The following is a 144,179-nucleotide window of genomic DNA, read 5'->3' on the forward strand; positions in this document are numbered from 1 at the left end:
AGTTTATTAGTTCTTGCCAATATTTATATTCTCTTTTGTAATTATGTCATTGTATTTTGGTGCAATAAAGTATATTTTAATTGAGTAAATTGTTCAATAATGTTACATAGTTTGGGAAACTTTGCTACGACTTTATGACTAGTGTAGCCCCACTGTGCTACAAGTCCAGTCATCAGTAAAACCACTCAAAGGTAAATATAATTTATAAATTCCACCTTCAAATAAATTGATACGTCACAGCTTATCTGAGATAATTGATTTATTAACGATGAAACATTTTATTCGAGAGTTTGAACAGGATTATTATGAAATTTTGGTTAATGCCTTTCATATTTTCAATTTACGATTAAAATTTGTACACATACCTACTAGCTATATCTAAAAAAATACAAAACCTACCTCTATAAAAACAAATTGGAATCCGTTGTTTTTAAGTCTGACAAGTACGTGTGCAAGCAAGTCTGGTCGACGCTTCGCTACAGCGACCAATTTTATAAAAAAAAAAACACCAATCGGTTTTACTGACAAAAAATTTTCACTGACATTGGTGGTTGGCTTAAGGGATGGTACATAGGCGAGCTTAGTAAGTAAGCAATGTACGACCATATTGTAGTGCGGTGCAGTAAGATTGCCTCCGTGACTTCAACATGCGAGGCACGTTCCTTCGGTCGTGCGCAGACTGCTGCAATAATCACACTCGTGCCACCTGCCCCGACAGACTCGCCCAGACTCGGCGAGACTAGTCCGTACTCGCCACGAGTCGTATTAGCTACTTCCCGCTGTGATTGCACTTTGTTCGAACGAGTTTGTTATATGGAGATTCAAAGTGCTGTAGGTTGCACCCAGCTATTATGAAAGCTAATTTCCTTTGCAAGCACTGACATTTTTGTTTTTCTGTAGGTGCTAGTAATAAAATAATAATAAAAACGTTTATTTCGGACAAACTGCGACACACATATTTTACTTACATATCTGTATTTTTACAGTTATCTTGCTGTTAATGTCACAGCATGTTAGAGTGACTGTTTGCATTCTGCACGTCTCGACTGTAATATTCTTACATAAACACAAGCAAGCCTAATGGGGTGGGATGTGCCACAAGTAATCTGAGACAACTTGCAGCCACTGATGATACGAAGTCCTAAGTACGATAATAATATCATGACCCTTATGGTGATAAGGGATCAGCTTGCTAGAAAGGACACCATCCCTCCGTCTCATTTCACGACATGAAGGGAAGAGTGGCAGCTGAACGTGTTCTATGTTTTTTGTTCGTTTACACTCCAGCACAGCTGTAAAATTCTTCTTATTCCCCATTATACGGCTGCTATAAAAAAAGCACTAAACCAAACGGTTTCATTAATTTGAACGCAGAAGTTTCGTCCATTCGCAAAATTTTTGAGTGACTACTTAAGTCTTAGCGGTTAATTAGGGCCAGGGCTGCAGCTGATATTTCGGCAGCGAGTGCACAGCGAGTGCTCAATGCAACGTTGCGCGGCGTGCGGCCCCGGAATGGGAAAACTTTGCCAGCGCTGCTCGGCGCTCATACAATCAACAGGGCTGCTTATACATGCATGAACGAAACTTTTCTATTTAAAAAAAATACTATTTCGTCAAACTACGTTAAACTATTTGCCCACTTGGACCATTAAAAGTAGTTTGTATCCTAACGACTGATTTTCTCTCAGAGCAGTAGTGCTTTCCGGTTTGTAGACAGTTATCAACAGAAATATCAAAGACTCTTGTATTTATAATCATATAAAAATGATACAGATGTTATTTTCTTATATATTATTAATTAATAATTAAAGTAATAGGTAGTTCTATAGTGATAAATGGCTTTTCTAATTTATCGATTAACGCTTTTATCGACAATTGATACAACCACAAAATGACTTGTCACAAATACCCAAAAAGAGTGAAAAGTTTTGTTTCGGTCCCGCTTCCGGTCCGCCGGAAGCCCGTGGGAGTACATAGTTATCATTTATCAGATCTAAAGTCCTAGGAAACAATAAGTGAACCCGCCATGTATATCTACACGACATAGACAGCGACACGTGACGATCTGCTCTATCTACACTCGGTCGTTAATATCTCACGACACGACACTCAATAGCTATCCAATTAGCATCCCCGTCGTGTGCCTAGTGGGTGTACTTATAGCAAATATGAGATACATTCTATCTACAAATATGGCAAACGTGTAATAACTTCTATATAAATAAGTAGATAGTAGCTTCGGTGGTCTAGTGGTTAAGCGTTGGGATCACAATCCGGTGATCTCAGGTTAGAATCCTGGTGGATACATATCACAAAAATTACTTTGTTACCCTTAATTTGATTTGGACATTACGAGTACAACCTGATTACTCAAAAGTTCGAAAGTAAAATGATCCATACTTCAAAGGGCATGTTAAACAGTCGGTCTACTATTTACTTAAGTAAGTTAGTAGTAGATACATGAGCCTTTGGCGGCTTAATAGTAACTCTGACAACAGAGTTGATGAAGTCGGTTATTCATCATACAACCCACACGAGAGAAGAAGGTCTATTTACGATGAACGTAGGTTGTTGTTTTTTTATTTCCGGCCAAGTAGTTAATGCCATCTGCGGCAAATCTACAATAAGTCACGTCAAAAAAAAAGGGTTTTTGATTACACCATAAACAAAATAGAAATAGAGTACTTAATCTTAAAAAAGGAAGACATAAAATGAGGAATTCTATAAAAACAAAATTTAATTAAACAAACTGTTTACAATAGATAACAGTTAAGCTAAAGTTAAACCTTACTTATAAAGCTTGCGTCGAATCCTACCTGATGCTAATTTATTTATTTATTTCTATATACCCACACACGAACTATATCTATGACCAAGAACCATATATCTATATAAACAACCCACGTCAATCATCTTACACAATATGATGTGAATTATTGGTTGAAAATTACGTTTCCTGTAGTTTGGAAATATAATATTGGTTCGTGATTGAATATTTTGTATTATTAATTTGATTCGGCGGTTGGAGTAAATCAGTGTTATCCACACCGGGTGGACGGGTAGACGGAAGTGGTCGGCAGCATCCAAACAACGTGACGGAGTTGATCAGATCGACGGCCGATTATCTACTGAGTCGGTCGTGGCTATATATATCGACGACTAATAGTTAAAATCACGTGAGAACCTTTGAACAATCACATTCGAACGTGATTATCTTCAATCTGGGAAAAAAATTAGACCACATTTTTTACGTGGATTGATTAGGTTAACGGCCTCCATGGTCCAATGGTCGAGCTTTGGGCTCACGATACGAAGGTCCCGGATTCAAATACCGGTGAAGACATATCACAAAAATCGCTTTGTGAGCCCTGGTTTGGTAAGTAAATTGCAGCAGATCACCCGACTGTCCGAAAGTAAAATGATCCGTAGTACCTATGTGTGTAGTCGTGATATGAGTCATATCAGTGGCCTTTGGCGGCGCATTGGTAACCCAGTATTGATGAAGTTGTTAATCCACCTCACAACCCACACGATAGAAGAAGACTTGGATTGAAACTAGTTTGTCTATGCAAGGTTTTGTTAACGAAAATCGCATTAGAATGTGATGTTTCAAAAAGGCGCTTATGTTGTTCACTACAAGGCGACGATATACAGGGTGGCCCAATAACGTCTTTTTTATCTACAATTTGACTGTTTTTATTTTTTCACCTAGCGGTAGACATCCTTAGGAATAGTTATGAAGTAATATAAAATAATTATTAAGAAAGAGATAGCGACAAAATGATGATAAGTTTCGATATTTATCTCCCTCTCTCTTCTATCATGTGGGTTGTGAGGTGGAGTACCGAACGTGGTGTCAGGGTCACTATTGAGCCGCCGAAGTTCCCTGACATGGCTTCGATATTTATGTAATATTTGTTTTGTAATTGATTCAAGAAAGTCCATATTGACATTCTTAGCATGTACTTATATAACCTATATGAAGCGAGAGAGATATAAGTTGTTAGAATATTCAACCGCTTTTGAAGCATTGATTGACCTGCCGGTCGTAAATATTCCGGCAATTATTGCCTCTACCTCGTGCTATAATTTACAAAGGCGAGTTGTGACGTCACATGTGACTGCGATCACAGCGATAGCCTCCATAGTCGTTAAATGTGAGCTATACTGATGATTTTTATCCTTTTCAACATGAGTTTAATTTCCATATTTAGAACTTTATACCAGCTGACAATTGCAAGCTATGTTCAAACCGACTTATAAAAAAACTTAAGAAGATTTTGTAAATTACAAACAGATTATATAACATAATATATTATTCTCATAATAAATTAAGCTCTTGAAGTATTTATAATAAAGTTGTGACCCTTATAATACCCTATGGATACACTTGAGGGTTCTACTTGGGTGCGACTTAATAAGCAATTTGTCGCTAAACGTTTATTCTTTGATCTCCTTAACCCTGCTAATGTTCGGTTGCTTGCTAAAGCAGACATAAACTTTCAGAAATAATATGTTAAAATATATAAGTAGCGTGCTTAATTTAAGCTAACATTTATGCTTATATATTATCTCGTGTGGGTTGTGATCGTTAATGAACGTCATCAACTCTATTGCGCCGCCAAAGGCCCCTGATATGTATAGCTCATATGATGACTACATCATACTTAGTTACTACGGTAAGTACTCAGTAACCGTGGCCAACGGCTTAGCATGCCTTCCGAAACACGGTATCAACTTATTATTCGGGCAATCAGGTGATTTTAGCCAGTAATATTTGACCAAACAGTAGCAAAGTGTTTTTGAAACGTGTCTTATTGGGAACCGATTTCAAGACCTCCAGATTGTGATTCCTAAGCTTTACTACTGGACTGAGAAAGCCGTTAATGCTAATTCTGATAGACATTTACAAATTTATTCTTTTTATCTTGTTTATCCCCACGGAGAAAAAAAACAAGTGCAAAAATGTGTAAACTTTTGGTCTATTTTATTCTTGCAATTATTGTATGAGAAAACCGGCACTACTTTTAGAACAGTCAAAATACAATTAATTATCCCCGCCAGTGTTGTAATCAGCGTGACAGCCCTAATCCGGTTGTGTCGTTATATGTGTGACCTGTCGTATTAGCCCGTTCTAAGTGCACTGCATGCTAACCGCTCTCTGTGTACGGAGACAACTTAGTCCACTGACAGACAAATACGCTCTGTCATTAGTACGTGATGTGCTACGCCGTAGCACGTAGCACAGTCGTAGCCAGTTGCAATGGTTTATTGACATTATACTTTGGTTAATTATCATACGAAATATTACCTACTAAATTACACATAAAATCAATAGGCACTTATTTTGAAAATGGTTCGTGCTAAAATGAAACCTGCTCGAAAATAAATTAGATTTCAGCGTAACGCAATTTGATAGCTAGTATTTTTGTTGTTATAAGCGCTTTAATGCTGATCGTAAAGTATCGCGGTGTCCTGAAAGTGCTTTTTTATTTCCTTTTATGTTTACTACTTGTGCCAGAATATTCATATAGCACAAAATGAGGTTGAAATACTCGTGATAGAATAAATTGCGGCTATTTGACATTCTTTTATCGGCAATAAATCCATATTAAACGGGCATCCTCGCAACAATTACTATCACTCTGTATTACACTCCTGTTGTTTATGTCAACCAGGTCAATTATGATCGTAAACAATAGTTATGTAGGTACTCAGGACTTATCTGAACAAGACACCTAGTAGGTGGGTTGATAGTATTATCAATAGTCGAGTAGCGAATTTACATAATATTATATTATTTGTAACACAGTGCTTTGGTTATTTGTCTCGATAGTTATTTCATTGCCACATTTGCAGGAGTCAGTTTCATCTGATAAGTACATACTTCAATAGACTCACAGTTTTCTCAAAGGCTTCTTCTTGGGTCAATGTTGTTTTATTTACCTTCGTAAGTTGAAAAAAAAAAACTGTTCAGTGTAAATAGAATGCCGAAGTAATTCCTTTTAAACTGAGACAGTTTTTCCTCACAGCACTCAGAAGCGTTTTATCTGAGTTGAAGTGTTTTAATTCTTTGTGTACAGTCGGCGAGTGTCTGAGGAAAGTCTGAGAGTTTGTTGTTTGGGAAGGTTTGTTTAGAAGCCACGGACGCCACAAGTCGCAGTTAACTTCCTGTTGTGAAAAGGACCATGTCAGGGCCCACTTTATACGCTTGTTTTGTACACTCGATCACTTTGTTATCACAGCACCTGGGGGTCACCTGCCAAAACTATACGTCATTTTAACACGTAACATAAGTCCACGACTATATTCGCAATTTAGCTCCATCCTTAACTTAGTACCCAGCTTTTATCAGGTTTCCGTTATAGATGGTGAACCGCATCGCCGTCTAACTGTTTTAGTGAAAATTGCACTTAAGATTGCACACACACGTAATTTCCATGGCGCATTTTTTGCATGTATTTCGACAAAAAGGTATCCAACCGTTCTCTTTACCGTTCAAACAATAACTGTGACACCAAAATTGTGTGGATATACTGAAATAAAATGTAATTGCGGGCACTTTAAATTGAAACTCCGATAACGAACCCGCCGGCGTGGTCGACTATTGCCCTCATTTAGCGCTTATCACTATTGACCCACTAGAGTCGATTAATTATTTCAAATATAATCCTCTCAGAAAACGCCCTGAGCCGGGGTAAGCGCCCAACTGGGCACCCTCAGGCCTGATGTCTTAAATTTTGTACCAGATGAGAGCTCTCAGCGCTCTCTATTTTTCCGGCCAAGTAGATACAAAAAGAAGAAGTAGGAAGTAGTAATTCCGTTTGCGGCAAATCTGCAATAAGTTATGTCAAAAAAAGGGCCACTAAGTAACCTTTTTATACGTCTCAAGATAATAATGTTTTTGTTTGTTTTCGGTTACAGGATTATTTGATTTTACTTTATATGACGTAGACCGTATCAGTTAGCCTTGAATATATTAGTAATAAAAAAATGATTTTATAGCACTCACCCGTACTTAGGGAAACTCATAAAGAGAAAATTCTTAAATCGAAAATATCTGACTCGGATGGGACAAAAACAAAAATGAAAAAGTAAATCTAATAATTGGAGACGTTATCATTGTCCTACATTGCACTCCGTAGAGACTTGTGTTAAAACTTAGTAAGAGTTAACTTGATTTCAATTTCTTACCCGAGGCAGGGCCGCGGTGTCCTAGATCGTGGTAAATAAACAGACGCCGGGGAAGCTAATTAAATCGACATAACAGACTTGTTAGTACTGAGGCTAAGTGCCAGAGTGGGGCAGCTCTGATTTGGTTTAATAGTTTTCTGAAAGAAAGATACAAAAAATAAGGGCGATACTATGGCAATTAGCCAGAGCATTAATGTCAACGTTCACCTACTTTTTATGTAGATTTGCCGCAAGTGGCATTAACTACTTGGCCGGACAAATGGGGAGCGCTAAAGGCACTCACCCGGTACAACGTTTAAGACAACAGGCCTGAGGGCGCCCGGTTGGGCGCGAACCTCGGCTCAGGGCGTCGTCTGAGAGGAAAAATATTTGAAAGAATTAATCGACCCTAGGGGGTCGATAGCGATAAGCGCTGATTGAGGGAATTCGGCAACCACGCCGGCGTGGTCAGTATCGGGGTCCTGAAGTGTTTGGTGTCGCGAGCTGATTGGCTGCCTCTATGGCTAGAGTAATCGGGTCGTTAGGGATCGTATATTACATCCTTCGGACTCCGATAGTTTTTAGTACCGTCCCTAAGCGAGATGTATTCGGAAGCCGCAACTACCAGTGGATTTGAGTGGTGCGGAGCAGAATCGAAAACGTTCACCACACCTTGGGATATATATGCGTGATAATATGTTGTGATGATCAGGAAAATAATAACGTGCGGTATAAGATTTTTCCTGTTCCTCATTACTTCCAACCGGTACTAGACTTCAGTATTGTCTGTAATTCTAAGTAATGAAATTAAGATTTCTAAGACATTCAAAAATGTATAAAGGGAGAATTCTCCATTGTTGAATTCTCCACAGTGGGTAAGCGCATAATATGAAAAATATAAATATTACGATGTTGAACTTCGTCGGCAGTTCCACGAAAATACGCATTCCGATTATTACTTAATTATATTTACCAATACCGCTGAAGGGAACTGAAAGGAACAAATATAGTTACTTTCTTTTCTAATCTTATTTGAAAACACATAATTGGTGTACGCCCCATGAATGGACAATACGAAATACTCGTAAGTAATTGGGAAATATTCAGTTACTGATGCTACAAAAGGAATTAATCCGGTTTATTGAGATGAGTCGCCTGACCGATAATATTTGATATTTATTGAGATTTCGTCGCGACGCGCCGTTTTTAAAGTACTTTGGCGAGAATTCATCAAAATAATTGGTTTAGGGGAAGACTGTCTTGGTCGAGGCGGTCGGCGCCCGGTACAACTTTATAACCAATTTTATGATTATTGATTGGTTAAAGGCTGTGACTTGATTCACCAATTAGAACATAATATAAGGCAGAGGACTATAGTACACCCACCCTCGCCAGCTATGTTTATGTCCCATGTACAGGAGGCAAACCTATTTTCATTCACCGCACAAATCCTGGAAACCTCGTATTATCAGTTATCTGTGTTCCAAACTATATATATATATATATATATATATATTTATGTATTTCAGATTCAGACGGATGGGTGGGAGAAGCACGCCGAAATGAGACCTGAATGGCGCCATGATATTAACGTCGAGACTTCAAGACATGACGATGACTGGCTGGAAAACCTGAAGCAAAAAAGTCTTCGTCGTGCTTTACCACCTCCTGAGGAGTCGCGTTTTGTGTGCGAACGATGTGGCAAGAAATGCCGCGCTGCTATAGGGCTCTATAGCCATCGGCGGCGCTGCGGGAACCCGTAGACTCACAAGTGCTGCAACAATCATCTACGATAGATGCTGTGGCCAATGATATATTTATGTATAATATATATATATATATATATATATATATATATATATATATATATGTAGTTAAATGTACTTATTTTATGTAGGTTGTTCTTTTAATTATTTATTTTGTTAGAATGCACTAACCCGCTATTATTATACTTGTACAAAATTTACCTGTACCCAAAGGTTGCCTGGAAGAAATTGCTGCATGAACAATAAGGCCGCCTGTTGTGTTTTTCTGTATATGTTGTCCTTATCTCTGTATTTTGTGTCCATTGTGCTCAATAGAGTATTTTATCTATCTATCAAACTCATAGAATCGAATTAAGTGATTTAGAGCCCGAGCTGGGAATCGAACCCGTGACAATGCGATGTAAGTCACGCGTTCCCCGAATGACGTTTACACAGATTTTTAAACCAATAATTTCTTTAACTTACTCGACTAAGAACTTCGACTCTTCGTTTCGAGAAGAAAAACAATAACAATGTAAAGATAATACAATTAAGTAAGTAGAGTCGCGTGACGTTTCCGGGATGATAATGAGCACGTTCTTGAAGAAACTTCGCGAATATGAAACCGAGAGTTTTGGCATGAAATAACATAACTTGAGATACACATCGAGTGATGACGTGTGGCTTAGATCAACCCGGTAGAGATAACGTAAATTATGCTTACTTACTTAATGTTCTTTTTATAACTTAAGTACACATTATTGATACTCACTCATCATTCGCCATCTTTCCGTATTCAGATATCAGGGGCAGGCAGGTATTAGCGAAGCTTTGTGTCAATCAGGCGTGTCACTTAGGCCGAGTGGAACCGCTACCTACATCGTGTAAGCTGTCTTCGTTAGCGACGCCCGTGCGACACTCACTTGGATTACATGTCCATGGCTTGGTGTCCATTTCTAAGTCAGTACATACATCTTCCGGCCGTGATTTCGAAGAGTCAGAGCAGACCAAGAGAAGCGAAGAAGCGACCCTTTCCTGATATCACTGAATAATTTACTTTATTAAAATTCCCATAAAGTGCAATGTTGTTCGACAACCACAAATTGCACGCGCCGCGTCCAGGTCATAATATATTTGGTAGTGAATGGGAACACTTTATAATAATGTCAATTATTGAATGTTTTCAGAAAGTGGTCGTCTCTTCGCTAGCTCTAATACAGACAGAGACCAGCACTACCCACGTAATTAGAATGAGTCTTTCAGAAGTTTCAGACATGTTTCATACGAATTTCCATGATTAACTAGAAAGGCGATAAACCTATCGCTCATAAAAATATAACTATATCATGCTGAAAGGAATTTGAAAAAGGACCAAATCTTCGAGTTAATAAGCGGACCCTGTGAAAAACGGAATAACGGGAGATGATATCGAGATTGATAAATAAGGCTTTATTATGAGGAAGTTCGCAAATTCAACTGTCGAAACAAAAGAAAAATAAATGGTCAAATAATTTATTTTTAGAATTTTGTAATAAAATCTCATATATAAGATCCTCATGTATTTTGTATGGTAACATAACTATTGAGTGAACTTGTATAATTGATACGCGCAGAGGTACGTACACGCGCGCCAGCGCGCCGCGTTCAAAGGGGCTCGTCGTAAGAAGCTCGATAACAAACTTATAGCTTTTTTTGTAAACTCGCCTCCAAGTTAGCCGATCAAAGAAAATCCTCGGCCCGAGCAGCCTTTGTCTAATCAAATAAATTCCAACCCGTACGCCGTCACCGCCATAATAAACTTTCTATCCATTAAAAAAATACGAATATTTTTCATCGAAAATAAATTCATTCTCATCGACGATTTTCAGCCATTTATCAATCAATTATTTTCGCTGTAGTTCTAGTGAATAATAAATAAAGTTTCGTTCAGATTGAGCCATTTTAGACTTCAATGTTTGAGTCGATTCTATTTTTATTTATTATTTGAACTCTCGTTATCATAGGTACATATCAGACAAAGCTCAAACTGAACCCATAGGTTTTATGTAGTCGCAGTTGTCACCGATAGAAGCTTTATGCTCTGTATCGGTGTATGAAGTACCTTATTTTTATGCGATAAATTTTACGATCTTCATAAAAAGGGTTCAAATTTTACGCGAAATGTTCACTTTTTCACGACCCTTTGTTTTAATATTACATTTTTATGATCTTTTTTATTACTTAATTCTTATTATTGGCTAGCAGTGAATCCACACTCCGCGATTTTATTGAATAACAAGTAGGCAGAGGCGAGTTTGTACTTCTGTTTTACTTTATTGTTTGAAAGTTTGAAACAGCCGTGAAGATGGATCGTTGAAGTTTTGAATTGATGGTTCTTGTCGAGATTGAAGGAATAATTCCATGAAAGTTGCTTATGGAAATGTTAAACGTCGGCTGCTGATGTCGGGGTCACGACCTCGCGCAGTGACCGTGAAGAAGAAAAATATCGTGTTAGTGTGTTGATTAGAGTATCCATTTGGCGTGACTATGAGCGGTGTGACAATGACGGCAATCTGCGGTCAGTTTACGGCGGCCATCGGCCGCGTCGTAAACATGGCCGGGCCTGACCTGGATCGCTGCTCTGCATTTGGGCAAAAACTAATGATCGCCCGCGGCGCTGCCCGCAATAACACGTGACTGTTATTTGTTCTATCGGGTATTTATTGGCGAGCCACTGAACACGACCCACGGATCTAGTACTGCGAGGTAGCTACATAGAGCTGCAGGATATAATCCTAGTTTTTTAGTGTTTCCTTGTTGATGAAACATATTCACGTATCTATTGTGTTAAAATTTCGTAAAAATATCGATATTAAAAAAAATACATCAAGTTAGGTATGTTAGATGTCGGTCTCACACACGAAGACTTTCGTTCCGAAATAGGCAAAACTTCGCTTTTTTGTATGAGAGTCCCCTCAAATATTTATTGTATTTCAAATTTATTATTAAAGTAAAAATAAAACTAAGATTTTTGTGAATATTTCACCTGTTGTCTGTTTGTTGTATGGGAATCCTAACACATTTATTTTATTTTCTTTTTAGTACTTTTTATTATATCGGCGACATAAATACATAGCTTTTGAAAATTTCAACTGTCTAGCTATCGCGGATGGACGGACAGTGGAGTCTCAGTAATAGGGTCCCGTTTTTTACCCTTTAGGTATGGAACCCTAAAAACACATTAGTAACTACTTACATGAATTGTTTTAGAGCTAGACTACGAAAACGCAATAAAAATATTAAACACAAAAGTTCATTCCTAGTAAAATTATTTATTATCACAGCAATCTATGAGGTTAACGCATAGAATTGTAATTGCTTGGATGTATTTATTGCAGAAATAAAGAGATTTATCGCGTCGAGTATTCCAATAATTCCAATTTATCGGATAAACTACTTAGATAAGTAGAGTATTATTTGAAGTGCACACTTTATTCTTGTTGACATTTTATTAGTGTTTTTTATAAAGGTTGGTAATGTCGACTTTAATTAACATTTGTTTATGTCGACATGGCTGGCGAGGAGTCGGTGTATATACTGTACTCACTGCCTATACCTATTTTAATGTCACTAGATCGATTAATGATTTGATTTGATTATTATATGATTAATGATTTCATGGGACTTAAACACAGCTGGCGAGGAGAAAGCGTACTTATAGCTACACTATATATGTACCTCGCCTACCCCTTCGGAGATGCAGGCGTGATACTATATATGTTTTAATTATAATATCGTTGATAAAACTTTACTTATATGAAATATTGAGAATAGGTTTAAGTATATTAAAGTTTAGTAATGGTATTCTTTTTTTATTAAATCTCAAATTAAACATAGAAACAGAACAATGTTGCAAATTATATAATCATAAACATTGAAAACATACTGATGCATTGCAGAATAAAATAATCAGCATATCACTTGATTCAACTCACAACTACAGGCGGTGTAAAAGACTCGTCATCGATATCAGTACAAAACACATTAATTTACCATGCAATTTTCCGCGGTCCAGTACACTAGTGGCGGTAGTGAGGTGGATATTTTCGCGGTGCATGCGCAAGTGATGAGCCGTGACGTCAGCGACGCGCGCGCCGCACAAAGCACGGGATGTCGTAAACCATGATCTGCCTTCCGCGGCCCGAGTTACCGCCACAATCACCGGCGATTTGGTCACAATTTATAATGCTACATGACAATAGTACGTACTATGTACCTTCACAATTACTGATTAATAAAACGATTTTATATGATACATTAGACGTAACAATATTAGCGTTTACTAGGTAAGCGTACACACTATTTTTCATATTTATCTACTACCATAGATTTTATCTAATACCTAGACTAGACAGGCAGAACCTTGTCTACTCATTCTTCTTCAAAACTAGACTGAATAGAGGTGTGCTAGGTAAGTGTGTACCACTTTAAACCCCATCTTCACTTATCATCAGGTAAGATTGTAGTGAAACGCAAACCGTTGTTTAATAAAAAAAAATCATATTCATAATTTCCTTTTTAACGAAAACTGTCTAGCGATAGAAAGTAGCACATACTTTTCGCGTTTTATTTACCCGACATGATTTAAATAACAAGCTAAGGTTTATGTACAATAATCAAATGTTTGCCATACAATATTCATGCAGGTCAACTTTGATAAGTAAATAATTCGAGTATTGTAGGGACAATTGTATTACTCCCTTGACGTATCTTAACATTTCAGCGAATGGCGATAGTTTTCCATTTGCATAAAATATATAGTGCCTAGGTTTTCACTTGTATGAAAAATATTTCGAGTTCGAATATTTCGCTGCTGTATCTTTTGGCTTGCCTTGGCATAAATAAAGTGACTCGTAAATATAATATTCACTTCTTGGCTGTGTTTTATTATTTATTTATTTATAAGTACACAAACTAAGTATATATATTATAACACTAAATATTATTTAACCGTGGGTTCTTAGGAAACGCTGAGAGTTTTTGCAACTCTCTTTTTCAATTTTTTTAAAATTTTCCTCGCCAACGCGGTGAAAGGATTTGCCTATCTGAGTGAGACGATTCATTTTTCAAATTGCCCAGTCGGAGTGGGTGTAACGAGGGTATAACTAGACTGTTTCGCTCTCACAAGTATCAGTGAGATTCGTGATAGTAAAAGTAATCTGAAGCCTTATTTTTGAATTGACAACATTTCATTTTTACTAAGGTGCCTTAAATCGAAAACCATTTCGAGATATTTCTATGATTTAAACAAAACACATTTTTTCAGATTTTTTAATTCAGTAATAATAGAAATATATTGAAGAATCCACGAGGTCAGAAGAGGAAGGCATAATAAGTTCAGACCTTTACATAAAAATTATAAAAAAAGTAAATGTCATACATAACATGACACTTTGTTTGCGACTTGTTTTAAATACGCATGCAAAGGTACATTACATTATACTGCCTTCATTCTATCAATGGCAGAATCCAATTTTCAAACAATATTTTTTGTAACTTCTAGTGGAAAAATCTTGAAAAAAAAAATACGTGTCTTCTATTTAAACAAGTACTTTCGAAATAGCACAAAAAAACCACGGCTTAAAAATTTGAAATGTTGTCAATTGCTCGCTTTCAACGTCTTCAACTCACGTGCGAAAATTATATATCTATCTCACCTTGCGAATGACAAGTTCTGATTTGCAACGTGAAATGGGTTTATATTTTCGAATGTGAGTTGAATGAGAGCGATTCAAAAATAACGCCCCTTTACGATAGTATCTAGGCAGGACGATGTCGCACCTGTCTGCGGCGCGAGCGCGTGCGTGTGCTTGCGTAATCGTCGGAATCGATGTTGGACTGAGGGCCTGACGACGATTGCGTCGTCCGTGCTCGTCTCGCCTGCCACCCTGCGCGGGAACGTTCATACACAACCAGTAACACTACATTTAAATAGGTAGTTATTACAAATTAAAGTAGAATGTTACTTTCCCTTAAAAATACCTGTAAGTAGTTTTTAATTCATCGTTATGATGACGGTATGTTTGGTATGTTCTTGCGATGGATCTTTTCTTGACTACCCCAATGTTACTAAACTTATTCTGTAGTTTTGTGACGTTAGGGTATAGGTGATACATACGTTTAAATAGGTCATAGAAGCTAATGCTAGCTAATAGTTTAATTTAAACAAAATATTTGACGTTAAATATTGTGTTTACCGTATTCAATAGCCATTTTTCCTTAGGGGATACGACTTGCGCAACCTTACCATAAAGTCATTAATGATAGCGCGACAGCGAAATATTGAAAATCTAAATATTAAGTTAACTGTAAACAACACGTGCGGCTAGCAAACAAACAACACCTGCACTTGTTTACGACACACGTGCAAGGTACGGTGGTGGGGACAGACCTTATAAGACGGCGAGCCGCACTAGTTGTACCATTCTTGTGTCGAACTCCGTACAGAGAACATCCAATAAAAGTAACCCGTGACAGTGAGCCATTGTTTAACTGGCGCTATGCGTCCTCCACAAAGGTCACTGTTACCTTGGGATCAGAGTATAATATTCGTACTCTAACATTAATAATGTGTAGACAGTTATTTAAATTATAATAGACTGGTACGTACATGCTCGTCAATGAATTAAGTCCAAGTAACATTGCATTTTTAGCAGGATGAAATTATTTTGCAAATACGAATTCCTCATGATATTTCATGAGTTTGAAGCTACAGTACTGTGTCAGAGCAGTGGTATATAGATGTGTGCGTCCCACTTCCATTATCCTATGTAATCTGTTGAAGCCTCACACATGATCGATGTCCGAGCAGACGACACTCCTCGCCACGTACTACGCGATATACATACATGATATAGCACTGCTGCCCCCTATTTATAACAGTTTTGGGTAATACTGAATTTGTCTCAAGTTGCTTCCATGTTTACAAATATATACTTTATCTTTTTATCTATACTGTCTTCTTCTTCTTCTAGTGCCTGTCCATTACTGGACGTTGGCCGTCAGCTTTGAGAACTCTTCTCTGTCAGAAGCAAGACGAAACAGCTGTTCTACGGTTGTAACGCCGGTCCATTCGCGGATGTTCCGCAGCCATGACTTCTTCCTCCTCCCTCGACGTCTTTTCCCTTCAATTTTGCCCATCATAATTAATTGAAGCAGCTGGTATCTTTCATTCCTAAGAATATGCCCCAAATACGCTAATTTCCGTATTTCCGGATCTATACTGTACCGCACCAAAATAAAAGAAAATAGTTACAAAAGAAACTTAACTAGGTACATGGCAAATGGCGGCCTATCGCTTAAAGCGATTTCTTCCAGATAACCATAAGACCAGGAAATATGTAAAAATTCAAAGATTGAGTATGCAAACTAAGTACAACTTACCAATAAATACATGCACAATAATAAATCCATAAATAATACACCTACATAATTAATACACACAAAAAAGGGGTTGAATTGTATATTTGTACAGTATACATACATACATACATACATACATAAACTCACGCCCGTAATCCCAAATGGGGTGGGCAGAGCCACAAGTAATCAAAGACAACTTGCAGCCACTGTTGATACGAAGCCACTGTTGTACAGTATAATTGTATATTTTATGTATAGTATAGAATTGTATAGTATACTTATACATAATAGTTATAATTTTACACTCATAGTTCCTATACGAGCTACTTAATGTATATTTCTTACCTTCATGTACTTAATTGGTTTGAAAACATCTTGCACTATTTAACAAGCTGCTTTGATTACAACCTTCACGGGACTTGTACTCGCAATATCAATTTTAGTTGATTGATTGAACATAATATAAAGTAACAATGGGTAAGGTTACCATTGTACTATCAATTGCGAACAACAGGTAAATGGCGATTAATTTTTTCATGTACAACCCTTTGTACATGAAAACAATGCTTTGCGTTTTTTATTAACCGACTTCAAAAAAAGGGGGAGGTTCTCAATTCATATGAATCTTTTTTTATGTATGTTTCCCGATTACTCGATGATACCTAGACCGATTTGGAAAATTCTTTTTTATTTAAGAAGGGTATGGTTCCCAGGTGGTCCCATTGTCAGCATGTCACGATCTGATGATGGAAGAAATCGAGGGCAACCCTCAAATTTTATAGGCACATGTAATCATAATCATTTACATCGTGAATAAAAATCTATTTATCTATTTCTAAAAAAATCTATGCATCTATTTTACATTTATTTAAGTAGAAACCACTAAAACATATTGTAAATATATTAAGTACGTGTTTTTTTTTTTTAATTTGAATGTTTAGATTATGACAGTCCGATAAGAAGTCTGATTTCAAAACTTTGGGTGGAAAATCATATATTTTATAATAATTTTAATTTCTGCGTGTTTATCTAATGTGCTTTTTTGTGTTTGTTTTGTTTTTTATTTAAAAAGCGTTATTACGTGTTATACAATGTGTATTACGATGTGGGTGATGTGTCCTTACATCGTAAGCCGCGGTTTATGCGCACTAGCAGTTCATGCCGCGTTTACGCGTGTTTTATGCGCGCTGTTTATGCGTAACCCCCGCCCGCGGTAATCGCCTCTTTGTGCGCTTTGTTGCCGGTACATTGCTCACCGAACAGTAAAATAAGCGAAATTCCCTTGTATCCTTATCAGTTGGATGCAGCTTTATACTCAAAAGGATAAAAATAGATTTTTATTTGAATTTACAAAAGACGCGGAAGGAATATGCTATGACCGCGGCACTTGGAGCTTCCGGCTGCTCGTAGCAAGGAAGCAAATACGAAATGTTGAAATGATTTTGAGTAACAAAAAAGCTCACTTTATAGACGCTAGTCTGGGTATAAACCGGGTATATTATATAAATGTGGATAGAAACCGATCTGCTCGTAGTTGCCGTACATATAGCGCTACCGTGAGCACAACACGTAACTCGCCTCACGTCCAATATGTGACGTGAATGCATGTCGCGGAGCATCACATCATTGTCTGCCGCGCGGCCGCGCGCCATGTCGCTCATTCAGCGCCAGGTTTAGATCGCTCGTCACCACGAAAACACAATAGTGCTGCTACTATACAACACCTACACTCGCCCCGTAACTATCGGATGTTGTCGAGGAATAGTGATGTGCAGTATAAATGACAATAAACATCTGACATGAAATAAATCTCTAATAAATTCTCATCTCGCGTTAGCGACAAGTTTACATTAGACACTTTTAAATACACTCCTAAATAAGTTTTGATGTTCTCTTCATGTTACCATACGAGGCATTATTTAACTTCTTCGCAGCGGACTCCCAATTATTCAGAATTTATAAATATTCATCGGTTCACAATTTCGCGGTATTTAGCGGTCGATAATTTGTATGACAATAATCGAATAAATTATGTATTCAATGAGCGGTTATCCACGAAAGTGGAAATATAACATGGCGTGCTGTGGGTGCGTGCGTCGCAATATGTACCGGAACAGCTCTTTGTTGTTTGAACGTTTAAAAACCACATAATTTCGTGGTCACGATTTAAAGAGGATAAATTAGTCAATTTAAATAATAATTTTAAGTACCTAATATTAAATACACTTCTCATCAAAAAAATCGAAACACTTCCGTTTTCATTGTTTCTGTCCGAATTTAACACAAAAAAGAATTCATACGATGAAAAAAAATACATAAATGTATAGCTGGCAGTTAGGCCATTACAGTAATAAGCGAAAATTCTAAATTCAAAATTAGAATTTCATTTGTTTATCTTATAAACGAAATGAATCACTGTTTTGAGACAAATGTGTGTTTAGGGTTGGAGTACATTTAGCGTTTAAAAACTAAAAATTGGCGCCTATCCTTAAACTTTTTGTTTTTTATTTCAATACTGTGACTTTGGGACGTCTGAAAAAAGGTTTTTTTTCTAAAACGTATGGATACTTCGCCCACAGAAGCCGCCCAAGTTGTGGCATTGCTGGATTCTGGCCTTAGTCAGCGTGTTGTGGCTGCAAGACTGCATCTAAGCCTGTCATCTGTTCATAGAGTCTATAAACGTTATCGGGAGACTGGTTTGTTCACGCGCCGTTCAGGATCTGGCAGGAATCGGGTCACTTCTGAGCGAGATGATCGATTTATTGTAACAACTTCTTTAAGAAATCGACGCCTTAACGCTTTTCAACTGCAGCAGCGGCTTCGTGTTGTACGAAGGGTGGCTGTAAGTGACTCTACAATTAGAAGAAGGTTGAAGGATCGTGGACTGGTACCGCATAAGCCAGCAAATGGGCCGAAATTAACTGCAGACCATCGAAGAGCGCGCCTTAACTTTGCACGTGAGCACCTAAATTGGTCATACCTACAGTGGAGCAAAGTTCTCTTTTCTGATGAGTGTAAAATTATGCTGTATGGTAACGACGGAAGGAACAAGGTCTACAGAAGAGACGGAGAACGCTATGCACAATGCTGCATTGAAGAAAAGGTCAGCTATGGTGGCGGTTCGTGGACGGTTTGGGGAGGAATCAGCGCCGACGGTAAGACAGAGCTTGCTTTCGTGTCTGGGCCACGTCTGCCTGCACTAAACTGTCATCGGTACGTCGAAGAGTGTCTCGAGCCTCATGTGATGCCCTATGCACATTTTATTGGCAACGGCTTCATATTCATGCACGACAATGCTAGGGCTCACACCGCGGGCGTCGTACGAGATTATCTTAACGAAGTCGATATCTCTATTATGGAATGGCCAGCAAGAAGCCCGGACATGAATCCCATTGAACATCTGTGGGATGAATTAAAGAGACGAATTCGAGCAAGAGATCCTGCCCCAGAAACACTTAGCCAGCTGCAAGATGCAATCCAAGAGGAATGGGACAATATACCACAGCATGTGATCGTGACTCTCATCCGATCGATGAAGAACCGTATGGAAGCAGTAATTAGAGCTCGGGGAGGGAATACAAGTTATTAAATAAACGTTTTTTAGCTTTTTTTTTCATTTACGTGTGTTGTTTTATCCATTTCCTTTATACTCCATACGGAATAAAAATGACTCATTTAACAAAATACGAAACCTATGAAAAATTCATTTAAATTTAGAACATTAACATTAAGATTTGATAAGCTCATATTACTCACTATTAAACGACATTTAACATTTATTCCTAAATGTACACATTTTTCTGATAATCCTGACAAAACGTAAACTTGCAAGGTGTTTCGATTTTTTTGATGAGAAGTGTATGACATCATTATTGCGTCAATAAATATAAATATCATAAACATTGGAGAGTTCAATACCTACTTATCCGATGTGGTCGAAAGATACTTAAACTTGTAGAAAGTTAATTTAACAATAATAAAAATAAAAGCGTTTAAAATAAAAATTAAATTAAGTATATGTCATTTCCCATAGTGCGTTCCGTAGAAAATTCTCCAGGGTTCCGTGAAAAATAAGGTGTTTCACCTTTGTAATAAAGTTTTTTTCCGTTCCATAAAATGAAGAGTGTGTTTGGTGAGTGTTCTGTTACCTTAAAAGTTTGAGAAGCCCTGTGCCGTATTTATCAAAACTTACAAGTCTACACGTCCACAAGTTACTCACAAGTACGTAAATTACGTTTATCAAAAAGTACAGGGATTGTAAAATATAATTGTTAAATAAATAATGATACTTGTGAAATGTAATTTACATAGATATGTAGTTTTGATAAAGACATTCTTTAATAACGAAAATTTTTACATGAATATTCCTTGTGTAATATTTCTTGAATATTAAGTATATAAATATTTGCACACCTGGTTGCAGGTTGAATACATGCACTGTTTTACCTAAGTAAAACAGAATTTAAAAAAAACCTTATTCTAAAATAAGATCTTTAACTTTGTGTTCTTGCAAATGATTGATTGATTGATTGATTGATTGTGATAAAGGGCTTGTAAGTTTCGATAAACAGAGCTCTGTCGCACACTTAACGTAAACTAGCATCTCGATAACTTCAATTGGTGGTAGACGCGCAGCTCCAGCCTGGCCTGGTGCACCATGTCAGTGGGTGGACCGATTACATTTACATTAATTACGCCGCGCGGCGTCTTATTAACCGATCTAGTTGCCGCTAAGTGGCGCGTTCTGCCGACTACGCCGCCCGTCGGTGCCGACACGCCCCTTTATTAATTCCATATTTACACAGACGTTTCAACTTCTGATGCGAATTATGTTATTATACGTATAATTACAGGGAGCATGGTCTCTTGTTACCCAATTGTGGTAAAGTCAAAGTGTGGGTGGTATTTTCTCTCTCATTTTATGTGATGTATATCAAATTCCACGAATATATAATATGCCCATCGAAAAAAACATAGATCCGTTGATCAGATATCATTGGAAACTGTTTGATTTGGTCGAGGTGGGAGCTAAGGCATGAACATAATTTTGGCAAGAAAAAAAAACAAAATGCAAATAAAACCCACGTTGATTGTTTTGACTAGTAATTACGGTTTAATGGCTTCTATATGATTGCAGTGTTAGCTTAAGTTAGTTGATAAATGTTTTTTTTAGTAACCTGTTAGGTTTTTCTTAAATAAGGTCTAAAAAAACTACGCCCAACTATCTCTGACGTTAAAAGTCTAAGTAGGCTTTAAGTTAGGCTTTATCAAATTATAAAATTTTCAAAGAAAATGAATGTACTTATAAATATAATTAAATCCATTTTGCATTAATAAGTAATTACTTTAATAAAATGGTCTGTGAATCGACGTTTGATCTTTAATGAAAATCTTAATAAAATATAGCACAGCATGAACACAGCCTACGTACGTCCTACACACGCTGCTGGGCACATAAGAGGCTTCCACACAATCAACCTGAGGTGTTACTTGATCACACTCTGCTCAGCTGCGGGTTGTTGGACGTGTTTGGCTAGTAGTGGGGCCCAATGGCTTACAGTGCCTTCCGAAGTACGATATCATCCTACTTTTTTCAATAATTAGGTGATTCCGCCTGCAATGCCCTAACCAAAGTACAGTCTCAGAAAGTGATTTGAACTATGGTCTCCATGGAGAATAGAACCCGGGCCTCCAGATCGTGGACCCAACGCTCTTACCACTACAACTCGGAGGCAGAATATAACAGACTTTAATAATTTGTTATGAAAGTGAACATAACGCATGTTAATGATATTCAGTGAATCGGGGACAAACACACGTAAATATATTTCAATCGCAAAATTAACATTTAGTAACTGGCAGTCAAATTCTGTTTGATCGAATCTCGTTAAATATGACATACAATTTACTTTACATAGGCAAGTACATAATTTGAATTGCTTATTGCATATTTTAAAAAAGGTGCCTACAAAAGACAAGATTACTTAGTCCAGTTTATAAAAATGTTTTATTTTAAAACATTTTTATAAACCTCTTTGCATGCTTATTTTATAAGCAAATAATTATAAAGTTTGTTGCTACGTTGTTTATAAAACATTTTCCTTTTAAATAAATGTATTTATTATTTACACTTTAACACCATTTGAAGTGGACTGAAGAAATATTCTAAATTAAGAATTTATCTTAGAGAATATTTTAGGTGGTAACTTGACGTATTTTAGACGAGAAAATGAGAATACATTGCAGGCGGTAGATTACCATAATGTAAAAGTAATTGCTATTGTATTAGTACTCGTGTATCTGCACACCGAATTTCCCAGATCTGCTGGTCTTTGGATTTCCGGTCAGATTACATTATGATACAAGTGAGATATCATTTTTCTTCTTTCTTTCTAGATATGTTGGTCAGTATAGTCGATGCTAGGTTTAAGCCCGAGCCGAGACTGCAATGACCGATGCTCGCACTTGTGAGGAAACTATCAAAACAATTTCCAAAATGCAATGTAAATATTTGACACATTTATATAACGACGACAGCAGCAGTGCACTCGTAGGTAGAACAACAAGCAATGGCGCCGCCCGAACCAGTCTACTATTAAAAAAATACCAAAGTGAATACGATTAATTTATCATATTTTAGACATAAGTTTATTAATTTACAGAAATGTACTATTTTCGTTTTAAAACTCTATGGTGGGGTTAAAAAAACTGTACCCAATAGAAAATCACTAGCGCGGTAATGTTACGAGTACATTACAGAACAGGTATCTTAATAGAGTATGTATCTAAAAGAGGTGTGTGAAAAATAACTGTTTATGTTTGGTCGGGATTATCGTATTTATTATTACCAATTACGTCACTGGATGCGGTGTAATTTTATTTATAGACGTTTGCTACTTTCATGACCCCCATCCAAGGTATCAACAGAGGTCCGGTATCGTTAACCCTACTCCATATCTATTACTGTCGTCGTCATGGTTTTTTCCCCATGTTTTGCTCCCACGGGCACAGGCGACAGTTAGTTCAGTTATTTTGTCTATTACTAGTAGCTACAGTACTAGCTAGTTTAGAGGTCTCCGAATGCGACAATTTCGAATTATATTAACCCTAGTACATTGTGATACCACATTCCGCTATGTATTTTCATTTCTGTGGTGTGACGTTTTGTTCTTCCATCTTTTTCTTTACTTCTTTTTTAAGAATTTTAAAAGTATTCTTTGGAAGAAGCACTTCAAATTAACTAAGTATTATAGAAATTGAATTAAATGTATCTTTCAACTCTCACATTTTTCACTTTCAAAAGCACCACGGAGGAAATACGGCGAGACTTACTTATCTGTCAAATAACCAATGAACTTCTACTTACAAGAACAGGAGGGGAGAGGAGGTCTTTGTAGAGGACATAAAACTTTTATTGCCGTTTATTTGAATAAGTGAATTCTCCGTATTGTTTCCCGGTAGATGTTTTATTCAGCCGTTTGATGACGCGGCGCGGCTCTTCCAGATACTATAGACAAGCGGCGGGCGACATGGATGCGCTCTTGCTTTTATTACCATTTCAATTATTATCTACAAGGAACAGTTTTGTCATCGTTTAGTCCTTTTCGTAGTGTTCAATATATTTTGTGAGAGGACTATTTTTGCGGTCACCAACATTAGATTGGGATAGATATATATGTTTTAAGTAATCATAAAAATATTTCTTTAAGTATTTGTAATTATTCAACAATAAAAAATGTTTTTAGGCTCAGTGAGGCGTGGGTGCTTGGTTCATTATGTGATGAAGGTACCTCTGACTACCCTGATTCGAAGTATGGTCGTGAGCTTAAATGTTATAGCATGTAAATGTTGCCTTTTTATTAAAAATTCGCGCAAATGTGTAAAGTTTGCTCGCGTTTGAGCCGAAAGATGAGGAAAACAGAAGCAACAAAGCAGCCGGAGATTATAACATCCATCAAAATGAAAAAACGTTTTTAGGTTTTTCGTGTTTGCTAACTTGATTAAACTAAGCTTTCCTGCAACAAAACTTGCTCTGTGTATATATATCAGCCATATCGTACATTAAATTAACAATTCGCAACGTAAAGCTGCATTTTGGTACTTTTTGTGTAATACTACCCAGTCAGTTTGAAACAACAGAATATTGAAACAGGAAACCGTTTGTGTAGAAATAATTGCTCTTGTATGGATTGGTGTCCAACTAGATGACTATCACTTCATGTGGTATGTATATGAGAGGGCTGGAGGTCGTTTATGCTGGCTCCATCGTCCGGCAGCTGCGGCTCGTAAACCTGGAGACAAATGTGTCACCACTCCGCATTACGCGCGCCGCCACTGCGCGCTCCACTTATTGCGCCACAAGTTCCTCACTCCCACGCACTCAACTTTTATAACAAAGTACCTATTAAATTTCATTTACATTGAATACGCCATTATTACCCGCAGTGGAGCAGCGTGGTGGAGTATGCTCCATACCCCCTCCGGTTGATTGAGGGGAGGCCTGTGCCCAGCAGTGGGACGTATATAAGCAGTTTATGTTATGTTTTTTTGTACGCCATTATAGTAATAGAGCTATGCAATAACAATATAATGGTAATCGATATGTCTAGGTTATCATAATTTGGCGGTTTTTTTCAGTCGTTATTTATTGAGAGGAGAAATCGGGAAGCGTGAAGGGCTCTTTTTTGTTTGATCAGGTGTTGTTCTTTAAGTCATTTCATGTTAACAATAATCCAGGGATGGAGAAGAGAGTGCACTGCGTGTACCGCTCACTCCCTTCACGCTGCATCGTCATCCGCTCCGAGACACGTCATATAAGAGTACTCGTGTGTTTCTACAATGAAGAACGTAAAGCTTCATCGACAGCCTTTACTAAGACACCCACATCCAAACACGAGGCTTTGTGTATTCACAATTTAATTAAAAAATAATTAACCAAGCGAAAATGGTATATTACGAAAATGATCGCCGTAAATAAGTCTATTTTATTAGCCAACACGGAGCAATAAAAATGTTATACAATAAACTCTTCTAGGGCCCCGAGGAAAACACAATTGCTTCTAAAATTATAACCTAAAAAGGTTAAAAATATATTTTTCTGAAAATTTCGTTGAATTTTCGTTACAATTTTGGTAGCAGAAATGTTTGAGCTTTACTTACCTGAAAATAAAATTGAAGGTAAAATTCTAGACAATTATCCTGTCGTCGCTAAGAGACGAATGGCGCACGTTGTTTCAACTCTCGTAGTACTCACGAGTGACCTTTGCGAGGGGAAGTCTACACGTCATGACGTCACGAGGGGGCGTGCAGGGGAAAGCAGGAAAATGTTACAATTTCATTTTTATTATGAAAAAAGTTGACGAAAGGAAGAATGTTTGCGTGTTTTCGCCGTAATTTTTATGCTCTTATTCAAATAATCTTGTGTTGACGGATAATGGATACAAGCTTTTATGATCCGCGGCAAATAATTTCCTTAAAAAATCGTATCATCAAGGAAGTCGAATAAGAAAAAAACTTCTCGAGTGTCGGGGACGATTTACCACTGTGTTACCGTTAAATTGGTATCTCCAACATTCCAAGGACGTAAATTGTATTATTGAAAATTAAGTGAATTACTGACTAAAGTATTTAATTACTATTATTTGTCACATATATAAAAATGATTAAAACTCACTTACTAAAAGTAAAGTAAAAGTAACTCTTTTACTAAAAAGTTCAAACCTTGCAAAGTAAATATAAAAACATAGGACGTGGGTAATTTATTTTTTACACAATGGCAACGCAGGGTAGGATGACGTCAGCTGGGCTAACCTTGAAATGTTAGCTGTCAGTTTTGAGCATACCTGGTTTTCTTATATCACGGCGAGACAGTGAAAATGGCATGGTACCAAGCTGTGTACTTTGAAATATTAAGACTCGTGACCGTACGGTATTACTGTTAGCATCTGAGCAAATATCACACACGCAGTTTGGTCAGCGAATCTTCTGCTACGATGAATATATCAAGTAAATCGCTACGATGAAGGTGAAGTTTCAAATATTCTTTATACTAGAGGTGATTACACCACAAGCTATAGCTCTACATGTCATACATACTTATTTGCGAATTATAGTTAGCAACCTTTTTAACTATTCCATTTTAACAAAGAAAACTGCGACCAAGAACTTTGCTGCTCCTCTGTGGATACAAGGAGCATAAGATAATAACATATTATACAGATATCACAACGTATTACGTCTGTAACTCTCTATCTTCAAATAACCTCCATCGTGCTTACTGAAGTACGACCAAGGATATAGTTTGGAGATAGATAGGTAGTTGAGAATATAAACAGCGATTCGATCTGAAACGTGTTTCGTAAACAGGTACCAATTCCGGGAAAATAATCAGTGTTGGTGGTTGCGTCGGATCCAATCTACAATCCCCGGGTGATGCGGACGTGGAGGTCGCGGTACCCACGTGGGCCGGGTGTTGTGGAGATACACCCGGGTGTAGCCGGATAGCCGGGTGAATCCAAGATGGATTGCGGAGCAAGCCGTAGCCATGCATATGTATGATCGCTGTCGAGTGGTGCGCCGGCCGGGTAACCGATGGAACTGTGTTATTATAGATAGGTACTTATTGCGAAATCTGTTCGAAGTTGTCAAAAAAATGTTAGAGAATAGGCTAGTTTCCAACTAGTCAAATCATTTACTTTTTACAAAGGTTAAAACACGAAATTACTGTGAGTATGAAAAAGCACACTGTGACGTCATATAGGAAAAAGCACCATAATATGAGTGATTACATTCATAGATAAGTACTCTTTAATGTTTTATAAGTATAAATTTATTTTACAAAACATAACAAGTTTAGAAATAATAAAATAAACATCTACTAAACCATTGTAAACATCTTACGTTTAAAGTTATGAAACTTCGCATTCAAACCAAACAAAAGGAATGGTAAACAGGGTTTTGAGAATTTAGTTTGTGAGAAGAGGCACAATTTTGTTCGAAAGAGATAAAATAACGTGTGAAACTTTTGTAATTTGAAAAGAATATTACCTCTCATTTTTAAAGTCTATGAAAATAGTGTCGTACGCTGCTGTGGAGTCCTCGCATAACTCCTACTTTCGCAATATGCCAAGTTTTTATGGGCGCTAAAAATTTACACCTCGAGCACCAGGAAGTCTATTCCTTTTTCCGGCTGTAAAAGACGGTTCTACTCGTAGAACAGCGACGATGAACTATCCAGATGAATATTTAAAATTATCTCGGGAAATATGTACAGTAAAAGAGTGTCATATTTAAAATTGAATTTTTAAATAATAGAATAGTAGGAAAGGTTATAAGTTGAGCTGAGATAAAGGACGTGAAAAATAGAACACTGAGAGGTCGGCACCGTACGCTTGACTTACTACAGGGAAATTGTATTTTCCCTGTCGACGACGGCGTATCAATGTGTCAAGTTAACCTTACAAGTCTTACAACAAATAGGTATACAAAAAGAGTAAAAAAAGGTTGTGTAAATGTTTTATGGTAAAGTAAAAAAAAATGATTAGCCTCGATGAGTGGTTTTAGTACCTAACATTATATTTCCAGTCATGTAGGCAACAAAATACCATCCATAATAGAACCAAACATATATTGTAATCCATTTGCCGTAGGTATATTAACTACACACGTGCTACACACTCTATCGAACTTTACTATTCATTTGTACGAAATATTATATCAAATCTAACGACATTACATTCAGTTTCTAAAAATAACATTATTCTCTATTTTTCAGTGCAACAAATTCAAAATAACACCTTAAGTATCGTTTGGTCCGCGTCACTGACTACAGTATGGCTGCAGTTGTCCCGACTATATGAACTCGGTGGGACTTTAAGCCTTCTATTGAGTGAACTATATTAAGCTCATAAAATGTTTTGTAGTGTTTCTCTGCGCAGTTTAGGGACCTTGGGCCTTTTATTTGAAAAGTAGGCCATGAACAACATTTAATCATCATCAACTGCCTACTGCCTGGCCTGGTACCGAGGTGACAAACCACGAATTCAGGTAAGTACTTTAATCTTTTTTAAGGAGTAAAAAATCATTCTTCTCGTTCAATAAACCAGATCACGGCTTTGTAACGCAATCCACTCTTTAAAATCTTTTCACGATCGTACAAATCTAGAAAACTACTAGTACCATTTAAGCCGATTTAAATATTAACTTCCCACTAGTGTTCTTCGTTGAATAGTTAATGCTTGTATACCTTAACAGGAAGTAGAATCAGAATCAGAATCATTTATTCAACGTAATTATCATGGATAAACTTGTTGAAGGTCAATGTAACATTTTTGAATTTACGTCATTTCGCAAGGTGTTATGGCTGAGGAGAAGAAATGACAAGAAACTGCAACAGCAACACATCTTTTAAATCAATAGAGGGTACATTACAAGTTATTTAATAACTAGAGGAACACATTCAATACCAGACATTTTTATCATTTAGGTAATCATTAATCTTATAATAGGCTTTTTTACATAAAGTAAGCTTCACGTGAGCTATATTTTGCACATGTATGTTTTGTCTTCTCTCGTACGGGTTGAGATCAATAACCGGCCTCATCGATTCTGGTGTCAGGTGACTTATACTTCAAATCGTCAATTTTTACACAACGACCATTTCATCCACCTAAAACAATTGCAATATCTCACAACCTTACTTAAGTAATTACAGTCGTGATTGACTATTTAACATGCCCACCCTAGATTCTGATCGTCTTTCTTTCGGACAACCGGGTGATCAGCTTGCTATATCCTAACCGATCTAGGGATCACATTGTATCTAGTTTATTATTTGAATGTAAATAAAATAAATCCGTTTAACTAACAATCATGATGATACGAGTAAAATATGTTCAAAGATTTCGTCATATTTCTCTATTGTACACTTAATGTGTTTTGAATCAGTCAAGATGTAACAATAATAGTGAAGGAAATGGATCATTCCATTGCTCAATTCAAGGGCAAGTGTCGTAACGTTCGTGGAATTGTGTATAGTGGCGCACCTGTGTGGCTGGAAATAGCGCGAATTGGCTCAACCCGCGGCACTCGCGAGATGCGCGAGATACCTTGCTAATACTCTCCGAAGGACGGCGCGGCATTGGCAGAGTTGGCGCATGTGCACTATACACACAGAACATGTCATAGGTGACTTTAGAAATCTCTGTTGTGAAGTCAAGTGTATCACGAAGAACGAAGCTGCAACTTTTCACTTCTAATGTAGTCTGGCCTATTATTTGGTTGTGAGACCTGGTTTGTCCGTAAAAACTTGACTTGGATTAGAAGTGTGTGTTTTTATGACTTCAAAGTATTTTTGAATAAAAACTAATAATTATTTTATAGACCTTACTTATCCATTGTATACACATATTTTTTTAATAAGTATTTAAGATCTCACAATAATTTCTTAATATTTCATTGTTATTGATCATAAACAAGTTATTGTTATGTAACTTCTACATAATGTTATTTCATTGCCTACAAAGAAAAAAAATGTGGAACATAATTTGCAACTATAACTGCTACTATTATTTATAACTGTATCTAAATTTATACACAATAAAAATCTTTTGCATCTTTTTATTATTTAAAGAATAGTAGTACTTGTGTTAAAGATTGGTACCTAGTACTTGTGTTTAAATAGAAAAACGCACACAGTGACTATCCCACTATATTTCATTCAAAGAATGCGAGTTGAGTTGGTGTTTTGTAGCTCGTACGCCAGTGCCGGGTACAGTACAGCGATCCCCGGGCGAGTGATCCGCTCGTCACCCGTCCGTCGATCACTGCCGCTATATTTACACCGTGCGTGCGCCCGCGCTTACATTCCGTGCTCTATTAACGCGATTATATATCTCCGCGCAGATGCCATCAATATTTACCGTCGGTTAATGGGTGTAAATGGATTGCGATTTATATATACAAGTTAAACACAAATCATGTTACTGTAGTATTCATAATTTCGTATAGGTGGATCTTAAAGGTCGATGATTGATCACATCAAGCATTCGCAAAAGCACCTTAAATACTTCTTTAAGTACCTAGTACCCGGGGCTAACGGTTTAACGTGCCTCCAGTAACACGGAATCATCTTACTTTCGAAAGAACAGGTGATCAGCCTGGAATGGATACTAGGGTTCACAATATATTTTTTAGTGAAATATCCCTATCGAGAATCGAACCCGGGACCGTAAGATCGAGAATTCGTCGCTTTAGCCTAGATCACGGAGGCCGTAACATGATACTCATTTAGCACAACTACAACAAAACGTTGAACTCTATGGCATTACTTGAAATGGATTCGGGTTCCTTATAAATCACTCTGACGACGGAGATGAATCTGTAGATTACGGTGGAGGAATAACGAGAGGGACGACCGGCTCCCAGCCAGCCTGGGCTGAGGGCGTCTGCCCGCTGCTGGCCAGCCCCGTGACCCCCTATTTAGTCCAGTGCTCCTTGTCACTCGACAATCGTCGCATTTTGTTTTAAAACAAATCAACAATAAAGTACTTACCTACTTAGTTCTAGACTCAAATTCGGATACACGATAACTCTAACAATTTATGAACATGGCAATCAGCATTCGTTTGTATTAGAAAAATTGTAAACGATGTTTAGTAAAATTAAAGATTATCAAAAAATATATATTTTTTAATAATTTTATGCACAGTTAACTACAAGTTTCAGTTCGATTCCCGGTGAGGACTAACAAATTTGATTTTATTAGACTTTTTAAGTTTAGTTAACATGTTCTGCGCTGCCCATCTGATTTTCTGAAAGTAATATGGTTCTGTACTTCGGAAGACACGTCAAACCATTTTGGTCCGGGCTACTATTTACTGAAGTCAACCTCATCAACCCTGGTCTCAGAGTTATTATTGAGCCGCCAAAGGCCCCTGACGTGACTCAAGTAACGAGTACGTACTTACATCAGTAAGTAGTAACCGGGACCAACGGCTTAACGGGGTTGATGAGGTTGGTCATCCACCTCACAACCCACACGATAGAAGAAGACTTACTGAAGTAAGTTTGTTGTTGTGTAATCGTTACCTACATGAGTCTGGAGACACTGGCGGCTCAATAATAAATAACCCTGTGGCTGAGCTGGTGTGATCGGTCATCGACCTTACGAAGGAACTGGGTATCATGTAAATGATTCAATGGGCAGCCTTGACCGCCACCCATAAACTACGCGCATACATTATGCATGAGTGTCGCCGGAGGCTGGTTTGCATGTACGTGTAATGTATTGTCGCGTAAATTATGGCCGACACATTCATTTTTGTCGTCCTCGGATTTGTGGAAACTGAGGGATGTGTTCTCGTGATAACGTGTGTTAACTGGGTTTATGCCTTTTGTTGAACGCATTAGTATACGTAGTTAGGGTTACCGTTCGTTCTGATGTTTGTTTGGACATAATACGGTATGCTTGATTCTCCTTTCGAATTTGTTCGGCTTATTTTTTTGATTTTTTTGAATTTCTTAAGATTTTTTTATCTGATAAAAATATTATCATTATTAAAATTAAATTTATAGACTAAATTTTAAATTGGGGTAAAAGTATAGTCGCATTATGGTGGTGAGCCGTATCGCCGCCTATCAACTGTGTCAGTGAAAGTTTCACGTAAGATACAATTAATACCTCAATGAAGCGGGGACCGCACCGGTGCTCCCCATTACAGACGCAAACCGAATTCATTATTAGGTATTTTCAAAGTGGTAGCCAAATTTAACCACGAGTTGGCGTTTTACCGTATACTCAACCAGTCTTTCAACTCGAGAGATGAAAAGGAATTTGTATATTATAATACATATAAGTGGTTTCGAAGTGTGCCTCGTGTCTTCAATTTAACCGGAGCGCTTAAGAGACCTCGGATAAGCGTCTTCACGGCTACAACATTAAGTTTTTACAATCCTAACCTCTAGTCATCTCAGAAGCTCTTTATTTCTTACAAGTGTACTGCCATATTAAAGTACAATATAAAATTATACCAGCTCTATGTTCGCGACGCGACTTCATTACTTTAATGTACCCATTTTTTCAGGTACGTATATTTCTAAAATCCTAACCCACATCACGTCAACCTCGTGTGTCAATCTAAGCAAAGATTTAACTGGACTTGGGTTTTTATGGATTTGTTACATATATTTGATAAGTTTAGTATCTAGGTATATAAGTATAATATTGTAAATATTGAAATAATAATTTAAGTTTATATTAACTTATGTGTCTAAGTTACCGCCTTGGGCATATGCCTGTATGGTAACTTATAGTTGTAATTATTAGATAAATAAATAAAAAAAAACCAAATAAATAAATATTAATATACTTTGTATAAACTCATAAACAATACATAACCCTAGTTGAAAATTGGTGCAGGTGGGGTTTCACAGATGAGACGGACCTTCAGTGTGGATGTGGAGCAGCCCCGCAGACCATGTCGCACCTAATCGCATGTCCACTGACACAGGATTTGATGCTGACTTAATGCTGCCGCCGTGGCAGCATTTTACAAAATACTATGACCGACTTGCCATCGACACAAAAGAAGAAGAAGATCCTTGTTACCATAGACCCAGATATTTACAGGAGACAGAGACACTATTGGTAATTGAACAAGGTATATAACCAGTTAGCAGCAGATGAGCCCTGGTAACCTAGTTAGGAGAACACTTGACTATGAGAAATGCATTTCAAATCCGACCTCGGTTTCCTTGCGCGGGTTAGAAGATCATCTCTAAAAACCGGCCCTGTCAAATGTTCAGTTTAGGTAAGCTTACCCTGTTAAAACGGCATAACGCTAGATGAGAGGCAGATGACTAACCCGTTATCTATTAGATATTTATTACTTTGTCGACAACGATAGATGGCATATCTGCGATGATGAATGCTCTTTGGCTTCTTCAAAATTTAAGGTAACTTTTCCTCGCTAACTTTAAATGAAATGTTTCATTATTCACCTTCGTATAAATAATTACAGGAGCCTGGATTGATTGCAGCAACAACGTAATGGACGGAGGGGTTTGGTTCCCTCATTATGCCCCGATTTATTGTGAGCGGCTGACTGCGGGCGGTCAACAAACCTTGCTTTGCTTAAATACTAGGTTGCGTCAGCGTAACCTAGAGTATTTTGTACAATGAGCAAAAAAGTGATTTAGTAGCAAGTACGTACGTAATACGTTCGTATAGTGCATATCAAGATGTGGCGAAATCAATAGGGTTGCCTCTCCCAGTCTGGTGGCGCTGTAAATTAGGTCGATTCACGTATTATACGACCCGCCCTTAGTCTATAATGTACATACGTACACAAGCCGGCTGTACACAGGTAGGTGCGTGTGTCCCGGCACTCGTGTGGAAGTTATTGAAAAGAGAAACACTCACGGCGTGATCCGCCCACTACCTCCGTATCACAGTCAGTAAATTTACTTACATCAAACACACACACACACATTTTTCACTCAATAAGAAAGAAACAAACATGATAACATTTTATAACGATATGTACAACATTCGCGTAAGGAAAGCTGAACATAAGTACACATTTTGTATTGCAATAGGACAAGGCCAAATGAAAATTCTCTTTTCTCCATGAAAATTTGCTAATGCTGTTCTAAAATTCAATAAACCTGAATGCAAGTACTCTCCATGCAGGGAGTAAACGGAACGATGCGAAAAAGAGAACATATGAAATGAGAACTGCGAGCTGTATTAAATGTATGAATCATTTTGAATGCAAATTCGAATTTTGAATCAAACATTTCAATATTTCCCATTAGAGTCGGCTCAAACGGCCTATCGACAAGCAGTTGACACGCTTTATTATACTCACATCTTATTGACACTCGTCACGCACGCGTGGGCCCTGGTGGCCACACAGAAATCAGAATCATTTATTTAACGTAATATTTTAAATCAATGTAGGTATACGTTACAAGTTGTTTATTAACTTTATGTAAAAAATATTGTATAAATATGAAAGTTATTTATTCACATTTAATACCAGGCATTTTTATCATTTAGGTAATCATTAATCTTATACATTACATAAAGACAGCTTTACATGATTCTGCGACTTCTCCCAAGCTTCGAAAACGTGTCGAATAAATGTGAGATTCGGGTCTGTTGTAGACAAAAAACCACAGACAGAAAACCAAACTGCTGGCTGTAAAGTAAGTTGTCTAAATTAAACTGACATAATAGTTGGTTGAAATTAATTTTCTCAAAAATTTCACTAAGTACTTACTGGTAGTATAGAAACCGGGCTTTAATTCGTAGGGTCTGATTTATTTATGTAGGGTATAACTTTACCGATTTTCGCGCATGAAATTTGGAAAAACTCCATTTTCCTCAAATTTAATCTTGATAATTATGATGCTAAGATATCAATTACAGATTTTGTCACTGATTTTGACAGACAATCCCCATAAATCTTTGAAGGTTTTAATTTTCAATTGTTTGAATACTTCGATAATACTACTGGAATCAACGTTTTAAAATAAAAAACTTCAGTGCAAGCTGTAACGTTAGATTTTAACAATATATCACCTGAAAGATTCTGTTGTTTTTACAGGGATGTTCGTAAAACTTCACATTTTTCTTGTTTTACTAATCCACTATCCGATTCTATTTTATATTCTAATTCACGCGGTTTCGAAGCTTTTGATTCACTATTTATTACTTGCCAAACTACCTTTATTTTGCTATCCGCGGTCTTTGTTTTATTTCTTTTATGCAAATATTTTAGAATAATTTTTGAAGCTAGCTTCAAAGTGTGTATTCGTTTTTTCCTCATATAGAGAATAAAGAGTAAGTATTTCCATTTTTGCGATTGCCCGCGGTAGCCCAGTCACTGAAACTGAATGATTGACTGTTGGTAACTACCTTTTGAGGAAAATTATTTTCAATTCATTTTGGATAAGTAATGGAGAAAATAATCCTGTAAAAATCATTAGGACTGTCTGTATCAAAGTTCGAACAAGACAAGTTGCTAATAAAATTACTTAGAAAAGTAGATTTCTCTATCCGAGTGTCAGTGATGGGTCGAGTACAAAATTTAATTTTCTGCACATTTGTATGTATTGGAAAACTCAGTTGACCACTGTGATATGACCTAAACAGTTTAAGATACTTTTCTCTTGGAAATCACAATTGAAAAAAATATTATCTAAAAATGTGGCAGTTATCTCTGTGATTCTACTTGGCTCCATAATTATATTAACAAGATTATAAGACGTAAACAAACTTAGACAGCCGTGTCCGCCACACGCCACTTGTGGACGCTGCGGGCCACACCACACGCCGACCTCCGCCACTGTCGCGCTGCTAAACGGGGTTATACTTTACGCGACCTACCATTATACTTCAGAAGAATAAGAATAAAAGGAATTTATTGTCAGTAGTTTACTGGCTTTCCTTTATTTTCTTATAATTATTTTTACTTATTAGCATCTCCTCACGTACTTATCGTAAGGTCCCGCAACACAGGGCAGGTACATAAAATGTGGCGGTAGTGCGCGACAGCCACCGGTGGCCGTGGTGGGTGGCCCCTTTGCGCCGAGCTTTGGTGTAAGATACTCCTTGATGTGTAAAATGTTATACAAAACTGCGGACACGACTGACCTCAACCTGTGAGGAGTGCGGCGGCTTTGAGCTGTTAATCCCAAGGTAATGAACCACTCTATCTGTCATTTGCTATTTGCACTCACTTTATCTGAAGTGCCATTATTACACGAGGTTAAAGCATTTAATCGCCATAGTGCAAAGACCTCATTTCTATTGTCGTTAAAACGGAAAAATTCGAATGTAACCCACCGAATCCTAGCATGTCATCTTTGAAAACATTAATTCATAAATACTCCACGTTTTACGCCCACTCACCAGAGGAGATCCTCGTATTGTTGAAAATTATGAATGAAAGTTGTTTGTTGTTTTTCGGAAAATTAGATACATAGATATTTTACAAAAAGGTCAAACAGCTACCACAAAGACTTTAGTAAATTTTAAATAGATAAATGTCAGAAAGTTAAACGTGTACTCCGTATTGTAGAAGTAGTAAAATGAATATAAGTACATAATATAAATGACAGAAGGAAAGATATCGTAGGTGGGACTACGGTGCTACGCGCTACGCAACTATATAAAATTGTGAGTGCTACGTGCGCGCTACGCCAGTCGCCCATTCATCGTGCGGCGCTCAGTCCGCTCGTCGCGCCTGACTCGACCGTACGTGTCGCGCACGCTTCGAACAAAACTTTACTCGACTCGCTTTGTGGACGCGAACATTATTTATTTAAAATATTCACTATAAAATTATAGGTGTTACTAGTAATTATTATAAGTTGTGCAAAGTTTGACTTTTTCATAAAGTTTTGAAGGTGTTATGGTCGGAGTGCAGTAGTTACAGAAGTTTTCAATGTAAGTTTTCTATCTTTCATTAAACTTTTTAAGTTGATGCTTTAACTTTGTATTAAGTTCGTTTAGCTAGTAAGTTTCTTTTTAAGAACTTCTCCTTTATTTATTTGTTATTTTAATAATAATAAACATGAATTGAGTGTCGAGACTTAAACATATTAATAAAAAAAATTTTTTAGTTTTTATTGAAGGTGTGATGATATTAAACAGACCTATCTGCCTACTTAGTACCTAAACTTATTTTTACTTAATCTTAATGAACATTTGTGTGTCCGCGTGCTTGCGTCGACGTGTGGCCGACGCAGCTTGTGTATTTGTCTCGTGGTATGATATTTACGAGGCAGTAAATACCTGGACCCTATTGCGGCCACCTGGCCGCCTGTTGACAGCTATTATCACTTTATCAATGATAATTTATCACTCATCACCGTAGACATTTCCCTCGTCCTCAGATAACCACTCCCGTTGATTATATCGCACTTATCAGAGTAAACATTTAGGGGGGTAACTCTATATTTAGCGCTGATTGCAATGTTTCTGGCTATATTTCAAGCAAATTAAAAAAGAGTAAGGACAATTATAAAAGGGATGTACGTTTTGCGTTATAGGTTTATTAAAATAGACATAAATTTATGGCCAAATGAGAAAACAGAATCGAAATTCATTGAAAATTGAAATAGTTACAGCCATTCGCAATCAGGGATCACGAGAAAAATGGCAATAGGAACGCGTCACATTTGTAGTGTCATACGAGCTACAGTATGTAGCTTGCTACATACAAATTCTGTTTTGCTAGAACGGGACGAAACAGTCCGCCAGCACTGACTGTAACTAGGTATTAATATCTCCGACGGGAGATGATATTGGAGACGGATTTCAGAGATATCTTCAGTATGTTCACTTGAATAAAATAGTTGGAGATTCTTATTAAATAGATAGACAAAAACTTTCGTAAAACCTAGTAATCAATCCAATATACGTATGGTCACCTTGTAATGACAACCACGTAACAGACTCGCTACTTTCAATCCAGGTAAAAACTAAGATTACTACCTGGATTGCACTAGCGTGTCTGTCGCGGGGTTTGTTAACAAAAATGACATCAGAATGTGATTTTTCAAAAAGACGCATACAAATGGTACGTATTATAAGAATTCGGCTGAGTTATCTGACACCTTGATCTAATGAATTTAATTTAATTTGTACAGAACTATATTCAGCAATAATAGTGTAATTGCTGTAATAGCCACCTCTTACCACGAGGAGAGTATTGGTATAAAGTGTAGCAAGCTGGCGCCCCGCGCCGCGGTGAGCCGCGCGCCGCATCATCCATCATATCGCGACGTCCTATGATTACACGAGACCCTTATAATCCCTTCTGTTTTCACTTACAATGCAATATATTTCGTCAGTGGAAAATCTAATATTGCTAAAATTTTGGTGCTTTGGTAAACTTAATATTCCTAATTTCTCTTTTAAAGATTGGCAGTTTCAGCTAACAAAAATTATGACTTTCTATTTAAACTCATAACTTAAAGGGATAAACGTATAACTTTTTCATTCTGATAAATCTAATCTGGTCTGATTTTTCATTTAAGACAAAACTTCACGTGTTCGTCGTTAATAGATTAGCCCGACACTGTCGCTCTTGTTACCGAAAGCCCACAAATTGTCAGCCAGCGCCCGCGCCGCCGCCGCCGCCGCCGCTGCGGGCTAATTGGCGCCTCACGTTACACAAGCGTCGCGGCCTGCGACAAGCCTCTAACACAAAACTGGTTTACGACTGAAGAGTAAACGTCAGTGCACCCACTAAAAACCTTGTGTACATTAAATTTATTTGCTATATCGGTACAGTCAGTTATATAATTTAGTTGCCAACATTATTCATGTCTCACGTTTTTGACGGTAGGTCTATAAATGTGGAAGTTGCGACATAATCTAAATGCTAACGACACCACGCACAGATAGAAAACTTTTTTGATATATTGCCCTGCGCCGCACTACGACACGCCGCGCCGTCCACGCCACGCCACGCCACGCCACGCCACGCTGCGCCGCCGCCCCGTCGGATAATTCGCTTACTCCATGTAATGGATTATCTCAAAGTTTTCCCTTTAATATTTTCATGAAGCCAAATTGGATTCCAATTTCAAGTCGTACGTCTAATCGAATTCGAAAATTGTAGATTTTCGCAGAAAAATGAAGTAAACATAGGTACACGCCTGAATATTACATTTTATTTTCGTTCCAGCCCCTCCACTGCCTCTGCTCTTGTAATCTAGTTTTAAATTATTTTTCTGATTGCAGACTTATGAATGCTCATAAAATTAAAATACTTACATCATATCAAACTTTCAATTGATCATTCATATCTTAAATTACTTATCGTTTATTTTTACTAAACTTACTTATTAAAACAGTCTGGATTTTGCTAATTTTATGTATATTTTATATTATAGATTCTGTGAAATTATTTGCGACATTTCTACTTTATTAATCCTTTTTCGATAATTACTAGGTACTTATAGCTAAACAAAGTGGAAGACATAATTTTCTCTTTAGTCAGTAGACAAAGAAAAAGCTACTCAAAGAAGCCATTCGTCCCGTAATGATAGGAAAAACCAAATCAGCCACGATAACCTATACAGACTCGCGGAACATATCTAAATATTATTTTAGTTCTTACTTTATATTTTTATTAGCGAAAAGGAAACCTCGTAAAAGTGCACCAAGCTGCATTTGCATCTAGGTTAGTTTATGGTGGTTTAGTAGTAGATACTACATTGTTTGTAATACTTACAACAATATGTTAATAACCAGGGTCGTGTGCTTTATAGCGGTCACAATAAGTGTAACATGTTTTTAGTCAAAGTATACAAAGTGTACTGTAGTGTTATTAGTAGTGGAGAAGAGGAGTTAAAATATAGAGGTTTTATTTAGATATAGGAGGCAGCGGACAGCGCAAGATTACAGGCCACACGGGATGAGAGTCAATATGTACCACAACATAGTAGACGCGCGGGTTTTGTTGCGGCGAAACGGGAGGATCGGCGCGGCGGTGTTCATGAGTTGGGCTCCAGCGGATTACATACAAGTCAATGCGACCTTATAATCACTTCATCACCAACCGTGTCCGGGCGCGGTGTCGTGTGAGAATCGCCATACTAAGCCTTGTTCCGTGTAAATAAAACTACGATGACCGGTTCCTATTGTAACGATAATATTCTGATTAGTTCGGCAGCTTAAATATGCTCTCATCGAATTTGCACTTGCAATACAGGTACACGCCTGACAGACGTTGACTTACTTTGCCTGCAATTAGTAAGTGTTTACATTTTGAAGAAAATGTCCTTTGATCTGAAAGAATATAAAAATCGGAATGTGTATAGTTGCTGTCACCCCGAAATCGTAAAGTCAGCTAAAGGATTATGTTTGTAAAAATCTAGAGATGCTAAAAATTTATCGGGGTTTAGCAATATCACTGAAATCACAGCATCGCTTTGAAATTATGTAAGTATGCTTCGTATCATTTGATAATGAAGGGAAAAGAGGGACCGATGTAGATTGTTATTTCTTCTAATGTAAGAAGTGTCTTTTTTCAAATAATCTAACATCTTTGCCACATCCACATCTCTGCGGTTATTTTACGATTTTTTTTTTGCAAGCTCTTAATTAACTTTATTCACATTGTAATAAAAAAATAACTTTCTTGTATAAACAAAGTAAAGAGGAAATTAAGTAAAGCGAGCCGAATTTTAAACAACGTGAAAAGCAAGGTCTTACCCCGATTAACAAACGAAACTTCGAGATCGGTGTACATCGGAACATGGTTTTGAATTTTCGGCACACTAACACTGTGAGTGGACAACGCAGAAATCAATCGATCAAAATACTATTTCAATAGTACAGATAGGTGCGTAATATATCCCGCGCGCCACTTGTATTGTAAAAGTCGTGTTTCACTAGGACGCCATCACAGTTGCGCCACCATCAAAATGTATGCAGTTGTATAAATTTAAGGGCATCTACCCTGGTTGTGTAACCATTTTGATCCCGGCAGCCGAATCCCGAATACCCTGGGTGTCGTAGTGTCACGTGGAAGAGTACCAGGCGGATTGAGGCCCCGCGCCACTTCAACACCATTATTTAACGGATTCTCATTTTTTTTCTTTCAATGTCTCTCAGAACTCTTTCAGTTGGAATTGGTTTCCCTGGAGATGGAACACAATGACCAACAAATTTATTTAATCAGATAAGAAACAAGTTCACTTGCCAAACGAACGCGGCTCCAATTTTCTATTCGTCTATTTGAGTTGAAATCAAGATCTCTTTCATTCCTGTTTATTACCAAGATTTCATACTTATTTACGTTTTGGAAACGGCAGCTGTAGTATAAGTGAAACACAGTAAGTTAAGTTCGCAAAATCAATAAATGAGTCAACTCCTTCCAATCCTTCCAACAGTTGTCTTATCTTTGCATGGAATACTTCCGACGCACAATTGAGACCATACGGCAACCTTAAGTACTGGTAACGGCCAAATGGCGTACCAAACGTGCATAAGTCCGCACTTACATCATCTAGTTTTATAGCCCAAAAGCCTGAATTTGCATCTAAGACTGAAAAGTATTTTGCACCGTGCAGGTTTGTAGCAAATTCACTAATTGTTGGCAACTGAAAGTGAGCACGCTGTATAGCAGTATTCAACGGTCGCGGGTCCAAACATATCCGTAACGCGCCATTCTTTTTTGCTGCAATCACTAGCGAATTAACCCATGGTGTAGGATGACTCACTTTTCTAATCACACCTAAATCTATCATCCTATTTAACTCATCCTGTAACTTGTCCCTCAAACCAAGCGGGACCTTGCGCGAAGCACAAACAACCGGTTGTATAGAATTGTCCACCACGATATGGTACTCGCCCGGAACACAACCTAGCCCATCAAATAAATCACTGTATTCTGTAATATTTATACCGTGAACTCGTTGTATCAACCCTAACGCCGAACAAGTTTCTCGACCCAAAACGCTTTGACAGCGAATGTTAGCAATAGCAAATCTTAAATTATGCATTTTGTCTTTATACCACCAATTCAAATTACACAAACCCTTTATTGGGATTATATCCCCACTGTATGATTGTAATTTAATATTGTCTTTATTGTAAATAATATTTGGCTTGTAGCCTAATGCCAAAAATCGTTCGAAGGATAGTACATTTATATCCGCACCAGTATCTAATTTAAAGTTTTCATTTCCAAATTCACCACTTAATAGTTGAAACCACTCCTTCGTAGAATCGTTCTTTTCGGAAACGTTAAATAACATAGATATATAAAATGACTCACAGTCGTCGTTTTCCTCCAAAGTGTTCTCTGGCATGTGTATATCATACACTTTTTTGACACCCTTTTTTAACTTACACATTCTAGCAAAATGACCATGATTTTCACACACATAGCACTGCACTGAAATAGCTGGACACGAACTCGGATCGGGACATTGACCACCGCACCGGTGGCACAGACCGAGCGCGGGCGGCGCGCGTGCCCCCGACGCCGCCGGTGCGCCGCGGCGGCCGCGCCCGCGCCGGCCTCCGCGCCAGCCGCGCGCTGCTACCGCGTCTACCTGCACGCCGCTACGCGCGCTGCGTGCCTCAAGTAAACGGTTGCTGTCCGCCGACACCTCGTCCGCCTGACATATTTTTATAGCCTTATCGAGCGTTAAATCGTCTGAGCGTAGTAACCGGTCCCTGACGACGGTACTGCTTATGCCGCAAACTATGCGGTCACGAATCAATTCCTCTTCCAGTGACTTAAAGGCACAACTTTTACTCAATAACTTTAAAGCTGTTACGTATTGATTAATCGTTTCCCCAGTCTCTTGACTTCGTGTAAAAAAGTTATATCGTGCGAGCGTTATATTTGGTTTCACTCCAAAATACTCATCAAACCTCTTTATCAACGTCACCACGTCATCACGTTCGTCTTCCGTCTCGAACGTGAATGTCTCATAGACGTCGAAACCCTCCGGTCCTATCAAGTTGATAAGTAAACTCGCTTGCACTCCTGCTTCTTCCTTATGCACCCCTGATGCCTTCAAAAACAAATTAAACTGCGTTTTCCATCGCTTCCACGCGTCAGCCCTGCTGACGGAGCTGCCCTCCAAACTCAACTCCTGTGGCGGTCTTGCGTGCTCCATTCTCACTTGTATCGTAATTGTACACAATACACTAGTTTACGCACTACAAAGATCACTTTTAATCCACTTTTTACCGCTGCCACCATGTAGTATAAGTGAAACACAGTAAGTTAAGTTCGCAACTGGTTTATTTACCAAACTCGGGTACCCACATATTATTTTACTAATAACTACCCACAACAGCAGCCATGTTTGTTTCTGAACAGAAATCGGAATAATGAACGAGATACGTCTCGGTGGCGGACAAAAGGTTTCTATTCTGCTGTTTGTAAATGGCTCAATTTAGACGGGATTCTTTCAAATGGCCCTTAACAAATCAGGGGCCAAGTGTTTTTTTCATTATTTGTTAAATGGGAATTTATGTTCTTATCAACGTTTTTTATTATTCAATTATATTTCGAAAAGATTCCATTTGCTTAGTAATGCAGTTCTGTGGCGAAGTTTTTGGGGCCCCCTGGATACGTGCGTGACGTACCTAAACAAACTATTGTACTAACTTGTTAAGTAAATATTAACACATACGTAAACCTTTGATGTAGACATAACAATGCTTAGTTGCCGAAACATGGTAATTGTACCCTTTGACGTGATAACGAACACGTCGCTGCCAGCTTCGTAATTATAATGGTCAATTTGTAGTTGGCAAACAGATCGGCAGACGTGATCATACCCGTGTACGAACGTGACGTGTGACACCGGCAGATCACTGTTACTAGGGATGAGCCCCGACAGTCAACTGGTATTGTCCTGAGGTCCATAGCAACGAGACGGCTTCCCGACACATGGACCCGATACACTCACGAAATCATAAAAATTGCAGAATCGGGATTCTTTTATCGTCATCGTCGTTAATTTAAGGTCGGTGCTGCATTGTCGGTATAGCGAGATGCGACGTTAGCCTTCTCTTTATTTTTTTCCACGTTTGCTCTTCTTGGACTTCTCCTTCCTTTCTTCCTTCCATCTTGGATTCTTTTATACTTAACAAAAAAATGTTGAACGAATACTTCAAACAACCTGCACTTAGACGTTTCTCTCTAGAGATGTCTAGCGAAGATTTCAAGCTCCAGATCTTTTTCCAGACAGCTCCGCTGTAAATTCCCGCAAATTAAAGCTAGTTTTAAGCTCGAAGTTTTTTCAGGTAAGTCTGCCTCAAACAAGGTGTCCCGTGTCGGGCCCCGGGCAGACGGGTACTCAGCAAACACACGGTCTACCAGACTTAGAAAAACATTTGTCTTTTGAATAAAATGGTCGACCCCACTGAGACTGCTGGAAGGCGAATTTTCAAATGGTGATTAAGCTATATTTCTTTATAGGTTCAAATGCTTTCTGAAAGTAAGGTTGATTGTGAACGAAAATAAATATTTTTTTCTTGTGGTCCAACCAATGTCACCGTTCATCTAATAATAAAATCGAGACATCATATGATCAACGCTAATACATAACGTATTTCCAAGAATCAACCAAATTGTTGTCTTCAATCATATAGTCGAAGTACATGTACCTACTTATAAATAATAGTTACAAGAAAAGATAAATTATTAATCTCATTTTACGATCGAAATTTTATTGTCACTTTATTATTGTGTCGATTTTATTTATCGCTGTGTTCAAGGATTCATCTCATCGATCAAATGCAATTACTTTTTGTATTGTTTTATAGCGTTGTAGTAAACAAATAAAAATATGGAACATAAAACGTTCCATGGTTTATTTCTGACAACGACGCATTGTTTCGATGTTATAAAATGTAAGCTCGTTCTTGTTTGAAACGCTACTTTAAAGTTAAGTACTTAAAGCGTATTTTTACAAAATCTTTTAATTAAAATATCGCGCAGTTTGGAGCACCGCGACTAGTTTTCTTTTTTCCTCCATTGAACTTATTTCACGTTAGAAACGTTTCTTCCTGTTGCACTTATTGTGTTAACTACAACTTAAATGACCTCTTCCTTTACGATGTAAAAACGGCATTACCGCTTCGACTAAAAGCAGTTGTTGCAAATGTTGAACTAATATTTAAGTAATCTATCCCTGTTACAAGTTGTAGAATGCTGTCGCCTCGTTTCGAAGTAATTTCCGTCATTTTGTCTTTGTCGTCATCACGTTTCGTTAATAAATGGGTGCCAACGAGGGAATTTTTCAAACTGTTGCTAAAGCTGTCACGAATCTATAGTATTAACGTATTAGCACATCTCAACACTAGGTACTAAACAAATATTTAAAATACGGGAACTTACTGACTGTAATTATCGCACACACTATTCAGTGTTTACTTTAATAGGGTAAATGTATGTTGATGTTGCGTACACGTGGCGGCGTGACGCGCCGCGCAGCGTTAACTGTACGTAAGTCAAGTATTATGTGCGTGTATGCGGCGCATCCATATGTTAATGTGATTGTGTCTCGATGTTTGTCCGGCTGTACAACTGTCCGCAGACATTGTGTTACAGTTTAGCCCAGTTTCGCTCACACGTCGACACCAAAAAACGGCAAACCGGCTTTCTGCTAATAATGTGCAAACGACGGGCGTTTTAGCCCGCTTCTGTTCCTAGTTTCTTCTTCAAATACGAAAAATTCCGTCCAGTTTTAAATATGTCTAGCGTATTTGATCCCGCTGGTGGGCTTATGTCTCACTTTGATTTTCCCGCCAATCCCTCCGATAAGCAATGAAGTTGTCACATCATCTTTTACAAGGTCTGTACCCACTGAGTGATACCTACGATCGATTTGTTAGGCATTAGGCATTGGCATACCTTGAGCAGAAGTCCAAACTTCTGAGATGCTGTTGACCATGTTTGAGGACCATAGCTTAGGATGGGCAGGATACATATGTCGATGAGTTGCGTTTCAATGAAATGGGGATCTTCTCATTTCATTGAAACGAAACTCACCCTTTTCATAGGATATTTGAGTAACCAGTATCTTTTCCAAAGTGACTGTTTACTATGTGGTGTGCAATAAATACTTTGACTTTGACTTTTGACGTTGTCGATCGAACGAGACTACTTAGCTTAAGTGAATGTTTATCTACTTATACCCCACTCTTCATCCCATTGATCATTAAATGGGTCTTTAATGCTCAACCTCCGTAACACGAACTCTGTTCGATCCTGATTGCTATTAACTACAAACAGTGGAACCGTACTGCCGTATTAGTAAAGTTATTAACAAATATAAACTACAAACGGAATCCTTTGAAACAAAGACCTGTCAATAGGTATATGAGTAAAGTCGGTCTTACAGTACATTGTACTGGAGATGAAACCTACATTAAAGTACAATAGGATGATATGATCGAAATCCCATTACCGGGGTACGTAACCCTGTCTAACCCAGAAAGAACGAAGTGCAATAAAATTGTAATAACTGCTATTAAAGACGCGTTGACAGTGCGGGCACTCTGTAGTTTCTCCATTAGGTTGTATTATAAGCGCGTTACACAGGCTGCTTGTTATAAATCAACGTATTTTCAAAGCTAAATCGTTTATTTAGGCTACAGACTTGTGTACTAAATTGCGGCTCAACCAATAAAACGTTTAAGTACTTTTAAAATATAATATTCCCCGCGCAATCCGCAGTCGAATGAACATTAAAAGAAAACAAAATTCTTGTTATAAATTACTTTCTGTAAAACAAGTCTTGCGTTTTATGAGTCTTAAGTGTTAAGAAAGAAGAACAGGGTTTGGGTTTAAAAATAGTTGGTTTATAATGTAAATGCTGTCTGTAATCAAATTCCCATCTGCCACAGAGTATGTAATTTGTAGAGGGACTATACACGTCGCTTCCAAGAATGGACAAAAATGAATTAGGCGAGTACCAACGGCGACGACGACGTGGCCGGCTGACAGAAGGTCACAGCCGCGCGCTCGCGTGTGCCCTCAGCACTGCACGGATAGCCCCTGTGGTTTATTTCCATCGTTAACAGTATAAAGCTTCTGTGCAGGAAAACTGTTAAGGCAGGTCGTTAGCGAGCAAGCTTTATCCTCGACTCAGATGTATATCAGACAAAGAGAATACGATTTGCATAACTTCGACTTGAGCAAAAACATTCAAAGACGCGTAAAAACTAACGAAAAACATGTGTAGCTAAACAGTACTTCCATCAAAGCAAAAAACTACCAAAGAATAAAGAGCTAGAATAAGTGGCAAATTACTAGCAAAAAACGTAGTGAGGATAAAAACTGTCGACATCGTTAGCAATAGGTACCCGCCATTTGTCGATACCGCCCTCCACGACGTGCACATCGTTAGCATACAATCGTGCGGCGATGCAATAAGACGCGGGAAATGAAGCGAGTGCGATAATGAGTGCGCGCGCGCTGAACTCACGGCGCATTCAATAAGGTTTATGTACCTCGTTCACAGCGATATAATGCACCTTCACTAGCAGTTAGCGTCTTGATTTGCTTCACACATGCACCTCGTTACTGTAACTACTACCGCCCATGTCTATTACTTAAATAGTCTTAAGACATGATATGTGAATGTATTCAAGTATTTTTGAGGAAAACATGAAACAGTAGGACTAGGGCCCTGTGCTGGGAGGTTTTCTGGCCACGTCTTTCCCTCAGCGTTACAGATTCCGATGTGGTAGTAGTTTTACAGCTAGTTACATAATATGTAATTTAATTATGTTTGACGTTCAAAAAGCGCTAACTTTGTAAGCCAATTTTGAAAAATAAATATTTTTGAATTTTTTTTTTGAAAAATATTTAAATTAATAATGCATACTGCATGCATGCATGGAGGACATTATAGATACATACATTGTATAACACTATCCTCCACTGCTGCTACACTGTTTCAACACCAACGTGTTATATGACAACATAGCCGCAGTTAGCAGCTATGTGGGAGCCGCTACACTTTGTGTTTACCGCAAGTATTGTTCGAGCTCGTCGCGGCGACAAAGTGAATGCTCGTTGGAAAGATGTATGCCCGCACGCTGCGCCGGCCACCCGCTGTAGCTCCATACATTGTTGCCAGGGATTTTTTTGTTTAAGGTTTTATAAATATCATGAAAGTTTTGGCTAAGATATTTATAGTAACAATTAAACAATGTTACCTAGAAACTGTACCACAAAGCCTAAGTTCCAAGGAATGTTCTAAGCAATATCAAGTAAGTTGAAACTTGAGACATTGTACGTGTAGATGGCTGCGAGGTCGGTGTCGCGACACCGAAACTTGGAACATGTCATTAATCTGGAGTATTAACCAGCATTAATACTGAGATGCCATTCATAGCATATCTGCAGTCTTGTGTCTGTTATTAAATCGAAGGATATCTAAGTTCGAACCAGAGCGTGACGAGCTACGACAAAGTTGCATATTGTCTGCAACTTATTCATCGGAATGCTAAGTGGTACATTAGTTCACGAGGGCTTACCTTGGTTACACCTCAGACACTCCATACAAAAATGGCACGCTTCTTCTTACCGTGTGCCACCTTACGCATAAGTGCTACTTATCGAGCAAGTAACCCGTAAACCATAGATTGTGATAGTTTTCTGGTATACAGATTGAGGGAGCGTACTCCATAACGACAACTCGAGTCTCCAAATCAAAATAATCACTAAGATATTCATCAAAGATTTGTTGCGAATCAAATCAAAATGCCTTTAACTTTAGTTAAACAAGGAAATGGGAAATCGAGAATATTCGGGTACCTAAATACCTACTACTTATTTTCGAATTGAAATTTAACTTTCGTCAAGTTTCTTAGACATAAATTCAGTATAAACATTAATGAATAATGTTTTCGCTATTATTACTTCAGGAAACTGGTAGATATTAAAATGAGTTGAAAGAAGCACTTTGATGCGGAATAAAGGTACCAAAGCGTCATTGATGGCTACATTTATTAAAACTACGGAAAATACTTCAAATATTGGTTAAGCGAATCTTGACTTGTTCGAGAAGAGAGTATCAGCGGGATCCAAGTTATCGGCATAACCGGTCAAACGTGGTGATTGCGGGGGCCGGGGTGGAGCGCGGGCGGCGGCGGCGCGGCGCGCGCGGTTTATCTGAATCAAGCTATTTGCTGTCGCCTGACGCGCCGCGGACGATATGGCACCCCTTCTTATTTGATTACGCCTTCACTGAGCTTTTTGGTCTGTAAGTGAAACGTGTCTGCGTTGGAACAACGACCGCATTTCTTTTGACAACTAAGTATATACCGGCTAAGTACAATTGTAATCATTCTCAATAACGTAGCTGACGGGTCATTGCTTATATGAACGGACAGGGGTTGATTTCGGGTCACGCGACATAAACCGCTGGTAATTTAGTCTGCGATCAGTCGGTAGTCGAAAAACGCGTCGTCGGGATCGCATTACTCAACGTCACCTCGCCGCCTAATGGTCCCGTCGATGTGTACGTACGCGAACAATGACCATCGAAACGCTACAATACCAACCTCTATACATCCTCCATATAAAAACCCGACTTTTACGTTGATTAAGCGCACGACGACGCCCCGACTGTAGGTGTAACTTAATGGCTCTAGATTAACAACGTTGTCATTTCGAGGAACACAGCGATCAGACTAGATTATAGTCTCAGACGAAATTAATAGCGACGCGCGACGGTACAAAACAAAACGCAACTCAATTCGTCCAATGTTAATTGAACGCTCGGGGTCCGTCGGGAGGCACGCGGCTCCCTGCGACGCATTCCCCTAATTTATTATCGAGATAGATTTCATAAAACGCTCCGAACAAAAAAAAACGCAAATTGAAAATAATATTATTTTCATGACAACGCCAGAGAACGAAATCCTTTTAAGAAGAGTACACTCAATTTAAGAGAAATGCGAATTCATTTGAGATCTTATTAAGTGAATCTGCTGAGCATAGTATTTTAATTCGGTTTATAAACGGCTGAGGTTTGTCCTGAGCCGGGGGTGATAAAATAAAACTTGGTACATTTGTCAGGCATCGAGCCCCGGCCGGGGACCGCGGTGCGCAACTTTTGCAAATTGCTCATTGTTTATGCGCCGCGCACCCCTATTGTTGCCGCCGACGTGCATTAACTTATGAGATACATAATAACAAGACTTCGAGACCATCTTGTCGCTAACGGCTTTAACTTTCGGTTCTTATCTCCGGAGAGGGACTTGTTTCAATTTAAAATATCGAATTAAGTAAATATAAGCTGTTTAACATATAAATATTTGTAAGCGATAGGATTCAATGTACTCTTCAGGCAGCAGGAATTGAATCATGTGTCTCGTATGCGAGCAGCGGAGCGGGGAGTTTATCGGGTCGCAGCTGAGCTCGCTTTGATACGGAAATAAGACAGCAATGCGATTTGACTCAAAGTGAAAGAAAGTTCAAATAGCAGAGAGCATCTCGTATGTGACACAGAATGCGGAATCTCGCGTTCCGTTGGAGGCGGCGCGCGGCCGCCGGCACCCGACACCCACCGCACTACAGAAAAACGCGCCGCGCGCTGTTTATCTTTTGTGCCGCTATTCATAAAATCTGAGCTCAACTGTACACGTGTTCTAAAGTTACATACTTACACGATTTGTCGCGTCATTAGGGTTTTACGTCAATTGAGTACGTCGTCCTCATCTATCGAACTTTTTTCTTTTCGTTTATGTATTGCGAGAATACTTGTCAGGTATTGAATACACATTTCTGGTAATACCAATCATCCAAGTTGTAGCGATCACTTACATCCAGTTTTCCTTTTCTTTTTCCTGTATACGTAAATACATAGTAATATTATTATTATTTATTATTATTATGAATGTATTAAGCAAACTTATTTTAGCCATCGATGTCGGCACCAGTTCCTGCTTATAAAGAGTAGCTCCTAATAAAACAAGTCAAAGGCTATCACTCTATTTTAAAATAAAGCAGAAATCTAGAGTATTACTTAAATAATTATGTTATAACTCACTAGGGGGCGCTGCTATATTAGTGTGAAACTTTTATATTGCAATATTATTAAAATTAATATTACCTATGTGGTAGGATGAATCACACTTATTGTTTTGCGATAACTTACCTACACATTATACAGGGTGTAACGGAAGGGGGGTATCAAGCCGAAAGGGGACAAAACTATACCTTATGTAGATCTTATCTGCAAAATTTCAATTAAAAAAAAACACTTTTGATATTTTTTTCAATTTCAGTTAAAAAAATATTTTAATATTTCCAGCATGTAAAAAACACGGCACAGCACTATTGAGGTCACTGTTCTTAATCCACTCAAATATTGGCACTACACAAATCTCCTAGCGCGTCCTGGTCGCCTGGTACTCGCGGCGCTCGCACGGCCGCGATAGGTACGAAATTCGAGCGGGCGGCGGCTTTGGCGGCAACGTCAAAAGGAGTCGGCGGCCGATTGGAACAATCCGAGTCGGCGGCACGTCGGCGACTGTAACAAACAAGAATGACACTAAAGCATCTAATAATTGGAGTCATTTTGCTTTGACAACTATTCTCACATTATTTTATGACGTGTAAAATAAGTTAAAATTACCTACTTGTTTAGGTAAGGTATTTAATTTAATAGTAAATAGGAAAAAAAGTGTGAAAGTGTGGGTAAGTAGGTAGGTAATTAATAATTAGACTTACGTTTTACAAGAAAGGTTCGAAATGTCGTCATCCCCGTTCGATGCACAGACCTGCCGCTTCATCTGTCCACAACACTTTCGAAGCAAAGTCTGGTGAGCTTTCCACTTGAACTCGGTACCATTCTCAGAATGCCACACGAGGTAAATAATCAGCAGGAATTAGCTCGGGCGTACGTTGCATGTGGTAAGGTTCGCGTGGTAGTCCTTGGGTTGGCTGCACGGCTAGTACGGCTTCTTCAAACTCCGGATCACGGGTCGCCGAGCGGCCAGTCTCGGATGACGCGTGGAAAGAGCCCGTTAAATGCAGTAGGCGATTGACCATTTTCCTGAAGCAATGCAGTGAAGGCAGTTGCCTGGCTTCATCAGCTGGTCTACCTTCTATGAATCGCTGATACAAGTTCCGTGCTTCACTTAAGTTGCCATCGCCGGCACCCACACACATCATCATTTCATAATAACCTACATTACTCAAAGACACCTCGAACTATCACTGATCACAGTTATCACAACAAATCCAAATTTCGAACTTCACTCCACAGATAGTAAACAAGCACTGACAAATAATTTGACAGTTTACTTTCGTGTGCATGTTTCTATCTCTTTTGGTATGCTAGTATCCTGGTACTTAAGGGTGTGTTATTTCTTTGTGCGCAATAAAATATTTTTATGGTATTGTTTGAATGAATGAATGAATGTATTGTATTTTATGAAAGTAGGTACGTATTTTACTTTGAACCTAGAAAAGTAAAAAAGTCGTTTATCTAATAAGGATCACCCGCGCTCACACTCTGGCACTAACACAGAATTGCCACGTTTCTTCGCAAATATCCCGCGCAATAGCAGAAGGCGAAATTAATCTGTCAATAATAAGACATACTATCACTCTGCCCGTATCCCTAATGGGGTGGGCAGAGTCACAAGAACATCCCATTAGCGGTACGAGCATGATAATTATTTATGTACCTATGTTATGATTACTTGTGGCTCTGTCTGCCCCATAAGAGATAAAGGCGTGATATTATGTATGTATGTTTGGTACGGGCATGTAGCGATACGAGCGTGTAGTGGTAAGTGAAATTCCGCAGTCTCTGCCTACTCCAATGGGAAAAAGGCGTGATGTTATTGTTCACTGTTGGATAATACACGACTACAATTTAGGAAGGAAAAAAAATACAAAAAAAAAAATATTTTTTATCATGGTTAATGATAACTTCCCCTTAACAGCACCGCCATTTTGAATTTCGGGTGCACTAGGGCTTGCCGATCAAAAAATGTCTATCGATAATCTATCCCGACCGAGAGTCGATCGATAGCAAGACTATTGATAACTCGGAAAGTGGGAACATTTTCGATTTTATTACCTAAGTGCAATACAATCGATAGTATCGTTGCGGATTAATAACAAACTATCGATAATTTTGCCCTCAGTCAGTAGTATTGCTACACTCCGATAGTATGGTTATTTTGAGTGGGCTGATTGTCTAAACTGAATTTCAATAACTCAAAAGTCCATGGATTTAGATTTTTTGAAAAGCTATTTTTTTATTTCTACCAATCAAAATCGTAGTTGAAAATGATTATGATCGATAATCGATACTGAACTATCGATAGTTTGAAACACTAGCGTGCCTTTTTCTATTCGCGAGCCCTGGCATCCTGGTACAGGGTATAAATCCCATTAACTGTCCCAATGCAATTTGCAATTCCGTGCTTCGGAAGGCACGGTTGGTCCCGGTGACTACTTACTCATGTAAGAAAGTAGTTATTACATGAGTCATGTCAGGGGCCTCTGGCGGCTCAATAGTTACCCTGACACCAGGGTTGATGAGGTTGGTAATCCACCTCACAACCCACACGATAGAAAGATTTAAAAAAATACTGTTATGTGTTTTTAATTCCTTGTACGCAATAAAGTATTATTGTATTGTACGAAAGTACTTATTTTAAGATTACTTTTACCATGTCATAGTAAAAGTAAAGTTATGTTAGGTAGGTACTTTACTTGAGAAATTGATTTTGTCTTTACTATGTTGTAAACGTAACATTAATGTCTCGTTAATAAGATACACAATCACTTGCAGCTGCTCGTATCCCTAATGGGGTGGGCAGAGCCATAAGTAATCAGAACATACTAACATAATATCACGCCCGTATCACTAAGGGGTAGGCAGTCACAACGGTACTTGAGAAATTTATTTTGCTTTTACTATGTTGTAAATCCCCAAGGAATTCTAAGAAGCCTCTGACGTTGCCGGTCGCCTCAGGGAGGCACCCCGTCTGGCCAAGGTGCCGGACCCGGTAGTTGGCGGCTCCTTCACACTCCAGTAGCACATGGGCCGCTGTCTCGTCCATGCAGGTTCTGCACAGGGGCTTGTCGGTGACACCTAGTGTAAACAGATGTTTGTTGATATCACCGTGACCACACAGCTACACCTGCTACCTGCAGCTGTTACCTGTATTAGTGGAGACCTCTTCACATTTAGAATTCTTTTGGAGAGACAACTATTGATGTTGGGTAGTGCCAACTTAGCCTGCCTGCATTTATTTACGGTGGTTCATAGTCTGGTGTGTTTGTTCATTCCCAAATACCCTAATACCGAACTAGCTTTATTTGCGGATGATACAGCCATCTATTCTTCGTGCCGTGGTCGAGTTATGATGACCGGAATTCTCCAACGCGCCAATGCCTTGGGCAAGTAGTTTCGCAAATGGAGAATCAAGGTAAACCCGGAGAAAAGTGCAGCGGTGTACTTTTCAAAGGGCTATTATAATACGTCACGGTCACGCTGTCAACTTAAGTCATCAAGATGTCTGGCAAGCCGATCCCTTGGGAGGAGCAAGTCAAATATCTCGGCGTAGTCTTAGATAGACGTCTTACTTTCAAGGCCCATATCAAACGTGTGCGCGATCGCGCCACGTTTGTAATGGGCCGTGTTCATTGTCTCCTTAACAAGCGTAGTAAATTATCCCTTTGGAATCTACACGACTTGCATCCGTCCGATCATGACCTATGCAGGGGTAGTTTTCGCTCACGCGAGTCTCTCTCAAATCCACCGTCTACAGGAAATACAAAATCGTTCGTGGTTCCATCGCAATGAAAATCTGCACATTGACCTAAGTCTGCCAACCATTGCCCAATGGCTCAAATTAGTTTTTTTGATTCTGCTCCGCACCAACCAAATCCCCTGGTAGTTGCGGCTTCCGAATACATCCCGCTTAGGAACGGTACTGAATAGCATCGGCGTCCGAAGTATGTAATACGATCCCGACGACCCGATTACTCTAGCCATAGAATCAGCCAATCAGCTCGCGACAACAAACATTTCAGGACCCCGATACCGACACCGCCGGCGTGGTCGACGACTTCCCTCAATCAGCGCTTATCGCTATCGACTTACTAGGGTCGTTTAATTCTTTCAAATATTTTTCCTCTCAGACGACGCCCTGAGCCGAGGTTCGCGCCCAACTGGGCACCCTCAGGCCTGTTGTCTTAAACGTTGTACCGGGTGAGAGCCTTCAGCGCTCCCCATTTGTCCGGCCAAGTAGTTAATGTCATTTGCGGCAAAACTTCGATAAGTCACGTCAAAAAAAGGTGTGTTTGTTGGCTGCTCTCGTTCGTAGCAGCGAGCGGACCTGTCCGAATGAGATCGGCAATATCGGTTCCGGACCGATGGCTGTTACCTCCCGTTCCCCTTCTGGCCAACTCGTCCGCCGCGTCGTTACCTCTTGAATCACTGTGTCCTTTGATCCATTGTAAAGTGAGGTGTTAGTATTTGCACACCTTAGTCAGTGATTGGTGGTAACTGTGTATGAGTAGTAGTAGTTGTTTAGGGCCTGCAAAACTCTGAAAGTATTCTAATGAAACTGTCCCGTACCTAGCTAGCCATGAACGCATTCGCCGCTAGTGTGATGCCCATTTGACCTGGATGACGGTGTTAAGGGAGCCTGATATTACGTAATCATAAAATAAAGCATACTACACAAGGAGACGAGATGCATTGTAAAGTACATTTCTTTATCAACTATTAATGTAGGTAATCGACTACATTTTTGGACAAAACTTGTACAACAAAGTGACTCTGCCCATCTCAGTAGCGCAGTAAGTGTGATATTAGATATGTGTAATTACTTGTAGCTCTGTCTGGTCCATTAGGGATAAAGCCGTGATTTATGTATGTTCACATCTTGTTCTATCCTATTGGTTGTGAGGTGGATAACCAACCTCGTCAATCCTGGTGCGAGGGTTATTATTGAGCCGCCAAATGCCCCTGACATGGCTCATGTAACGACTACTTATTACATCAGTAAGCAGTAACCGGGACCAATGCCCATTGTTTTTTTAACTATTGTGTCTGGAAATCTTGGCCTCACAAGGATGAAACAAAACAATTTAAAAAATATTGATTAATATGGCCATCACTGGCACGTTTACCCTTTACTAGGGCAGGCATAAATAAAAGAGGTGGTAGCTGTTCACTCAAAAGTTAAATACCTTGAACAGCTGATTGCTACGTAGTGTTGTGCAAATTTGAATTTATTACATGAAGACCTGGAATTCAATTGCTCATAACTAATGCAAATATGAATTTAGGCGGCCAATACTCTCGCATGTGATTTGTAGATAGTGACAGAGTAGGCACACTTCGGGTTGATACCCCCGTTCCGTTACACCCTGTATAGTTTATTATAATTCGTATATGCTCTCTAAAAAGTCTGAAATAAAATTAAGCAAAATTAAAAATTTTGAAAAAAAAAACCCACGACGTTGAAAATCTCATCGAAAAAGAATAAAATAACTCAAAACCCCCGACTTAACACAATTATTATGTACTTAACGAAATATAATAATAGACTTAAAAATACTTTCTAAAAAAGAGTTGATATCTCGAGAATAAAGGATTGGATTTGATTTGATTTCAGAAATCGGTAATAGATATACCACCTACTTAGGTACCTAAACGTGTCTGTTTCTCGAAGATATACTTAAATATAGCGATAATAATTTTACCATAATACATAACCGAGGAATATCCGTCGGGGGCTGCCTTTGCTATATGAAATTTCATATAATCATACTCATAAGTGTATTTTATGTCGTCGTTAAACATCTACAATTCTTCAATAATTGTATTCATGTCACTAGAAAAGCTTTAGCTGGGTTAATGGCAGCCCCCGAACCCCCGAACTCATCAAACACAAACCCGTTATTGAAAACGGCATCAAAATCGGATCATTAGTTTAGAAGATAGGTGGGAACATTACTTTGCACAAACGCACACACAAACAAACATCTCTCACCCTAAACGCATATACCTGATCCGTTCCGTCGTGGGTAAAAAAAACACCTAATTTTAAAATCGCGATAGAGATATTCTTTTAAATAATAACAGCGATTTCTATTATATAAAAACATCGTTCCAATATTTAATAAGTAGAATAGAATACCTAGAGCTAAAATACTCCTAGCATACTTTGTCGTAACTACTTGAATATGTATGGAAAAGTTTTACTTTTGTATCTATTATGTCTGAAAGTATCTAAAATGTTGAATGAAGTTATTTTATATCAACTATGAAAGTCGCGAGAAACGCGTGTTACAGCGCTCGCGCGGCGGCGGCAGCGGCGCAGGCGGCGGCGGTCAGCCCGGAAACTTGTAACCGCAGCGCGATATTCAGGCGAGCTGGCGTGGCGCGAAGTTTGGAGAGATAACGAACAGCGGTCATGTTCCTGGGTGTCCCAGATATAACACCACCCACAGTTCACTGCATCTAATACTCACTCCTGAAGTTCGTAACTAGTTCATCAACTTCTATCACAACCATTAGTTTGTTATTGTTTAGGCGTCTAACCCATTTCCTTAATGATGCAAAGTTTTCTTTCACGGACAATTTCACTACTTACTTTTTTATAACACACTGTATTGCAAGACTTAGATATTAAAACGATTAATAAACGTAATAACAGTATAAAGAGATTTATACCCCACGCGGCCTAGAACGAGGTACAAAAATATTGTAAGATTATTTATAGTGTAATAGCGTGTAAACAGAGATTTGGTGTAATAAATCAGTGCGCGCTGAAATGAAGATGAGTTAGATGTGTAATGTGTGGGTAGGTACTTAAGTGATCGACAGCGATGCGTGTGTGCGCAGGCGCTCGCCGCCGTCTGTAAACACTATTACAAGAAGATCGTGAACCCAGCTGCGCGAGCGACGGACAGGTATGCATGTTTAAATCCCACGGCTAGCGGCTGATCCGTAAACGATCGATAGCTATTCCCTACTATCAGCCGCCGCTCACACTGAGCCAGTTAAGTTGTTAAAAGCACGCGAGCTAGCTCCAATAAAAATGAGAAGTTTTAAATCCGATTACGGCGGCTCTTGGGGACTCATGAAATTTTATATCGACAAGAGTCAAAGTTTCGTGATTGTACCAGGGGGGCTCCCGGTGAGTTAGACGAGCAAATATTAGCTCAGCAGATGAGGCGGCGAGTGCTGCCGGCGGAAGATCGACGTGTGAAAAAAGGATTTTTGAACCCTTCACTGACAAAGTTAGGCGAAAAGGTGCTATCCTAAACAAACGAATCGGACAGGCCACTTAACGCCGCAAAGGGGTGAATCGGGCTAGCCGGTGACAACTGGATTTTCATTGGGAAATCGTGTATAATGTAATACATTGACAACCAGTTTTAGCCTAATAAAATTCAAAAGACGATGGATTTTCTTATGCTACCGTACTTAGTATGCAAGTATGCTTTGAAAGCTGTCAACGGTGGACAGCGTTGTCGGAAGCAGCTGGCGGGGTGAGGGGGGCGCCGGAACCTGCCGCTGACATGCGACAGAACACTGCCTACTCTGAGGAGGACGGCTGTAGTTATTTATTGCGACGACAGTCGTGAAGTAACGATTTACCTACGTCTTGTTATAACTTCTTCTTGACATTTTCTCAACACTCCAGCCATAGTCAGATAGGACGATGTAGATTGTAAAACGTTCCGAAACAAACAACGTTCTATTTACCCTGGTGGGAGTAGATGCGTGCACTTGCCAGCATCACCCTGCCGTCAGATGCTCTGAACACTCCGCTATGAATTGCGCTTATTAATTCATCTGTGAGGTTTGTTTCATCACGTGTGTGTTTGGTCGCGGCCCACGCCACTATCTAACACTAGAATTAGGACTGCGAAAACCGGCATTCTAGTATCATTTTTGAAATAAACATTTTGGTACCAAACACTTTTTAAGTGTCTTTGTTGGAGTGTCGTGTCGGTGGATGAGACATCGATTAAAAGCTACCAGGGTGACAGCAATGACAAGCACAATGTTCCGAGGCCGCGCAGCCAGCGTTTTTCTCTTCGTATAATCTGAAGTTGCTTACGTCACATCTACATGAATATGAATTACATATATTACAGAGTTTACGAAAGTCGAGCTATTGGAATTAAACTTCATACATTCTCTGATAGAAAATAATATCGAATTGGCATTATGAAATTGAAATGCTAGTTTCACTATTGATAAAGTCGACTATATTTCGTTGCGCGTGGGAACGGATTTTAAGATTCAAATCAGAAACACGAATATCCAGGTGTTTGTTATATAGCCTGGTAGCAAATTGTCGGCGTGTGGGCATCGTTTGCGGACGTGCTCGCGAGCATGCTTGGCGCTCTGGGCACACGCTCCGCGCATGTCTATATGCTAAACAGCATTATGCAACACTTGCTATGCATGTATTCGGAACTCTCGTATCGTGTCGCTTACGGATGTATGCGGATCGGTTTTGGAATTCCTTCCTGAGAACTAGGTAAAACGTTTTTCGTAAAATATCCCAACGTTTTCGCAGCATTTTGTAGAAATATTTACACACGCGAAGGTTTAGTTCTAAGGGTTACTGAAGTACCTATACCTATATACTCCCGACTGAACTCTATCCTTAAACATTTAAGGAGTTTTTGAGGAACTATATGTATTTATATGTGGATACAAGTTTTATAAAACAGCTTCCAACAAATAAATAAGTATCTGTCGTGAATTTCAACCTTTCGCATGTTACTGTCTCGCATTATAAAGTGATAAAACTTGGAAAGTCGGGACGAGCCATTTAGTAGGCCCATTTGGACGTAAATAATAACATTTTGACATTATTTATTATAGCACGTGCGCGACACACCCTTACCAATTAATTATTATGATAAATGTTAGAACTTGATAGAAGTTTACGAAGTGCTACCGGCGTGGAGGGTGGCGACATATGCTCTTCGTGTCTAGCTGTCAACTGGATGTCTACCGGCTGCATACTTCAGCCGCAGGTCGTGAAGAAATACTATTTATACTTAGTTGAGCTGGCCGACCCAATCTTAGCTTTCCTTCTAATCACTATTTATCGATTCACAAGTAGTACACAAGTTTAGGAGCTAGCGTCTGTTCTCCGCGTTTACAACGTTGTTTGGTACATCAAAATATGAAATTGTTATATTGTAATAACAGCTTTTATTCGTTGTGCATAAAACATCCTTGAGGATGCGGGGATGACATAACTACGTGGGTACTCTGCACTAAAATGTGGCAATCAAAGCTGGATCATATCTTCTATTCCAGGTTGGAGTATAGCAAAAATGTAAAGAAATAAAGAAAATAAGACATAAGTACCTGAGTAAGTAAACAGCCTCAGTGCAGCTTCTTACAGAACACAAGCGTGCACCATTATTTAGAAAGGATGTGGCGCATGGTCCACCAAATTGAGACAATTTGTTAACACCACTTCCTTAATAAACCGTACCGGGAAACATTTCGGGGTCTGATTAGGTGATGCTTTACCCAAATTGAAACAATTTTATCAAGTAACAGGCAAACGTTAGCTCGGGATACCGACATTGAAGCTCACAATATGTCGCGGCCGAATTTAAATTTATATTACATTGTCTATTTCGAAAACAGATCAGTTTGAAAGTCAAATGTTACATGTAAGTATGGCTTAATGCTACAGCAATGTGACGATGTACTGTCACGGCGGCTGAGTATCGTTAAAGAGACATGTGTCTGTCTAGAGAAGCGAAATCAAAGTTATAACAAGACGATGATTCCTGCGTAACAAGTTTCTTGGATACATATTATAATCCGCAGATTGGTATTTGCTAGACAATTTGTTATTGGCTAGACCTGGCAACGTGTTAGTGATTTACTACTGATATAAGTAATATTTCATATAATCAGACAGAACAGCGTGATTTACGACACTATTTCGGGTAAAAGGCGACGTCGGCGCTATCTCTCGCACCTTCACCTATTGTTACACTTGTTTCACGTACAGATAGGTATAGTATTGTCTGGTTGATGACGGCAAGTTGCGACATGAAATACAAAGATAAGTACATGGATTTATACTCATTAATATCTATATTATGGCGGCGGCGGAGATTTGTAGTAGGGTGTTGATTAACTACACTATAGTTGATGTTCCGGAATACCGAAGTTCATAATAACGGCACCATAAGTAACGTTGCAGGTGTCAGGACAAAATATCTCACAATATTCTTACTCTTCGTACCAGTGACATACAAAATAACTACTAACATAACTTCTTCTTCTTTGCGAGTCGATGGCGATCGAAGCTAAATTTTTGCTGACCAATAATTGGCCACGCTTACGGCATTGTCAGTGGCTTCGTACAGGTCTTCAATAGTGCAGGTGTTAGGGCACTTAGGACAGCACAATAGGTGAGCCATAGTTTGTGGTGATACTCCACACTCGCAATCATCGCAACCTAATAATAATAATAACTATTGACAGTTTGTCTTAAGTATTGCATTAAATTAAATGTAGTGTAGCAATTAATAAACTTTTCTTCATTAGCATCGATCCTATTCCAGCTGCTAAATTGCTGCACTGTGCCAGTGTGTGCGTGCGAGTGTGATCCGATGAACTTTGTATGCGCCACGAGTGCTCGGCACACAGCCGGCACTCCACCGCGTAGGTCAAGGTTCAACCGAGTTTGGCACACAGTTAATAGTTCCACTCCGAGTGTTTGCCTAATGTGTTTACATATCCAATGCTAATAACGTTGAACATCAATTGCTAAAATGTACTTTGCTAACAGTTTCCGAAATCCCAACAATCTTCCCTTGAGATGAGATGCTTTGAATCTAATTAATATATTACCTCTATATGTCTTCGCCGGAAACCGTGGTTCTACTCTAAGAGCCGTGAGGCGCAGGTTGAATCCCATAGTGGTTCTATGTCTTTGAATTCGTTTCCGGTTTCCGAGTGGATTGATTGTAAATTGATAATAATTATAATGAATTCTATAATTGTTTTGTATAATAAATAATTAATCATCGAGCCAGACGTGTCAGAACGGCAGAGCTATATTACCTCATCTGCAACTGGCGCGGTTAGCTTCACACTTCTAAATAAATCAAAGAACAAAAAAGATAGACATAGCAGCTACAATAAAAATAAATAAACTTTGCACAGAAGGACGCAATATATTAGTGCTAGTACACAAGTAGGTGGAGCGGAGTTCACCGCAGCGGTAAACAACAAGCAATCAAACTTCAAACGATATCACTCGGGTGTCCGCCGGCCGGAACTTTACCAATATTAAGTATCAGTATGAAAGGAGTTGGAAATTGAGATGAAAGGATTATTGTCCGATAGTTGGTACCTACTGCCTAGTCAATAAGAACGAGATTATGGAATGAAACTCTCTTCGGTGACACAAATAGGCAGCTAGCAATTAGTAAATTTGAAATTGAAATTCGATTTTAATAAGCAATCAAAGTTGGTAAATTGTATGGAATTATTAGCGGAAGAGATTGGAATGTCGCTGTGCGATCCAATATTTTGATTTCCGTTTAACGTTGGCGTTTGTACACGACTATTAATTCACGGGACTAAATAAATGAAGCGATTAATAAAAATATTGTGTAAATAGAACTTAATTTTAATGAAAACATTATTAATTTTAACTTAATTATAAATGTTAATTGTGTTTAGAAACAATGAGCTGTGAAACGTAATTAAGTATGCCTTATTACGTTTTATCAAAATGAGCATATTATATATTATAATGTATTATAATCACTCCACGTGAAGCAGCAATTTGCGCAATATATAAGGTTTACAATTGTTGTAGTCATTATCAATTCCGTTTGAGTAAGCCATAAGGGTTACGATTTTAAGACGGTATTAGGGTAAAAGGTAACGCGCGGTCCCCGCGGTAAAACTTGCGAGATTAAATCGCGGGCGAGCATCGATCACACGCTCGCTACCACGTCGCGCCGCCCGCGCCGCCGCCGATGAAACAATTAATTACACAACAGGCCCTCAACTCGGCGGCAGATTACACTGTAATCACTGTAATGCCCCAATCAGCCCCGCACTCAGACCCCGCGCTCTATTTACTATAGGATATTTCCGAGACATTATTTTCTCCAAAAAACTAATTAGAATCCGTTTCGAAGGGCGGCAATTACGACAAATTAATGGCGCAGGCGTGGTCCTGTTGAACTGTAGGGACATTGTGGCTACGACCAATAGAGGGCTGCCCGAGACCATGCATTAAAGTTGGGTGTGTGAGTGACACGGGGTAAAATGCATATTGAAGTACGTACCTATTCAACTTTCAATGTTTGTAAATTACAAGTAGCTTAATTGGTTATCAAAGTCGAAAAACGTTGTAATTTTAAATCTTCGCCCCGCGATCACGTGTGCGCCTGTCCCAAAGTATACACATATAACACTTCGGTAAACAGATTTCTCAGAAAATTAAATTTAAATGACAAAGGAAACAATTCATCTCACGATTTAATTACAATATATACTTTTCGGATAGAATGTTTTTGTCTTTGTTTGAAATTGAGTGAATTTTGAATTTGTATACCCACGTCCCATCCATCCATGTGGGGGCTATCGGTACGGCAATGCAGGACGGCAGGGGCAAGTCACAGGGACTGTAACGTGGATCCTGACAGAGGGCAGTAGTACCCGCAAAAGCGTAATTCCGTTTGCGTATCTCTTAGCATGTTTTTTGAAAAAAGTTTTCAAATATGGACCTCATAGATTATTATTGCGTATGGCAGACAAATATCCTGCTTGGATCAAATATCCAGCTTAAGCTCCCTTAACCAAGTCTCTGCGATTCGATCAAAAAAGAACTTTTCTACCAATGTAAGACCTTAATTGATATATTAATCTCACATAAGTATATTAATCTCTACAATCCAGGAAGTATTCACCAATTACAATTCCTGTGAAGTTCGTCACCCTATAGCGAGTTAGCTATGATGTACACTCAGACGTGACAAAGCGCGGAGGAAGTAAACAGGATTCCCATTACAGAGTAGATTAAACCAGCGACTTTCAAGTAATGGCGGGATCCAAGTATCGGTAGGTAGTATAAAGTATTTGCATATTGGGTACCACGACGGCGAACAACGCTCCTCTATTGCTGGCTCACGAATGTTGCTAAATTAGTTCCTCTTAGTCATTCCCGTGAATAGTTCACGACGGTTCTTTTGTCGTACGAGTACCTACCAACGATAATATAAGGTATTGTGGGGTTTCAGCTTTTTAACAAAGAATGGATTCTAAAAATTACCTACTGTAGTTTTCAAAATGGTTCAAATAGGTGCTAACTGAAACGTTAGAGAGTACTGTCTAGGTTTATTTTTCAAAGGAAAGGAAACAAATGGAAGTAGATGCTTGTTAGGACGCGCATAAATGGCATCACCGAAATTGGATTAGATGTTGACTCGAGCTGCACGCAACGCAGGGTGAAGCTTATTAATTCATCTCACAAACGAACATAAGGTAATGTCTCGGCAAAGGCCACGATTATACCTGCTACAATAGTGACACCACTTGCGCACAAAACCTTCCTCATACTTTTTGTCAAATTCCTTCTATCACTTTAATATCTTCAAACTAATGAATGTATTTCAATAAAGTGAATACGTGGGAGAAACCTGATGAGAATACCACAAATAAAAATATGAAGGGTAGAATAATGGAATAAGAGGAAATTGATCAGTTTTATCTGATTACTATTCTATTTGATTGAGCACCGTGTACAGTACACGCATGGATACCTTCACACGGCAATAATATAATCGCAGGGAGGTGGAACAAAGCGCATGAAGGGCTTAGCTTCGGAAACAAAGCTGACTAATGAATTAGTGAACGGTCCGGGACTCGGGCACGGAGGTGCGGGCGTCAGGTCCGGACCTGCGCGCACGCTTTATTGGCGGAGCTGATCCCTGCCGCCGCAGTTTTGATTAATAGCATACATTCATAATCATTATTCCGCTTCAACTGTACTGTACTTCTAATGTTTGAGAGTATTTCAGTCAAATTAAAATTACTACATTTATTTGTATATTACATATATGTATGTTACATAAATAATAGCATTGTCTCATGTATATTTAGTTCATTTAATGTATAATTAGTCTGTAAGTTCTCCAAATTATATAAAAATAAAATAAAAATAAATAAATATGTTTCAAAAATGTTTCACTACTTTCTCCTGGGTACTACTAAATAAGTCCTACAGTTGCCGATCCCCGAAAACAATTGTCTCTTTCAAATTTATGTTTTTTTCTTATTTCCGACTCAGTCCACGGCTATATTTTAAAATTGCTGGATTCTACCATGGAGCACATTATGAATTATTCTTTATTCGTCGCAAAAGATCAAGGAAAAAGAATATGAATTCAAATTCAAGGCAGATCATAATATAGAATTATTTATGGCTCTAAGAAATGTAATTAGGCTTTTACGCAAATAGATAATTTAGTATTGTAGATATGTACGGCTAGAGGGAATCTTCCATCCAATTATTGTGTTAATTGCGAATATTCCAGTAACCAGATACTAGTTACTAAGGATGTTTATTTAGGAGGTTGCGAAATGTCGAAGCCACTAGTCGGGGTCTGAAGTACATATTAAATAAAAGCCGGAGGTCAAACAATATTTAGCTTCCTGAAAATAAAAATAAAGTATAGTTTAGCATTTACCATATTGAGACTATATGTATTATAAAATTTGTACCGCAAGAGTTGGCCGCCAAACGCCACATGAAAAGATGCGGCGTGGCCCCATCGCGGTGGGAGACACTGGCCCAGGATCGGCCGCAATGGAGGCATACTGTGAACACCAAGGTGTATGGCTTTGAACAGAAACGTCGGGAAGAGCTTGATTTGAAACGCGACGAGCTGAAGGCCCGACCATCTGCGGCCATAACCGGTATATAATTATACCGGAGGTGTGCTGACGTGCAGTCAATGTGGCCGTACATTCACTGCTAAGATCGGTTACGTCAGCCATATAAGAGCGCATCTTAGGCGTTCCTAGATGGGAGACTTGTCGCCGTGGCCGAATACGGCTGTAAGGATATATATATATAATATATATATTATAAAATTTATAACGATTAAAATAAAAAGTAACGGTTAAAACGTGAGGAATAATTAACTATGTTTATTAGAATTTATAATCTGAAGTCGCATTACGACTTCATTTTAACGGTTTATTGATCATAACATCTTCATGTATGTTTCACTATTAAACCGACTTTGACGAAACTTACACAATTACCCAAGTTAAATGATAATTACCAAGAACAAAATAGTTATTGCAACACATACTATTAATTGTCCTTTAAGGGCTTCATGTTGTCCTCTAACACTAATTATGGCTTCTTTCATACAAAACACATCAACAAGACTTGGAAATTCAAGGTTTAAAACAGGGGTAAAAATGTTATATGAAACTTTATTATTTTTGAAGTTAGAAACTTGATTTCGCGACAAGTGATGTAAATGAGCACTAAGAAGGGATTTTTGGAAATGAGTCCCCTAAGGGGTTAAAAAGGTGCTGACAGTTTGTATTTTTCAAATTAGTAATGTAAGACGAACTCCACGCGGATGAAGAAATATATACAACATTTAAAACTGGTATTATTGTTGGGTAAAGAAAGCAAGGAAATAATGTATTTAGGAGTCGTCATTGTAAAACTTTCCAGGTTTGGATCTCAATCGGGGGCGCAAGGGGTGGGGGGGGGGGGGGAGATTACTCGTGTTTGTGACAATCGGAGAGGAAAATTGTAATTCGGTATGTAAGGTATTCTTGGAGGTATTATTTTATATTCTTAAATGAAAGATTAAGCTATTAAAAAAACTACTTTATACTCTACTTTATAACTAAGTTTATGCGGACTTTTGAGTTAATTCGTTTGGGGTTCGGAGTAGAAGTCTATTCCGAGGGTGGGAGCTTAGGTTCTATCATTCATCGTCATCACCTTTCATCACTTTATTAATCATCATCAAGAAAAAAAATACATAAGGCTGTATAGGCATTGTCGCGCGTCGCGCGTGTGTATTAGCTTAAGTTGTATAAGTTGTTACTAACATTAGAATATATTATAAGTTGTTTGTTACTAACATATATGGATACAGTCCGAATTAAATAATTTGAATTTGAATTTGAATTGTTCTCTTTGCCTTGCCCTTCGGGGAAAACCAAAACAAAACAAAAACAAAAATGTGAGCGGTCCCTATGACTACTTAGACCCAATATAAATACAATTTTATTACTTTTTCGTTTCTTTAATTAACTTTGATGAGGGTTCGTGATGGTCATTATTATTGGAGTTATTTCAGTAAGTGTGTTAACCGCACACTCTCAGCACACTACCCTAGTGATGAACACAGATTATATTAAATTTTATTCGTTATAATCGGCATTTGGCAATGACAATTTGGGTGAACGCTACATTTAGAGGTCACAATGAAGGTCAAATGTTACACATTTTTTGATAAAATAAACACCATCCGACTGATTTAAGAGCTAAAACTAGAGAAATAAGGCTAATTAAGACGAAATCTCGAAATGGTTTTAGAATTAGCTTAACTTATTTTTTCCTTACATACCGAATTATATGAGCGACGGCCTGCGTGGAGCCAGACACACTCGCCGGAGTTTAAGCAAAGTTACAGTAAGTCTCTGTCGTGGTATACGTTCCTTTAGTCCGAAAATCATTGCGTGTTAATGTTGTCGAATCATGTTAGCTTTTACGACAGGATATTGGTAATATCCGTTATGGACGTGGATTTGGGAGTGGGTTTGCTTCGCCCCCCTCGCCCCTAGGGTGCTACAAAGTGGTGATAGCGCGTGCGACGGGGACAGTCGTGCGGAGGGTGCCGGGGGCCGGCGGGCGCGCCGTACCTTCCGCGTCGCCCGATCGCGTCCGGCGGCGTCCGCGCCGGCGATGGTCCGCTAACCACGTTTCCGCGGCGGCCGACAACTTCCCGCCAATGATGGACTCGCCCCAGAAGGAAACCAACCCTGATAGCGTTCGACATTAATGGAGATTGGTTGTTTCACCTTCATCTTGACATTTCATTTTACACTTTGCATTGTAGAAAATTCAATTGTACTGAAAATATTGCAATTTTGTCATTACCGTAATATCAGCTTTGTAATAAGTTATTTCGCTTGTTAAAGTCGTCTTAGAGACGATTCATTCGGTTGTGATCGGGTTTTTCTGGAGGATTCTATCATTAGAGAAACAGTTTTGCGATCTGACACACAACTCAAATTATTTCTTTTATGAGAGTGTCTCTAATGTCTGTGAAGTTAGAAATAAGCTACTTTATTCTGAGCCCTCCACAATTTTCTCCACCACTGGTATCATATGTGTGGGTGGCCGTTCACTCCAATTTATTTCAGCTTATGTTAAATATTATCGCCTCATTATCGCGTCGCGGTATAAATATCGAATTCTCGTAATGATCAACAATTTATTTCTCCATACGTATTAGGTACGACTGTTAACAGATATACCTCACGTCGCCTATATGACAAGCATACAGGGTAGACAGTCACGCTGCACATCGTCACTGGTGTTTAAGTTACATAAACAATATTTTATCGCTTCACATAGTTGTAAATACTTTGATAGATATAGCCAGTCTACAGAATATGAATGGAACCAAGTTTTGGGCCGATACTATTTAGTTTGCCATCGACACGATAAGAAGAAGAATGGAACCTATGGTACTTATTAGAAGTTGGATTGAAACACGCGACCTTATTCTATTAAGTTTAGAAACTAAATACATAATATGAATTCATTAAATGTTAACTAGAATAATATTGGTTAGGAACTTAGAATGTGACTTTTGATTTAATTGGTATGCAGAATCAGAAGTTGCGTGTTTCAAGTTTGATTCAACAATAGATGAAATACACGTTATTAGGCACCTGCTCTGTAGAGAGCCTCGCGATACAAACCATTGTCTAAAGAGGGTACAAACAGCATGGCAAACAATGTTAATAATGTAATGTACCCAACCTATATACAAAGTCGCGCAAAGTTAATTCCTAAATAATATCTAGTTTTAGTACATATATCACTTTAAAAATAATATTAGAGAAACAATTTTCATTAGAACGTTCTGAATAAAATAAAATAATCGTGTTTTAATTATAGCTGTGAGAGCTGGAGGAAAGAATTGCACTTTTTAATTACGAATGTGTCGCGAGTGCGGTGGGTGGTCGGGCGGTCGGGCGCGCCGTCGGGCGGTCGGGTGCCGCATTGTCCGCCGCTTATTGCCCGGCGGTCTGTTCACAATACGGCTAGAAAATGGTGATCTGATGAAAAGGCTATAGAAGTGGCATGTGACGCGCGCACTCGCCGCCTCTAATTGAACTGGCGGTGATTGCATTGTCTGCTCTGCACTCATCTCGAACCTGCTGAAGTTATCTGCGCGCTGCAGCTGAGGCAATGGATTTATTTTACTTGAAAGGACACCATTAGAAGAGAGTTTCAAAGTCATTACTGCATCATTTTTGAACTTCAACAGCGGTTCGCCGATTTTTTTTTATATTGTTGAAAGCTGTAAGTAAAGGCTTTCCCTTTTCTTTGTCTTTGTAATAACATTCTGTTCGGTGTTGGTTTCGTTCATAGTACGACTGCCCTCGTTAATTACTGCTAATGAAACGAGTTTTAATTAGCGACGATTACTGAGCCGGCCATTTTGCGTAAAATCCTTAATGTTTGCGGATTTAGTGTTGTATATGCACGCATACCACATATCGATTAAACGGTTTACTTTCTGATTTTGTCCTCGGAGCTAGTTATCGTTGACAAGGGTTGCCAGGTTGCACTGAAAGAAAACCAGAAAAGTGCCCTGCATACAACACACTTGGTGCGGGCTACCGATTCTTGAAACGTTTCCTTAGAGACATCTCTATTAAAAAATATAAGAATCTATTTTATTTGAACCGATTCGACTTAGTGATACTGGAAAACTTACACTTTACTAAACTATACATTGTCGAGGCTGTACATTAATTGTCAACATAGCTATAAGCAGGTGCTGGGAGCCCTGTGCAGTGCAGGTGGATGTTAAGGTTATGTTTTAATCTTTATTTGCTCTGCGGCCGCGCAATTGATGCAAACTATACTGTAATAGCTGCCGCCAAGTACCACAAAAGCTGATAATATTATTGGATGAGCTTTACTATCCTATACTAATAAAAGTATATTTAAATACTGTACTCGAATCACAACCAATTTAGTCATACACGGTCTTGGTTTTAATGTGGTTGAAATTATCTTCATTCGGTACCTGGAAACAATTAATTGACGCTTTACCTTGGCGATACGTGCGCCCGAGTGACTGTGTTAGTGAAGCGGCCCGCGGGGTCACACACTCGTGCTGCCGACATCTGACTCAAATCGAACCAGTCTCCTCCCTAATCCACCAAGGGTGACGGCCGAGTTATTATTTTTTAATTCCCTGCACTAAAATAAAAATGGCACAAGCGTTAAATTGTAAATCCAATCACGTCCCAATTACGCAAATGCTGCCTTTTTTTTCCTTCATAAAACCGAATCTTATTTCGACGCTTTCAGTGCGAAACAGGATAACAAAAGAGAAGTTTAAAATACCAGAGGCTGTTCGACGTCGGTACTAACAGGGAACTACTACTGGAAACCATTGTATAGTGGCTCGTCGAGTTGATTGAGTAATTGTCAGCAGCAGCCGCGGCGGCCGGATCACTGTCAACGTGAACACAATGAACGTCCTCGCCGTCTCCAGGTGACGACACGCCTGTAGGCGTCAGCTATTGTCAGCCGAGACTGTAGCGCGTTGTCTATGGAGCAGAAATATCTTATAACCAAGAGAAATCACACCAAGCATGATTATAATTTAAATTCGCTCAGCTAAATTAGCTAAGGGAGCAGCGGCCACGAGCAATGTAGACGGCCGAGCACCGCCGAGACTCGCAGCGCGCGGAACACATCGTTTATCTACAAACAAATTTATGATTTTCTTCACAAATGACATGCAAAAAAATGCGGAGTATTTTTTTCTGACGATGTTTCCAAGTTGCGGCTGTGGCACGTTGATTTATGTAGTGACAGACGCGATGACACTCGGATTACTTTATCATTGTGAGTGGCGTCGTCGGCTTACTGCTGCGACCCCTCACTTAAATAAACTCAACATTGGATTGACTTTCTCCTGCGAGTGTGTAATGGATATAGAGGCGATACAGTCAACAAGTTAGAGTGGATATAAACATCCCCCGCTATTTATTGACTATCCCGCGGCGCGCGCTGCATTCTTCTATACCGCGGAGTGTGGTGGTGCCAGTTAAACAACAACAAACAAGATAATAATAAAGTGGCGGCGGTGGCGGTGGTGCGACTGTCGTACCATAACTCGCGGTGGCCGCGTGTGTTGCCAGCAGTCGCCGGGTTGCAGCCGTTATATTGACTATTTGTTTGTGCTTCGCTCCCCACCGAAGTTTACTGCTAATCGATATCAACGAAAAGTTTTCTAATGGTACGAATATATAGTGACATATTTTGTTTTAGAATACCTTACATGTACAATAGCTTCCAAATTTTAATCTAGAGAATTAATCTTATCTCTCGCATGCAGTGCAATCTCAGCCGCGCAGCTCACACGATGACACGACAGACAAACAGACAGTTCTCATATGCGCCGTAATTCCTCGAGCACGCCGCCACTCTGCCTGCTTCATTCCTCCAAACTTTAACACTTAAACTTTCCTAGTTTAGTACTACGAATTTGCAGCTTCTATGATTGAGAGCATCTCCAAGCGAGTCCGTCGCGCGCGCAAATGAAACTACTTCGACTCGTTCGCATATATAAACATGGCGGAAACTTTTATCTGTGATGAAATTGAATCCTTATTTTAAACACAAAATCTTGAACTTGGCAAGCAGTTGGCATGCCATGGAAAGTTGTGATTGGGGAACACGTCTTCAAAATGTGATGTACTTAGTTGTCGTGTGTGTGTGCGTATTGCCGTGTCGCGGTACCTGCCGCGCGCCGTTACAAAGCTAAGCCAATTAAAAGTTCCCGCGTCGCTATCGAAACATTCCACTCGGCAAACAAGCGAGCATCGCACACCCAGCCACCCGGAGCGACTAATTATGAATCGCCGGAGACACGACCAAACCTGCGACAAACAATTCATGTCGAGTACACTCCAAACTTTTATTGGATATCCATCCTCAATTCATAATAGGCTTAAATATTTAGGTATAAGTAGGTTTGTGTTACAAGTATTTGTCTAATTGGAGAGGCTGTGCCGAGCAATAGGATGGATACCTACTTTTAGGTAGGCTGTTTTAAGTTATTAATTTCTTAGTAAATAAGAAGTTATTAGAAAGATCTGTCATCAGCAAGAAAATACATAATTAAAAATATTACTTCAACGTATATGAAATATACTTTAAAGTTTAAGCTAAACGTATACTGCGAGTTGTATCGCGTACTTTGCGCGTGTGGCGGGTGATGAACGAGAGGAAATTACTCTGCCACGACTTGTAATCGAAACATCAAATCATTTTGAAAACTTGTATCAAGATTTAATAAACGAATGGTTTATGAATTTAATTACGTACTATTCTCGCCGCCACCGTCACTTCAGAATTTCAATTAATTACGTGGCAGCACGCGTCTGACGAGACATGTTTATTGCCGTTCCTCCTTTGTGATACCTACTTGTAATCTTCTTCTTCATATCGTGTGGGTTGTGAAGTGGAATACCAGCCTCATCAACCCTGGTATTAGTAATTATGTCGCGTGACTCGTTTTGGTGACGTACTTTACAACTTTCTCATTTTTTAAAATGTAAATTCGACATCAGCTTATAAAAACAATAAAAGTAACAGTTCGCGTTTATGCTTACTTGAAACTGTTCAAGTGGACATAAACAAGAAAAATATTAGGTATTATACCTACGGAGGTTGATTTTTTTGCATGTCAAAATTATAAGAAACTCGTAAAACTATGTCACCACAGGACGCCACGTCCACCCGCGCTCGTAGGTGACAACTCTGCCGAGTCTGTTTATTTATTTATTTAGGTACACATACAGCAATACATATCTATACAATTTTACACACAGCATTAAAAAAAAGAATAAATTATATTATATACTTGCCAACTACATGCGTCGTTGCGACTTTGTTGAACTTGTGCTCACAACGACCGGAAGTGACAAGTATGATACCGGAAGCATTTAAGTCTTGAAAGTGACTACTCGTAACATAAAATATCAAAGAACACACTATTCTACGAGAATACCATACACGGTACAATAATAAAGCGCGGCATTAACCAGTACACATAAATTCATTTTACAACTAAGTACATACATTTGGTAGAGATTTTAATTGTATAAACAAACGTGGCAAATAAAAGAGAAGGTGCAGGTCGTGTCGTATCGGGAGGTGAAGGTTTTGGCGGGAAGAAGAGAGGAATGGCGGTTACTCCACCGACAAGAGCGCAGCTCTTAAATAGAGAGAGAGAAACAAACGTACGAAATACAGTCGTAATGCAATGTGATGTCTAGAATTTCCGCCACAGCAGGTGCTAGGACAACCCCAGTGATAACTTTCAATTAATCAATAATACTTTATTGCACAACGACATATACAAAGGACATAAACATACGAACTTTCAACAGAGTCCTCCACGGTTGTCGTCATACGCAAGACATGGTCAAGCAACGTCACAGTATTTCTGTGTTTATCAGCTCGGTGGCCACGTGATAGGAAACCAATTACGGGTTAGCGGTGCGCGAGCAACCGCAATGAGTAGCTATCTGCTCCCGTTAAACGTCTACCTAAGCACGCTACGTTTCACTTGTTATGCGGTCAAATAACTAAACGGCAACTAATTATAAAAATATCGATTCTTTGAAATGTGGCGATTCCTACAGGAATCGAACACTTGCTTTCAATACTCTTCCCTCGGGACTCCTGAGCGTTCGCTCCCCAGTATCAGGCTTGCAGCCACTGCTTCCTGTCTACCCTCCATTAGCCACGAAACATATACATCTGCAGCCATAAACTGCGACCCGTGAACCGGTGCCATTCTGTTCAAAGCGAGGCTTTAGCTTTTATTTCGGTTCATGTGCACTAAAGCTTCCATTTATCGCCAGCGGCGTTATATCACGGAAATAAAACGTCGACTGGCACTTCAACGGGGCGACTAAACATATTAATGACGAGTGTGGAATAAAACAGATAGCCGGTGATAAACGAGAATTTGTATTATTTCCTTGTTTTTGTTGAAAATGAGCATTTGGGTCGAAGTGGACGATATGAATATACGTTACGCCGGAGTACACAAGCAGCGAGGAAACGAGACGATGTGGCGAGACACGGTCACTTACTGATGTTTTTTTTATTATACTTACACAGTAGTTTTGTCTGCTCAGCTATGACAGATTATGTCATCGTAAATCTATTTCGAAAAATTGTTTTTTTTCGACTTTACTTTTATCTGAATTCAATTGAGTTTAGACAAAATGTCTGGCGAAGACCACTAATGGTATCGAGGTGAGGCGGTCGCTCGTGACTCGCGAGCTAATTCAGCGCCAATTGTTTACTCTACAAATTGTTCGTGTTTACCGCCATTGATTTCTGGATATTTCGATTACGACTTCAAAGCGAACGATCATTAAGAATTTGTTTTGTCTGGGCAAACCTCTACGGCCCCTGAGTACTTTCACGTGTCTGAAATATTTACAATTACAGAGACTTAAGTTTACTTATACGGAGGTACATCAAAGAAAGTTAGTTTTATTAAAAGATTGTTGATCTCAATTGATACACCATTAGAGGTTTTTTTTAAATTAAACATCGTTACCAGCATCAAATATTCTCTTCTCCCCTCGTTTGTTGATCGACAGACCCTCGTTGGTGTAATGTAACTTAAGCCGTTGCGATTGTGAATTGCTCCGATAATCACGCCAATTTGCACGGATCTACTCCGGCAAACAGACATTAGAGCCATGCTGCGAGACATGATGCAGTGAGATTGCGTGACGTCACCGCCACACCACAGGGCTACAAGTTACATGTGGGTGTCTCCGGCGGTCACGTGGCCATATGGCCGCAATTTGGCGGGAAGTGTGATAAGATATGCCATTTTAATTAGTCGCGCGCGCTTCGAGTGGCGAGATATACCGCGATATTGTAATACGGACTATCTGAGATAGCTGCGATTTACAAATATCGCCATCTGCTGCTCTAATTGGATTTAATAATACTTTACATGATTGACAACACTTATTAGTTTGATATGCGCTCACTTTCTGCTCGCCTCGTAAACATTACTACTGACTGTACCACCACACACACCAACGATGATGAATTTCCCTGATTAAATAACACTATCATAATCATCAATTTAAGAACCCCGCTCTTGTCGGTGCAGCATTTTCCATGCTACTTTTTTAGGGAAAAATAGTGCAGTGGTTTCCCTCTTGCCGTCCGCCCCACAGTACTCTCTGACGCAAGTGGGATGGCGCCCAGAGTAGTCTATTACAAAGCCATACTAGAACTCCTGTCCTCCGCCTCTGAATAGTACTGACAGTTACTGCTGCCCTCTGTCAGATTCCAGGTTACAACAACACCACTAACACAGAATAATGTTAATAACACTATAATGTATACTTATTTACAAGCGAGTAATGAAAATGGCTTTTACGACAGCGATAATACATACCTAATTAATTACAAACGTATTATCCAAATGTACTGGGCGTAATGCAAGTTCATTTGTCGTGATTCCGGCTGGCGTGATCTGTTCGCGCTAACGACCCGCTGTTTGCAAACCGTGTTGATTACCTACGTGGGATTGTCGGAGCATGCCCGCTAGTTGGCCGGGTGCAAGTCACGGAACTAATTGATTGTTCCTATATTATTACCGCTCAAACATTGATTGATTGTATGGGAGACCAGTTGGCTGCGAGAAGAGCCGCCTGTACTATCCATGTAACGGCGGAGATACTTTTTCCAGCTGTAGTGCTCGACAGCCGCGGGCCTGTGCCAATCCATTTGTTCTATTAATGCCATAAAAGGCAACCGGCCAAACTTGGGGCATTTAACCTATAAAATATCGCTGAGCGCTTAAAAAATGTGGCAAGTGTTCCCCGCGGCGCGAGTTGGCACCGACCGACCACGGCGCGCCGCCCACCGACGGAGTCAGTAATTGGAGTGCCCACACTCGAGCTCCTCATAACATTAAATGAAAATTTGACTGCAAATTTCTCGTAATTGCTACTTTAAGCGACCTCAAATAACGTACTTGAAGACCGAATTGTGAGGAGGACACTGAGGGGCGCGCCCGACACGGCGCTCCACCTCTACGCCGGTATTATTGTTCAACTTCAGACGTTTCTACAAGAGATACACTTGAAAAATACATGACAGATAGGCGTCGACAGTATAGGCGGCAGGCCAATTTGTCTATTTTCGTACACAAGCTCACAATTTCTGGGAAAACAGAACTGAAAGTTTTGAAAGGCCTTTAGATATCAAAGTAAGAAAGAAGCATCTTATTGGGACCGGGGTGTGGGGGGAGGCGGAGGATATACCTTCTCCATGTTTACCTCCGTTTTTTGTCCGGCCGCGTCTAAACGGCATTAATCACAGCGGGCCCCGTATTAAATTACATACACATAATTATTGTTTATTCTAGTCCTGTTGGTACAAACCCCGTAAGCAGTAGCACAATGTACAATATTAATATACTTGTACCTATTGACAAGACGAAATTAATTCACAATTGGGGTAAAAAGCCTACCTATTTATTTGACGTACTTATGGAAATGTGTATTGTTAATAATTTAGTAATACAAATTCAATAATAACCAACTGTAAGTAATTATAGTACTTACTTGTTCGACGCTGATATTGAGATATTGTGTTTGTAAAGTGTAAGTACCTACTAGCACATCTCAGAACACAAGCAGAGACAATGTGGCTCATCAGGCATTCAGTTTATGCGGCAACTTAACAAAATATGACCGTCATTAGAGCAGATGGCGGCCACAGTCGGCAAGACCGGCGAACGACGCTCACTTCACTACAGCTTGTTTATTTGTAATAATAAAGTAGGTATTAGTGTATCTTCTCGATCTACACTGAACCGGAGTGCGTGTACGAAACGATTGAAGAATGTGGAGGAAGCAAGAGAAGTATGTCAGGATCGAAGCAAATGGAATTCCATAGTCTGTACTTACCCCGGTAAGAAATAGGCGTGAGTTTATGTATATATATTTGTAAATGTCGTTGCACACAGAGCACGCCGCGCCGCCGCTAAATGGCAAGCTTGCAGTAACACCACAGACGCGACCGCTTCAGGATTGTTCACAACGATTCTCTCGAGTGGAACATATACTTATTGTCCGTTTCATTTTAAAATGTCACGTACCTTAATTAGGTACAGACCTATCTGAAAATAACCTTTAAGTCCGACCAAGTAGTAAATGTCATCCGAGGCACATCTACAATAAGTATACATAAACATTGATCACAACTTCTGATTTCGGTAAAAAGTGTCAATTTCCTTTTCATCTAAATTCGTTTGTTTAAGTATCAAATTTCTTTAATCGTCCGTAATCGCTACGTAATCGATGACAACTCGCAGCCACTGTTCACACAAAGTTCTAATATATGGGTATGTTGAACCTTACGGTGATAAGGGATCGGCCTATCGCCCATAACAATGTTAGAAACGACACGATCCCTCTTTAATTAATTCACGTAACAATACCTTCCTCATTGGCCCTTAGCTTGGTGACAAAGTGAGCAAAACTATGCGCATGCGCCGGGCAATACTTCCATACCCAGCCGCGCCGGGCTCGCTCCGCTAGCTGCAGATTACTTACACTTTACGACGGTCGCTGGCCCCTTACGCCACCAACTTGTGTTTCGGGGCGGATTACTGGCTGCCTCACGCGGCCCGCAACGTCGGCCTAATGACGCCAGGATTACGTCTCCCGACTCTCTTCATTACGACAAGTTTGTACGTCTGTTACGCAAACATTACCATTAAATCCAATGCGGTCAAAATGCGGTAGTGTGTCACTTGCGCAACACCGGCTGCTGCACGCCATTGTTGTGTATAAATAGTGCGCGCGCGGCGGTGTCGACACCAGGAAGCGCGCATCGGTTTATTGTTTTCCCGTTAACACGATACACCTCCATAATTGCTCGTAAGTAGTTAAATGTTAATGACCAGCATTGGCAACGCACTCGGCAAGCTTTACGACAACCTCTGTAAACATTACACAAACATTAGGTACATCGTGCTGCGTTCAAGTGATGCCTACAACAGTCACACGCATTCCGCTTTACCTTTCGCACTTTAAAAGTGATAGTTTTGCATCATGCACCTAAATTACCTAAATTAGTACCATTACTTATATACAAAAAACACTGCAACATTTATCTACAACTCTCCACCTGCCGAACCGCGGCACGATAAAAAAATAAACGGTGCACTTAATCCACGTTAAGCCTTTGGAAATTGGCGCTTTTATTCCGGTGTAAAATATGTTGTCACATAAACCGTGTCAGTGTTTGCCGTAAATAACAGTTTAACGTGTGTCGCGCGCGGTTTTTAGTTTCGATAGCGTATCGCGCGAAATATGGCTGTGGCGGCCGGTGCGGACGACGTCTGCCAACCAGATAAGTTTACACAAGCAACCAGCAGTATATTTCCAACTTGTAGTTTACGTGGATGTTGGAGGACGCCCCCCGAGCAGCTCGTGTGTATATCAGGCCGCAACCGCCCGACTGAGAGTGGTTACTCGCAGTCGAACGTTAACTTACCCTCGCTATAAAGTAGAGAGCTCAGGATAATGCGCTCGTACTTATTGCGGGATTTACTACTTCCATCCTGCGGGCGGCTGGCGGCTGGCGGCGGGCCAGTGAGCCTACCACTGCACGTCACACTGTTCTTACAGGGCTTTATGCAAAGTTTCAGTGTTTATTTACTGAGCCATTAAATAGTTGTTTTTATTCAGGGTAAGGTCACAAGTTAGGTAAGCCTGAAATTGATCAGCTGGCGCGGCGGGAACGAATTACACGTTCATTATTCACAATCCAGCACTTAGCGGCCGGCTGGAGCCGCGCGGATGACTCAGGATTATGTTGCTTATTTTTTAATCAAAAATTCTTAAGACGAAAAAATCTCCTGTCATGCTGAAAGCCAGCTAGTTTAATAATTAAATAGAACGGAAGCGGAAAAACACGCAAATAAATGGATAAATTTTTCGTAAATTATATTTGTAAGCTAATTACAGGATGTTAGTGACATCGTAAGGAATACTCAGGGGGATGATTCCGACTATGATTCTGAGTTAATATCAAGTGGAATTTTCCGTCGCAAAATTCATATGTTTTTAACATTTTTAATATTATTTAATTCTATACTTTTGCGATGGAAAATTCCACTTGATATTAACTCAGAATTATCAGCTGAATCATTCCCGTCAATATTCTTTACGATGTCATTTACACCCCGCACAAGTACATAGGGTAGCCATAAAAGTAAGTATGGAAGTAACGAAAACTATGAGGGATGATTCAGACCATGATTCTGAGTTGATATCAAGTGCAATTTTCAGTCGGAAAATTCATGTTCTTTTTTGTGTTTTTTTAAATTATTTTCAGTTCCATACTTTTGTGACGGAAAATTCCACTTGATATCAACTCAGAATCATGGTCTGAATCATTCCTCAAAGTGTTCGTTGCGCTGTCACACTCCCTTATAGTATAGATGTTATTGGAGTACTAGACGTAATGAGACGCCGTTAGACGCAAATGCAAATGGCGCGGGGCCCGCCACGGCGACAATCACGCCGGTATTTATTTGGTCTTTCAAATAAAAATTCAGAGTGGTTCAGATAAAAATTGATCAATGGAAACTTATTTTGCAGCTTTGAGCGTTGTTGAAACAGTACCGATAAATTCGCTTTAACGAGCGTAAATTGGCACTAAATATTCATACATGCATCCCATTTGAAAATTGGTGCTCGAAGCGAAATATTTGGACTGATGAAAACTATGAGAAGTGCATTGAGTAAGCGGTAAACAAGTTTGCGAACGGCTCGTATGCAAAGCGGCGCACGCGTGGGTCAAATGGTTATTAAGTATATTTGTTCACGATAAATAAACTTTTTGCTAAACTGCATCGCAATAAACATAAAGCAGTCCTTTGTTGGCAGTTATTCATTCAACCAGTATTTAGGTAAATGAATGCTAAAATACATTTCTCTATTTTGATTGTCGGTCGAATTAATATTAATAATTGCTGAGTACGGTGTTTATATTCTAAGCGTACATTGTATTAGAACGCATACATACACAATTCAATTTTCAATGCTGTTGCGTTGTTGTAGCGGAAACCGTTTCTATTCAATAAAGAAAGTTCCATTTGAAGGAGTAAAATAATAGCAATTTCACAATACAGGAGGGGTCGTTTATATGGTCCCGGTGTGAATACATTTTGAACGCTACTTTCTCCGGCGCATGAAATAAGTAAAGCTTCTTGCACCTTGGAAAGTCACAGTTATTTATTGACATGCATTTTTTTACTGGACTTCGACTTGCAAGCGCTAGAACCAACCCACAACCCATAGCACTTTCAATGTATTAAATGTTACGAAAGATAAACACAAATAGTCGTATACTCCTATATGAACATAGGCCACCTTCCATTAGATAACTCTATATCACTTTTCAAGATGAAGGCCGTTTTCTCTGCTAAGTTACTGTTATTGAACAGCGTATTACCTGTTCGTCTGACGCATCATTACTCGTTCGCCATTATGATAAAAGGTAAAGTGAATATATTTGAGTGAATCGCTGCATACGAAGCAGTTACCGGGATAGCGGTGGCCGGTGATCCGGCCATAAACCCGTGATTCACGCGGCGTGTGCGGCGCGCAGTGTGGATATATGTGCGACGCGCGATGCTCGCAGGTGAACAAATGGCTCGTGGTTCACTGTACCCTTTGTGGGGTTAACGCAGCTCTGACGAGTCACTTCCCCTTCTTTGCGCTTTAATGGCCATTTTACTTTAACTTGCCTTAGAAATGGCGCTATTTTTGTGAAAAATATTTTCTATCGAATACTACTGTACTGTAGTTTTCTTATGTTTTTGTAGGTTGTTTTGTTTATGTTTCCTTCTAAAATGACCAATGCTGAGATGTTACTAATGAATTCTCTTGCTTCGTTTCAGGTAAGCAATAAACCACTCACAGTAATCCTGTGAGAGCATTGCGTCGATGTTGCGGCGCCGCTCACCTCGTGTCGTCCTACCGTGAGTGCACGGTGGAGCATGTTGTCATGTGGTATTTTGGGCACAGATTGCGTCAAATAGCGGCTCCATACAATACGGGACGACGGCAAAGTACCGGCTCACCGCAATATACAGATACATATCTAAATTATAAGATGAATACAGTGGTGTACTTCGCGGAGACGTCACTCGTTGTGTGTTGATTGTCGCGCCACAGCCGCCACGAGACGACACGTACTGCCTTTCAAGTGTTATCTCATTTGAGCCGAACTGTTGCATTAACTTTACACAAGTACATGCATGAGGTCTCCGACACAAACTTTGTTAATTTTCGCAATTTCCATAAGTTTTGAATCGTGTTATTTCCAGACAGAAACATTGTCAACTTGAGTCGTAGATATGTGAAATATGTTACTTTGTGAATAAGTTGTAAACTAAACAATGTTGGGTAGTTTTGGCAACACACGACCACGATCTGGCAGCTGCAGCCGGTGGTGGCGACGGCGCACAGATGCCTCACAACTATGCAAGTCACAACAACCCGCAGTCAACAAATATTTCTACACAACTTTCATAAGCGAGAAAAGACTTTCTCTCCAAACTTTTCTTTATCTAATGCTCTATGAACTTTTAAATTTTAATGAAATATTCTCGATTTTCTTACTGATTGGTTTGTTTACTGAGTGAGCAATAAAGACAGGAAGGAATATTAATTAGTTATGAGTAAACTATATGAACTTGCACAAAATCAGTCCACCTAATATGATATCTAGATTGGGATACGTTTGAGAATGGTGTCGAGTACTACGCGGCCCGCACGCGGCGCGGGCGCGCTGTTGTAACAATGGCTCGCATTACCGCCTCACCGTCACAATACCGCATAAATAACTCTTGACAAAGGACTTCAATCATCGACCATCTCACGGTTAGATATATCACAAGACCCACAAGCATCTACTGACACGAGTATCTCATGTTATTCATGTTTATGACTACAGTTTGACTCGATTTATTTTACGGAAATTAAAGTTTCATTTCAACTTCTCTACTTTATTTGACTGAGTTGACTGACACCTAGTAAGCTAAAATATTTAACTTGCTACAGTAGACGGTTTATTTATAAACGGTACCATCGAACTGGAGTGATATTTATGTACTCACGTATGTATATAGGCAAGTCTAGGACACACACACGAGATAATAATATTCTAACATACAATGTGGTGTCGAGGTGCACCCATTGTCGCCCAAATAACGTAATTATCTGTTATTCAGATTCGAATTTAGTTTCAGGCTATTGTGTTTAACATCATTTGGTAATATCTCGTGCCACGTTATAATAAAACTTCAATTCACTAAAATTATACTGACATTTTCATAGAGCATTGCATAGTTGTGGTCCGAATTGGAGTTGTTACCGCAAAGTGCAAATTTTGAACGCCTAATTGTTCCCATATAATATTCAATTTTGTGACATACAATGGTGGGATTGTACATTAGCGGTAGTAGGGATTCTCTTAAAATGCATAAATGGTTTTGTCATAATTTTAATTATCATAATCCTTTTCGCATAACGTTTTTAAGCATAATAGTACTTTCCCATAATAACATCTAAGAATACTGGTTTGTTAGGTATAACTTATTTTTGGACTAATATTTGTTGGTATAAATTTGATTCGCATATAAATAGGTATCCATAATTCTTTTTTAGAATAATAGTGTTTTGTCATAATTTTTTCAAGGCATAACAGTAGGTTAGGGTGCCACCCCTACGCCGCCAGCATGTTTATCTTACACACGAAAAGTATGCTGAATGATAACCAACAGCATGAAATAGAGTCAAAAAATATAAAAAAGTCACAATCATGAACCAAATGCAGCCAAGGAAAAAGTAAGTTTCGGAAATGTTCAAAGTTGTGCCAAAACTTTTCTTTTTCGGAGTATAGTTTTTATGCTTATAATAATTATGCTTATATATTATTATTGTCATTAATTATTATGCTTAAAGTAGTTATGAGTTTCAAAATTATGCTTAAAAAGTTATGACAAATTAATACTATGCGTAACTAATAATAGGACAAGTAACATTATGCCATGGTAAATTATTACATACAATTTTATGCGTAAAAATAGAGAACCGCGGTAGTATCGTGGCACCACTCGGCAGCCGGCGGGCCTGGTGCCACTCGCTCCGAGAATGATGACCATAATGAACGACAACCAGCCAACTTAACCCACAACCACAATTTGTTTTACTAAGTCATACTTTACTCAGAATTGCTTCTTTATTATATTGTATTCTTCAACCCTCGTAACAAAATTGTGTATCGCACTCGTGTTATTCATTCCCGTCATATTTTTGCGGGAAGCTCCTGGGATTTAACAAATTGACAAACCCGAGTCGCGCCTTCGAGACACTCGGATTTTCTCTCGTATTTTTCTCGCCGCAGTTTTTTTTCTAGTACTTATTCCGTCGCAAATGGCGAAAACACTCGACAGATTATCGGAGAGCCCTCCAGCTATTGCGGACTTGTGAGGGAGGATCAAACATCGTTGTAGCCAAGGGTCGGTTTTTTGTCAGCTTCGTTTACGTCCTCTTTAGCGGCCTCTCAGGACGGCGGCGGCAGATACGAGGCCGTCAGAGCTCGCCTCGTGTCCGTTTAGTTTATGTCGTCCGCGTGTCGTCGTGTTTGTGCTTCCGGCCCCCGCGCCGCGCGCACTTCGCGCCACATAAAAAATGGAAGTTACTGCTGCTCTTAATCTGCGGAGACGACGTCACCAATTGGGTCAGCGAAGAAATCGGTTACTAAATTAGGAATTATCGTGATCGTGAATTAACTTGACCCGTTTATTTGAAACCTTAAAAAGTGTCATCCAATTACTGGCAGTCAGCCGCGTCAATCGACTGGGTGGCAACACAGACGACCAACAATCTTTCGCACATTGTCGGAACTATCAGTAAGAAAAAACACTAGACTTAATTAAAGCACATAATAACGGGTTCTTACCGCGTTTAAATGGGGATATGAGACTCCCGATATTATGTGCTTTAATTATGATAATAACATAACCGCGTAAACTTAAAACAATTTATAACACTAGACTTATTCATTATTCGTAGTAGGTATACTTCTAGTACTTACTTATAAAAACATCGTACGAAACTTTTTATCTTAAAACTTTCTCTTCTACATAAAAAACTTATTAAGTAGGTAGGTACACACATTTAGTGTCTGGAGTGTGTTTATCTTGTTGTTACAATTGCTTTTGTTTTATTAAAGTTTAAACAATTCGCTCTATTGGCCATATTGTTAGAACTCATAAAGAAAACGTCCGAGTTAGGTATTCTTATAACGTCGAGTGGCGTGGCCCGTGTCGTTTCATTCCCGCCGCAGACAGGGGCGTACCGTCGCGCCGCTCCTGGGACACCTATATCTCTCTACAGGGCTCTTTGCTCCGTTTACCGAGAGAATAGTTCCACTATTTTATCTGTTAGTCTAAAATCGGTATTGTTTTTCGATAAATCCGTTTCATTTTTTCAGTGTTAGGTACTAAGTAGTTAGCGTCAGTCATTAAATCGAGCATCATCAACAAAATTGCACCGAAGCGATACGTTAGCGGTGTGTTATTTAGGCGAGTGAGTAATTGGGTTGCACCCTCTCTGGCAGGTGTTAATTGAGGGCCAGGTCCTCTTAGGGAGGGAACACTCACTGTCTTCTGCCGCGATGTTATCACTTCTGCCCACCCTAACACGTGTGTGCTGTAAGTACAATGCGAGACCTTTGTTGCAAAGTTGAGTGTCCTTGTAATAACAATAGTAGGTATGTAAATAACCTGTCCACGGCGGGGTAAAAAAAAATGTTTTAATATTTTTATTTCATTTCCTTTGCATTTTAGGGTCAATAAGCGATTTAATATATCACATGTTATAAAAGCATGTTATTTGCTTCAGTAATCGACGTCCTATTTACTCTGAATCTGTTGCTCTGCTATAAACTCAACAAGGAAAACATAAATAAATAATCGTAAATACTTATGAATATATTGAAGTTTAAAAATAGCTCTCACCTTTATTACATGTCGATTTGTAATGAATATAAAGCACCCACCTCGCGGTTGTTTGTTAAATTCGTATTAAAAATACAAGGCAACAAACTTTATACAAATGTAAGAAAAATCGACGCGCTCTAAAAAGTATGAAACAAGAAAATATTTCTCTTAAATTCTTCCAAATAGTGATTTGTTTCATACTTTTTAGAGCGCGATTTTTCCATAGTCAAGCTTTACTGATTTTTTTTTTTTTTATCTTATTTATTAATATCACGTGCTTTCATTGTGTATTTTATGCAACATTTGGAGATACAATCTATCAAGATCATGTCTTACCTATCAAGAGCCGTTAATATTATCAATTCAACATAATTATCGATTAAATTCAAGCAAATCCGCGAGTAATAGCTAGTAGTAATATGTACATATTTGAAATATGCAAATTAAGCCCTTTCTTTTGATACCCAACAAAATACCATTGGATAAAATAAATGTTTTCGTCCGTTTATTCTCCTCTAGAGTGCGCCGCGTTGAATTTAGCGTGACGTAGCCTATAACCACCGGATAATCCAGATGTTTCGAGTGACGCTCTGACAGGTGGTATGGAAGTTAGGTGGGAACAGACGTGCATTACGTGCTACATACATAACGCGCAGACACAACTCTCCTTTTTGCTTCGCCGCATTCGGGTAAAAATAATTTATGAATTTTTTAGCAACCTTTTCTAACCTTATTAACGTACAACGAGACCAGAGAAATTACCCCAAATTCTTTGAAAAATATCCTTATTATCCTTTGTCTATAAGGACATTTTAAATAGTAGCTCTCTACTCTTCAGCATCTAATTAAATATGGCAAGATTTGTATAAAACTGCGCTATAGCTGACATACGCAGAACCCTCAAATGTCAGGTTTTAAAAAATCTACATAAATTACAACAAAAACAAATACACAGATCTTTTGTGGTTTGTGCGGCAACTGGCACCGCGTACAGTTCGCTATGAAAATATACTTTATTTAACTCTTTATAAACCCCGTTGGCATACCTACACACTCGATCACTGTCAGATCGGTAACACTCACTTGACACAGTGTTCTCACCTCCCCTGCCTACCCCGCTGCTCCACACGTCCATTGTTAATTACTTCACAACATTCCCCACTCGAACGAAATCACTCTGTTTTACAACCGCGACAACGCGACAACTTTGTCGAGAACAATTCAACATTTCATTTGATTTGAAGGACGTGTTAAACTGGCGGTCTCGCGGCGCGGGCAATACACATTACACATTAAAACTTGAGTCAGAGACCCGGAACGTGTTGAAAGTTAGTACAATTGTGTATCTAGTACCTATAAAGTAACACTGAAATAAACGAATTAGAATATACAGGGTGGCCCAGAGGATCAAAATGAAAAATTAGATAGAGGTACCCATTGGCTACCAGAAATACCACCATATATTATGTTCAGCGATTATTTACGGTTTAGTAGATATGACTCATTTTGTACCTTATCAAGATTTTCTACCTTACTTCAGAAATCATAATTTTGTCACTATCCCTTTCTTATTAATTATTTTATTTCACTTCATACCTATTCCTAAGGAAGTACACCATTAGGTCAAGAAAATAACAGCCAAATCAAAGATAAAAATGTTTTTATTGGAAGCCAAAGTTAGATTTTGACCAAAATTGTTACAGTTGTTAAAACTTTGCCGAAGTGTACTTAGAAACGCACTTAGTCGTGGACCCTGAAAGTATTTCTAAAACCTGCTCCATTTAACATTGTCATACATTGTAACTGTTTTTTTCTAACGATCTTAAAGGAGTTCAATGACACATTTCACTAAAAAAAAATGTAGATACTACCTCCACAGAATAAGTAGATAATCTTATTAATAATAGACACAACTTAAAGACTTAAAGCTAGCTGTAATGCAGGCGTGTTCTAATCCCTGCAGTAAATAGTGCTCTTGACTTAGTACAGCTTATTAATGACTTGCTTTTGTATCGTATTAAACCAACGAGAGAAGTATGCGAGGGCCGCGCGCACTCGCCGAGAGCCGACGTGGGTATACTTACACGAGACTTATAAAATGATAATAGAGCTGCAGAAAGCGAACTAGTTCTCGACGAGATAGTCACAAAAATAAAAACAAAAAGATAAGGATTCTAATCCGAAATACGTTTTCTTAGAGGTGAGAACAAGTCACGTTCCTTTTGCTCTTTTTAATTTGATTTTAAGTTTACAATAAAAGCGGTTGGTCTGAAATATCTTTCGCTAATTAACTGTGCTTAATACTAGGATATTAAAAGTTTGTCTCCCGACAACTTGATCCGTCAAGGCCCTCTCTTATAAACTTGCTGAATTATTCTCCGCGTTATATACCGCATTACTTATAATAATACTTTTACGTCACGCTAAAATGTGTAGGTAATATAATTTTAATACGTTTTACACTGGTCTTCTTCTATCGTGTAAGTTGTGACTTGGATTACGAACCTCAACAACCCTGGTGACAGGGTTAATATTGAGTCGCCAAAGGCCCCTGACATAACTCACGTTACGACTGCATACACACCCACACACACACTGGTTAAGTACTGTTACCAGCTTTAGAATATAATAATATAAAATAATAACTTACACGCACTCTTTTGCGGGACAAAATAAAGCTGTTTTGGAGTGACATGAATTCCACGTTAGATATATATATCTACGAGAATATATCACTCCAAAATACATTATGTAAAAACGTTCCCCTAATGTCATCAACGGGTGATAAATATGACTTCCTATTCGTCTCCTGTTCAACGCTAATGTAGGTGAATAAATCTATAAATCTCAAGAATGTGATGTGGGTAGAGGGAAGCAGGTCGTTATTGTCGCCGCCATTACCGGCGGCGCGACACCGCTGAGCCGCCACCGCGTGCCGCTGGCGGTGGCGGTCGGCAGTCGGCCGCAACTGTTTATTTACATAACGCGCGTTTGATGGGAAAACAACGTGAGAGGGGCGAGGGGGCGCCGGCGGGGAGCTGACTACGTGCGAGCACAGTATCAAGACAATAAATACACGTTTGGCCCAAGCATGAGATCTGAGCGTTGGATTGCACTCTTGTAAATGAACTACCTAGGAATTTGAAATAAGTTATCATACTGTCCTATTTACTTTTGATACTGTTGATCTACTTACTTCTTCAGCGCTTAATATTAAACACAATATTAAAAGGGCGTTATTTTACTACTCCTTTTTTAACGAGTCATACTTACTGTTTACTTAGACGCGATGTCGACTTAGCGAGGCAGTTACGTACCTTAATCACGACCTCATTACTTAGGAACAAAAGGACAAGCAAGAGTCACAAAAAGTTTTGATGTATCACCAAAATATTTAAATGATCCAAACTTCGTATAATCCGGCTGCAAAATGTAAGTATAATATTTTTCTTCACGCTGATGAAATATAAGGGATTAAAGGCGAAAGCCCATTTTATCTTTTCAGTTAGTAGCTCTTTGTTCTATTTTTTTTTCCTGCTATATAAAAGTAAATCAAGGATCCGCAGCGCGTGGAATAACATAATAAAGTGGAAATGATCAGCTTTTGGCAGACACGAGCCCCCGCGTCGCCCCGCGTCGCGCCGATAAGAAGTCTCCACTCTCCCGTCGGTGTGGCGACATCCCACAGACCATCACATCGACAGCGACTCCTTCAGATACAACTGAAACACAATTATTTCCCACTTCGCCCATGATTCGCAACTTAGATTAACGTAATCTCATTCACCATAAATTCTCCTTGATTTATTGCTGAGTCTTAGATCGGATTAAAATTTGCATTTAATTTCCCAATATTTAGAGCTTGTTTAGTGGTGAGGCCACGCCCATAGAATTCCAATGACAATTTTAATACGGTAGGTATGTTTAAGGAATGGGAGAGAACAAATTAAAATTTATAGAGACTCATGATAAATATTTGTTGTTTGATAAGGATTTTCGTTTTCCTATTAAAATTAATACGCTTTGTCGTGTATGATTTAAGCAGTCCTAAAGATGAGATGAGGAAGTGGGAGTAATCCGTCGAAAGCCAGCTTTTTCCGGATTACCGAGCCGCCGTGACTCGGATTTGTTGCTGTGATGATGTGCAGCGCGAGTGTATGGTGCTTTTATAATTTTATTTAAAATTTACCCGCGGCTTCGCTCGCGTTAAATTCGGGGTAACATGGTTCTCGTTTTCTGATTTAGACTGAAGTAACAGAATCTAAATCCAAAACCTGAGCGATTGCCGTATTATAAAGTCCAGGAATATTATAAATGTAAACTAAATGAATTCATCCAATCCGAAAATTAACGGTGAAACCGAATCCGAAACTGAGTTTGTTTTCTGAAATCGGAAAACCAAACCGGAAATCGAAAAAGCAAAGTAGTTTTTCCCGATAATCGACTGTATATCGATTAATGTTCGATTATTTTCTAAGCCCCCAAAAATCGATATTCTTATCGATTGTAGAATAATCGCAATACTTTTGATTAAATCAATTAAATAGCTATAATCGATTATATTGAGCGATTTGGAGATCCGGGTCAAATTTCCGATGGCGACATTATTGAAATCATTTTGTGAGACTGTCCTTTGTTTGGTAAATACGTTGTAGGCTAAAATTAACTGATTGTCTGAAAAAAATATTCCGTGCCTCGGAAGGCACATTAAGCCGTTGGTCGCAGCTCTTAGCCGTAAGAACACCTCCACCAACCCGCAGTGGAGCAGCGTCGTGGAATATGCTCTATACTCTGTACCCCCTCCGGTTGATTGAGGGGAGGCGGAGATTTAAAAAAAAATAAGGCAGGTATTTTTCGTTGGTAACAAAGAATCCGTGTACCAATATTTAGCTTCTTATCATGAAATCTGCGGAAAGACCCATATAAAATTTTACTGATTTTTAGTCACAAATGGCCAGTTTACCAATTTTTAGCTTCCTTCCTTGAAAATTGCGGCATGCTCCATAAAACTTCCCCCCCCCCCCTTTAGGGAAGTGGGGGTTAGAAAGAGACAAAAAAATGTGTATCTCACTCTCCATCTCTCCAACTATCTCCACTTAAAAAATCACGTCAATTTGTCGCTCCGTTTTGCCGTGAAAGACGTACAAACAAACAGACACACACACTTTCACATGTATAATATTAGTATAGATAGTTACTACTATACTAACGGACGGACTTACACTACCTTCTTATTGCTTAATACAACATTATCTAAAATTACCTATGCCTACATAAACAGCCTGTGTATACGTCCCTCTGCTGGGCACAAACCTCCCCTCAATCAACTGGAGCGGGCAAGGCTTCCACAGATTATAATTTCATCTACCAGGCGGTATTGTCGTTTAAATAAGTTTAAAGCTCTCACGCAATGAGAATTATAAATGTCACGCTTCGAAATTGTGTTTAATATTCAGTAGTGAATTTCATTGGTGTTAAGTGAGTTTCACAAAATATATAATTTACTATGAGTATGTTTTGCAGAAAAATGCGAAAGTGGGCCAGAGCCACGACACATCAGAAAATGATTATCATTATCAGTCATACTTTGTATTGAATACTTAAGATCTATGCCGGATATGAGCCAGAGAAGTAATGAAGAAACAGTTGATGGAGTATCGAATTCTTCGAGATACTTACCAACTTGAACAACAACGCATGGTTTTTCTTTACTGTGCTTCACCAGAGAGGTTAAAATTCAAAAGTAGAGAACGCTTGAAGGCATTAGAACCACTCGCCGTTACATTCGATACGTAATGATACTAGTTTACTGTCGCCACCGGTCATATCGTTCGCTACAAATTGCGATCACTCCACATAACGACCTCTAGAGACCGCTGTAGTGGTAGGTATCATCATATTATCGCGGGCACCTAGACGGCACTTATACGGCAGACGCTCGGTGTAGGACCCGCCAGTTAATGGGATAATTAACAGAATTAGGACGATGAGTAAATGCTACACCGGCAATAAAGTGGAGACTACTGCTGAGGCTGGTCGGCTAACGTAGTTAGCTGGTCCGCTGACGCGACGGCTGTGATTAGTTTAGGGCAGACCAACCTGGCCCTCCTGAATACTTGATGGGCGCCACCTGGCGGCAAGGACGGCTCGTGTCATTACTACCGTCGGGTGATGTGAGGGGATTTTACATGAAAAAGCGTTTAAATTATGATTTTTCTATTGGTTCCAAAATTAAATATGATTGATGTTAGAGCTACACAAATAAATTACTCTTAATATAAGCTGATACCTGAAGATAAATTATGCCACAGTTACCAGTTGCTTGGGTACGGATGAATTATTAGCACCAGTTGATCACTGTACCACTTACTTTCGAAGTTTGATTTATGACCGGATAAGTTCGCAACAAAAGTTGCTACTAAAAACTAATTATCAACCCAATTCATAATTAATTTCAAATTTATGTAGATATAAGAATGTCTATTAAATGGCAATTATTAATTAATGATCGTTAAGTCAGTTAATGTTACGATGTAAGTACATTTCATTTTCAATTTGAAAGAGAATTCGAAAGCCGCGGTTGTATTGCAGGCAACCAATCGTCAAAGTGTATCGTGCACGTGTGCGAGTGTGCCAGTAAGCGTGTTAGTGCGTCAAAGTGGCGCAAATCACCGCAGCGTGAAATTGAAACGATGCGCTCAGTTCACAGCCGCAGCTGATCAGCGGGACAAACGGGACACGCGGCGGCCGCTTGCGGGACCGCCGCCGCCTGCGTGACGTCACCTCATTGATACACTCCAATTTTCGCCTGACCCTGGCTTTACCTGCATTTCTCAATGTTCACTTAATGTAAATTACGCCTGTTTGGCTCTTAACACGGATAATTCGGAATGCTGTTTTACAATATAATTAAACACATACATAAACAGCCTATATACGTCCCACTGCTGGGCACAGGCCTCCCCTCAATCAACCGTAGGGGGTAGGGGGCATACTCCACCACGCTGCTCCAATGCGGGTTGGTGGAGGTGAATATAATTAAACAAATTTAATGAAAATCACAAATCATGATCGTTTAATTTATGAAACTATTACCAATACCAGATATAGTAAACAAGGGTATCGTATAGACCGACGAGTTTGCCCCCCAGAGATGCTTCCAACAAAGTCATTAGGTAACAATGTCAGCAAACCTCCCTCTCCTACACTCGCCAGACGTTTAATATATCCCTTTGTAGATACCTGGAACGACAAAATTATATTAAGGGAATAAAATATTACGACTGAAGATTAAAAGCTTTGGTTTCTATTTCCACTCTGCTCCTTGTTTCTTTCAAGAAACGCTCCGAGCGAGAGACAGTTGCCAGCGAACTGTCGGCGACAGAAAGAAAGTCCTACCGGGAACGTCTCGGACCGATCCATTTGTCTCAAAAAGTAGCGAATCCGCATAAAAAGTTAAGTACAGTAAAAAATAATCCAAAAGCAATAAAAGGGACTAGTCGTTTATAATGAAGTGTTCGAGTGCCAATGATAGCGAACACTTAATTAAATTTTATTCGGAAATTCCGCGCGTGTCTCGGCCGCCCGCCCGGCCGCTGCCAGGAGGTACCTACTACATAATTGTATTTTATTCTAACGACAATGGTCGGAGTATGTTGATCCAGATATACAATTTACACACACTTAAAAGTATTAAATGGTATTATATGACACACCCGCAAATTGTCCGGCGTACTGAAAGTCGTGTACTTAGGTACTTTGTGTAGAGTAGACAATGGCCGCCGCAATCTCTGTTGCGGCACAGCTTGCATATATTAATGCTTCCACAGTGAGGGATATTCCCATTTATTGCAAGTTTTATCAAGCTTAGTGCCTCGGTGAAGCTCTTCATAGATCTGTCGACGGGTTCAGCGTGTTACAATGTTCATATTGCGACGTGCATTTTTGCGATGATTTTCCCTTTGTCTATTTCGGATGGGATGGATAGGGATTTTCGTAAACCTCAGGTCGCTGGTCTGTAAGCGCACTTAGTACGCGTGTGTGAGCGTTATGTTTGGCTTATAAACACTAGAAAATGTAAATCGCGGACGTGAAAACTAAAACTCTAGTATTAGAATGGCTAACGAGGCACGAGTCAGACATGATTTCATATAAAAGTGAATTTTACGGAACGTGCGTTATTGCCTTAACTGGGCCGTACAACTGTAACATATTGAAAGGTAGGGTTATTTTTTGCGCAACGTTTTTCTTTTTTATATAAGCTTGTTAGTATTGCCGTAGCAATATGAAACGACTCATGAATATTACTGTAGTTTTTACTGGTTGTTGTAACGAGGCATTTACTGCGGGTCGTTTGTTGCGAAGTTATATTTATGTATTTATGTAAATATTCTTGAAGCCGCTGGAGCGGAAACTATTAAAAGTTTTGAGTTTAAACGACGAGTGGAGGTTGTTACAGCCCTCGCAAGTGCGCCCGCGCCGGGCGCTAGGCGGCGGTGTCATTGTCTGGACGGCAGGAAGTCAACCCTCGCCTCCTCCCGTTCCCTATTAAGTCCCTCTCGCCGCCTCTCACCTGCTGCGCTGTAGCGGTGATTAGACGCCCTCCGATACGCCCATGGAAAATAAAGGCTAATAACTATGAAGTGTAATCTGCAGGATTATAATATTACATTACTCTGTTGTTCACAAAGGCTCTCGACTGACTGTAAAGTCAGTGTAATCATATTAGGTAGTAATAAGTAACTATAATGTAGTAGCGTGATTACGTTCTTACTGCGCATCTACTTTAACTAAATATTTACTTTAAAGATAAATGTTGTTAGATTATGTATCAGAATTTATTACAAAATAATGTTCAAATTGTATTTAATATCAGACTGGTTTCACAACAAGTTGTGTAGTATTGAACACAGCGCCATCTCGCCTTGTTCGATGGAAGGTCCGTGAGCATCGACTTGCTATCGTTGGGCGATTTATATAGTCCTGCGCCTGCGAGCTGCCGCATTCCCCAGACAGCGCTCCGCCGAGCGGGTGTGTCCACACCTTCGATTTTTAGTGTGAATTTCGGGTGAGAATTTGTCTTTATAATGCGTTATAGCATTTTAATCGTAATTATCAGTGTCGATATATGTTGTCATTGTTTTTCTTTTAGGCGGTTTATAAGCGTGTGACCGGTGGCCCGCAACTCCGTCGCACGCGCCGCCAAATCTTCGTAAATTTTTATTCTGGTAAGTAAGTTATACATTTCTGTCATCTGTCGTGACTCGTGAGTGTTAGTGTTTGCGGTCAGGATTCTAATGTGCGATTTGTTCCGAATAGGTGTGGTTTTGGTGTCCGTGGCGTGGACACGTTGCTCCGCCATTTTGTCCCAGCGTCGTGGCATCGACGTCATCGTACGTTGGCCGCATACGTGGCTTCTCGACCTCCGACAGGTGAGTCTTTTTATACGATTTTGGGGAGTTAGTTAGGTTGTGCCTCCGCCCCTAGAGGTTTGATTTACCCCTGTGCGTTTTGTCCACAGGAGGTGTTTTGCGAAGGTGTTTTGTGACGGCTGTTTTACGAAGGCTGTTCTGTTCTATGACGGGTGTTTTGTACAGCTGTTCTGCTACTGCTACAGCTACAGCTTATTGGTAGCTGCTTCTAGTCGGCTCGGCTTCCTTCCCGCCGCCGAGGGCAAACGAGCTAGGGAGGTTTTTATAATACCTTTCTTATTTTTTTTTAATAATGCTTAACGAATGACCAGTGGCCTTGAATACCTGGAATGTACCCTTAGGATTTAAAAGTTCCAAATACCTACTTATATTTTTGTGTAACTTTGGTTTTCTTAGTGATTAATAAATTTGAGTAAACCCATTTGCTTATTTCTTATTTCATCAATCCACTTTCTTCTTCTTCATCATCATCTTCTATCATTAAATTATAAACATTACATGGCACTACACAATACTGCACTCAGCCACTAATTCAATCTGTACTTCTCAGTCCACTCTCGTGACCCGAAATTGTATTTAGCTTTAGTTCGTTTAACTTAGTTTCGGGTAAACAGATAAACTCCGTTCGGTACATTATTGTGGAGGTTTGTTTACCGAAACATTTAACCGGAGTCAGTGACACAGTTCAGTGCGTGGTAGCGGAGGCGGAGGCGCGGGCGGCGGCGGAGGCGCGCGGGCGCTGGCTGAACCGTACTTCCAACTGTGAGGCCGTGAAACTGGAAAAATACAAAGAGGTTCATAAAAGCCATGCGAACTTTAAAATAATAATTGTCTACAAATTCGCTTTTAGCTTTTTTAGCGAACATACTTCACTGGCTTGAATTTAACGCTTGACTTAGATTCTTAGATTTAAACATAGAATTATTACCAAGCAAATAGCTCCGTAACTGTCGAGAGTCCCGACAACCGATCCAGTCCCGACAGTGCGAGCTCGTAAAACCTCGCTGATGTGACGGCATTCAATAAGTCGGGACGTTACTGCAGCCTTAGCTTATTGAAACCGCCGCCACGTGCCAAATTGACACTTACTGCGAATATAATACCGTCTACATTTAAAAAAACTTAGACTGAATTCATACTAAGCCCTAGTTTTAAATGTGACTTTAATTCGAAGACAGTACAGTGGATTTTCCGAGAGAGAATAAAGATAGTCCGCAGCGACTGGTCGCGAGAGTAACGCCCGCGGCGCGCCGGCCGCGCCGGGTCGGGGCCCGCTGCACGCGTCCGCTCCACCCTTCTACACACTGCTGCCATCTTCACAATCACATTACATAAATTGACTTATCAACCCATCTAATATTCAGCCAATACAATTATTACCTTTCCGTTCACTTACGGATAATAACATTACATCCCGGTGAATTTCCACTGTTGTCAACTAGGCCGGCGATTATTACAGAGTTGCTCAATATTTAAATAGTACCTACAAAAGATATTAAAATGTTCTCGTAATATAACTCAAGATATTTTTTGAAAGTAATTGGAATTATAAAGCAGCAGAAAATGTTTCTAGGCTAATATTTAACTTACCTACTTGGTTTCTTACAATTTTATTGGTAACGGATGCCCGTTTCGTTGGATGCGCGGTCACTGCCGTGTTAAACCATACAGGTCATGTCTTCACATTTCAATACTTTATAGCTGGACAGTCCCCGCGACAGATACTGAGAAAATATTACTAGGAATATGTCAGGCAGTTGTCACGTCACACACGGCCCGCGACGCGACTGTTTGAAATGCTATTACAGCACATTGCCAGTGACAGTCAGGCGACAGTCGAGCAACAGCTAGTGACACATTTTCTTCTAACTGTGCCTGCCTGCGATATTTAATTATATGATTTTGACATGATTTTGTGACTGAACTTGTTATTTTCAATCTATCTCTGACAACAGTTCCGCGATAGATAAAGTTCATAGCTACATATTAAGAAACAATTAAATCAAATATTAGCCGACGATATAGGGTCCGTGTATGCATATTCGCGCGTCAGTTGATTGCTCTCGTGCAGATAGCATTGTCCTGATGTTTGTCGGGTTTATCTGCGATAGCGGCTAGTGCCAGTCCGGCGCAGTGTACGGCGCTCTACGGTTGTAGCTGGCGAGCATCGCGCGTCCAACGAGCCTCAACAGCCTGTCTGCTTGTGGTATTAGAATAAACAAGTGACAAACAAACTTTTCAAAGTGACTTTTTTCCCATTCAATATGTAGGTACATAATTTCCATTCAATTTTTTAAATATAAAATAAACCTTTTAAAATAAATATTTTATTCAACTAAAAAGGTAGGTTAACAATCTTTATTCAAGAGTTATGAAGATAAATAATATTGCTCAACTTTAATTTCTACAGCATCGGTTATAAAAATAGCTTCTTATATAATATAAAACATCACCCGATTTGGCGAGGGTCTACATCCCGGCCCAGCTCGCTCGCGGGATGAAGAATTATGGCGCGGGAATTATGAGGGAAGTTATTTTACGCACATTTTGGCAGCAACCGAGAAAAATAGGAAGCGCGGGAGAGTGGGCACACCGCGCGGCTCACACGACGAGCGGCAATTTGCAGCACACTGCTGTATAACGCGGCGATAAAGTCTCGATTGCTACTTCATGGAGATAAATAATCTGCTTTAAAAGTTCCGTCTCTTCTCATGTGTTGTCACCAATTACGAGTTCTTGTGTGTATATTATATTTATCATAAGTACTTAATTCCCAAATCCCCGGGAAATGCTTTTTCGGAGGTATGTAACCTAACCTGTATCGGGCTGGTTTTCCCTTCGCGGGTTGGAAGGTCAGACAGGCAGTCACTTCTGTAAAAAACTGGACCTGTCACATCTTCAGGTTAAGTAAGTGGACTTAAATGGATTTAAGTTGACAGAAAGTGACTGTGACTTTGCGGCCTACAGTGGACCAAGCTTCCTCTTGCTTCCTTGCGGACCTAAGCCACTATACTTAGTTTTGTGTGGATAGGTGGAATGATACGGGGGAGTATATTAGATCAATGACGTATGCGGATCGTAAACTCGGCCGGGACTGGCTCGCGGGAAAATGTTTATACATTCCGTATCCTTTTTATTTATTTACCTTGACCTAGCCGCCAATACGTGTTTTAAAAAGACGATATTTGCAATAAATTAGTAGTATTTCTTTTTGCAAGCAATTTCATAAATAACATGATGGAGTGCAGACTCGCCGGTACCAATAGAATGTAGTCGTGCGTCATAGCGCTGTGTAATGAATGTTTTGTTTTGTTTGTTGCAGATGCAGTAATGAGACTTCGTACGGACCGTAAACGCAGGTAACTACAAGATTTCATTCATTTTCTAAACCCCACGTCCGTTTGTATCGTCTAAATGTTATTATATTATACCATAGAGAAGGAAAACAGGACCATAGTGAATGTAGGGCAGGCAGCCCGTTACGAATTCAATAAGCCCTACACTGGAGCGGCCGCGTGGAATCACCTATTTATGGCGCGGAACACATCACTGTAGCCTATTTCCCGCGCCCGCAGCCCTCGACTACCCCAGTTTAGCTGTTGTTGTCCTAAAAACTCACTCGATGGCAGCAAAATCCACCAGCGACATTTTCGCTGCATTTATATTTCGCTTATTGCTCAACCGTCGCCGGCGCCGTGTACCCACTTACCTGTAAATGTGAATAAAATGCGAGCTCTACGTCGTCAGCTGTCGCCGAAGGAATAGTAAATGCGATCGCAGGGATGCCGCGGTGCAAGCAGGCAGCAAAGTAAACAGGCACCCGCAGACGCCGCAAACATCGCGACACCTCCATATAAAACTGTTTGGTAGTTTTAGCTCTAGTTTGATATAGCATAAAAAACAATTCTGTATTAGTTGTATAAACTTATCAATTATTACTTCCTCTCCCGCACGGATTACGTTCCAAGAGCGGGATTGATTGTCGTGATCATGAATATTTCAGCGAGTTGTATTAGTCCGCCCACAGTTTGAGGACAGGATGACCTTTGGCTCTCCATATTTCTTATATACTTCTCCGTATGTTGGCCGCTCACAAAACACCAGCAGTGTGTAAACATCCTCGCGCCACGCAACCGCCCCCTGCCCCCCGCCGCGCCCCTCGCTGCACCTCTGAATATTTAAGCAATAAGTGTCTGGTTAAAAGGAGATACCTATATCTCTCTGCCAGACACTGTCAGAGACAAAGGCTTTCGTTCTCAGTTTTAGGTTTCCTTCCGACGCAAAACTTACGTCTTAACAGTACTGGAGGTGGATAGTTGCTGAATATTATTTCAGTATTACTTACTATTTACGTATAATATTATCAACATGTCTAAAAATTGCTTTCACATCAGTATCAGTAGCAGTTAGTATGAGTAAACCTTCCACGAAGTGCTATAAACGGAAATATTCTATTTTAAGTTAGGTGTACCTTTACCTTTAAATGAAGGCTTACAAAATTTTAATTTAGAGTTTCTGTTTTCCCGGAAGGTAAGTATACCTGGGAGCCGCAGTCGGACACACGACGCCACTGCACACGTGGCTGGGTACAAGCCGGTCCGCCGCCGCTGTACACAGCATTATGTTGTGGCTGCGTGTCATTTATCATCGCAGCGGCTAAAATTCACACGAATAGTTTATTTAATTGTGGAAAAGTTAAATTTTCTACGAAATGCGAATGTACGTACGTAACGTAGGTGTTACGCTATAAAACGTACTTATCGACAAGTTCATTGGGCTGATTTTATTGCACCACCGAGGTGAAATCTGGTACTTGAGTTGGGTAGGTACGTCGAATTTATTTTTATATTATCTATTATTATCGTGCTAAAAGATACCGCCAAGACATTATTCGGCAAAAGATAATAAGCCTGTGATTCTGATAATGTATTTTATCAAAAAATCTCTACCTAAATTGGTACACAAAAATAATCTCACACGTGATACTATTTGAATATTATGTTATATTAGATCAAGAACGAGTAATAGTATCATTTAGAAGAAATAATGTCATCATCATTGGTGCCGGAACAGTATATGTATTTACGTGTGCACGCGCACTCAGTAAAGCTTAGTGTACTACGCAAAAACACTTAGCAGCCACTGCCGCAATAACAAACACATCGCATTTCGGGTGTACATAAGTACCTATCTATATTTTTACCTAAAAAAGTATACTCTAAAGTGACGTCGTTAATTCCCAAAGGAGTAAAGCCACAACTCATCAATAAGTAGTAGACCAGCAGTCATTGTTGATATTGTTCTTCAAATATTAGTACAAAACAACGAAGATAAATCGCACAAAATATTTTCCAAGCAGTAAGTGCGTCACATTATCGGTATAACCCGTGAACCTTTTAGAAGTTAAATCAAACTGCACGAGCCGTGAATTTGCTAAAAGATTTCAAAATATTTGTTTCGTTTCAGGTCTCCCGCTCGACGCCCCGCTGCACGCACACACACACATCTGCAAATAATTGTTGACAATCACAAAATGTAAGTATAAGTACAGATCCTTTTCGCAGACAACATCTTTTGTAAACATACGTACTTACATATTGTATACGTATTTACGCTCTTAGCTGTAATGCTATTTACTTACGACAAATCTTTTTTCATTAAAATGGCAGCCGCACTTTGGAAATGCCACATTCTCGTTATGTTGTTTTTAATTCGAGTAATTTGGATCAGATTGCTGTTACATTAGATGTAGGCGAATGTATATAAAACATCCACTTATTAATCAAAAATTAACATGGCCTCCTGCAATATTATCACTCACTATACTGATTACGTGTCCTTTGTTAAACATTATAGGAGCTCCCATTGACAAATTTATCTAGTAACCTTGTAATTATGGTGATTATTTCTATATGTGATCCCCTTGACCTATGTCAACAAAACACTGTGACAGCGGAAACATAATTGGTTGCAGGTAAATAGTGTGGCGGAGGGTGTCGCGGCCGCTGCAGCGAGGATGGCGCTCGAGGAGATGGAGATGTACGGCGCGCCGTGGAATGCGAGCGCGTTCGCGTACGACGAGAACGGCACGTACAACGGCACGTTCGAGAACTGCCCCAACGTGAACCTGCCCGTGGTGTACGTGGTGACGCAGGTGCTGTACGCGCTGGTGTGCGTGGTGGGGCTGCTGGGCAACACGCTCGTCATCTACGTCGTGCTGCGCTACTCCAAGATGCAGACCGTCACCAACATGTACATCGTTAACCTGGCCATCGCCGACGAGTGCTTCCTCATCGGCATCCCCTTCCTCATCGTCACGATGTCGCTGCGCTCGTGGCCCTTCGGTAGCTTCATGTGCAAGGCGTACATGATTTCGACCGGGATCAACCAGTTCACTAGCAGCATCTTCCTGTGCATCATGAGCGCGGACCGCTACATCGCAGTGTGCCACCCCATCGCGGCGCCGCGCCTGCGCACGCCGGTCGTGTCGCGCGTGGTCTCCGCCGCCGCCTGGACCGCCTCCGCGCTGGTCATGACGCCCATCTTCATGTACACCACGCTCATCCCGACCGAGAACGGCCTCTCCTGCAACATCGTGTGGCCCGAGCGCGAGTTCAACAAGGGCCAGACCTCTTTCACTCTCTACTCCTTCGCGCTCGGCTTCGCTGCGCCGCTCACGCTCATCTTCGTCTTCTACTGCCTCGTCATACGCAAGCTGAAGACGGTAGGACCGAAGAACAAGTCTAAAGAAAAGAAGAGGTCGCACAGGAAGGTTACCAAACTGGTGCTGACCGTGATTGCCGTGTACGTGCTGTGCTGGCTGCCGTACTGGGCGTTCCAGGTGGCGCTGATCTACTCGCCGCCGACGGAATGCGCGAGCCGCATCACCGTCACCGTGTTCCTGGTGGCCGCCTGCTTCAGCTACAGCAACTCGGCCATGAACCCCATCCTGTACGCGTTCCTCTCGGACAACTTCAAGAAGAGCTTCCTGAAGGCGTGCACGTGCGCCGCCGGCAAGGACGTGAACGCGGCGCTGCACGTCGAGAACAGCGTGATCCCTCGCAAGAAGGGCGGCGGAGCGGCGCGCGCGGCCCTGCGAGCCGGCAGCGAAGCTCGCGCCCCGGCGGCGCCGCGCGGCTCGCGCTCTGACGCGTCCACGGCGCTCACGTCGCGCTCCGCCGCCGCCAGCGAGGCGCTGCCGCTGGAGGCGCGGCCGGCCGCGCTGGCGCCGCTCATAGCGCCCAACGGCGTGTCGCACTCGCGGCTCTGAGTGCGGGCGGCGGCGGCGGCGCCCACGCCCGACGAGGACACGCTCATCGTGTCCATCGACTAGTGAGGCGGCCGCCGCGTGTCGCATGTCGCGGTTCGCCGGCGGGGCGGCGCGCGCGCGATACGAGCCCAGTCGCGCGCGCGCGTCCCCGCCTCGTGATCGTGAAGGACGAGCGCCTATTGTTTCGGTGTCCAAATTGTGAAGTGAGTGGAGTCGATTCGGCTTAGGGTTGTAACAAAGAATTTATTAAAGTGTAGTTTTTTATCGCATAGCGATTGTAAGATTACTGTTTGTATACCGTTAGTTTACGATGTAAAAATGTACATATCGTGTAAATATTCATAAAGTGGTCATAATGTCAAAGTTGTAATAAAATTACGTTCGTCAAGAATACATGTTCATTACATAACTTGTCCCGACCTTAGTCCTCTCTCCGAATATAGTCACTTGACCGGCGAAATATAATAGTAAGTAAGTATATAGGTATCTAGGTAGACGACATAATTATTGTCCTAGCAGAGTTGGGTAAAGTCATTGTTATGTTTAGAACCGAGAGCCTTGACAAATACTAACATTCTTGGTTCAAGAACTCTACGATTTGTAAAGGATTATTTACACAATTACACAAAACATACATAGAAGCCTATGAAAGCAATGGATATTTCAGTAGGAAGCTTTCAAAAGTCAGTTTATCGGAAGCTTAACAAAAACCCTCTTAGCAATATATTGGAAACGTTCCGCATGAAAAGGTGGCATCCATCACATGGCGACATCCCCGGCGACGCGACGCGACGTGACGCGGCGTGACGCGGCGCCTGACCGTGAATATGCGAAAATAAGTACCTATATCTACCTCGTTTTTCACGTCTTTCAGCCGATTGCGGCGACGGTGGTCGAGCCGTCGTGTTTTCATGGAGCTGTGTCGATGACACGTGAACAACGTAAGTTTCGTAATGCCAACCTCGAATACTTCACTATTCAATTCAAACAATTCAAAACTGTGATACAGTGATAATACTATCTGAGTTCATCTCGTTCATGGCTCCACTCGCATCACGCGTACTCCTTACACCAAACAATTCATATATTTTTGTAACAAATAACAATGAATCCACATGCGCTATTGTTATACTAGGTAGTAAGTAGTATATTTTATATTAGTAACTTGGTATAAACAGTAATCTTGGTATTAAACTAATTACTACAAGTTTGCACTATCTCCACCTCAGGCCCCATCATCTCCTAAGAGAGATACTTATAGCATACTTACAGGGTTTGCACTCCTTCGGTACATGTGCAAACAAAACAAACACACAATATAGGGTAAGTCAGGGACAGTTGCCATAATGTTTTTAGACCCTCTTATATAAAACTTTACGCGTTAATGCAGAAATATTTATTTGTATTCAAACTTTAAATTATTATCTTTGTGATATTAAACACTAAATTAACAATTTGTAACGAGAAGGCCTAAAAAACATACAGGGTGTTAGTGACATCATAACTTTGAGGGATGAGTTGACGGAAAATTCCACTTGATATTAATTCAGAATAATGAGCTGAATCATTCCTCTCAGTATTCGTTACGATGTCACTAACACTCGGTATTTTAAAAAACGCATTTGGCCATGTCTCCCGAAGTATCCAGATTTGATGGCCATAGGTAAGATGGCCATAACTTAGGTAATTCCATGGTATAAGAAAACTAAGTATGCACAATCCGCTAATGGTAGCCCATTGATGACGTAAGTCTTACCACTGTGTTACCATTAAATTGGTATCTCCAACATTCCAAGGACGTAAATTTTATTAAGTATTTAAAATTACTATAGGCAACGCAGGGCGGGATGACGTCAGCTGGGCTAACCTTGAAATATTAGCTATCTACCTGGTCTTCTTATACCATGGGTAATTCTAGATTTGCCAATAGTTTATGTATGTTTTCCTGACCGCAATTAGCGCACATGTCTTCAAATTCAGTACACATTTCGTGTACTAAAAACTGGCATATTGTGCATTGAAGCCAATATAAAACGAGAAGTGTTTCGTAGAATTTTCTCCACTCCCGCGATAGTGGTTTTGTTAAACTTTCTCTTCGGATTCTTAATTTCCTGCGAAATGTATAACAGGACATCGTCACTTCTTAGTCATCACACACATTTACAGCAGCTGGCCATCTCTCCATTTCTTCCGGGGAGGTGACCACACCCAAAAATTCAACCAAATCAATATACTTATTTAAGGTTACTTATTTTGAGGTTAGACGTGCTTTAAAATAAATACAAAAATTACCATTTTACTTGCTTTTTGTTATTTATTTTTTTGCCAACATTTTGTTCATAGTTTAGCACATACACGATCCGAAGAGAACTAAACAGTTTCCAGCAATATCTGATCAACGGTTTTATGATTTTTTGATTGCCTTGCCTAGAAACACACCTCTAAATACAGTTTTAATTAATATATAACACTACTGTAATTTTCTATCAATAGAAAAGGACCTTTACAAAAGCAAAAGGGAAATAGCCCGGCTGCCGGGTGAAGACTCCGTACCAGGTTGTGATGATGTCCAGCGAGGGCGCGGCGCGGCGTGTGGCTCCCGGCCCACAGCGCGGGGTCCGACTGCTCGTGTACGCCCGGCGCCTGGCCTCCGGGCACCAGCCTCCAGCCGCGCAGTCTCAGACATAATCCCACATTTGCATATGCATGCGCACAGATTTGCATACAAATGCATTGCGGAATTCTAACTCATGAGATGTTGATTTGATTGATCCATCGCCAGATATAGCAGCTAACACGTCGTCTACACCCGCTTGTGATCCCGATACAGAGAATCAAGTTAATTGACTTAACCCTTAACTAGATTTTGTATCGCTCCTATAGGCGGATTGAAACTAGGGTAGTACAAGTAATTAAGTATATTAGATTTAGAAGGGACTAACGAATTATATTTGCTATTTATTTGAACCAATTTTAATGAAGTATAAGATACAAGCCGCTGGATGCGGGCAGCGCAGGACCGATCGTCGTGGAGATCCTTGGGGGAGGCCTATGCCCAGCAGTGGGCGTCATACGGCTGATGATGATGATAAGATACAATGGAATAATTGTTGCCCAACAATTGTTGCAGGTCGTGAGTCGATTTAGTAATGGCGATTTATGGATGTATGTAAGCAAGGGGCTAGCTTAGGTTTGCGGTAATGGCTTCGCTAGCTCCATTAGGGATTAAGAGCATGAGTAGGTAATATATGTAAGCTTACATTAATGGAGACTACATTGAAGGCACGTCACTAGCAAATGGAATGTTTAATATACTTATACATAGAGGCTATTCGATAGCGTAGGTATCTGATACGTAGGTAGGTGTCTGATATAGAAGCAAACATATTTATTTGAGTTTCCAAGACTCTTGTCCCCTGACAAACGAGCTTGCTTGCTATAAGTATGTAGTTGGATATATCCGACCGATTACAGCAAATAAGTTAAATACCAGTTCAATATTAATTGATTCAGTAATATAGGAAATCTGTTTTCCCTTCATTCACTTTTGAATGAAAATTTTCCATGAATTTATTAATAGAAGCATTCTGGAGCTTCGCTCAATACCTGAGCGATAAACAAACGTCGTTTGATGGAACGCTCCGTCCAAACACGACAGAAAAATGTAATAAATGATTTAGTTCAATTAATTAACACGCAAACAAGATACGACGGCCATTATTTAGTATTGGCTGTCGCGCGTTGGAAGAGGCAATATGTTTTAATTAGAGACGCGACACGCTGTAATGAAGAAATGTGTCTATTCTGCGTCATGTATCTACTGTATGTATCTACTGGCACTGACATGGTACACGTGCCTTAGTTTTTGTAAACATTTGCATGAATAACTTTATTACATTTTAAAATTATAATTGTACAGCAGACGTAATTTGAAGATCGTAAATTGTGGCGATCAACTCGAGGCGTGGGCGCTTCGCTTTTTACTGAAAGTAAATTGCAATTATTTTTGGCAGACCAAAACTTGTGGATGTATTGAATATTATGGATAATTCGTGTAGTAGAAATAAAAGCAGCACATCGACCGCCGGGCTGCAGCCGCGCTGTCGGCCGCTTGCCGTCGCCGATGGCCGACGATACCAAATGAAGTATCGCCCCACAGATTACAAGTAATCTCAAACTGCTCCTATCAGGTCCCCGCTTTACAGGGCGCTCACACTTTGGTATGAATCGTTTGTGGTTGTCTTGTCTCACTTTTGCCTAGATACCAGTACCAGCACCGACCGATACTGATGTAAACGACTAAACATTATTTTACTATCACGTTTTACGATCTCGCTGCGCAAAACGAAACACCGTAGCGTAAATTGTTGAAGGTCCTTCTTCTCCATCTATCGTGTGATTTGTGAGCTGGATTACCAACTTCATCAACCCTGATGTCAGTGTTACTATTGAACCGCCAAAGACGCCTGACATGGCTCATGTAACGACTACTTACTTACATCAGTAAGTAGTAACCGGGACCAACGGCTTAACGTGCCTTTCGAAGCACGGATCATCTTACTTTCGGACAATCAGGTGATCAGCCTGTAATGTCCTAACCAAACTAGGGATCACATTGTGTGATTTGTCCCCACCGGGATTCGAACCCGGGACCTCGCTCAACCACTGGACCACAGAGGTCGTAAATTTTCATAATGAGACAGTATTAAATAAAAGCAAAAAGATATTCAAAAATATTTCCGTGTTTTAACCGGGTGTCAATGTTTAGCGCTTGTCGGCGTTGATTTGAGTGTAGCCCGGAGAGCAGCCCGACTCTACGACGGAACTTTTAATTGATTCCATTCAGCCGCCCTCTGACGACTGATTATACTCGCCCTTAACACGATCTACTTTCAACGGAGATTAAATTGCTCCAACTTTTCGCCAATCATCGAGTTTTTAGTCGCTTTCATTTAGACATTTTCCAGACCGGATCACTCGCCGCCGCCGCCGCCGCGTGCGCCGCGTTAATCATGTTAGACAACTTCGCGGCTCTGTCAATTATCACGAATTAGGAAAATCAAAACATTCAATTAAATATTTCAAATTATTTGTTTTAGATATAAGTACTAAATAAGTTACATTACATCGAAAATAAAATTAAATGAATAATACCTACAATAGAAATCGCAAAATGGGAAAACTAACTATCGTCGAGTTTATCTGAGAAGTAAGTATAAGTATTACCTAACTAATTACGGCCTATCTAAGGTAGTACTCTATTAGCAACCATAATAGGTACCTATGCAAAATCAAACGTGATTTAATAGCGATAGAGGTAAGTAGTTATTAGGACCTACATTATACAAACTACAAAATAGTGTATACTTAAGTAAGTAGTAATGAAAGACATTTGCAATGTTTTATCGGTCTATACAGAATTCAAACTATACGACGTAAATATTAAAGGTAAAGTTGTCAAATGTCAATTTTGCTATAATTTTTAGATCTAAGTCATTTCGCAAGACTGGCGAGAAGAAATGACAAGAATAATATAGGTAAGTGATACACGCGCAGAAAGCAACGCCTGTAGGTACCCATACCCACTGGCATGACGAGCCCAAATCCAACTTGAGTCTCAGTTAATACCTACAAATGGGTCGAGTGACGAGCCCGTCGCGGATAAATTCATTAGCCCGGACGTAATCCAGAGAGGACGCAAATATTATTGGGAGCTGGACGTGGCTTCGTGCTCGCCCGCAGGACACAAAAACGAAGCATTAGCAAAGTATCAATTTGCCTTGGTCACATTTTCTTGGCTACAAACAATTATGACTTAATTTGTAACATGTTAAGGGGACGCTTGTGCCCAGCAGTGGGTATATAGGCTGTTTATATATGTTATGTTTTGTGCGACGTGCAATATAGCTTTGTGAATAATAATACTTAATATGATAGGTTTGCATGTTGCGTGCGACAGGACGCGCGCCTGCGGGTCACCCACGGGCTTTATAATCGTGAAATCATACAACTCACTACAGAATACAATCATAGAATAATTCGCTAAACATATTAGATTTGTTCGAGAAAAAAATATATTTTGCTATACGTCCATCCGCCGTCCGTTCCGCCCGAAGGGACGTTGAGAGAGTAATCAAGGAAAATACTGGGCGTGTAATGCCGCGAATACAATATATTTGCTTTATAACAGTTAACCTATGTTGTAAGTACTGGATAATAATATACAAATAACATAACACGACTATATCCAAATTGGGGTAGGCAGAGGTACTTCATCGCAAGATGGACTAAGACCCACACCTTACCGAGCTTTCTGTTATACCGACATAGGTGTACGAATACAAATAGTAGCATTAATTACTGTTGATGTGCTTTCGGAGGGACTGTGAAGTTCTGGAGGTAGTAGCTTTGGATTGAACCCAGCGTGCACACCTGGGCCGCCAGACACCTCCATCAATATCCAGCTGCAGATATATTAGATTTTTAACCTGAGGGAGGCAGCATTACGGCGAGCTAAGTGGGAGTCACCTGCAGCCACCAACACAAAGGATTCGTTTCGCACTAACATTAATCAAGATTTAAAAACGTTTATTTTGATGTCTGCTCGTTTGTTCACCACTCTAGGTATATTTAATCCATCTACTATTTATTTAATCCGTAATTTTAGACACAGCTTCTTTACTCATATAAACATACGACTTAGATCAAAACATTATCTCGACGAAATCCTGATGTGCCAGAAAACAATGTTATCATGTTCAATCTCGTGAACAACAACGACTTTGAACAACCAACTTTATATAAAGTTGAGAGAAAGATTGGGAAGTAGGTACAGGCGTGATGCTCCCATTCACTTGAAGATGATATAAGGCTGAGAGCTGTCGTTAAGTGATCGTGGATGTGCGGGGGACGACGGCACGCGCTGAGAATGTGGGCATAGTAATCGCGTGGCTGGCAGTACGCCGGCCGGCGACCATCAGTGCCGGCTTTGTCTGCCCCACCGGGAGTGATTGTCAGCCGCACAGCCGCGGGACCAGCGCCACCGCCCGCCAGCTGCGGGGCGCCGGGATTTGCATGCGGTCATCGACCATTACAATTATACCGCTTCCCTTGGTTCGCAGCCCTAGGCATTACTTCCATATTAAATTCACCTTTTTGGGGTACGTTCACTTCATTAGCATTAAAATATCTTTTACATCGCATGCACACGAACCTTTTTCTAGATTATCAAACAATTCTCTGCAACAGCTAATGCAAATCTATAATAAGATTAGTTTCCAAGTTGGGAGAGGAAACTAGTTCAATTCCATTGGAAGTTGTGGGGCGACGACGCGTGAAAAAGCTCTCGATACGACACGGGGCACCGGGGGGACACCCGGGGGGACACCCGGGGTGACACCCGGCGGCGGGGCACCTGACACCTGGTTTAATGAACGGATGAACTTCACTAACGTTGCGGTGCAACTGTATTGCAAAGACTTAGTAAGTAGATTAAATAGGTACTAAATTAGTTTGAAGACGTTTTATGTAGGTACCTATGGTAATACCTGCGACCCAGATTTCCCGACACAATAGTTAAATAATGGGGTTTCGATTTTTAGAGGATTTTGGGTCTTAACACTATATAGCGGACAGTCTCGCACCCGCCATCCAGCGGCAAGTAGAACCAGGCCCTATCGTTTTGCGACGTTACCAAAAAAACTCATCTTCCCCGTTATACGTTAATTTATTTTTCCAAGTTCTAACCTAAACAAATACCTGCTTTAGCTTTTTTTTGACGTGAATTATTAAAGATTAGCCACAAATGGCAAAAATTAATATCATCTCATCATCTACTGTCATTTCGTTTCAATGGGCAATTATGCTACGTAAGTATCCTATTATGTTAAAGGAAAATCTTTGAAATAACATTTACCTACAAAACCGTAGCGGAAGTTCGATTACCGGTTGTGTCAATTGAGAAAACCCTTTTTTGTAAGTAAATTGAATCTTGGCGCAGTTACAGAGCACCTGTCTCCGATAATATTACGTAGAGTACCTCAGAGGTAAGTTTTCATCATACTAAGTACGTTAAAAGAAAATGTATTTCTTTAGCCAGCACTAAGCAACAGCCTGTAAACCTGAGTGTATTGTCAATGTTATCAATACGTGTGTGGCGCGGCATGTGTCGCCCGTCCATCCATCACGCCCGCGGCCGTCCGGGCTGCGCACACACGCTAATAGATTGTCCACAGTAGCACCGTGCCCACACCACGCGCCCGCCGATTGTTTTGCCCATCCAGAGATTGATGGCGGTCGGCGTGATAACATTACGATGGCAACACATTTGTAATAAAATTGGAAAGCTTTTGTACTCAGATTTGATCAGTTTGGCGACGCATTTATCGTATAAATATACGATAGTGGAGATTATAAAATTAATATTAGAAGGGTGTAAGATTACTGTATAATAAGTCATAAAACAGCGTGTTATTAAAGTGTCTTTTACAACAAGGGTTGGCAAATTATGAGAATTCACTAAAACCATAGATAAATTAAAAAGTAGGTATATATGACTGAAACGCGACCAGCAGATTAGTCACTAGAGGTAATAAGGCGATGAGGGAAGAAGACCACTAGCGGTGTGTCGGCGCCGGTGGTGTGTGTCGGCGCCGGCGGTGTGTGTCGGCGCCGGCGACAGTCAACAAGCGCCAAAACCCGCCAACTGTTTGCGAACGTCGCGGATTGATCCCAGCTTTTGTTACAACATAAAATAACGATATTGACACGCTGCTTTCCGAAACTTATTATCGGGGAAAATGCTTTCTCGCCGACAAGATAATGTATTAGTCTCATGTCTGCGTGGCGTCATATTTAAGTACAAGAGTTTCAGTGGGACGGTAGTTTTCCGAAACATTTGAAACGTGGAAAGTAGTAATAAAAGTCATTGAAATCTTGCAACGGTATCAATTCAATTTTCCTTCACAAATCCGAGCCCCCATAACCGTGAAACACGGAACCATTACCGGATACGAGCTAGCGGGCCGGCCCGGCGGGGACGACGGAGTGCCGGCAATCGATGCTTACTGTTACGACCGCTCACGCTGCAACTGCCAGATGTGCTCCCACTTATGTTAATGTGCTTGACGTCCACAATCGTACACCGTACAAGTGACGTTCTCTCCGCGGCGGTCACGTGACTCCGACCATAAAGCGCGCTATGAACGATTGGCAATTCCCCGCCGCTATAATATCCCCGGGAACACGCCATCGGCAGTAAAACCTGGAACGCGGTAATACGTAGTGTGAACACGTCGCTACACAAACATAACACAGTTCCTTTGAGCTGACCTGGCGTTCATTACACACAGCGCTGCCAGTAAAGTCACCAGTAACGAGGGAGGTTCGCCCCTGAGAGATCGGACAGGACAATTTATATAGGGTAACTTAATTTTTTGTTGCTTCTAATCAAGACTACCACAACCCAGGAATACAACAGGAAAAAGAAAATGTAAATTCATAGAAAATTGCGGACGTAAAAACAATATACAGTGTCAGCATAAGTATTTAGTATTCATAACAATAATCGTAAAAGTAGGTAGATTTTTTATGTAAAACCTTATTTTATACAGGCAGAAAACGACGTTTCCACAGTGTCCAAACTGATGAGGCGCCTGTCCATACAACAGTCTCATAAAAATAAGTTCAAGGCATCCACCTTCGCTTCGCTTCGTTACCTTTGTTTCAATATATCACCACATTTTTACTGCTGAGTTAAACGTGGCATCATAATAGAGTACGTTACTTACTTATTTATATCGTGAAATTATGAATAAAATCAGTAATATAAGAATTTATTAGACTTGGAACGGGACGGTGTAATCCAAGCTGAACGTGAATCCTCGCAAGGAGATTAACTCATAACGTGCCGTGGAGTGGGCGTTGTTTGTTGGAGGCGGAAATATATACGGTGCGGTGGCATTATACCGGAGTACGAGCAGCTGATTGTGTTTACCCGGGTTTGGTTCCAGTCGCACACGCACGAGAAGGTCGAGCTCTCAGAGGACGCTTCTCGAAGATCATTGACGGAAGTATGATGTAAAATAAAAAATAAATAATAATAAAAAAAAGTTTTTTTAGGTAAAACCTACGACACACATATACATTCATTTTATTGATGTCAATCCACGCGGACAATAAATAATACACGTCTGTATCACTCTTCATATTCTTCCGGTCAAGTATGACAATGCCATATGAGGCAAACATGAAACAGAAGGAGTAGGGCCCTGTGCTGAGAGGTTTTCTGGCCACGTCTTTCCCTCAGCGATACAGTTTCCGAAGTGGTAATAATTTTACAGCCAGTAACATAAAACGTAATTAAATTTTTGACGTTCAAAAAGCGCAAACTATGTAAGCCAATTTTGAAAAATATTTTTTTTTATTTTAATTTGAATAGGTCTCGTTAAAAACAGCTCGTAATTCAATTTCTCGAGATTTTTTTTCGAGACCTTCCGTGGCAGATTGATAATGTGAGGAATTTATTGAAACATCTTATTAATGAAAAAAATTAAGGATAATTCTTCACTTCAAAATGAAAGTAAGTAAAACAGAGCGAAGTACGCTGTGTCGATTGTATATAATATACTCCTATGATGTGATGTGAGTACCATTGTTACATCCTTTGATTTTTTTTTATATAATATTCCTGTCAATAGTCTAAATAGGGAAATATCTTTACATGAGGCAATGTTTATTACATTATATAAAGTAGTATATATAACAATTAGTACAAATCCTTGATAGGTATTATAATAATAACAGTAAGTGTAGTTAACAATAAAGGATCGTAACGCGATAGTATTGTGCCGGCGGCGTTTGGTCGTGTTACCGCGTTTATATTGTGAATAGATACTAATTACCGCAACTACCTGCTTCATTACACATTGTGATGACACACTTGTTTTATAACATATGCGTCGACTTTCTTTTAAAATAACCTACGTGACGTGATATAAACTTAATACCATTACAATGTATACTGTTTATATAACTTGCTATTGTATGTACTGATCACTACGTGTATACATATTATTATAAATGTTTTGTCGTATATGACATCAATAAGAGAGTCCTCAGTTAACGTGGCTTCGTTGAACCGGGGTACCGCGCTGATTGACAACGCAATATCCTGTGAACCCTGAAACGGATATAACGGTATAATATACATTCCTCTCAGTATACTTTTCCGTTTTCAAAGGCAATCGATTTCAAGGGATTATTGACTTTTGATTAATAATGATCAAGAATCTGTAATATCTAGCCATAAAAGTTGTTTAAGCCTATAATAGCTGGTATCATCTAGACACGCGGTAGCGTGTCAAGCCAAGTTCAAGAAACAGAACTGGCGTGCCGCACCGTGTGTAATATTACACGAACCATTTGGAGCCACTTTTGACCCCCTCATAAATCAAAAACTATTTCTCATAAACGTATAAAATTTGGCTCATGTATTGAGACTTGCGAGATACATATGTGTTCTAAATTTCATAAACTTATCTCAAACGAATTTTTAGATTATTAATGTCCATAAATCCTCATTTTATCATTGACTGACTGACCTATAGATCAAAAATCTAACCCAGTTCCAGATGACCTAGAGAGTTAAAATTTGGTATGAAGATAGGTAATTAGATAAATACAAAGGAAAAAATAAAGAACTGGCAATTTTTAAATAATTAAATTCTATTATGAACGCTTAACATAAATACCTAATGATGAATGTTATTAGGTATGGCAAATCGCTTAAAATATTGTCTCAGTAAAGCCTGTATGTATAGAAATACACTCGTTTTTGTTGTAGTCAAAAATACTTAGTAGTTTTGATTTTATAGTCACTCAAAGTTTTGAAAAATATCAGTCACGTGACCGCTTGTGACGTCAACGAGCCGCGCGGGCCGCGGCCCGCTTAATATCAAGTCGCCAGCAGTTATAGGTAGTAATAGGTGTAAAAAATTGCGCAGTATTTTGTTGTTTTCGTCCTAATAATAGTAAATATTATTCGATTAATAAATTGGATGAAGGATTCGAAAAAGGGCAATCGGATAATCTACCTAAAATAGATGGATTAATGGTTGCGCATTATTTTATTTATTTATTTTATTTTATTTGTCAACTAATAGTGATTTCGTCGCCGCCGAAATGTGAGGAATAAAAATGCAAATGTGATTGAACTTTCCGTGCTACTACTTATGGAAGGAGTCGACAGCATTCTTAGGCCAAACTTACTACTTAGAAGTAAAAACGATGCCAATGTTTTGACTTTGAGTAGCAACTCTTAGAAAACTGTATATTTGATTGATTCATGAAGGTTGGTGGAAGGAGTCGACAGCATTCTTAGGCCAAACTTACTACTTGGGGATAAAATTGATGCAAATGTATGGACTTTGAGTGGCAACTCTTAAAAAACTGTATATTTGATCGATTCATGAAGGTTGGTGAAAGGAGTCGAAAGCATTCTTAATCCAAACTTACTACTTAGGAGTAAAAATGATGCAAATGTATTGACTTTGAGTGGCAACTCTTAGAAAACTGTATATTTGATCGATTCATGAAGGTTGTTGGAAGGAGTCGACAGCATTCTTAGGCCAAACTTACTACTTGGCGATAAAATTGATGCAAATGTATTGAGTTTGAGTGGCAACTCTTAAAAATCTGTATATTTGATCGATTCATGAAGGTTGGTGAAAGGAGTCGATAGCATTCTTAAATCAAACTTACTACTTAGGAGTAAAAATGATGCCAATGTTTTGACTTTGAGTAGCAATTCTTAGAAAACTGTATACTTGATCGATTCATGAAGGTTGGTGGAAGGAGTCGACAGCATTCTTAGGCCAAACTTACTACTTGGCGATAAAATTGATGCAAATGTATTGACTTTGAGTGGCAACTCTTAAAAAACTGTATATTTGATCGACTAATGAAGGTTGGTAAAAGGAGTCGACAGCATTCTTAGGCCAAACTTACTACTTAGAAGTAAAAACGATGCCAATGTTTTGACTTTGAGTAGCAACTCTTAGAAAACTGTATACTTGATCGATTCATGAAGGTTGGTGGAAGGAGTCGACAGCATTCTTAGGCCAAACTTACTACTTAGAAGTAAAAACGATGCCAATGTTTTGACTTTGAGTAGCAACTCTTAGAAAACTGTATATTTGATTGATTCATGAATGTTGGTGGAAGGAGTCGACAGCATTCTTAGGCCAAACTTACTACTTGGGGATAAAATTGATGCAAATGTATGGACTTTGAGTGGCAACCCTTAAAAAACTGTATATTTGATCGATTCATGAAGGTTGGTGGAAGGAGTCGATAGCATTCTTAGGCCAAACTTACTACTTGGCGATAAAATTGATGCAAATGTATTGACTTTGAGTGGCAACTCTTAAACAACTGTATATTTGATCGATTCATGAAGGTTGGTGGAAGGAGTCGACAGCATTCTTAGGCCAAACTTACTACTTAGAAGTAAAAACGATGCAAATGTTTTGACTTTGAGTAGCAACTCTTAGAAAACTGTATATTTGATTGATTCATGAAGGTTGGTAAAAGGAGTCGACAGCATTCTTAGGCCAAACTTACTACTTGGCGATAAAATTGATGCAAATGTATTGACTTTGAGCGGCAACTCTTAAAAAACTGTATATTTGATCGACTCATGAAGGTTGGTAAAAGGAGTCGACAGCATTCTTAGGTCAAACTTACTACTTAGAAGTAAAAACGATGCAAATGTTTTGACTTTGAGTAGCAACTCTTAGAAAACTGTATATTTGATCGATTCATGAAGGTTGGTGGAAGAAGTCGACAGCATTCTTAGACCGAACTTACTACTTGGCGATAAAATTGATGCAAATGTATTGACTTTGAGTGGCAACTCTTAAAAAACTGTATATTTGATCGATTCATGAAGGTTGGTGGAAGGAGTCGACAGCATTCTTAGGCCAAACTTACTACTTGGGGATAAAATTGATGCAAATGTATTGACTTTGAGTGGCAACTCTTAGAAAACTGTATATTTGATCGATTCATGAAGGTTGGTGGAAGGAGTCGACAGCATTCTTAGGCCAAACTTACTACTTGGGGATAAAATTGATGCAAATGTATTGACTTTGAGTGGCAACTCTTAAAAAACTGTATATTTGATCGACTCATGAAGGTTGGTAAAAGGAGTCGACAACATTCTTAGGCCAAACTTACTACTTAGAAGTAAAAAGGATGCCAATATTTTGACTTTGAGTAGCAACTCTTAGAAAACTGTATACTTGATCGATTCATGAAGTTTGGTGGAAGGAGTCGACAGCATTCTTAGGCCAAACTTACTACTTAGAAGTAAAAAGGATGCCAATGTTTTGACTTTGAGTAGCAACTCTTAGAAAACTGTATACTTGATCGATTCATGAAGGTTGGTGGAAGGAGTCGACAGCATTCTTAGGCCAAACTTACTACTTAGAAGTAAAATCGATGCCAATGTTTTGACTTTGAGTAGCAACTCTTAGAAAACTGTATATTTGATCGATTCATGAAGGTTGTTGGAAGGAGTCGACAGCATTCTTAGGCCAAACTTACTACTTGGGGATAAAATTGATGCAAATGTATTGACTTTAAGTGGCAACTCTTAGAAAACTGTATATTTGATCGACTCATGAAGGTTGTTGGAAGGAGTCGACAGCATTCTTAGGCCAAACTTACTAATTGGCGATATAATTGATGCAAATGTATTGACTTTGAGTGGCAAATCTTAAAAAACTGTATATTTGATCGATTCATGAAGGTTGGTGGAAGGAGTCGACAGCATTCTTAGGCCAAACTTACTACTTAGAAGTAAAAACGATGCCAATGTTTTGACTTTGAGTAGCAACTCTTAGAAAACTGTAGAATTGATCGATTCATAAAGGTTGATGAAAGGACTCGACAGCATTCTTAGGCCAAACTTACTACTTAGAAGTAAAATGATGCCAATGTTTTGACTTTGAGTAGCAACTCTTAAAAAACTGTATATTTGATCGACTCATGAAGGTTGGTAAAAGGAGTCGACAGCATTCTTAGGCCAAACTTACTACTTAGAAGTAAAAACGATGCCAATGTTTTGACTTTGAGTAGCAACTCTTAGAAAACTGTAGAATTGATCGATTCATAAAGGTTGATGAAAGGACTCGACAGCATTCTTAGGCCAAACTTACTACTAAGAAGTAAAATGATGCCAATGTTTTGACTTTGAGTAGCAATTCTTAGAAAACTGTATACTTGATCGATTCATGAAGGTTGGTGGAAGGAGTCGACAGCATTCTTAGGCCAAACTTACTACTTGGCGATAAAATTGATGCAAATGTATTGACTTTGAGTGGCAACTCTTAAAAAACTGTATATTTGATCGACTAATGAAGGTTGGTAAAAGGAGTCGACAGCATTCTTAGGCCAAACTTACTACTTAGAAGTAAAAACGATGCCAATGTTTTGACTTTGAGTAGCAACTCTTAGAAAACTGTATACTTGATCGATTCATGAAGGTTGGTGGAAGGAGTCGACAGCATTCTTAGGCCAAACTTACTACTTAAAAGTAAAAACGATGCCAATGTTTTGACTTTGAGTAGCAACTCTTAGAAAACTGTATATTTGATTGATTCATGAAGGTTGGTGGAAGGAGTCGACAGCATTCTTAGGCCAAACTTACTACTTGGGGATAAAATTGATGCAAATGTATGGACTTTGAGTGGCAACCCTTAAAAAACTGTATATTTGATCGATTCATGAAGGTTGGTGGAAGGAGTCGACAGCATTCTTAGGCCAAACTTACTACTTGGCGATAAAATTGATGCAAATGTATTGACTTTGAGTGGCAACTCTTAAAAAACTGTATATTTGATCGATTCATGAAGGTTGGTGAAAGGAGTCGAAAGCATTCTTAATCCAAACTTACTACTTAGGAGTAAAAATGATGCAAATGTATTGACTTTGAGTGGCAACTCTTAGAAAACTGTATATTTGATCGATTCATGAAGGTTGTTGGAAGGATTCGACAGCATTCTTTGGCCAAACTTACTACTTGGCGATAAAATTGATGCAAATGTATTGAGTTTGAGTGGCAACTCTTAAAAAACTGTATATTTGATCGATTCATGAAGGTTGGTGAAAGGAGTCGATAGCATTCTTAAATCAAACTTACTACTTAGGAGTAAAAATGACGCCAATGTTTTCACTTTAAGTAGCAACTCTTAGAAAACTGTATATTTGATCTATTCATGAAGGTTATTGGAAGGAGTCGACAGCATTCTTAGGCCAAACTTACTACTTGGGGATAAAATTGATGCAAATGTATAGACTTTGAGTGGCAACTCTTAGAAAACTGTATATTTGATCGATTCATGAAGGTTGGTGGAAGGAGTCGACAGCATTCTTAGGCCAAACTTACTACTTGGGGATAAAATTGATGCAAATGTATTGACTTTGAGTGGCAACTCTTAGAAAACTGTAATTTGATCGATTCATGAAGGTTGATGGAAGGAGTCGACAGCATTCTTAAACCAAACTTACTACTTAGGAGTAAAAATGATGCCAATGTTTTCACTTTAAGTAGCAACTCTTAGAAAACTGTATATTTGATCGATTCATGAAGGTTGTTGGAGGGAGTCGACAGCATTCTTAGGCCAAACTTACTAATTGGCGATATAATTGATGCAAATGTATTGACTTTGAGTGGCAACTCTTAAACAACTGTATATTTGATCGATTCATGAAGGTTGGTGGAAGGAGTCGACAGCATTCTTAGGCCAAACTTACTACTTAGAAGTAAAAACGATGCCAATGTTTTGACTTTGAGTGGCAACTCTTAAAATACTGTATATTTGATCGACTCATGAAGGTTGGTAAAAGGAGTCGACAGCATTCTTAGGCCAAACTTACTACTTAGAAGTAAAAACGATGCCAATGTTTTGACTTTGAGTAGCAACTCTTAGAAAACTGTAGAATTGATCGATTCATAAAGGTTGATGAAAGGACTCGACAGCATTCTTAGGCCAAACTTACTACTTAGAAGTAAAATAATGCCAATGTTTTGACTTTGAGTAGCAACTCTTAAAAAACTGTATATTTGAAAAAACGGTCGAACTTCGGCCGAAGTTCGAATTCGGCGTTGTCTTAAACCGAATGTTCGGCCGAAGTTTGAATTCGGTTCAATCCACATTCGGCCCATCACTAATAAATATCAACCTGTTATTATGTATGATAAATATCATTGATAATTATTATCCTTTCGAACCCTGCATACAACATAACATATAATCACGCTTATATGCTTTATCGGGGTAGGCAGAGCACTAAGTGATCATAGAACCACTTGATGCCACATTCGACAAGTACTGTGAGGGTAGGTAAGCAAGTTGGAACATGTGTTTAGCGGTGATAAGTTGTCAGCTTTTCGCCCACCATACAACACAACTCTCATCCATTTTACTGGCTTTTTATTTTTTTTAAGTTTACGTGAATGTAAAACGAGTTTAATACCTATTTACAACCCAATTTATTTTTTTTCATTTATTTAGGTACCTCAAAAATTCAAAATTCAATAATATAATATCTTAATATCATATCTTCTTATTACATAAGATAATGTTATAGTAGCTTAAGGTCTGTCTTGGCTAGTTTTCATATATGAATTTATTATAGCCTTCACAAGTTCTAAACCTACAAGTATTTGTCGGTTCTTATTTTATAATTCCGAAAATTTGGATTGATGGTAGAAACTAGCGATCGAACATAATTAAGATCTCACTTCTTTTGTCGTTGAAGTCAACAACCAAGGCATTAATCATCATATTGAACTTGGCTCTCACTTCACATTTATGTTTTTGATTGGATATAACATACAAAACACATTTAAGTTACTTTAGTGTAAATAGATACCTCGGAATTGTATTTACAACGAGCCTGACACACCACTTTCGCTGCGTCCACTGTCATCGAAATCACAATGTATTTATAATGTATCTTCTTGGTCTTTAATATAAAAATGAATCAATAACGATTTTTTTGATTGTTGTTTTAGGGTAAAACCCGGACCCGTTAAATCTTCAGGTTAAGTAAGCGGACCCTATGGAAAACAAAATGATGATGTTGTTTAAGGGTAAACAAAGGTCGCATTGAATTAAAAAATAATTGTGTATTATGTCGTATAATCCGCCGTATTACATTACGGGCAAGGTGGTATCTGGCCTGCGACCAGTTTACACTTCTTATATTTTTTGTATCGAATAACCACATCTGTACAAGAAATATAAAAACGGAGAAAACTGGCTCAGTTTCATGAAACCAGTCAGGCGAATAAGATGGGCAGCCGTATTCAAAAACAAGACCGTTGTATAGAGCTACCACCCGAGTCCCCTCGCCGCAATCTCCCGGGACACAACGTCCCGCCCGCGCCCGCGCATGCATCACTGATAAGAAACCCACTGCACCCCGCTGGCCACCCCGCTACGCCGCCAGTTATCTTGACAAACTGTTGTGCTGCTTCGTATGGTACTGTGCACTCTGCAATTATACTGCTCTAGTTGCGAATAACGACAACTGTAACTTGATATATAATATTAGGATAGCAGACATAAATTAATAAAACGTACCTATTTTATTAAGCTTAGCTTTTCTATGTATTGCTTAAAGTGTACCTAAATAAATATAATTTTAGTCAGAAAAATGTATGCAAAATGACGAAATCCACTTGCGACAATGAAGCCTCGCATCTGGCAACACTATGAGGTGCCTGTCCCCCCGCCCCCCAACCGGCGGCCGGCCGTCAGTCCCTGTCACTCAGTTCACTCATAAAAATCCAGGCGGAGGTCGTTCACTTCCACATTTAAACTTTACGATTAATGGGATTTTATTGAACAATCTCAACTTTTGGATAATTAATTAAAACTTCCGAAATCGTCCTCAGACACTTATTGAGCCGTCGGAGTAAATGCTTAGCACCCTCGTAACTTTTGGACAAGACCTTAGATAATAAAGTAGGTACTTACCCACTTACCTCAAGCTGTCGGTGAGTGGAAGATTCATCGAAAATACTGCTGTTGAGCAGTCACTAAAACTTAAATCAATCGTGTAAGCGTATAAGGAGCGTGTACACTCATGTTATTATGTGGGTATTGATAAGACAAAATATATTATGGTTTACGAGTCCTGTAGGATATGTCGTGATGTGGGGATTACGGCGAGTTTATGGCGGGTGTTAATCCGCGGCGGACGTGCGCCCGCCGGCCGCCGCGTTTACGACGCCTCTACAAACAGCTGATCGTTTATGTATGTACATAATAACCTATATCGAAGCCATGATTCGCAATATAGTTTTATCGTCCCCCATTTACCCAAAATGGGACAACGAGATGAATGCACGCCGTAAAAGTGTTGATATTGACCTTGTACCTATCACAGTAGGCATTAAAAGAGCTAGGCTGGCTCCACTGATAACACGAGTGGTTGGCTAAAAGAATGGAATACAATATCCTTAAAAAATGCTTTCGAGAGTAGATTCATGTGTGCGCCGCTGTAATAAATTGCGCCCCTTTTTCAAGGCATTGTAAATAATGTGCACAGTGGGAGGGTACCGAGGAAACAGGAGCACTATCCTCAGTGAATAGGAGGGCGAGGTCGTTTGTCATTGTCGAGTGCTGCAGCCAGCGCTGATGATGATGACCTGACTCACGCCGCCCCGCCCCGCCTCGCGCCGCCCCGACACACGGGTGAGCGATTCCTTTCAATTGTCAAATACTCTTACAAGTCGGTTCGTTTAATACATTTGCTATTTCCGTGACGTGGGTGCTCGTGTGATCTTCCCCGACTCTGAATACACTAAAATTGTTCTCGTAAACAATATCAAAGTCGGAAAAACGTGCCACATTTAGTTATTACACCGTAGAGTGTGGTGCATTACAAATCGGGACAATTTTACAAATCACCGCAACGCGCAACGTGTTGCCGAGTGTTCCGGGTAACTACTTAGCTCCTTTGCTGAATGTTCTAACAATCACTCTTACGGCGGGTGGATGGGGTCACTTACATTTAGGTCAATATTATAATAATGCTCGCATTGCATGCTCGAGGGTGACTACACAGCCGCGACACGTCTCCAAACAAATAAACTGAGTGAAGACAAGATTGAGGCGCGCGCTGCTCACTACGTAATACACTCCGCTCGGTAATCTTGATCTCGCTCCAAGGGAAACTTTATAAAAGCTGACTAATTCCCGCAAATATTCGCAGAGAACTCGCACAGTAAGCCGCCTTCATCCCGGCACGAAACTTATCCATCAGCTTACCGAATAAATCATCTCATATCGACGTACAGAAAATATTACAACTCACATATTTTTCCTTATACGTATCTCGGTTTCGGCAATTTATTTCGAATTGGATAAGTTCAAAAGCTTTTAGGGAATATATTGACCCGATTTGTAAACATATTCGTAGAACGAAATTAAAGTAGTAAGGCACTCACGTGTGACCCCGGGCCTCTCCGGGCACTGGGGGCTAGCCTAGGGCAGTTCATTTTTCGCAAATATCCCTATTTCCTGTCGCTCGTATTTTGTTACAGCGTGTAAAATTAAATATGGCCCGCCGCCACGTGTCCGGGGTCACCCGGACATTTCACCATTGGCCACAACAGCACCTACACTAGGTTGCATGATGCAAGTATAGTTATTGTCATAGCTCAAGTTTCACACAATTCTTTCAATTTATCAACATGCTAATTAAGTTTCCGAGTGCGAGAGAGTGTCGCCGGTAGAGAGGGGGGGAGCTCACTAGTTGTGAATAATGGACGCGACACAGCGACGTTGATATTAGATCACTGGCCTTAAAGGATTAACAAAGTTAAAGAATATGGCAGCGCAGTGGGAGGATGTTCACTGCCCATGTTCAGGGTGGTGCAGTAGTGAGTGTCAGCTACCAGCTGGGCAGTCTACTTCATCACTGGCTACCCCGCTGCATAGGCGAGGAGATGAGCTAACATATTGTAAACATATTCCATCCGGCAGGTAAAGCAGCCCTAACTTGTAACTCAAGGAATACATTATATAAGCAACCTGCGCACCGTAATAAATGTCTCATTTATTTATAGGTAAAGGGTACGACATCGGGTGAGGTTTCGTACACATTCCTTTGTAATAGATGTGAGAATCCCATCGCTCGTGGAATGTAAGGCGGTGAAATACTGACAACGAGTACAAAAGAATCTCTTTGTTTCCTCTCGAAACTTAAGTGGGATAAAAATATAAGGATTAACAATATACAATCAGTATTTATTGAGACATGAAGAGTAGACAAACAATTCAACAATTTCCAAGATAGAGTTACTTACCGACAAATCCCTGTGGCTATCAATATTACAAACATTAAACACTGTCAGCCCTGAGTAAGTATCGGTTAAAGACACCCCATGTGTTGGGAAGGCGGTAACACGCGCTACGCCTCTAAACATCGAATCTATGAGAAGCACCATGCCGCCTCGGTGCCTATAACTATTTGGCATACATAACGACGAGCGAAATTCACATGATTTCCCTGAAGATTTGTCAAACGTATTGCTATTTATATTAAGCTCTACATATAGGTGAGTTTATTATCGTTCCTTAGTCTTATTTTGGTATATCATCTCGTATACTAAAGGCAGCAGAAGCAAGAAGAGCCTGTAAATTAATACGAAAAGTCTGTCTAAGATGCCTGTTGTGTGCCGCCAGAAAGGCCACAAGACTACAACATCGAGAGATACGCCGAACACTTGCCAAGATGACGCCTAAAACAGGGATGATTAGAAAAGAGAAGGGGAAACATTTGCCTTAGCAATGGGACATATTATAGTATCACATATAGTGGCGATTGAAAAAAGTATGAAAAGGCCCCGGGTGGCGCTCGCCGGCCGCAGCACGCGCCCCGCATGCAATGCCCCGCGACACAGTGGAAGTGCACTGTCATGCTGCATTATGATCTTCTCCACACAGCGAGAGTGGTACGAGCGGAATCCTCAAGGAATTTCAAAAGGCTCGGAATATAATAATCCCTACGAGTAAATTCATGTTTCTACTCTACTACAGTTTATGATGCGTCCTCTAACATAATGGACTAATGTTATGGGCGATAGGCTGATCCCTTATCACCATAATGTTCATCATATCCATCTTAGGACTTCGTATCAACAGTGGCTGCAAGTTGTCTTTGATTACTTGTGGCTCTGCCCACCCCATTTGGGATTACGGGCGTGAGTTTATGTATGTATGTATGTACAGTTTATGAAACGTCGATAAATGCATGGTTTAGTGACATCGTAACTAATACTGAGGGGGATGATTCAGACCATGTTAGTATCCAGACCAGTCGATATCAAGTATATTTTTCCATCGCGAAAGTATAGAAATGAAAATAATAAAAAAAAACACAAAAAAACCATGAATTCGCGACGGAAAATCCACTTGATATCAATTCTGAATGATTTACAATGTCACTAACAGTCTGTATAATCTAATAAAACCGTTTGGTAATCAAAGTTATTTTACTGTTATTTGACTATCCACAGCATAAAAACGCCACCCTCTTTACCTCAGGTTTATGATAAGAAAAGATATTTATAAAATGTGTATCTCGGCGTTTCCACAATGTCGAGATTACCTGTCAAAGTTCGCGTTATAAAGGAAGATTAATGTCCTGAGCCAGGTGCCGATGAAGCCGCCACTGATGTGCTGGCAGCGCAGCGTACTGAATTTATTAATTATAAAAACAGTTAATATACGTCCCACTGCTTGGTACAGGCCTCCGCTCTATCAAAGGGGCTACTACTGTTGTCAAATGAGTTTACTATCACCACTAAACAAGGCTTTGTTCCTCGGCTACGAGATGACTGTGTATATCGCCTCGGAATGAGAAGTGTCCCTGTTAGAGCTGATATGTTATACAGCAACACTGCACAAAACAACATAAACAAAATCCGCAGATGTAATGAGAACCACAAAGTGCGAGCTCCCGTGTACGGGTGTCACCCGGCGCCCACCACACAGGGTCACGAGGTCACCTCGGTAATTACCGCGCTAATACCGAGTTAAGCTAATACCTTCACCTCATAACGATCACTTGGCAAAATGACACCCGCTCGCCGTGCATCGAGGTTGTTATTTCAAAATAACAACTTCCGAGTGCAGCATCCTAACAAGTAAAATAAAACAAGCCAAAAAGACCCAAACATTACGCGACCAAGCTCAATCTAGTTTCAGTTAATGTCACCTCCGGGTTTAAATAATGGAATGGATAACTTTTAAAACTATTAGCAAACTACTATACTATGCACCAAACATTATACTCAAAGTGGTTTTCCTGGTAATCTTTATAGACCGTGTTATTAGAGAAGCGCGTGTGGTTTTTATGATCGCCGAATGAATTCGGAAATGAAAAAAACAAGATTTATACTTATTGTACCAAACAGTAGGTGGCTCCAGCCACGCTTCTTGAATGAATAAGTAAAATAAGGAAGAGTAAACAGCTTATAAATATACTTCCAGCAGCCAGATAGTGTCACATTGTGAGAGCTTGCACCCGTGTGGGAAATAATAATCTCCGGCCCAATCTCCCGACGACATTGATAAATCTAAATACCTATATACGTTTTTTATTTATTTCTTTACCTTAGATAAACCTCGGCTGCGATACAGTTGGGCGGGAAAAAGAACATGATCCGATGTGCGTACCCCTGGCGACGAGACCTGGCGCGCCCCTCACTCCCCGCACAAACCTGTACCATAGAATAAGGAATAATACTACGTACTTATACATGAATTATGAATCATAGAACGGAAACACTGCGCCCCCCACCAGCGTCTGAGCTAGGTTTACCTCAACCCCCTCGAACATAGTTTAGACTTCAATCGTGAAGGCTGCGCGCGGACCGTTGCTTTTATTTTTTATCAGTTTAATTCATATGTTCGAATTTTGAAATTGGACGTCGTTGTTCTTTCATCTGATTCGAATATTTGATCTCAGAGTAATTTCCCGCGCTGGGTACGCCTGCGCAGCACCTATAAATATTTATTTTTCATGGTGATTGTTCATCAAAACATGCCAATAATTTGCAATAAAATTGAACCTAGGCTAAGTACTTAGTGTTACTGTATTGTTAAAAAAATGGGAATGCAATTAATTAGTTCAGTGATTTATTTATGTCAAGTGTAAAGCCTATTAATTTAAATTGTGAACCTTCATTGTTCAAAAATTCTTGTTTGTGATTTGTGTGGTAAATAAATAAATATTAACTGATTATTATAAAAGCATCTTTCGTAAGTAGTACTACCTACCTAGGTATGTAATGACGGTTAAATTAGGTATTGTGAGGAAGTGTCCAGGGTGTGCCTGTACTCCAGCCCGGTCAGACATCTCCTCACGTTTTAAACCTCCCGCTCCTATGTATAGCATCCCGCAAGCAGCGTGGGACAGACACATAATAAGGCCCTGCGCAGACGACAGACTATCCGTGACGCACTTTTTAGTCTGTGAAAATATAACCTATGCAATTATATGCAGTAACGCGCCGGACTTTTTGCGCGTCGTGTGCGTTACTGCATATAATTGCATAGGTTATATTTTCACAGACTAAAAAGTGCGTCACGGATAGTCTGTCGTCAGCGCAGGGCCTTATATTTATTTACGCCACAGTATCTTCATGAAATCGCTAAGGGTCTGAAAAAATTCAATTTATACCAGCAAATTATGTTCTTTGTAACATCGTAAAGAAATTACTTATTTTAAGTCATATTATTGTTAGATGTACATTTAATTTAACATTGTAGTAATTATATAGTGAATTTCTGAAGAAATCTAAACCATATTGTGGGAGGAAAATGTAGAAATTAGATTGGGTGTACCCATCGCGCGCGACAATCTCGGAACAGACAGGTCCGCGGCAACACTGGCGCGCTCACACCAACATGAATACTAACAAGTTGAACTTACCAAATTATGTCCCAACGAAAACAAACAAGTTAATAAAACTTGCGAAGTCTATCTTACGAGTGTCGTGTTTAACGTCTGTTGTCTCCCGACAAGAACAGACAACGATGTCCATACAGCCTGTGTGGTGTACACAGCTGGCAATAAGTACCTAAGTAGGTAAGTACAGCTTTTGAAAAAATATCATTACTGTATTTTGATAACAAAAAAGGGTAAACAAAGTCGTCTTCTTACACTAGGCATATCCAAACAATGTTTTCGCAGTTTTCCGAACAATCCTTTGGTACCTAGATACATGGACTACACATAGCCTTATGATGGTCATCTACTTTTTCAGCTTCAAAAAACCCGGTGGTTCCCGGTGGGGACATATCACAAAAATCACTTTGCGATCTCCAGTTTCGTCAGGACATTACGGGTTGATCACCTGATTGTCCGAAGACAGTAAGGTGATCCGTGCTTCGGAAGGCACGTTAAGCTGTTGGTACCGGTTACTATTTACTGATGTAAGTACGTAGTCGGTACATGTCAGGGGCCTTTGGCGGCTCATTAATAACCCTGACACCAGGGTTGATGCGGTTGGTAATCCACCTCATAGCCCACAGCTGATCCTATTCAAAATCGTACGCCAATCTTTATAGAAACGGAACGCGATGTTTTCAGTCAATACTGCCAATTGCATACGATCACGGAGTAGATGGCCCCATCTAAGTAATGGCGCTGATTTGCATGTTGGAATGGCGCGCGGCGGCGGTGCCGACCTGGCCGGGCTAAATCGGTCTAAGTCTGCGCTTTATAGCAACGTCATGACATGCGCTGGCGCCAACTACTGATACACCGACGGCCGTTGATATATTTTTCACTCGAAGTATTCCCTGCTGACAAAAATGTACTGAAAGTCTAAAAGTAGAGATTCTTCAAGAAGTTATGTACATTTTGTTAAGCTTTCTACAGTTTGTTAGAGCATTATACTTATCTCAATTTTGTATACAAATGTGTGAAAAGATTGACTATAAGAACGTAACGGGCTAGTTCAGTCAGTCATTTCAAATCTAATTTAATCCTAGGAAACATGTCAATATTGCCGTAAAAAAATAATAGAAGACTTAATTTTATCGAATAATTAGATTGTCTGTAGTTTTTGGGTTGAATTTAATTACTTACATACTTACCCAAATAATTCTGTCCGACAGTGTATACGGCAACTGAGAAGCAGTCTGGTATTGGCGGGTTTAACTCATCTATTTAACTGCAGTTGGCGAATTAGAATTAGCTCCATGTACCCATGAATAACGTATTAAGTACTGGCCCGGGAATTTTGTTAACGCAGATGATAATGGCGGCGGGATTCGGCAGCAGAGCCAGAACTCATCGCTCTACAATTGGATTGCAAATGCGATCGCCCAAATTGCTATCGAGATTTTAACAATCCAACAAATCAGATCTCGGTCTGTCAATGAGGCAATCCGCTTTGGTTGTGTCAATAACATAAACTGAACAAACGTCCACATAAAATGAAATTAATGTCGATCTGAAAGCCTCGTTAGTCTACCAACAATAGATTACTAATCTCGTTATAGATCAATTTTCGTGAGCATCCATTAACAAGAAGTCCTCGTAATCCTGCAGAGAAGTAGAACGGGCCGCGATGATGACGACGTAGTCACGAGTACTCACGAGAGAGAATTTATTCATCACCTTGTGACACGTTACATATAAAGCAACTAGAAATAAATATGCGAGTGCGCCGGAATGAACACAGCGCAGCGCTCGCGGCTCGCAGGCGACGCGGCGATGCGACGCCATTAGTACGTGATTCATCTGCTTAAATCCCGTGTAATTTAATAATTGTTTCACTACTTCAGCACTTGTACACTCTAGTAATTGTACGTAGATTGGAGTTTGTGTGCATAATATGTGCTCTTGTACTCACCTAAATAATATAATATAATAAATGTTTCCTTTTGTAATGGGGTTTAATCACAAGTCATCAGAGGTCATCTTTTGAGTAGTTGGGTATAGGTTTATATAAACTCACGTCTATTTCCCACCGGGGTTTGTAACTTTGTTTGTAGGAAGTAATCTCTGGAACTACTGAACTGATTTAAAAAAAACTTACACATTTAGTTGGCCATAAATAACGTATGGGGTATACATACATTGACAAGTTGTGTATACTACTTAGCGATAATCAATAGCTAATATATCTCTACAGTCTATAGACAGTGAGAGTGAGCTTTCAGCCTCTCACCGCGCCGCCCGCCCCAGCGACGCACAATAAAAGCCTCCGATGAGTTATGTACTCCCGCCCGCCCACGACCACACGCACGACACACGTCGCTCTCACAACACAACATTCAACATACAACACTGAAACAGATAAATAGATGATATTCGACTCGTTACCAGATACACGATATACGAGTATAGAGTGGTACTTTATTAAGAATAATTGGACGTTGGACTCAAGTTAATATATATAACATAAAACCGAAAGATCACTGACTGACTGACTCATCACGACATCTCAGAAACTACAAGTGCTAGGAGTTTTACTTGTGCATGGGTGTTCTTTTTAGGACTTAGATGCTCTCTGAGGCGGGATTTTGCGAAATTCAACCCCTAATGAAACTTATATAGTTTTAATAGTAGGGTTTTACGCGAACGAAGTTGCGAGTAACAGCCAGTGTCTATACATTTCTATTATTTTGGATTAAAAATTATAAAAACGTACCTATTAGCAATGTTTGGGGTATATTCACCAAAAACATAAATATTCGGTGTCAGTGTGTCGCCGCACGCGCTCCCCGCGTCATCAAGCTCATTCACCTGCGCGCTGTGATGCGCGACGTCTATTCAACCAGCACGCGCTCGTTTCGTAACAAAAGCCTTTCGTTCCATCCAAGATGAGCCCACCTCCCGTACAATGTTCCTCTTAAAAGTTTCCTCATTCGAGTGCGGGCAACATTCCAATTATACGATAGCTCACGTGCGGCTCATTACGCGGAGACCATCCCGATTTAGGGTTCGTTAGCGAGTGGAGGAGGAACAGGATGGCGCTTTATTGCTCACTGCAACGTGACTGTCCAATAACTGACATCATTACCGTACACCTAGTTGCAAATTGACTCTAGAAATAGTAGACCGAATTCTATAAATATTGTTTTAGTTACTTATAAACAGGCAGTGGTATGCGGTGTGCACTTTCGTCCAGGGAACGCCGTAGATGCTCGTAGGGGAGCAGTGGTGTGGAGCAGCGTGGCGCGTGATTGATGTGCCTCCAGCCAACAGCCGGCCGAGCAGCGCAGGGTCCATCATCCATCATCAGACAACAGCACCCCGGGGGAATTCAAACGCAAATACTCAAATTATATAAACGGAATCATTCCAACCGAAATCCACAAAGCTTTTATGTGAACGATCAATTCAAATGAGACGTTACAGAATCGACTTCGATATTAAATGAGCCCTGAAGGAGCGGTTCAGATTAATACAGATGGTATCAATCAAAAAAGCGATTGATATCTTGTGGTTGGAGTGATCCGCAGAGATTAATCAGTCATTCATTTGTCGTCCCAGTGTGGGACTATAAGGCTCACTTGAGGCGAAACGACAGCAACTTAGAGCTCCGCATGTTAGCTACCTTCATTATGATGTAAACAAATTAATCACCGCGACAGTCGCCGCACACTCACACTCATGTCACGGTGACAATCTGTCCCCGCGCCGCTGAATGCTCGCATTATCCTGTTTCCGCTAATGGTATTACTATCCGTCCACACGCATCCTTTATACATTTGCGTAAGGCGGCTAATGAGTAAAGTTTGTCAGTTGGATCGTGCCGGCGCCGGCGGCGGCTGACCTCGCTCAGGTGAGGCCTGTCTTTGCTGTAGTATCGCGGGAGTTTAATTATATTTCTGAAAAAGCTTCAATTGACTTTTCATTTACCATTGGCAATTACACTGAGTCTCTCACTTCCAACGAACAAGGCATCAGTGAGCGTAGCATGCATAGCATAAACAGCTTATGTAGTTACGTTCGTCCCACAGCTGGGCACACAGGTAATTACGCCCGATCTATAGTCCGGATGACGTCACCTGTCACCCGTCACGTCGCAGCACTATGGGTACACGAGGGTAGAGCCGCCGCCACGCAGACTCAGTACTCACGCGCTGGCTACCGTCTGTTTCTTACAGCCGAGGGGAGATGGACATCTCGCCAGCACTGGGCCGCGAGGGATAAGACGACATACTCGAAACATGTTATTCTAATGTGGTGTGAATCATAGTGGATTATAAAAGTCAAGACTTCCCTTTCTTCTGCAGAAGGAAGTACGGTTATCATTATTGCTACTATAACACTATTTTATCACTGTAACATTCCCCAACACACTCTTCAAAGTTCGCCAAAGAGCGGTTTGTTTCGTCAAATTAGAAGCTAAACCAATCATAAAGTGTTAAAAATGGTAAAAACTTACTGACCATTAAAAATTATGGTTAACCAGTAATTTGTATTGTGTAGGTATTAAAAGATCATACAAATAATTACCGCCGGCGGCCCGCGACGACCCGCGGACGTGCCGCTGACAGCTCCTCCGCGGCCGTCGCAATACAATGCATGATTCATTGAGCGCTCCACTACACGCTCATTAATACCATCCTCAATTACTTCACACGTTTATATCCAAATGCTCGTGTACCGAGTAAACCAAACTCGTGTATGACGCTCGACAACTAGCTGTGCAGAGAAACTTTCTACAAGCGAGAACTTTAGTCCTGTTTCCATACTTACAGCCTTCATATAAGTTCTAGAGTTCACTTGATTGTATTACAGAGCAAAGAGCTCCCTCGCGTCACATTTGAAATAGTGTTATTAATCAAACAAGTAAGCTTGTCGAGTATGGAACGGCTATGACCCATGCGAAGCTATTGTACCTCAGAGTTATTGTACACATCGCGGCCCCGACCGCGACCACATCCAGGCGCAGCGCGGGGGGGGGGGGACGCTCGATTTGGCAGTTTATTACAATTAACAAGTAGTCGCGACATCCCGAGAGATTTATGTGCGTCCGCCGACACACTGCCGCGGCCGTACCCCGGGCCGCGACATACACAGCCCCGCATCGGCATCGGTACACCGAACTCAACAATACACAACAAAAACACACAACCAATATCTCGCCGAGTATCCTCTTGTAAACTTGAGATACTATTTCTTTATATCTCTTACTTACGGAGCGATAAACAACAAGTATGTTCAGTGATCCAGAAGCGATCCAAACTCGGCGGGAAAAGATAAAATAACATGGAGCAAGGGTACGGAGCCCATCAAATGGAATCAACCCTATTTGCAGCAACCAGTTAATATGCAAACGGTAATGTCGCTCTTCCCGTCTACAGTTACTCCGCTCGGAGTTTTGCCGTCTGCAATCAAACCACTAAACCGAGTAAACGTACAAACCGCAACATTACATTGGATTTTATGACATGTGATTGAGAGCCCGCTACGGCCGTGTCTACCCCCTGGGGCCCTGCCTGAACTAAACCAGCATAAAACAAAGACTAGATTTCAGGAAAAACAAAGTTTGAATATTGTCCGCTACCTAAAGACGAGTATTTTGATTGCACGAAATTTTCAACAAAAGCGCAGACGGGAAACCGCAGCAGTTTGCGGTCACTGCAAGGATTGTAATCGCCAGCTTCAATTTCAGGAAATGTGTTTAATTACCGCGCGCCACGCCGCAGCCACTTGGCGGGCTCTTGTTTTAGGATTCTCAAATATGAAGTAACATGATTTGTCCAAGTCGACGTGTAAAGTTTACAGATGTGTCGTTAGCGAATGTGACTAAGTCTTCGGAGATGTTGGTACACAGAGCTTAAGGGGATGAATACGTCTCCCGAAACTTTCGAGACGAAACTAACTAGGTAGGTTAACCTACTTACTACTCTTAGAGAATATAATGTATAATATATATAATGTAATTAGGTTTAAGCAATTTTGTAAAATATTTGTGGTTGAATAAACTTCTTTTTATTTATTTTAATAATAATAAAGCTTGACTGAGAATAATAATGAACCCACTGTGGCCAGACATGATTTTTGTTTTTTTTTTAATAATTTTGTTTTTGTTCAATTTGACGTAAGTAATTCAAATAAGACGCCCTTAAATCTTTCCCATCATGTTGAGGAGACTTCTTGAGTAGCAGGACAAAAAGTAATTTTTAGGTTTAGAGTTTTAGCAACATATTTATCACAGATAAACGTGTTGCAGATCAATTTAACGTTTTTGAACATTTTTGAATGACAAGAAACTGCATCAGTAACATATCTTTTAACTCAATGTAGGTATAAATTACAAGTTACTTATTTAATAACTAGAAAAACACATTAAATACCAGGCATTTTTATAATTTAGGTAATTATTAATCTTAATTACTTATAAACTTTTTTTAAGCTTACATAAGCTTCACATGAGCTTTAAAATTATTTTCGGACAAATTCAAAATACTGTCTGGTATTTTATTGTAAAAACAATTTTAAAGTATACATAAAACCAAAAAAGATGAATTTAATTTACTTAGCCTATACAATTTTGCATAGCAATTTTAATATAAGATAGGAGTTTAAGAGGCTTACGACACAATTGCGCCGGTCACAGTTTGTCTCCTGTTTATTGTGTCTCGCGAGACGACTGGCCGCTAATAATACAACTTTATTGACAATGAAACAGAGCGCTCTCGCTCACCAATGACCGGTACTCGGCTCGTCATTTCGGGAATGGTATTTATTATTCACGAAGTCGGAATAAAGCGGTGAATTCCATTTCTTTTCATTTTTATTACTTACTTACTTTCTAGTCTACCACCCTGGATGCGAGTGAATGGAGTTTTCAAAACAACCTCATCCAATTTACCGGGAAAAGAAAATTTAAAATGTTTCTTTCATCCATTTGCTCTTTGAAGTTACTGTTCATTAATTTGCTGAACAACTTGAGGCTTGACTTCCTGTGTGCCAATTTCCTCTGCAACATTTATATTAAATGATTTGAACTGTAAAACAACATACATAAACTCACGCCTACTTCTCACCGGGGTAAGCAGAGACTATTGAATTCCATTTACTTCTACACTGTAAAACAAACAAACGTAAAATATTAAAAATGTATCAGGACGACTCAGACTCCTGAATAGTTCAACTCATCATTAATGTCTAATTAAAAGAGTTACCTGTAACTGGTATACACTGGCGACTGATCATAACCACGTGTGGCGGTGTGGCGGCAACTTGCCTCGTTATAACTTGCTCGACGCTGGGTTACGCCACTTTTTACTGCGCTCTTAACTTATCGTAAACTCACGCCCAACGCATACTTTACATTTTATTTGCGCGACAACTCTTTTATTTGTCACTTGGAACGTGATAATTCATCGCGTCGGCTTTAATGAAGTTGGTTTTATTATCTAAAGACTTGTGTATTCACGAAGGAAATCTCTAGAAAGGCCTATTTACGAAAATAATGATTGCTATTTGTAGCGAATTAATTTGAGACCGGAGCCGCGACCGCCCTTGTCTTTACAGTCCCGCCACTCATTGTAGGGGTTTGTACTTTGGGCGTCATGAGACACATGCAGTAGTGTAAACAGTTGCTGTGAAGCTGGTGTACTCTGTCCATTAGCGGCGGTCGCAGAGCAAACAGTCGGAGCTGTTAGCTGGTGGTTCGAGCTCGCAGACAAAAAGTTTCCAAATGCGGATAGTAAACTGGCTTTTGTTACCCACATGTCTGCGGAGTGTGTGGGAGCGCCGGCCGTGATAATTAGCCACATAAACTCTTATTAGTAAAATATCTCCACTTCATTCCACATTATTGCACGCCACATACACACGTCTTGAAACTGTACTACTGAATAATTCAATAATTCACACGCCAACATTGTTATTATTTCCACTCGAGTGTTCAGACTGTAGTTGAAATTATTACACAAACTTATCCTCGCGTTTTACATAAGATCCGTTTTTTTATTTAGATAAATAGATATATACATTAAAACAGTGGCGGCACTGCTATGGGTCAGACAAATACATATCGCTGACGTCACCGTCACGCGCGTATTTACAGTGATCTGCTAAAGGCCCACGACATAATGAAACTTATTAGAATATGATGTACGTTAAGGAGAGGTGGTAAAAACAGTATCACCGGGACAATATCACAGTGGTCAAGGGGTCGAAAGGGGGGGGGGGGTGCATATTTTGAAAATACAAAAAGACCCTTGCCCTTTTCAAAGGCAAATAATGAGTATTTCTATTTCTACACAAAGCTAGATCGCTCGGGGTGGGATTGCTTACAACGTATACTTTCAAATTATAATGCCACATCAATTTCTTAGAAACTATAGGTACAAGGTTATTGCGGAGTTATCCCGTAAATATTTCCAATAAAGTAGATACGCCAACATTACTCTCGGAACTGCATTAGTTACCAATGCGGACTAATTATGTATACTACTTCTATTATGTTACACTTGTGATTCCTACAAAAAAGAGTTAAAAATCTAAACTTTTTGAAAAAGTAATTGGGTCGTGTACTAGGTTCAAGATAAATTATGAAATTCTGATTACTAAATGAAGACAGATCTAACTAATGAAAAACGTTTTCGTTTTCCTAACTAACTTATTTATGAATTTTAATCAAGAAATACGTAATAATAAGTCCCACATTTTATCACGTTTTTCTATGACGTCACAGTGTGCTTTTTCATACAAATTCCATAGTAATGTGTTTTGACGTTTAGTAAAAAGTAACTGATTTAACTAGCCTATTGGTACACGTATTTCGCATACGTCTATATAATTTCAAAATATCCATTTTGGTTTATTTTCTAAATTGTTGCATTATCATTTGACGTGAGCCCTTATTGTTGTTAGCAGATTGTCGTTCATTCATTTAAATTTTAAAATAACATGGTGATTAAAGAGTACCCAACATACGTATACCGTCCACCTTCCACCACAGGTGTCGGTACACTCGGTGACATGTTGCATCCTGAAGTCACCTTGTATATTAATTATACAAAATATTTTCGCCATCACTACGCACTCAATAACCGTGTATACTTTTAAAAAGTTATTTTGGGTATCCTTTTAGCATATTATCGCTATAGATGCGTGCTGGCTCTGTATACTTTCAAAATACGCGATGGAGTGAGAGGGGGCACGGGTCGAGCGGAACGACACAGTTATTTGTTTGCCACTCTTCCCCCGTCCTTGACATTTCAACGACCACTTATTTCAAGGACAATCACCTCTATTCCCTGCCGATTTATATTCGCATTTGTATGATTCACCGGCCGATAGAGTTGTCAACATTTATTTGAAAAACAATTGTATTAAATGTGTACAGTCAGTAATTTATGAACGATATTAACATAATAACATAAAACTTTGTAAGTAACAGCAAAATCCACTGTAAAGTATGACGATAAATGTACATCATTACTCAAGTTCACTACTCTATTTTTTTACGCCACATTTTGAAGAATTCTTAGTACGAAAATGTTAAGTAATGAATATCTTCAAATTAATGATGATAGTAGTAAAATAAATGGCAGCAAGTTGAAAGTCGCGGGCGCCGCCCCAGTTGGCACGCGGCCGACTGCCGCCGCGTCGACTCCTAGTATGTCCTGCACTCGTTCCGCACAATTACCACCATCCCTCTCTCTGGAGGACACATTTTATAACATTTTACACTATTTATTACACTAAGTTCGCTCACCTTAGCACCTCCTGTAGCGCGTCTACGCCGTAGCCGATGCGTAGCGCCGCCGCCGTCCGCTAGCGGCTAGCTAGTCAAGTAGTTGTTTTGTCCGAATGAAATTAAGTAAAAGCTTTTTTATTACCGTGGTAGTTTGCATCAATGTAGCGGGTACTTACTCGGTTCAAAGCAGATATTGGATGAATCACTGGCGGGGAATAAACGAAATATTGATTTTATGAACCAATGAACACTAACACTACCTTCGTTTTTGTTAAACAGATGCAGACAAACAACTTAACAGCTCAACGTGAACAGAGGCTCCCAACCTTAATAGCACAGTGTTTAGCAGCGAGTGCACCACACCCGGAACTTGCTCGGCACTAGCAACTTACGGATGTGGTGCACACAACAATCACTCCGGAAACAATAAGTGCTTAGTGCCCGTGTGGAAACTGTTCACGGTTGCAACGAGAACAGTGTTCTACTGATTTAATTTAATGGCGGCAACTGTATATAGCAGAGCTGTATCATTCCTGAGGAGACTGTAATAAAACGTACCGCTTTTGAAACAATCATCATACCGAACTCCGAACGAATCAATAAAAATTATTTCGTTACGCTTTGAAACAATTCTTCATAAAATATAACTATTGAATTCAAATGCAAATTAATGAGACAGTAACGAGAGTAGTGTGGTTGTTCTTTCCGACTGGATGCCGGCGAGGATCAGCCCGAGCACTGACCTGGTACATGTTCACATATCCCCCGCAGCACGAGGCTCTAGGGCTGGAAGAAAATACTAAAGCATAGGAAGTATGCTACTAATTCAATTCATTTAATATTATAATCTTGTTTTATTACAATAAATAGCGCAACCACGCTAAATTAAAGTACCTACGCGTTCTCAGAAACTATCGTATTATGTGCCGGTTCTAATTATAACATTTAGGTGAATAATATGAGTCCAAATAGCACTTTATTACTCTACAGTATGTGACGTACTACGCGTACAGACTTGTGAAACGCAACATGAAAGGGAATAGTGTGCCTTTGATTGCATGTTCGCCGCAACCGTGGCCGCATCGCGCGCCTGGACCGCGCGTCACCACAAACCTCCCGCGAGTCACTTCGTTCATCCAAATCACGAGCCGCTCCACGCGCGGCTTGTAGTGCTCGTAGTGTGCGCGTAAAATGTACAGTTCACACGCACAATGAGAATCTCCACAGTATGAGAATTTGTTCGGCAGTGGGTAGGTACCGCGGTTACCATGACGACTCGAGATCAAACCAAAGTCGTGAAGCGTGAACCTCTCCACCGTAGAATGTCAAACGATGATGTGGAGTTATGAGCAGAGTATTCAATCATACATAACATTAATAAATCTATTGCCAAAATAATTATATTGGCTGTTCACAGTGATTACGATCCATAATTACATCCGAAATTATTTAGTGGATTTGCCGATAATGGTGGAAATCCGTTTTCGATATTATAATTGAATCTGTTAAAATAGACAATGACATTTTACTTTAAAAAAAAATGAAAAATATACAATGCTTGGTACTATCTTACTCACATATTCATTATATGAAAATAAAATAAACGTTATTACCCTTTCTATGAAAAGCCATTGCAACAACTCAATCAATAGGGATTTGCATATTCAGATTAACCATTCGTGTTGTGCAAACAATTTTTTTTATTTATTTCAATATGGCAAGTAAACAGCTCCAGCTGAATGCGGCGCGCGGTGGCGACTTCGAGAGATATTTAATTGGAAGTGTGTTTACCCCCCGCGGTGCACACGCGAGCCCCATCTGACAGCATCGGTCCTCCAAAACTCAAACACAATACAAATTGCTACAGGAAGTTATTAGTGAACTAAGACGCGGCACTCTACAACTTCAATGGGTCATAGTTTGTCTGGGGTATATCGACATCTCAGTAACTAACTTACAATCGACTGATCGACTGTGGAAGAAGAAAGAGGAGGCCTTTGCTCAGCAGTGGGACACGATAGGCAAGAGAAAAAACGATCGAAATTAACGTGTGCATACTAAGTGTAAACTGAGACTACTTAATATGTTCGTTGTTTTACTGAACTGACTAAAATATGCTAGACAGTAGCCTGTCGTTATAAGCGAATTGAACGTCACCGAATATAACCAATGTAGGTATAATCCATTACGAATACGAACAATTCTGAACGTCCTCGTGATGTTGAATCATTGAACGTTAATTAACTAGTCCATTACATTACATGTAATTAGCATGTCTGTGCGTCTGTAGTAAAATCCTGAACGTGAAGCATGCATCACTGGGTGCAGGCGGCGCGGGCGGCGCGCGCGGGCGGCGCGCGCGGGCGGCGCACGGCGACGTTACTTTAGTGAGCTTCCTCACGGTGCGATGCAGTTCGTGTAATCTCGAAACAAGTGACGATTTAAGTAGTTATAGGGTAAATGATATATACTTTTGACAAAACGTAAATACTGAGTTACGACGTCGTAAAAATGGTAAAAGTTTTTATAACATGAGGTAATAATCGAGGCGACCTTACCCTAAAATTGGACATCCATACGATAACCGATCGCGCCGTAAGGAAGGTCCCGTAATTAGCAGGTGGTAATTGCCGCGGCCGCCGTAATAATGTATTCATAGCGACGCGGTGTCGCAGCGTAATTGGTGCATCATGCTCTATCGCGTCTGACATACTCAAAACAGACATTCGCATCATAGCCGGAACACCTTTTTTTTAGTCTGACATCGTAATCGCTATGATCTGAATTCTACTAATTAAACGCCCCTACGATTTAAAAGATCTACTTTCCTTGTGGATGAACCTCTATCAATTAAACAATTCATAATTATTGGTATCCTTACAACCTTCCTAATGTGACGGAACGTATATGTAAAACAAGAGCTGCCATTTGTGTGAGTTGTGTGTCGATTAATCCGCCATTCTTCGCACTACGTCGGCTGGCTGACGGACGGAACTTCAACTAATCTATCAACTCCACACGACTCTAGTTCGTATAACAGACACGGGCTTGGACGTTGTCATTACCAGTAGTGGTGAGGTTTTCTAATGTTTCTAGGGTCCCTAACTTAATGTCCACAATAGTACATGTTTTTTTTTTACTTAATAACTAAACGACCCTACTCAGCAGAACACGGACCAACATTATTTTAGTGAACACACCCTAGCGTCATGAGGTATATATAGAGGTGTATATTATACACCCACTCCTCGCCAGCTATGTTTAAATCGCACTTAATAGAGGGTGAGCGTGTTGCTATTAACCGGGCACAAATCCTGGAAACTACGAAATATCAGTTGTCTATCATCCAAACATGAATCGAAACTCAATAAGTCGAATTCAGTTTAGAGCCCAAGGATTCGAACCCGAGACACTAATCGTAGTGTGTGTGTTTGTGTGACTTACATCGGTAAGTCACGCGTTCTCCGAAGTGGGCTATCTCGGATTTAGTGAACACCGAGCTTAATACAAGATATCAGAAGTGAAAGATTAAAATAGTTTCCTTGCCTCAGATCAGTGGTCGCCTGGCGGCGTGTCTGACGACGCCATTATTCTAGATCACGCGCCGCGGCCGCCGACCACACGTGGTATAACCCCACTCGCCGACCTGGTCCGCCTCGGCTGCCACTCATCGCACACCATCTCTGCTGCACATTCCTGGTTTTGTTACGAGCCACTGACGGACATATAAGCCATAACTGACACCTGGACCACTTGTTACCTTTAGTAGGTATTTGAAAAATAGCAATTTTACCAATTAAACACCACTTTGCTTAGTTATAAGTGATTCTGTTATAAACAAAGAATTAATAACCTGATTATCCCCCATGGTCCAGTGAAATCCTATAATAATATATCACCCAAGCTGTCTGTCAAATCCTCACAGATACTGCAACTGATATGATTTCCTAAACGTGACTTTGTCAAGAAATATAACAGGCGCGGTGCATTATGCCTGCCAGCCCTATCTGCTGACGGTTTATTATGATTATTATACCACTACTAATAAAGTACGCTTATTAGAATGCTGAAGATGAGCATGCTCTTTAGCTGTACTCAAAGCATACACATAAGCAAAATATTAATTTCTTCATCGTCTTCATCTTACGTCATCATCTTCCGTCCGAAGGACGTAATATACGATCCCGACGACCCGATTACTCTAGCCATAGAGGCAGCCACTCAGCTCGCGACACCAAACACTTCAGGACCCCGATACCGATCCCGCCGGCGTGGTCGATGATTTCCCTCATTCAGCATTCGAGGTTCGCGCCCAACTGGGCACCCTCAGGCCTGTGGTCTTAAACGTTGTACCGGGTGAGCCTTTAGTTCTCACCATTTGTCCGGCAAGTAAGGAACACAAGGTTAAATAAAATAACCAGCGTGGCCAGTTAGTAGGTATGTAGGTAGATACATTTTTAAATATATTGTATTAATCTTAATAAAACTAAATACGTACAATATATTTCCAATACATTAGCTGCGCTACATCCTATTGCAGGTCAATCAAGTACAGTAGCGTAGACAAATCCCTCGCATCAATCTCGGCGGGCGCCTGCGCCGACCACTGCACGCGGGGCTGGAGAGCAGGGAGCGGGGGACGAGCCCCGATGAAACAAAATAATTAAATCAAACCGATTGCTATCGTCTCATAAAACACTATTGTGTGAAATACTTGTTTATCTGGGTACAAAAAATATACTTTCTTCACATAAAGTAGTAGGTGCATGTTAATTCAATTTGATTCATCACCAATGAGTATTGCTTGTTGTCAAACAATCAAAATAGTTTAACCAAATTACGAGAACCATCTCGTTATTTCAGCGCTCAAATGACAAATCTATTCAATTTCTTCACCGAAGTCAACACAAGGTTCGATTGTACTCAAGAGCACTTGTTCTACTCTTAATAATTTTAAGTTAATCCTTACATGAATTATATTTAACTTTAGTTCAAACTGTATTACTAATTATTATCCGTAGTCTACAGTAGGAAAATATTATAGAAAGTATCGCAATGACATCCACACACATACTATAGGTAGCGGCAAGGCGGGTATACTTGTCGTTAGGGATTGTTATATAAACAGATAATTTATATTTAATCTTAATATCTAGTCCTTTTGTTTTCATTTCTATTAATACATACATGTCTGATAATAATAGCACCTACCACCGACAGTAGCAGTGAGCTGCAGCCAGTGTAACGTAATATTTATGCGTGAGAGATGTGAGTATGCGATTATGTTATTTAATTTTATTGTACTGGTATCATCGTGCCTAACCGTGTCTGACGTTATATCGCTGGATGAGGGTAAATGCAAATGTGCGCATTCCTTTGTCCTAATTTAATTAACATTCTTAGAACATTGCCGCCGCCGCCGCCGGTCAGCGGAGGCCTATCAATGCAAACACCCGCGCTTATAACTCGCCCCGGACGCGTCCGCTTCATTCAACAAGAGAATTAATTACACTACTAAGTTCCTCTAAGCTCTATATTAAGCTGCTTTGATCTAAAGATACTCGGATAACTTTGACTAATTGATTCACAGTGGTAGGCATATTACACTTCGATCAACAATACGTTATTAGGTACAATTAAAACTCCTGAAATAGCATTATTACTTCTTATCCAATTTTGTGCATTATAAAAATGAATAAATAAATACCGTAATGAGGATACGGATTTGGCGAATTCATTCATTATTAATAGTTGTCTTGTAGAGTTAAATGATTGTTCCATTTATAGTATGTCAATTTCCACATCAGAGAGAAAGTAAAATTACTGGCAAATTCTTAAAAAATATATTAGTAAGAGTACAGGTAGGTGTATGCAGGGAGACGTGTGACGTGTTGTGTTGTGATATAACGACACGTGGCGCGGTTCACTGGGCCGGCGAGCGCGATAACTTGATTACCAAGCCGCCGCCGCCGCCGGGGCTCGCTGTCAATCACCGGGATACCTGTAACATTCTCAGTCTCACGTCACATGTAAACCAATCTCTATTGTTGTCGACATCTTGTTGCGCATAATGAGGCTGCGGCGACTTCGGGGTAGCTTAGTGTACGGATTGGGTTACTTGCGTAGATTGTCAGACAACGTTAGCTTGTCAACACAAACTACGACTCTACTTAGTAACTTCATGAAACATTTTAGTATCTTTCTATGTCCTGGACGGGATTTTCTGCCAAAATCTGTTGTGGCAGAAAGTCCCGTGAAATTTGCTTTCTTACAAAGCAGACTTTGAAACAGCGGAGTATAATTATTTAATACATTTCGCAGGAATAACCTCAGAAGATCATTCGATGGAAGTTCAGTATCGCGTTACTCCTTTGGCTGCCCACCGCCCGTGCGGCAGCACCGAGCTAATATTAGCCGCCCCCGCCCTGTGTACCCGGATCACCAAAACACCAGTGCCAGGCAACGGGTTGCAATCACCAACCCTATTTAAAAGTTGTCTACCTTTTTTCTTTTTTTGATATTACTTATTGAGGGTCATACCCATTTATCTACTACCTGCAAAATTTGAACAAGAAAAATTATTTACAATATAATTCGTTGGTCCATCTATAATGGTTTTCAATCAACATTGAGATGGGCAACGACGTCGATCGCAGCCCGGCAGCCAGCCCAGTTGGAGGCCCACGTCGACACACGACTGCTGTCCACGTCCTCAGCCGCCACTGGCGCTGATGACCTGTCACCGCCACACCAACCCACATCAAGACAAACTACATCCGGCTGGAACTACGAACATTAATCGATTGATATACAATGCGATAACGAAAACGTTTATTGAGTAAGGCATGATCTGAAGCGGCTTTTTTTGACTTGATTTATTGTAGATTTGCTGCAAATGACATTGACTACTTGGCCAGACAAATGAGGAGCGGTGAGGACTCTCACCCAATAACAGTAGCGACTTACTGCCGTCATGAAATTCAAGAAATAATAAAACAACACTGAAATGAGTTCACCGCCTGATAATGTACTCAGTTACGATACATTATATAATATGTAGATGTACATTACGAGCTCACCGCGATCATTAAGCCAAGGGAAGAAAACCGCTAAAAGGGTTTCGTTTTTTGTAACTCTTCTTGTAAAAAGGCGTACATGTTGTGTAAAAAGAGTTTTATTACCTAACCTTTACGCAAATAAGATCAGAGTAGGTACTTACAAGAAAAAACAGTTTGAAAAATGTCCTTACTATTAAAGAGTTTTTACAATGGGAACGGCACATTACTGGTCCCACCGCTGCCTTGTGTGGTCGCCAGTGCCCCTACGTGTCCCCCCGCATTCGCCCGAGGAGATAGACGCTTACTCAATCCCTTATAAAGAGTTTATATTCACTACTTCATTCCAGGAACGCCTGAGTAAACGGATCCATATTAACAACTGCCCTGGCCGGTCAAGTTGGCG

General features: G+C 39.8%; 1 protein-coding gene across 4 annotated transcripts; it reads left to right on the top strand.

Moving 5' to 3' along the window:
• Positions 1-36,538: 36,538 nt before the first annotated feature.
• LOC126367806 (somatostatin receptor type 2-like) lies at positions 36,539-102,344 on the top strand. 4 transcript variants are annotated; one of them, XM_050011557.1, is made up of 4 exons: positions 36,539-36,771; positions 98,006-98,042; positions 100,150-100,218; positions 100,658-102,344. In XM_050011557.1, exon 4 carries the CDS (start codon positions 100,700-100,702, stop codon positions 101,951-101,953), a length of 1,254 nt encoding a protein of 417 aa, XP_049867514.1. In that variant the 5' UTR covers positions 36,539-36,771; positions 98,006-98,042; positions 100,150-100,218; positions 100,658-100,699; the 3' UTR covers positions 101,954-102,344. The 4 variants fall into 4 exon arrangements, with proteins under 4 accessions (XP_049867514.1, XP_049867516.1, XP_049867515.1 ...); XM_050011559.1 differs by lacking the exon at positions 36,539-36,771 and adding an exon at positions 95,455-95,477; XM_050011558.1 differs by lacking the exon at positions 36,539-36,771 and adding an exon at positions 96,734-96,953.
• Positions 102,345-144,179: the final 41,835 nt, after the last annotated feature.

The sequence above is a fragment of the Pectinophora gossypiella genome, chromosome 6, assembly GCF_024362695.1.
Source record: "Pectinophora gossypiella chromosome 6, ilPecGoss1.1, whole genome shotgun sequence".
NCBI classification, from domain to species: Eukaryota; Metazoa; Arthropoda; class Insecta; order Lepidoptera; family Gelechiidae; genus Pectinophora; species Pectinophora gossypiella.

Coding starts and splice junctions, on each gene's coding strand:
- LOC126367806 (XM_050011557.1), top strand. CDS start 100,700: ATGGCGCTCGAGGAGATGGAGATGTACGGCGCGCCGTGGAATGCGAGC.